The 133,664-nt window shown below is 41.4% G+C and overlaps 6 protein-coding genes across 8 annotated transcripts; 5 read left to right on the forward strand and 1 right to left on the reverse strand.

The window, feature by feature from the left end:
• The first annotated feature begins 559 nt into the window (after positions 1–559).
• myom3 (myomesin 3) lies at positions 560–80,046 on the forward strand. 2 transcript variants are annotated; one of them, XM_061775462.1, is made up of 36 exons: positions 560–816; positions 6,091–6,216; positions 13,155–13,259; positions 21,136–21,289; positions 22,687–22,844; positions 24,256–24,348; positions 24,450–24,538; positions 27,235–27,279; positions 31,503–31,634; positions 31,703–31,864; positions 34,633–34,774; positions 36,875–37,074; positions 43,260–43,390; positions 45,433–45,616; positions 46,181–46,355; positions 47,382–47,503; positions 49,017–49,204; positions 50,582–50,708; positions 53,527–53,708; positions 55,419–55,533; positions 57,739–57,895; positions 59,694–59,800; positions 60,845–60,889; positions 60,985–61,121; positions 66,192–66,336; positions 69,374–69,433; positions 69,606–69,673; positions 71,628–71,738; positions 71,816–71,903; positions 72,355–72,393; positions 72,527–72,632; positions 75,406–75,569; positions 75,643–75,679; positions 75,758–75,780; positions 75,841–75,896; positions 77,078–80,046. In XM_061775462.1, the coding sequence occupies exons 2-36, from the start codon at positions 6,110–6,112 to the stop codon at positions 77,348–77,350; spliced, it is 4,227 nt and encodes a 1,408-aa protein (XP_061631446.1). In that variant the 5' UTR covers positions 560–816; positions 6,091–6,109; the 3' UTR covers positions 77,351–80,046. The 2 variants fall into 2 exon arrangements, with proteins under 2 accessions (XP_061631446.1, XP_061631447.1); XM_061775463.1 differs by lacking the exons at positions 560–816; positions 6,091–6,216 and adding an exon at positions 8,550–9,211.
• A 939-nt stretch (positions 80,047–80,985) lies between these two features.
• fabp10a (fatty acid binding protein 10a, liver basic) lies at positions 80,986–82,601 on the forward strand. The gene is made up of 4 exons (XM_061775467.1): positions 80,986–81,145; positions 81,243–81,415; positions 82,307–82,396; positions 82,490–82,601. Exons 1-4 carry the CDS (start codon positions 80,998–81,000, stop codon positions 82,538–82,540), a joined length of 462 nt encoding a protein of 153 aa, XP_061631451.1. The 5' UTR covers positions 80,986–80,997; the 3' UTR covers positions 82,541–82,601.
• An 80-nt stretch (positions 82,602–82,681) lies between these two features.
• Positions 82,682–90,133, forward strand: srsf10a (serine and arginine rich splicing factor 10a). 2 transcript variants are annotated; one of them, XM_061775464.1, is made up of 6 exons: positions 82,682–82,886; positions 85,250–85,354; positions 86,699–86,802; positions 87,184–87,355; positions 87,462–87,512; positions 89,093–90,133. In XM_061775464.1, exons 1-6 carry the CDS (start codon positions 82,822–82,824, stop codon positions 89,355–89,357), a joined length of 762 nt encoding a protein of 253 aa, XP_061631448.1. In that variant the 5' UTR covers positions 82,682–82,821; the 3' UTR covers positions 89,358–90,133. The 2 variants fall into 2 exon arrangements, with proteins under 2 accessions (XP_061631448.1, XP_061631449.1); XM_061775465.1 differs by lacking the exon at positions 85,250–85,354 and adding an exon at positions 85,436–85,758 and having other exon boundaries at positions 82,741–82,886; positions 86,696–86,802.
• pnrc2 (proline-rich nuclear receptor coactivator 2) lies at positions 89,393–95,365 on the reverse strand. Its single transcript, XM_061775466.1, has 3 exons — positions 95,153–95,365; positions 94,604–94,874; positions 89,393–92,564 (listed from the first exon to the last, which is right to left on the reverse strand). The coding sequence occupies exon 3, from the start codon at positions 92,540–92,542 to the stop codon at positions 92,066–92,068; it is 477 nt and encodes a 158-aa protein (XP_061631450.1). The 5' UTR covers positions 92,543–92,564; positions 94,604–94,874; positions 95,153–95,365; the 3' UTR covers positions 89,393–92,065.
• An 11,349-nt stretch (positions 95,366–106,714) lies between these two features.
• Positions 106,715–110,433, forward strand: cnr2 (cannabinoid receptor 2). The gene is made up of 3 exons (XM_061776424.1): positions 106,715–106,818; positions 107,575–107,645; positions 108,623–110,433. Exons 1-3 carry the CDS (start codon positions 106,715–106,717, stop codon positions 109,675–109,677), a joined length of 1,230 nt encoding a protein of 409 aa, XP_061632408.1. The 3' UTR covers positions 109,678–110,433.
• Positions 110,434–115,326: 4,893 nt separating this feature from the next.
• akirin1 (akirin 1) lies at positions 115,327–130,350 on the forward strand. The gene is made up of 5 exons (XM_061777247.1): positions 115,327–115,690; positions 124,889–125,035; positions 128,772–128,900; positions 129,118–129,189; positions 129,833–130,350. The coding sequence occupies exons 1-5, from the start codon at positions 115,483–115,485 to the stop codon at positions 129,841–129,843; spliced, it is 567 nt and encodes a 188-aa protein (XP_061633231.1). The 5' UTR covers positions 115,327–115,482; the 3' UTR covers positions 129,844–130,350.
• Positions 130,351–133,664: the final 3,314 nt, after the last annotated feature.

The raw sequence follows: 133,664 nt of genomic DNA on the forward strand, positions 1-133,664 counted from the left end.
AGTCACGGCACATATAGACACGGACAACCATTCGCACCGTCACTGAGTGGGAACTGAACCCACGCTGCCCGCACCAAAGTCAGGCGAGTGTACCACTACACGAAGAAACTGTCTGAAGCTGTCTGGTTTTGTCAGTAAAGTGGGTGGGAAAGACATCCACAACATTCGCTAGCCAGAGGCTAAACAGGACTGTTGTTTACAGAATAGAAGTATGACAGAGAAGAAGTATAGTTAATGCTGGAGTCTGCAACTTTTGTGCCGTATATTGGGATCTTCTCTTAAAACCCCTTGGCCATTTATTTGGATTCAGGGTTAGGAAAAATCAGAAGAAACAGCAAGTTAATCTTTTGGAACTTAATGAACTGAGGCCTTGTGAGTTATAGAGGTCTTTGGTCAAACTCCAAATTGTACTATCTAGACTTTAGAAGCTCCACCACATTAAATAAACATATCTTTCTCTCAGCGAACGTTATCAAGAAGACATGTGAAGCCCGTTGTTCTCCCGAGAGCATTCCAGCTGTTCCCATCAGCTGCTTTGGTCATTCATCGTCTCCTGTTGCCTAGGTCACAAGTCTTTTAATTCGACCTGGCTTCTGTTTATATTTGTGTGTGCGTGTGCGACTGAGCGCATGGGGAGGTATCATGGATCTATATTTGACAACTTTCCTAGGTCAGAGCATTGTGTTGCTTCATCCGGACGGACCACAAAGGGATTAGACAGCGACATACAGCGAGAGCTGAGACAGCGTGAGGGGGTTTCAGCTCCAAAGAAACGTTGCGATCCGTAGGATTCTACCAGTTTCCTTAAAGAAAAGAGTGAGTGACGTCAACATGGATATGGATATTTTCTAAAAGGAAGGTTTTTCTTTGTGTTTCAGCCTTTTGTCCACATGCAAATGTAGGTTTTTGTACGAAAAAAAAAAACATTATCAGAGACCCCCTGTATTTTTTCAAGGCCTTAATTATCCTTTAAAAAGGGACACTTGATCGTTAAATCTGCTTTTTATAGGTTTTAAAAATGGCAATAATAATGAGGAAATGCACTATAAAAAAATGGATGGATGGGTGGATGATTTGGGGGGTTACTCCTCTTGAGCAGGTAAAATGCATTCTCTGTAGTGTTTAGGTCTGGAGATTGACTTTTATGTCTAAACCCTGTCACCTATTGCCACTGATAATCTGCTTTGTGGTTTTCGCAGTGCGTTTTGAATCACTACTAGGGGTCCTCGGTTTACGACAGCAATTCGTTCCTATGGTTGTGATGTAACCCAGTGGGTGTAGTGGTTAAGATGTCTGCCCCACAGTCGAAAGGTTCTGGTTTCGAATCCAACATGGGTTTTCGCCATTTACTCAGGCTTCCTCCCACATTCCAAAATGTGGACGTTAGATTCATTCTAAATTGTCAATGTGTGTTTGTGTGGGTGCTTGTTGGTCTATTTGTGCTCTGCGATTGGCTGGTGACCAGTCCAGGGTGTGCCCTGCTTTTCTTGCCAAAAGTCTGCTGGTATAGATTCCAGCTCACCCATGACCCTAATCAGAACAGGCGCTGTAGAAAATGGATGAATTATGTAAAAAAAGTGCATCTTTTTTAAGTGAAGTTGGTAAAGAATATCAATGGACGTGACTTAGCGCAAGGTGGGATGCAGACTTTCCGCCTGTCTTTAAAGGTTACTTAAAATTTAGAGCGCGTGGTTAGCCTCTGTGACATAAAACTAGCCGTGCCTGAATAGCTGCACCTGCACAACGGCAATTAGCCGGCCCGTGTTGTCGGCTATGTTTTTTCTCTTTCTTTCACTACTCTCGAGACGCTTTACTTGTTTCTACAGTCAGTTGGACTTTTTTTTATTGGTCTTTAAGTTTGGTGGCTGCAACGGAAGCAGCATTTAACAACACACTGGGGGGAAGACAGGAAGCGAGTTTGTTTTCAGTTGAAGCGAAGTGTTTTCCCATAACAATAAGAAAAGGAAATACTTTTGTCCTCTGTTGATAGTGTCGTTTTATTGTTTATTTTCAAAGAAGTGGCCTAACCCTTGAATAGATGCCATGGTACATCACTGACATACACTAAAGGAACCTTGCCTTCTGAGCAATCTGTCCAAGGAGACAAGACATGCAAAATCAGTAGCATCTTTTAAATCACAGTTTAAAACTCACTTTTACAGACTGGATTTTTACGTGACGTCGTCTTTTACTTTAGTTTAAGTTCATTTATTGTATTATTTTTTTCTAAATGTATAATACATTGCCAAAAGAATTTGCTCACCTGCCTTGACTCACACATATGATTTCAAGTCGCATCCTAATCTGAATCCACATGGATTAAGATGTTGGTCCACCCTTTGCAGCTGTAACAGCTTCAATTCTTGTGGGAAGGCTTTCCACTAGGTTTAGGAGTAGGTTTATGAGAATTTTTGCTCATTTTACCAGGAGCATATTTGTGAGGTCACACACTGGTTTTAGACAAGAAGGCCTGGCTCACTGTCCACTCAAAATCAACCCAAAGCTGTTCTTTCGGGTTGAGGACAGGCCTCTGTGCAGACCGGTCAAGTTCATCCATCCATCCATCCATCCATCCTCTGAGCCGCTTCTCCTCACTAGGATCGCGGGCGTGCTGGAGCCCATCCCAGCTATCATCGGGCAGGAGGCGGGGTACACCCTGAACTGGCACATACAAGCAAACAAACATTCACACTCACATTCACACCTGCGGGCAATTTAAAGTCGTCAATTAACCTACCATGCATGTTTTTGGAATGTGGGAGGAAACCGGAGTGCCCAGAGAAAACCCACGCAGGCACGGGAAGAACATGCAAACTCCACACAGGCGGGGCCGGGGATTGAACTCATAACTGTGAGACAGACGCTCTAACCAGTCGTCCACCGTGCCGCCCAGTCAAGTTCATCCATACAAAATTGTCTTTATGGACCTTGCTTTGTGCACTGGTACACAGACATGTTGGAACACCAATGGGTAATCCCCAAACTGTTTTACTGTCCAAAATCTATTGGTATGCTGAAACATTCAGATTTCCTTCACTGGAGCTCAGGGGCTTAGAGTTTGGGCATTTCCAACATTGTGGTAACAGTTTGGTCATGGCCCCTTCCTGTTCCAACATGACTGTGCATCAGTGCACAAATCAGCGCTCATAATGACATGGATGAGAGAGTTTGATGTGGATGAACTTGATTGGCCTGTACAATCCTGACCTCAAACCTATAGAACACTTCTGGATGAATTAGAACGGAGACCGAGATCTAGGCCTTTTCATCCAACATCAGTGTGTAACCTCACAAATGCACTTGGAAAAATTGTCTTAAATTCCCATGAACACAGTTTTTCCAGAAGAGTTTAAGATTTTATAATTGCAGAGGGTGGATCAATGACATAATAAACCCTAAGCATTAAGAATGGGATATCACTTAAATTAATATCCGAGTCAAGGCAGGTGAGCGAATACTTTTGGCAATATAGTGTATCTATGCATTTTTTTTATTTACTATTACCATTCTTCTATCAGCCCTCCTGGTCTCAGTTGGATCTATTCGGTTCCTACATTGCTGGGTGCCTCATTCGGTTTTAGAGGGGCGCCTTGACCTGTGATTTTAATTAGTTCTGTGACCACACTGATCGCATATTATATTTCCCTGTTAAAATGAATGGAAATGCCATTAATCTGTTCCAGCTCCACATTGTGCTCCTTCTGGTGTGCACACCTTGGCCACCAGAGGCAAGTATAATAGAGCAAAACAGCCACACACTAAGAAGAGTTTCACAACTAAATGACTCACTATACTGCAGTAATCTTTGTGATTTTTCACAGTGAATAAAGAATATACAATACCGTGAGTATTGTTATAATGTCTGTCTATATGTGTTGCTGCACCGTTTGTGTTAAAATATCGACACAAAAACTCATAAATCGGATCACTCGTAAGTCAAGGTACCACTGTATGTGACAGTTATCTATATTTGTTGGGATATTTATGGTTACCATTGTGTCTTATTTTGTTTTACTATATGTATGCATTTGTATTTTGTCAAACCAGACACATTACACTTGTGTAAATGCCCACCGTTTGGAGGAGTGGGCGAATGAAGCTATAACTCAACAGCGACCTGATTTTGTTTGCTTGAACGCATAAGAACATTCTCTTTCCAGGAGGCGCTGTATGGTTAATGGTGGTGAGGAGCGGTGCGAACCTCGACGGGAGAGTCATTAGCGCCAAAACAAAAAGGGGTGATGTACTTAATAAGGGTCAAAAATAACATGTTCACTAGGCCTAAAACACCTCAGCCCACTGACATTGAATTACCAATGACTGAACAAAAATCTAAACACTTGTGTATTGGGTAGCAAAATTTCATAAATTTTCCAAGTCAGAAACATTTCCATCAAAACTAACAGCACTATCTGGGAATTAATGGAAATGTGCCACGTTTCAGTCGGCAAAGGTAATTTAAACAATAATTGCAAACAGCAAGCAGCATAATATTAATTATTAGGGTACAATTAGGGATGGGAATCCATGTCTGCTGGTGAGACAAAATTTGTCTTACAATTTTGTTAATTTTTGTAAATTGGCCAATTTGTCATTAAATGTCACATTGATACATTAAGCATTTCTGGTAGAAAGGTCAGGTGGTGAAATAGTTTCCGCTGCCAATATATTACAAACTACTGGGACACTACCCGACCAAAAAATAGCCTCTGTCGTTAAATGTGTGACAACCTGGGGTTGTATTAGAGGGATAGTCAGTGGTTTGGTGCTAGTACTTTTCATGGTCAACATGGCATCAAAAGTTTTTACTTTTTAATGACAAGGAGATGTGTCCGCCAGCCAATAAATACTGCAGTATACCACTATGTTCAGTGTCAACTCTGTTTTGAGTTTTAACGTTTCCCAATGCGTTAACATGCCGACCGCAAGTTAACATGCCACCTTACTCTGAACACAACAGTTCGTAATCGCAGCAATTCGTACGCGAATAGAGCATTGTCACTGCTCTGGGCATAATGCGGCAACTGACAATGTGAGTGAGTGGGTACCCTTATTAAATACAGAATGAGCTGGTGATAACCACTAGCAAACCAGATATGCCCACAGAGCTCAATATCTGTTTCAAATTGCGTTAGACCAGTGGTCTCCCTTGTGTCAGAACTTAGACCTGGTCTGAGCAGAAGTAAATTTAGACCAACTTTCTGCCACCAAATAGTCACTGCACCAGGCGTTTCTCCAAAGACACTCCCTCTGCTGCGCCAGATCGCCCAGCTTGGCGCTGACCAGTCTACCAAATTGGCATACATGTGCAGCGAGCCTTGCGCAAAAATCAGGTTCTGCCGGCATTTGCACCCCTCCACAGATGCACTGTCTATGAAAGTAGAACCCAATGAGTCCATTCACATAGAAATTAAATGTATTCAATTAATTGAGAATTTTAACTATTTTTCTTACAGTGAAGAAAATGTGACAACTTTAACAAACATTTTTGAAAGTTTAAAGAATCATGATGCGGGTGGGAAATGTGAAGAATGTGAAGAGATCATTTGGGATAATTTTGAAGGAATTTTTGAGAATTTTAAAGAACATTTCAGAAATTCAATAAACATTTTTGAGCATTTTAATGCATTTGTAGGGAATTTTAATGAAGGCTTTTGAGGATTTTAATCAACCTTGAGAGAATTTTAATAAACATTAAATCATAAAATGTTTTTTCAGAATGTTTACCTGAAAATCATAGAAATTTAAAAATATTTTCAAAATTTTAACAATTTGTTTCAAATTTTAACATTTTGAGAATTTTAACAGAACAATTTGTGAATTTTAACAGAATTTCTTTCTCCCCTTTTGCAACCATACTTGTGCCCTTTTATAAATGATTCATGTTTGAATGTTGCTGTTAGCATTTCCCATACGTAGACTTGGCTCTCACCCATTGCTTAAAATTTACTGTATGACCAGCCATCATAAGCCAAAAAATAAATAAAAAAATGAGGCCACCTCTGAACAATAACTGTATAGTAAGTAGCCTTTAGGTATCTTCAGAACAAAGAAACACTCTGAACACTTTCTTCCCACGTACCTCGACAGGTGCCTGTTGGGGGTTACCATGGAAACCAAGATGGCAATGTGGCGAGAGCGGGAGGAGGAGTCATCCCGGATGTCTCACAGCATGAAGGTGTCCTCACGCAGTAACAAGAAGACTTTCACCTCCAGGTACCACACCAATTAGTGTTTATACACACCAGAACACCAGGAATCCATGTGCTTCCACCCACCCACCTGCAGGACATTTTGTACTGCATACAACATATTCAAAACATACTAGATCAGTGGTTTTCAAACTTTTGACCACAAGTACCACCTAAAAAAAATTCTTGGCCCTCCAAGTACCACCATCATGAACACCGTTAACATACAATCATGTAGCAGGCCAAATAATTCATCTAAAACAAGGAAAAGGTTTTATTCCTAAAAAGTACATTGAATCCCATTGCAAGCCACTCTAACATTATGCACAGTTTGAACATTAACACTGCATTTAAATATAGAAAAATAAAAAAAAATAAAAACTGATTGAATGCAAATGTATTGCAATAAGAAGTGCAATACAACTGAACCGTACTTAAGCGTTGATTATTTCGTGTACCACTAGAGAACCCACACACCAGTAGTGGTACTCATACCACACTTGGAGAAGGACTGAACTAGACTACTGTATATTCAAGATCACATACAGACATAACATTTTGTATAGTGCAATTTCTTCTGCCTTTTTCACGCCTGTGTGGATGGATATTCTGCAATTCCGAGATGGGGAAATTAATATAACACCTGATACTTTTCACTGTCTGCAATTTTCTACCTTCGGAAGTCGTATCTGAGGTGGTGTAAGGGTTAGGGTTAGTAATGAGTATTATTATAAAACTAACGAGATACGAGCCCTCGTTGGGCCGGTTTTTGCAGGAGGTGGGGTACACCCTGAACTGGCACATACAAGCAAAACAAACATTGTGACAGACAGACGAAGAACCCGAAGACAATGCGCCTCCGGTCAAAAACTATGGAGCAGACATGATAGCGGGAGGTAGTACTGTGAAATTTCCTCCTCGGTGGAAGGTTTTCAGATTTGATTTAAGAAGCAAGCGCTTGTTGGACTCGTCTCGCTGTTTACACGCACAGCATTTTTTCTTCTTTTTCTTATTTCCCCTTTCTGCGTGAAATTGAGGAAGCCGTTATTAATGTTGGCAAAGCGCAAACAATACAAGGTAGCGTACGCAGCGTGCACGCTTGTGTGTTTGTTTGCCAGTCGTTTATATGCATGCAATGGCGTCGGCGTGCTGGAGCGATACTGCGAGGGGCCGCGGGCTGCGCGCTACATAATTCAACGGCCTCGGCCTCTCAGCTTACTCTCAAAGGGAGTCTATATAAAGAAGAAAGCAGCAAAAATAAGACTAAAAAAAGCAGAAGTTGTTTCGTGCATGCGATGATGAAACACGAGGAACATTTCCCAGGCTCGCAAACAAAAAGAAAAACGAGAAGTGGCATGTGGATTTGCATAGCCATTTGTAAAATGAGGGGCTTGGTTGAAAGGGACGCCTCGGGGCTTAGAAGCTGGCAACAGAAGCTGGCTGTTGCACCTGAGTAAATATATGGGATTCCATTTGTTTCACGACGAAACAACAGCACGTTTTTTAACGAGACATTTGTGCCACACTAGAGTGTTTAGTCCCCAACTGTTAGTCAAGAAAATAAAGTGAAATTTGCAAAGCATAGCCTATGCAATCCCTCACTAATATGCAAGGGTTCTTCCAAATGGGCACGCCACTGACGGCACCACTTCTGACACTATTTTTCACATGCTTTAACTCTGAGTAGGAATCTCAACCAGAATTTGAGCTAGAATCAACTGGGTTTGAAAACTTGACCACAACACCAGAGTAAACCATCGTCCAACTTCTGACACCATTTGCTATGGAACGCTGAGGATTTGTGTATAATTGGATTACACATTCACTTCTCCCGCCTTGTGTTGAAAGCAATTGTAGCTGCCAACAATTATTTTAAATGTCATATTTAATAATACATATACACTGTATCTTGTCACTGTTGATACGCAAACTCAAATGTCGTCAATTTCTTATTTTTTCACAAATCAATCCAATCAATTGCCTTCTGAAGGCAGGCCCACGCATTCCTACACACAGTTGGCCCATTCCAATGCTCCTTGTGCATTACCCTTCCTCCTGCTTCTGACACCATTTGATATTGGGGAGTACCAACAACCACTAGGTGTGAAGTTTGAGCCTTTGCCACTTTGCTACTCCTTCCGCCCTGTTGAGTTGAAAGCAATTGTGACGAGCCGACAAGTATTTTATAAATCATATCTAATTATCCAATTGTGGATAATTAAAACCTTAATATTAATCTTAATATCCCGCCTCTGGTTAATTAAAATGCAATAAGTGCAGTGGGCATCTATGGATTAAGGGGGGGGGGGCTCCTTCTCCAGTTACAAGGATGCCTCAAAAGACCTTGACCTTTACTACAAAAGGTCCCTCTTGTTTGGAGGCCCGCAAAGGTCAGCTACTGAAACTCGGTTGTTGCTTTAAATGGACATGCTGGCGCTTCAGTGTAGGCTTACATGCGTGTCTATTGTTTGCGAGAGTGTCTGTCTGCATGCATTCTTATCATGACATTACTGCAGTAGTGGAAAAGTAACAAAGTACAAATATTGTTTTATTTAAGTGCTTAAGTAGCTTTCTCGGGTAGCTACATTTGAGTATATACTGACGAATTCTTCGACTACTGTTCAGGGTGTTGAGCGATATTAGTTTTCTGTCACGCATAGCGCATTATAGTTAGGCCCAAAAAAAATAAAATAATTAAACTTTGGTTTCATCTCACCAAAGCACCTTTTGGCACATGTTTGAGGTGCCATGGCTTGTAGCCAACTAGTAATGGGACTGCTTACGCCTTTCTTTCAACAATCGCTTTCTTCTTGCCACGCTTCCATAAAGGTCAAGTTTGTGGGACGCAGAATTTATAGTTGTCCTGTGCACCGATTCTCCTACCTGAGCTGTGGATTTCTGCAGCTCCTCCAGAGTGACAACAGCCCTCTTGGCTGCTTCTCTGACCAGTGTTCACAGATTGGGATATATAATCTACCCCTGCCTTAAACTTCTCCACAACTTTATCCCTCGCCTGTCTGGTGAGTTCCTTGTTTTTCATGATGTTGTTGTTCACTAGTGTTCTCAAATTACTGAGGCTTTCACAGAACGGGCATATTGAAAGTAAATTACACACAGGTGTAGTCTATTTACTAATTAGGTGACTTCTGAAGGCAATTGATTGCACTGGATTGTATTTAGGTGTATGAGAGTACAGGGGGCTGAATACAAATGCACGCCACACTTTTCTGATTATTATGCGTTTCCCATTTTAGAAACCGTATATCATTTTAGTTCCGTTACACAGCTATGTGTGACTTTGTGTTGGTCTATCACATCAAATCTCAACAAATTAGATTCAAATGTGTGACTGTAAGGTCACAAAAGGTGAAAAAGTTCAAGGGAAATAAACACTTTTTCAAGACACTGTAAGTAGATTTCTCAGGTATCTGTCCTTCACTATTTTGACCAGGACACTCTTGTAAAAGACATGTTTATCTCAGTGAGATTTATTGTGGCTAAATAAAGGTTAAATACAAATAAAATAAATTTACTCCTCTGATGACTTTTTACTTTTATACCACACATTTGAAAGAAGACAACTGTACTTTCTGCTCTGTATTTGGTGATTACATGGTGTTAAAAAAATAAATAAAAACTCAAAACAGATAACAACCACAGTTGTGATCTTGATTGACTGATTGATTGAGATCTTGGTGTCAAAAATTCTTCATCTGCTCTCCAAAAACACAAACAGGTCAGGTGTATTTTTTCAGTTGTTATCGTTAGCTAATCTAACATCTTGTTTTTTTTTTTTTGTTTTTTTTTTGCCTGTTCTCAACGCTAGCAAAGCTATGGGAATGTGTTGTTGTTATTTTTTCTTCTTCTCCGAACAAGAACTCTGCAACTTTATACTGTATATAAGGGAAGCTGTTTTGTATGCAGAGAGGTTTTTTTTGTTTGTTTGTTTTTCCGGTTGTGCCAAGTTATCAAAACGGGTACAGTAAACATCCATCCATCCATCCATTTTCTGAGCCGCTTCTCCTCACTAGGGTCCCGGGCGTGCTGGAGCCTATTCCAGCTATCATCGGGCAGGAGGCGGAGTACACCATGAACTGGTTGCCAGCCAATCGCAGGGCACATACAAACAAACAACCATTCGCACTCACAGTCACACCTACGGGCAATTTAGAGTCTCCAATTAATGCATGTTTTTGGGATGTGGGAGGAAACTGGAGTGCCCGGAGAAAACCCACGCAGGCACGGGGAGAACATGCAAACTCCACACAGGCGGGGCCGGGGATTGAACCCCGCTCCTCAGAACTGTGAGGCTGACGCTCTAACCAGTCGGCCACCGTGCCGCCATATAGTAAACAAATGACAGTAAAACATTTTACTTTTGTACTTTCAGAGTCTATGCCTTTTAAATTTGGCTTAGGTAAATGAGTTGAATCAGTTCTTCTACTTTTACCAGTCTTTTTGTTACACAAGTGTCTATATCACTACTTACTGTAAGTACAGAGTATGAGTACCTTTGACAACTGCATGACTGCGGAGATAGAATCCCCAGCAAAACGACCAGCAAATAGCATACATAAAAGAGTTGTCACTATGATATAAATAGACATTGAGCTTTATTGTCTTAACCATCTTGTGATCATATCAGTGGCCCCTGTTCTACCGTATTATATAATCTCCCTATAGACTCTGAGTGTGTGTGTGTGTGTGTGTGTGTGTGTGTGTGTGTGTGTGTGTGTGTGAGAGAGGAACATGCTCATCAGCTTTATCTCTCTTAAGTGAAAACAGGCCATGCAGTGGATTTGATTTTGCGCCACAAAAAGAGATAAGGCTTCTCGCGGAAGAGGAATGCTAAAACAAATGTTGTGTAACATGACAAAGGTGCCACGTGGTGTCCTTAACACTAATCTCTCAAGAAGGAAGGCTTAATTTGCAATATGTGTACAAAGAAAAGCGCAGACTGGCTTGCGGTGGCGCGCACCAGATCTGCAAATTCCGAAGTAATAGCTCTGAAAACGTGTGTTGGTGAACAACACCAGCAACGCAACCGCAACAAAGCTCACTCGCTGGCAGAGGTGGGTAGAGTAGCCAAATATTGTACTTAAGTAAGAGTACTGTTTTTTTAGAATAATATGACTCAAGTAAAAGTAAAAAGTAGACCTCCAAATATTTAGTTGAGTAAGAGTAAGAAAGTATTCAGTTAAAACAAAGACTCAAATAAAGAGTAAGTGGTGGGTAAATTCAGATAATTTTTTTTTAAATCAGAGCATGAATGTCAAATGAAATACAAATTAATAACATATGGGAGTCCACACACACCTGCTACCATTTAAATTTTTAAGTGCATTAAGTGTGTGTGCGCATGCATGCGTGCGTGCAGTTGTGCAAGCGAGAGAGAGATTAAGATGACAGCATGACACGTATCCCCAAGAAGCATGATTTGCAGTCACTTATGACCATAAAATAGGGCTGACGTTGCCCCATGCACTGCCACAACAACAACAGAAACATTTGCAACTTAGCGCAAGGTGTTTTCTCCAGTTAGAAGTGGGCTGAAATATCCACGTTTGGGCAGACGGAAGACTACACGGCATCATAAAGTTGTTGTTTTTCGGAGTCTGTAAAGTAAACACTCAGACACGCTGTTTTTTTCCCCCAAAATGAGTCATTTTGCTTGGCCCGCGAAGGCTTTGTGTGCGGTCATGTGACTCCATTGTGCCGTCTGATTGGTGAATTGGAGTCAAATGACCATAGTGATCACGTTGGATTGGCGCAACGACGACCTATGCGGAAGTCGAAGATTAGGTCTAAAAATAGCTCGCACACGCACTAATAGATAAATACAAGTAGCGAGCAGCATGTCGATCATTGTAGTTGAAGTAAAAGTATTGATTATTCTTACATAAATACAGCACTCAAGTAAAAGTAAAAAGCATGGTGCATTCAAACTACTATGATAAGTACAATTTATCCAAAATATTACTTGAGTAAATGTAATGGAGTAAATGTAGCTGGTTACTACCCAACTCTCCTCGCTGGCTTATCTGCAAGTGTCACACTGGCACAGGGTATTGGTGCTACTGACATTTCAAAGAACGCCTGCCTGTCAAACTCTCACCGACACTTTAGGTTGTTTTGTTCGTCTTTGTTGACTCTTACGTGTTTGTCACAAGAGTTTCCCCCCCCCCAAAAAAAACATCATCCCTTTAAGCTCCTTACTGTCTGCAAAGATAAGACTTTTCACTTTTTCCAACAGGACACCAAGGAGCGTGTGAAGAAATTAAACCTCAAGGTTTTTTGCCGTGCATTCTAGTGGCAAAAGAGAGCATGGTCAAATAAATACTGTATGAGAGGAAGACATGCCAACTACTGTTTTCCATCTTTTTTTCCCGGTTGCTGCTATGTATAAACGAAACCAACACAGAATTTTGGGACAAAGTTGTCCTGTGAATATTCAGCCTTAGAAGGTGGTATCAGAGGCGTATTGTAACAGAAGCCGAACACAACTTAAGTGGACCGTTGCGAAAAAAATTACAGATGGCAACCATTTGCGGCACATCAAGCTATACATCGCACATTTACCGACGGGCTGCAACGGAAAAATTGTGACCCTGTATCGGGTTTTGAGGTTCCACATACAGTACAATATACTGTACTGTATTATTATTTTATTGAACCACAACAAGCCGTAACAAAGGAATGACAGCATGTGTGTGGCAATGCTGGGATAGGGGTGTGAAGTAATTAAATTCTCCTGCCGTTTTCCGTTAAAAGCAACTGTTGCCGTCTGACATCTATTTTATGTCAGAGTAGTTGTTGGCGCTGATACGATCTTACTATCTGACCATAAACTTGTATCTTCTGTTACGGTTCTGATGCAGAAAGAGGCTCAAGTGTCAAGGATAGATCAATGTGTCGTCTGATGATATTCAAGCTACATTCACTTTCATTCTCTCTATTTAACAGTGACGATGAAGTCCCATATTCTGATATCTTTCCCATCATCCCTGCTGACGTGATGCCTGTTAAGGAGATCCTGAACATGGAAAACCTCCCCCGCCACGGGACATGGTGAGATACGGTCAATTCGAGTGTGTCATTGATGTGTTTGGTATATCTAACAGGGATGGGCATTTGCCTACATTTTCTATGTTTCTATTATCCATTATAAATCAATCGATGAATGTTCTGAACTCCTGTTTCAATTGTAGTATTGAACATATTCGCCTGGAACCTTTGGAGCGAAGGTCTGAGTGGATGTGGCTCTGTTTATTTTTTTGTTTGACAAAGAAAAACATTACGGAAAGTTGGAAATTGCTGGTATACAAATACAACTGTACCTTGACTGACTGAACCCGAAACTTATTTTACTCATATCTCAATTTGTGCGTGCGATGCGGGATGCTGGGCGGATGTTGTGGTATTCTATGCCGCCATCTCGTGGGCACATATCTGGAGCTCCCTTGTACCTCAAATTTTAGCTCGCAACACAAACCAAAAAAAAAATCGACAGAACAACAGCTTGCAACTCCGAAAACTAAGTAAGTTGGTAGTTGCCTAAGTGCATGTGTAGCTGTGTCTCTGAGTGTCTGTCAACCCTGAGTTACCACCCGGTCGTCATGGTAACAAAAATCGTTCTCAGAGGGAGGCTCATTTGCATTTGACAGGACCGAACCCTCCAACCAGAGTTCAATGTTGGCTAAAAAAAAAAAAAAAAGGAGGGTGAAAAGTGTCATTTTATTCTTGAACCTTGGGGTATTTGGGCATTATTAGGACACCTGGCAATTGTTTTAAATTATGAAAAGAAAATGTCAAAATATGTCCTCTTTAAGAATATTAAAATCTGTGATCACGTAGATACAAATATGTACTTTGTGGCACAGCTGGTCATTATTGATCCAAGTCGGAAAGAATCAGCAACATGTCTAAAAAATCTTCCACAGCACAAAGAGAATGCAATCAAATAAATAACAGCATGCACCACATTGTGGATCTTAAATAAACAAGTGAAAAAAAACTGTGCAGACAAATAAGCACAATAGATAAGAAGTGGTGGCACCGAGTTGGAGATTTTACTCTGGTGGCAGGCACAAACATTTCTCAAAAGCTTTGGTGGCTGCGTTTCAATCAGCAAATCAATCAAAGCCAGGGCAGGAAAGGGTGGGGGTGATAATTTCATTCTGTATTTCAATTTGCAAAGGTTTTTTGTGGACGCCAAATGGAAACCAGTGAGAGAGATGACTTCCTTCCTGGGTGATCACCGTATGGCTCTCCGCTCGCTACTTTGCGACGTTTGACTGCATTCAAATCCTCTGGTCCTTCACCCTGCATGAAATTACTGCTGGATTTTCATTCCCTTTACGTCTCAACAAAACGTCGGAAATCAGGATTTTTCCTCCACCCTCATCCATCTGCGGAAGGCCAGCTTGCAGACACATGTCCTTATTCACCAAAAAAGACACTCCGAGGAGTCATTGAACAGACCCTTTTTCATTTGCGCTCATGGATGTTCCCATTCATCCATACATACATTCATTTTGTATAATAGTTGTCCTGATTAGAATTGTGGTTAACCGGAGCCTACCCCTGCCAACTTGTGATGACAGAAGCAGTTGCCAGCCAATCGTAGGCCCCTATAGATATAGACAGCCATTCAAACTCACTGACCTCAGCATGGGGAGCTCATGTAAACTCCACACAGAAAGACCGGAGCTGTGAACCCCGAACCTCAGAACTGTGATGCCAACCGCCATTCCGCTGGACTTCCCTGCTCCCATTCAATATGATTTGAAAAGCAAATTGTATGTGCGTAATTTAAAAATCTAGTTTGAAGGCGTCAAAAACAAAGCCGAGTTTTTTGGGTTTTTTTTTTTTCATAATGCTTCTACCTGTACACGAGTACTTTTTGTTCCACTTGTGACATTACCACCATTTTTTTTTTGGTCATCTCGTCTCTTGTTAATTCGTCGCATCATTGGGCACAGCTGTCGCATTATCCTGATTAGAATTTTCTTATTGGCCCTGCCTCATGTTTAAACTTTAGAGTCTGTCAAATATGAATGACGGAGAATAGGTTGATTTATTTATTCTTCTGTGGGATGCGGGATGGCTTCCACTTTTTACTTTTCATGCATCTTGTTATCATGGAAGGAGGACAGGAATCCCTGCTCAGCTGTCATGTATAGAATCCCTGCTCAGCTGTCATGTATAGATCTAAAAATAACCCCAGACAAGAAACACACTGCCTCTTTATTGAATTGATCACAGGAATGCCTGCTGTCCAGGTCGCACGTGTCTTGTACAGTAGCTGAGCCTTTTTGATCCATTGGCGCCACCGTAGTTCTCTCTCAAAGTTCAGAAAGGAGAAAATTATAAGTACCAGTAATAGGCCACATCGCATTTGCTTGTTATGTGTCAGATTCCTCGATCCAAAAAGAGGTGGTCTGAAACTCTGGGACCTCAACTAGCAATTGCCATGACTAACAGATAGGAGTAGGGGACAGGTTTTTTTTTTGGTGCCTGCTGCAATCTGAAATCATTAGGCATGCAAGAGTAAAGCAAAAATCTCAGTTTGGTGAAGCCAAAGGCATCTTTGCAGCATTAAGGGTATTATAGTAGGTCACCTGCGATTGGCTGGCAACCAGTTTAGGGTGTACCACGCCACCTGCCCGAAGATAGCTGGGATAGACTCCAGCACTCCCGCGACCCTAGTGAGGATAAGCGGCTCAGAAAATGGATGGATGCATAGTAGGTCACTGTAGATTCAGAAAACCCAGACATTATGTTCCAAGTGGGGAATTCCCTACCTTCCAACAGTCCAGAACTCAGTATTGGCCTTAAGATACTAGTTTTTGTAACTTTAACATTTGACTTTTATATCTTGGGAACACACCTTCAACTTGTTGGCCTTTCAAAAAATGCATAGTTACTTAGGGGTCGAATAATTATCCCTATGGTATATGTCAAAGTGCGTGGCACCTTTAGGGACAGCAACCTCGGATTGTACAATGAATGTAGCTCATTTTGCAAAACTATGAGCAGATAAACTGTCACGCAGCCGGCTAAAAAAGACAAGCAGTTATTTTTGAGTTGCCGAAGGTGAGCGAAGAGTGGGCACATGTCATTGAGTCTGACATCTCAAGCCCCCCCAAAGACAAAATGTGACAGTAATGAGCCTCAGCTGCAGCAAAGCTCTGTGGCCAACTTTGCTTCTGATTGTGTGAGGGTATCATCCAAACCGGCGGCTGCCATCAACCAATCCCAACCCCAAACTCCTTTCGGGCTAACGCTCTTAGCTCTCACCTTTGGATTCCTCCACCTGTCAAAATCCATGGAGGACTGACTGCATTCAGGTTAAGAGAGGAAGGATAGCAAGTGTGTGGCAGGTCATTTTCAATGGTTGCCAGTCATTATGTGTAGCTACATGCACTAAAAAAAAAAAGAAATCAAGTACTACGGCAATAAATCTATTGAAACCAAACTTTTAAAATGCATGTGAATACCCTAATCTGACTGTGTTAGCCTTTTTATAATACTGTAATCCCTCGTTTATCGTTTATCGCAGGGGTTATGTTCAGGGCCATTCCCGCAATAGGTGAAATCCGCGAAGTAGCGACCACGTATTTTTGGGCGGATTATTTAGACATATTTTAAATACGTACGAACTTCCCCAGACTCTCATACATCTTCCCCACACTCTTTTTAACCTCTACCATACACCTATAATCATTTTCTATACTATTAAACACCTTTAAAACTCTTAAACATACAGTAATGCACAGAAGGACTGTACAATATGTACATTTCATTCCTTGTAAAATGTTTTTTAATGATTTTCTTTTATTATTACAGTTTTAAAGTTTTAGACTAGGAAGCATTTACTTTTACCACAAAAAAAATGACACCATACACTAAAAAAAACACAATATGGCGAATTATGCTCGATATGAATATGAAAAAAACATCTGCAACGCACTGAATCCGCAATAGGTGAACTGCGATATAGTGAGGGAATACTGTATACACTTTCATTGATCGAACACCGAGGCTGACTTAATGCTTAAATCTGCTTAAAGAAGACAATATTTTAAAGTATTTGGATGGAAGGAAAACTACATGAAACCTCCATTTTAAACTGTGACATTATGACAAAGTTAATCTGTGTATCCACGTATCAAATGGGCGTACCAGTAAATGACTTCAGTAACAGCATTTTTTTTATTCACTATTGCATCAAAATATAGAGAAATAAATAGGCTACATCTGCATTTTGTGAGTCAATGACCATTAAGACAACGCTGGTAAACAAACATCTAATAATAACATTTTTTCATATCCAATCTCTTTGTTGTTGAAAATTTCCACAAGTACACAAACTGAAAAGGAACACAGGCGCCACCTAGTGTTTGGAGGCAGCCTTAGTTTGGCCAAAGATTGTATGTAACCCCAGTGCAGGTAAACTGGAAAAAGTAGAGAGACTGAAGTATGTCAGCAGCAAGAATTTAATTTAATTTGCGCACGTAAATGTAGTCAGTGTATCTCCAAACGGCTTTTTTGCATTATTTTCTCTGAGGTGGAACGCTGGATTGACAGATGTATGCGGGAATGTTTGGTCTTGACAGGAGCTGTCCTCACATTGCTAATAAATATTAAAAATGTCCTCCGGAGCAGAAATTAAGCCATAAACATTCCTGCTCCTCCAGGCTGGATGGGCTTTTGCTTTACAACTGACAGACTGATACTTGATTTAAGAAAAAAAAAGGCCATGACAGGAAAGGTCATAAACAGTGTTAAAGGGAACGCTGCTTTTTGGATAGTGGCTTTGCACACATGAGCATCATGTGGATTTTTGCTGTTTGTGCATTTTGCTGCCAATTATGTCAACTATTTGTTCAGCCCTTCATGCCAGAGTGGTCCTCGTAGATCAGAGCTGCGTTTGTGAATATTTAAGCACCAGTTAGATCACGAAACGCACGCCCATGGCAACGAGAGTGCCATATTAAAACGTTCTATTTATGCATGTTTAAGTGAACGTGCTTGGCTGCATGTGGACGACAACAGAGATGGGGAGGCGCATTGAGAAACGACAGGAAATGTATTACTGAAGTGTCATCACGGGCCACTAGAATCGCTTATTCTTGCTTCGTGAGTAAATATCAAGGCCTTAAAGGTTGTCTGGGAACATTTTTCTTCATATGTCTGGAAGAATAAAAAATGGGCAATGCCTTCAATGCATTCTCGCACAAATTCTACAAGCTTTTAACACTTGACTGGGGAAAAGATTTCAAAAACACCATTGGTAGTGTAATGGTTCACATGCCTGGCTCAGTGAAGCCTTTTTTAACATATTGTGAGGGACACTACACCGAACAATTAAAAGAAAAGAAAAAAAATGTCATGTGTGTTGTTACTGGTAGTGTGATTTGTGCCCAGAATGACCAACACAATACACAACACACATAGCGATATCTCCACCGACAATCGTGAGTCTCGTCCATCAAAGTCTTTTGTAGTAAAAAGAGGGAGAGGTGAGAGGGAGCATGGTGCCACAGGATATCCAGATAGAAATACATCCATCCATTCATCCCTCCATTTTCTGAGCCGCTTCTCCTCACTAGGGTCACGGGTGTGCTGGAGCCTATCCCAGCTGTCATCGGGCAGGACGCGGGGTACACCCTGAACTGGTTGCCAGCCAATCGCAGGGCACATACAAACAAACAACCATTCGCACTCACAGTCATGCCTACGGGCAATTTAGAGTCTCCAATCAATACATGTTTTTGGGATGCGGGAGGAAACCGGAGTGCCCGGAGAAAGCCCACGCAGGCACGGGGCCAGGGATTGAACCTGGGTCCTCAGAACTGTGAGGCTGACGCTCTAACCAGTTGGCCACCGTGCCGCCAGATAGAAATACAAAGAAGAAAAAAAGAGTAGAAGAACATCACAATCACAGTACTCTGTGTTGACAATGTTAGCCCAGAATTTTTTTTTTTTTTTAAGTTTACCAGCAAAAAAAAAAAAAAAAACACGCCACAGGATAATCGGGAAGGATAATCTTTTAGAGACATCTAATAATCGGGCCTTTGCTAATGTACAGGGGCGTCGATCAGGGGGGACAAAGGGGATAACTGTCCCAGGGCCGTGAGCATTTGGGAGCCCCCTGGCTGTCCGGTAGGGGGCCCGTAACCGCACCGTCAAATAAGTCCGCCGCCATTTTTAAATAGCCTTCCGTGACAGATAATTTTTGTGTCAAACCACTTTAGTCCCCAGCTACAGCATTTCACTACCGCACTTTTCTGCCAGGAAAACAAAGACGCTGAGTGCTTCTTTTCACCAAACACACTCACGAACGTCAGCCATAACACCGCCATCACCGACGCCATCAAGCAAGAAGGCATTGCAGAGCTGGCGATGCGACCGAGCTCTGAACCGTTCAAGAACCTGAAGGGCTCCTGGAGAGAAAAGAGTCGTCCTGCGCGAGATTTCTCGAATGACGAGAAAGAGCAAAAAGGGCGACCTTTCAAAATCTCTCAAGTGGCGTGCAAGTGGTGCTCGTGCGAAATGACACCTCGGTTGAAATGGAGCAGTCGAGTGTGTATCTCATCAAGCTGTCAAATGTTGTGAAATAGCATTTGTCAGGGACTGTGCTGACAACAAAAAAATACATTCCAATCAATGTTAAATTGCACTTTTATTCCTCCTAAGATGTCAACCACAAAAAGTCTCAGAATGGATGTTTCTGTGTATTTTTTTTTATCTCTTACAATGGAAATAAATGTTTTGGGCAGTTTAAACTATTTGAAAAGTTTTTTCCCCACGTAATTTTTTAAGGTTTATATTTTCATTTCAAGATGGCTCCAATTCTTTAGTCATCACGGACAGTGAGGGAACGATCCATTAAATCAGATGGAAACTAAAAAAACACTAGGTATACCACCAGTTCTTTAAATCTTTGGATGAAAAAAAACAGTAAGAGTTTAATCATTCTACCTAATGGGAAAGTTGTTAAATACAGTTTCATGACAAAAAGTGTCATAAATTCATCAAAACTAAAAACGGGGACAACTTTTTAGGGTAAGGTGTTAGGGTTATGGGTTAAGATTAGGGGCTAAAATTGTTATTAGGGGTTTAAGTTAGGCGTCGCGGCACGGTGGCCGACTGGTTAGAGCGTCAGCCTCACAGTTCTGAGGTGCGGGGTTCAATCCCCGTCCCCGCCTGTGTGGAGTTTGCATGTTCTCCCCGTGCCTGCGTGGGTTTTCTCCGGGCACTCCGGTTTCCTCCCACATCCCAAAAACATGCATTAATTGGAGACTCTAAATTCCCCGTAGGCATGACTGTGAGTGCGAATGGTTGTTTGTTTCTATGTGCCCTGCGATTGGCTGGCAACCAGTTCAGGATGTACCCCGCCTCCTGCCCGATGATAGCTGGGATAGGCTCCAGCACGCCCGCGACCCTAGTGAGGAGAAGCGGCTCAGAAAATGGATGGATGGATGGAAGTTAGGGGTCCTGACAAGAGTTAGGTGTTAGATTTCAGGTTAGGGTTTAACTTTAGGCATTAAGGTTATGGGTTTGAGTTAATGTAGGCTATGAGGGTACATGGAAGTGTGTCAGCCCCCGGCACCAGTTTAACCAATCAACACGAAATTGGGTGGACATGTCTATCATAACAGCACTCATGAAAAAGTCTCAATGACCCATGCTTGAAACTGAACAGGAAGTCGGCCACTTTGGTTTGAAGCAGTCATTTTGGGTGAGTTCCAGGGCTTCCACGTCGACTGAACTTGGAAAGTTACCCAAATAATCCCCAATCGAAAGCCTACGCTTTCGAATGTGGGCGAAGCATGGCGTTTTTTATCATTAATTTCTGGGTTTACCACGAGTAAGGGGAACTGAGGGTCTTGCGAATTCTTAACGATCATTTGATTGTTGTGCAATTGTGTCCCACTAGGGAAATCCTGAGGGAAATCCGAGCGGCCGACGAAGGCTACCACCGAAATAAGTGGACAATGTTTGGAAATGAGGCGGAGAAGTTGGAGGTGGGCCTGATCCGAAGCCAACGTTTGTTACGCACCCGTGTGGACAAAATGGCCCTTCGCAAAGAGGTAAATGCTGTGAATAATACACCGATCAAATAGTGAAAGAAGGCTTTTTTTTAAATTGTTGTTACTGGGTTTCCCCTAAAGTTTAATTTAAGGTACTTTTTTACTTTTAATATTATGCCAGCTTGGTAGAGTCTTATTCTTACCTATTGACAAAATAAATGAATAAATCAAACCAAATCATCTTATTGCCGGAAGTGTGCAATGTTAAAATATGCACACTTTCTGGATTGGAAAATAGCGGCAGTACAGTTTTATTGATTTTTCTTTGACTCTTTTACACACCTCTGCCAAGATCAGAAAACATCAAATTTTGCATAATGCTGCTCATAAACAGCTAATTGCTGATCTACATGATCTTATTAGGACCTGCAAAATTTTGATTGATTTTTTTTGGGTTTCGTTTAGTTTATTTGGTCTTATATGTTTCCATAAATCAATTGTGAATACAAAATCTACATTTGAATTTGACTTACTGTATTTTGGGGGCGGCACGATGGACGACTTGTTAGAGCGTCAGCCTCACAGTTCTGAGGATCGGGGTTCAATCCCCGGCCCCGGCTGTGTGGAGTTTGCATGTTCTCCCCGTGCCTGCGTGGGTTTTCTCCGGGTTTCCTCCCACATCCCAAAAACATGCATGGTAGGTTAATTGACAACTCTAAATTGCCCATAAGTGTGAATGTGAGTGCGAATGGTTGTTTATTAGTATGTGCCCTGCGATTGGCTGGCAACCAGTTCAAGTTGTACCCAGCCTCCTGCCCGATGATAGCTGGGATAGACTCCAGCACGCCCGCGACCTTAGTGAGGAGAAGCGGCTCAGAAAATGGATGGATGGATGGATTTTGGAGTATGAAAAATACACCTCTAATATTGTACACAACCACCCCAGTACATGACATGACAATAACATCAGCCTTTCCCTTTGTTCAGTAAGTATGCAAAGATGTGTGCTTTTCTTTGTATTTTTACTGCTTCTTTTCAACAGAGGTATAAAGAGAATATAACCATGTTTTGTTTGGATTAAAAAAATGACGTGGTTGCACCAGGAAGGGCTTCCGGCGTAAAAACTGTGCCAAACGAATCATTCGAGGACTCAGCTGTGAACTTCTATTTTTTTGTGTGAAACGTAAACATTTTTAATAAATTAGCATTACTCCTTTGAAGTTAAGACAAAAGGTTTTATTGTTTAAACGCAATATTGTTGCAGTATTATAGTGGTATGTGTTTACACTTGTATGGCAGTTCAGAATGTTTAAATATTATTTTGAAATAAATAAAGGTTTTACGGTGGATACAGTTGCCATTTCCATTATTTCCTAATGAGGGGGGAAAAAATTCTGTACTTGCAATTTTAACATCACATTACTGTGCAAATGGATTTGGGTTTTATGACGCTTAAGGCACAAAAGAAAGCGTCCGAGCACTTGGAGTATCTGGAGCGTCTAAGTCAGAAGGTGCCAGACTTCGCCGTGCCCCTAAGGGCTCACACTGTCTGGGAGGGCATGACGGTGCAGCTCGCCTGCGTGGTCGAAGGCTACCCACCCCCTGAGGCTGCGTGGTAAGACGTTTCATACATGTCCAATCCTCTCCAATGCTCATCTTTTTGCTCTTTGCTGACCTACCCAGTAAATTCAGATTGTCTTCGTTGGATCAAATTGACTGTTATTATTATCACTAGTGGTGAGCACATCTGCCTCACAGTTCTAGGGACCGGGGTTCAATCCCCGGCCCCGGCTGTGTGGAGTTTGCGTGTTCTCCCCGTGCCTGCGTGGGTTTTCTCCGGGCACTCCGGTTTCCTCCCACATCCCAAAAACATGCGTGGTAGGTTGATTGAAGACTCTAAATTGCCCGTAGGTGCGAATGTGAGTGTGAATGGTTGTTTGTTTCTATGTGCCCTGCGATTGGCTGGCGACCGGTTCAGGGTGTACCCCACCTCCCGCCCGAAGATAGCTGGGATAGGCTCCAGCAGCCTGCGAACCTAGTGAGGATAATTATTATCACTAGTGGTGAGCGCATTTGCCACACAATTTTGACGTTCTGGGTTCGAATCTCAGCTGCGGCTTTCCTGTGTGAAGTTTGCATGCTCTTCCCATGCATGTTAAGTTCATTGAATACTTGTGCGTGAATGATCATTTGTCTATATGTGCCCTGCAATTGGCTGACAACCAATCCAAGGTTTACCTCGCCTCCCGCCCAGTCGGTCACAAAAGGGCTCTAATGAAGACAAGCACTATAGAATATGAATAGATTGGTAGCTGTTTTGTAATATATATTCAGCATAATGATGGAATGGAATAGAGATGGAGGACAGCGTTAAAATTGCACAACAGAGACACTTTCCTCAAGAAATTAAAACCCCTCGAGTCAAATTCCTGCTTGAAGCAATTACTGCCAAATATATTACATTGAAACATTTTATCTTTAAAAGTTCCACTTTCTTTGTTTAAAATATATTACTTACTGGGGCGGCATGGTGGCCGACTGGTTAGCACATCTGCCTCACAGTTCTGCCTTAGTTCACATTTCCGGGCTTAAATCAGGCAGGTTGCATGTTCTCCCCGTGCCTGCGTGGGTTTTCTCCGGGTACTCCGGTTTGCTTCCACATCCCAAAAATATGCATGGTATGTTTATTGAAGACTCTAAATTGCCCATAGGTGTGAATGTGAGTGTGAATGGTTGTTTGTATGTATGTGCCCTCCAATTGGCTGGCGACCAGTTCAGGGTGTACCCTGCCTCTCTCCCAGAGTCAGCTGGAATAGGCTCAAGCGACCCTAGTGAGGATAAGCGGTACGGAAAATGGATGGAATGGATGGAGGATACTGAATGGCTAGAATCACAATCACTACAGCATCACTAGTATAATAACAGCCCGTTAGTTTCACTAGGTACCATCACAATCTGTGTTATTTATTAGTTAAATTAATCCATAGATTGTGCGGAAACGATTGTCGATTAATCGTGTCTTGAAGGTACAAAGATGGTAAGCCGCTGAGAAAGCCTGAGATGCCATGGAATTACGGCCTTCAGCAAGTGTTTGGTCTTAATTACCTGGAGATCAGACGGTATGTCACTGGAAATCTATTTATGCTGACATTCAAGAAATATGCCCTATAAATGATCGAATTGCCTACCATATTATATGGACCATATACTATCCCATTAGATGCTCTCCTGATGACGCCGGTGTGTTCAAAGTGGTGGCCAAGAGTCCCCTGGGTGAAGCTACAACTTTCGCCACACTCGTGGTGAACTGTGAGTAACTCTGATATAGTATGTAAATAGTTTCAATACAATGCAGATTAAGTTAAATACAATCTATTTATAGGCCACACAACGTCCCCTTGTGATTGACTACAGTCAACCCTCCCAGACTCACGAATCGCCATTTGAGAACTCACCGACTCGCACATTTTTCTTTAAAACATAACTAAAACAATTTTCTGGAAAACACACCTATTCGCATCTATCTGCATATGTTTGTGCTTACTGTAATGCCCTGAGATTGATCACCGGCAGATAGCTAGCCGGCTTGTCAACGAACAGCGGCGTTATGAAGATTCCAGTAGAAGTCAGACACAGGTGAGACTCATTGTGGGGTTGACACTGGAGAAAGAAGGGTGGTAAACTTCTCAATGTATCACAGAGTCAAAAACGCAACAAGATAGCGAACAGGAAAATCGTCACATGTTCCTGGTTAAGTAGCGATGATATACTGTACATGTGTCCTCGCACTTTTGGTGATTTTTCAGAAATCAAATCATCTGTAAGCCATTTATTTTTAAGCATAGTGCTGAAGAAAAAATCTTTTGGGGTTATACTATGGGTATATTAAAGGTTGAACTTGAAACTATTAATATTGGCCATTCTAATATCTCTTTCCTTGTCTCTAACCCCGCTCACAGACTGTACATTACTGTACACTAAAGACAATGTACAGTACTGTAATCTTTGTAAACATACACCTAGAATTATAGTAATAATAATAATAATAATAATTCTTATTCTTATTCTTATTCTTATTTATATTTGAGATTTTTCATATCAAAGAACAAATATTAGCTACAGTATAGAGGTATAAAATAATTATAATATCACTAATCATATATATTTAAAATTTAAATTACATTAAACGACATTCACAAATTTATCATGGTTAGCTCGACATTACAGAAGTTCAGTAACAAAAAGACTAATTTTACTCACCATTTAGCTGGTGTTGACATTCTCCAAGGTCATTATCATCACGTGATGTAACATTTTGAACTTTTAAACCTCGTCTGGAAGCAGGTAGGTGTGTGTTTATGGCTCGCTGGCTACACTCGCTAGCTGCTTACCGCGTTATCATCAGCTTTCAGACAGGTGAACTCGGTAAAATTGTGTTTTTATTGCGACGACATTTGACATCCAACAATAACGGTTTATCAACCATTCGCCGTGTTGGTGTTGAAGTTAAAACAACTTCAAAAGAACTAGTTAGAATTAGACTCCTAATTAGTTAAATGGAGCCGGGCAGATCCATCTTGGGTGGTTATAAAGTCTGATGCGTCATGAGTCACAGTAATGAGAAATCTATTCTTCTCTGAAACAACTCTAATATTGGCTCTCATCTTCGTTAACAACGATGTGACGCTATGCTATTTCTCAGGTAAAATGTATTTTCTTTCCTGGTGTACAGTCTAAAACAATGTTTCCCAACCTTTATTGAACCAAAGCAAATATTTTCCATTAGAAAAATCTCAGAAGAACTGAACTACAGTCATGATGATTTTGTCTCACTTTACCCTCAAAGGAGCATACTCAGTGTGTGCCTTTCACTATACGTCGCTGTCATAGACCAGTAAGGATACGTTAGTAAATAATAATTTTCTGACCAGTTAAGTGGAATTGGATAATTTTCCACATCACACCGGATGATCTTTTAGGAAAGAGGAATGTTGTCAACGAAGGGAGTCAGAAAGGTTCTAGGACAGGTATCACATAAAATACATATTTCAAATCCAAACTACAAGTTTTGCTTTTCGAAGGAATCCCGCATGAGTCTAGCGCTAGCGCACTTTCCTAACCTTTTCTGCCACACCTTCATACACTCCCGGAAGGATTCGTCTACAGCTCAGTTCTCACGACCATCTTGATGTTGTCCAACGTTTCAAAACGGGTTCCCTTGTTGACCCCATTAAATCAGGGGAAAACAGGAAAAAATGACATGGAGCCAGGTCAGCTGAGTTGGGAGATTGCTTCCGGTGGGCGATGTTCTTCTCGGCCAGGAACTGTCAGATGCTCAGGGGAATGTGAGCAGGCACGTTTTCATTGTGAAGCACCCACGGCTTCGCATGCGTACTGAACAAAGCAAACGTCGCAGGATCTCTTTGTCGACGTGCTGGTTGATCATCTGGCCCACAATGAAGGGGAAAAGTCATAGTTTGTAGTTTAGGTTTGAAATATACAGTATCTTATGTGACACCAGTCATGGAACTTTTCTTACACACCCTCCTATATTATATGCCATTTTCTCACATTAAACAGCGCAGTAGCTTTCTAACTCCATTACATAACAAGTGGTCTTGCAGCACTCATGCATAATGAATTCAAAAGGTAGATGGAAGAGAGTCAGTGTGCGGCGGGAATGACTTTAAACAGCTTTCGTGGCCTTGCCGCACCGAAACGAATATTGTAATGTTCTTTAATGTGGACTTTTTGTATCTCGCTTTGCTGAGATGGATTGGTCTTTGAAAGCAAAGCTGCTATTGTTTAAACATCATCAGTCCATGTTCTTGATGAAAAATCCCCCTAATTTCCATTCCTGCTGCCCGTGAACATTAAGTGGTTTTGATATGAATGACATGTAGAATAACTGAGCTTTATTATTGACCTGTGTGTCCTCTCATCCTCTTAATATGAACCTTGGCTTCTGCGTCTCCATTTTGGATTGGTCATACCTCACCACGCAGCATATAAAGGAGCCACGGCTGGTTTGGACGATTCCCGTTATCAGGGTAAGATCCCTCTAATGAATGTCTACATTCATTTAATCCTTTTAATGTTCCACAAGCTTCTAGATAGTGAGATCTGTTTGTTTTGTCCATGGACTCAAAGGGTTTAACTAAGACCATTGGGATAGAATTTTTTCCCAGAGCTGCAGCGTCAGACATGTATATTTAATCCCGGTGTCCGGGAGTGTATTCTGTTTTCCCTTCGAGTCATAATGCTTCGCATATTGGCTGCTGCACTGTTTGGCCTAACATGATGTTTGGAATGTGTGAATGAACAAAAGCAAGGTTGATGGACATTTACCAGGGGTGTGTTCCATATCCAATCAGTTATTTTCATATCTGGGAACTGGCATCACCACGTTTGGTTTGGAGGTTTGTTGTAGGGGTGTAATGCTATGCCAAAAGTCATTGTTCAGTACTTGCCTTGGTTTTAAGGTCACAGTACGCTTCATATTGGGTACACAAAGGGAACAAAAATGCAAAATATAAGTGCTTGTATTTTGCATACACAGAATACATTTAATGACATTTAAATAAAACAATACATAAACTTAATAATATATCATAGGTTAAATATTTTCTTTTCAGAAGTGGAAAATTAATTGGATTCTTTTTAAGAAATGAACAAAGCAGACAAGTCCAACAGAAACGGGTTGAGCAGAGTGAATTATTAAGCTATAAAAAGACCAATGGCATTTTTTATTGCTTTGGCTGCATCTTAAGGGAGAGGCAGTTTAATTGCTGCTGGAAGCTGTGTTTGCTACTTGCTAGTTTCTTTTTGCATTGATATAATAGTATTGGCGTGACGCTGTTTTTGAATCAATCAACAAGTTTGACAGCGCCAAAGCATATCGCTGGCTGTGACAACCGCTTGCCAGAGGCTGAGCTAAACTGTATTTGTTTACGGCGACTAGAGCAGGAAGTAGTTACACTTCCTATCCTTTACATAATGTTCTGTGTGAGAACAGCTCCGAACTGAATCTTCCATCCTGAAAAACACAAATGCATATTGTATACTGTTACACCCCAAGTTGTCATCACCATAGTAATAGAATGGCACTCAGCTAAGACGTCCACCAAGGCAGAAACATTTGAATTGTTAATCTTTAGCACTCAATTTGGCACCTTAACAGATACCATTAGGCCAAAATCTAACATCGGTTACACGACAGTAAAAGCACAGGAAGATTTCATTTCACAGAATTTAACAGACAACAATGCTATTTTGTTTAATCCTGACTCCTTGATCGAAGTTCTCAAACATGCAATATTTTCCTCTTCATGGAAAGAACCTTTTTTTTTTTTTTGACCTGACTGGCCAAACTGAACAAAACTAGGCTTTTAAACGCTGTGATAAAACAAAGCAAAGTCGGTGCGTTCAGAATGATTTTTGATTATTTGCACTGAATGATTTTTGATTGGTTGCACTGCTGAATGTGCTGGGCCTTTTTCTGGGTCTTTTGTCGTACCTTAACGTGATTGCTTATGTCAGGTGCACCAAAACTGTAAAGGTATTCCCTATTCACGCACACGGTTGAAGTAAAGTCATTACTCAACTGATGTTTCAAACATCGTTTCTATTACTTACTGTATGTCAACATCACTGCAACAGAAATACAATCTGCTCTTATGGAGCTTTGAATGGAGCTTTGTCAGCATGTTACGGAACAATGTTACTTCTACTTTAATATCTCATATGGAAACAATCACAGGTTGCAAAGGGGAATCACTCAATCAACAAAAGCACAATGGCGGCACATTTATCCTAGCGGCGAAGCAAAGGTTGAGCCTTTGAATGGTGGCAAGCGAGGATCTAACTGGGGTGATTATTATTAAAACAGCGTACATCCTTGCGGTTGTGGAGTACACAAATAAATTATGCCACATTTTCTCAGATTCATTCTTTTGACAAGACCTCACAGCACCCGTAGCTTCTTTTTTTGTGGGATAGTTTTGCCTCAGTGCTTTTGACAAGTACTAGCTGAAGTAATAGCTTGTCAGGAATTGTTCACTATCCGCAAGCCGTCACAACTTTGGCTTTTGCATAGTGCTTTCCCTGAGGGAATGCCTCACTCATCTGTTCCCTGTATCTGTGTTCATGTCCCTGTGTATGAGAAGGATTTCACTTCATAGGCGCTGTTCCAAAAAAATGGGAATTCCAAAATCTCTGATTTCAGACTACAATATAGTGAACTCCCATTTAAACTGTGATATAGAGACCATATTTTTTCTAAATAGTTTTACCCCTCCCACACATTTTGAACACATTTAAACATATCAAAACACAGTTAAATGTATTAAAACACACTTTGTACAAAAGTACAACACAGAGCCTGTTCTCACTCTCTCACTCGCCGTTCTCCATGTAAGCGGAAAATCGTGCTTGCTGCAAGCAAATTTACTGTAAAACTGACACATAAAACAACAAAGAATTCGACATTGTATATTTAAACACTCGGCGGCACGGTGGACGACTGGTTAGAGCGTCAGCCTCACAGTTCTGAGGACCCAGGTTCAATCCCCGCCTGTGTGGAGTTTGCATGTTCTCCCCGTGCCTGCGTGGGTTTTCTCCGGGCACTCCGGTTTCCTCCCACATCCCAAAAACATGCGTTAATTGGAGACTCTAAAAAATTGCCCGTAGGTGTGACTGTGAGTGCGAATGGTTGTTTGTTTGTATGTGCCCTGCGATTGGCTGGCAACCAGTGCAGGGTGTACCCCGCCTCCTGCCCGATGACAGCTGGGATAGGCTCCAGCACGCCCGCGACCCTAGTGAGGAGAAGCAGCTCAGAAAATGGATGGATGGATATTTAAACACCAAAATGTAACCATATAATTTTGTCGAACGAAAGTCTGCTAGCTTAATGCTAACATAAAACGCCATTAATTGGCTAACAGAAATTAACAGATTTTCTGGTCATTGTAAAATTTTGAGCAATTGATCAGCAAAGGTTGAATCAACAACCAACTGCTACTTTAACACACATAGAGTAGCAACATATAAAAACAGAGCATACAACAATAGCGACTCACAGACCTATAATCTTCTGCTCCGTGGCAACGACTATTACTGTAGTTGGGGACCTTCTCTGCCTCTTCTTCTTGCTCTTAATTACACTGTATCTTTTCCAGGAGAGCTCAGGCCTGCTCGACATGCTGTGGCACATTGTGGTACTACACTGAAAGGCGCACAACTTCGAATTAGAACTTGTGGATCTGTTTTAAAAAAAATGGAGTTAACACAGAAATGCTCCAAAATGTTGGTAGTTTCCGACTCACAAGTCGGAACCACCAACAGTCGGAAGGCATCATTTGAAACAATGCCTGAAGATAAGACTACACTAATTATGTTTATCTGTAATTGTTTGTTCCGCAAAATTTCTGATATTGCTAATATTGCATCAAAATTGGTATAAAGCTATTTATATCACTATATCACTCAAGTTCTTCAAGAAAATGGATTTTACCAAACATGACTGCTGACAGTTAAATGATCTCTACGCAAACAAAGCAAGGGCTAGCTTGTTGCAATTGTGGGCCCTGTTTTTTTTGTTTTGTTTTGTTTTTTTTCTCTTACATTTATATGGAGTGTTTTCACAGCAAACTGCCTGAGTTTCAAGCAGGATACATTTTCCGACCTCCCCACAGTCTGAAACATATCCACAGCCTTTCCACCTCCTTCTTAACACCCTGATGGGAAAGGAAGTATATGTGACACCAAGCTGATCTTAACTATCATCCAAGATTTTTGGTTTTAATATGACTTTCATCTTAACATCACAAATGTTGCTGCTAAAGAATAAAGTCCCCCCCCCCACAGTCACAGTTAAATAATATCACGGGACCTTTTTCCTACTGTTCTGAGCGCCTATATCCCGCAGATTCAGATTGAATCTCCACAGACTACATTTTGCCCTGCTTACATCAAGCACTACAGTTTAGTTTGCTATGCATTTTATGGAGTTTCAGTTGTTAACAATCCCCAATCCTGACACATACACTTTTCAGTACCCCTTCGTTGGGTCACAATGGCAGGCGTTGGTTTGTGAGATACACTGCTGTCCATTTGTTGGTCAACAATAGTCTACCTTCTTCCGTGGTACAATGGAAGTATTTCGATACCAAAGCTGGTGCCATCCTGCCTAGCCTGATCAGACATTACCGGTACGAACTGCACCATGGTCACCCATTTCTGTTGGTGGAAACAAGGTTTTTACTCCTCCTTCCAGCCTCGCAGCAAGCCAGCTTTGCTACCACTTTTCCGCCAACCTGGGTGAAAGAAGGCGACAGTCTCACACTGAACTGTTCCTTCACCTCGACTCTGCTGCCCTTCCAGCGGGACGTCACCTGGTTCAGAGATGGTAAGCCCCTAGACTGAGCTGAACCCTTTAGATCGCGACCTAAGCATCAGTTTTTGGCGTTGTTTCAGGGACACAGCTGCTCCAGTCTTGCGCTGTGGACATGACGACAACAAACAACACAGCCTCCATTACACTAAGTGCTGCATACAAGGAACATGAAGGAGTTTACACAGTCCGTCTGAAGACCTGGGATGGAATCCTGGAATCAAGTGCCTATGTCTACGTCGAAGGTGAGGACCATGACTATTGTTGTTCCTTGGTCCAGCTGGCCAGACAACCAAAGGGGGGTTAGCAGCTCGTGCATTGGTGAAGAACACAGCTAGTATATGTGAGAACTAATGTGAATTGCAGGACACATTGACCATCGACACTTCATCTGAACTTTGCGGTAATATGCTTCAATGTGGCGCCAAGCGGGGGCCTGGCCACTGCAGTCTGCACAGAGGTGGGCTAACCCAACATCCAGCATCGAGGCTTCTCTTCCGCATTTAGGTATGAGGGACTTGCCGAGGCTGCTTCACTCTCCGCAGCTGGGAAAGCCTGTGAATCCACCGACTCGGTGCCGAATTGAAGCGTTTTTAAGCGGAGGGAAAACTAAACTCCTCGGTAGCGGTGACCACTCTATGAACGAAAATGAACTGTGAGAGAACGCCAGAATGAGCACGCACAGCGGCGCATCTGCAATTGGTTTGTTGTCAAACATACAGTATATCGCAATTATCTACCAAACATTTTTGCTCGTTTTCACCCTGTTTGAGCAATTTGACCCATGTTTTTTTCTTTTTTTTTTTTAAATATCCACAACAGTCAGAGTTACAAATTAGCATTCAGTGATTTCCCTAACCAAATACAAACGATCCATAATATTTGACATCTCTGCTCTAGAATTGGGTTTAGGGGTTTCCTTTGTCTTTTTACGCAACAATATATCGTAATGTTATTGTAGCTAGCTGTCTAAAATGCTAGTGAATCAGCCCAGAAACCTCTTGGATTGAGTTTACGTGCTTTCTTAGCCTTTAGACGCTACAATATGTTGTAAAGTTCTCATAAAATTATAGTCTAGCTGTCTATAACTTTGCCGCACAAGCCCGGACATCTCTTGGAGTCTGTTTCAATGGTTTCTTGGTCTTTTTATGCAACAATATGCCGTAATGTTGTAAATTTGCAGTCTAGTGGTCTATGCCTGGACTCGTCTACGGTTGTGTTAGAGCTAGCAAGCTAACATAACTAATGTGTGCAGCGCTTGTTCAAACTTCATGCAAAAAGGAAGTTTATATGAAGCTGTGTCATAATGTCATCGTAGATTGAGGCCCTAGCCAACCAGGCTGGCTGTTATTGTTTGTGTATGTCCTTTATCTCTTAATGCGATAATATTATGTCATAATGTTATTTTAAAATAACGGTTTGTAATGTTGGTGAACCAGCAAACTGGAAAAACTGGATTGTGTTGCGTGGTTTCGTCATCTTTCGTAATGTTGTTGTAAAATTACAGTGTAGCTGTCTCTGGCCGGACTCCTTTCCAGTTATGCTAGAGTTATCATACGAACGTTATTATGTGTGCAGTGCTTGTTCTAACCTGCACAAACATTGGTTTTACTGCTGTTGACGGGTGGTTTTAAAGTATAATACTCTTCACGAATCTAGGCGGCACGCGAGAGTCAAAGAAATAAATAATATTCCTGACTTGTACTTTGAAGAAATGACATCATTGAAGTGGCATTTTGACTTGGCAATTAGCAAAACAACAAGCAACCAGCCCAAAGGATCATCACATACTGTTTTTTTTCCTGACTTTTTATGCAGAAATGAATGATTGAATGTTTTTTTAATATATATCAACCATTGACAATTCTTTCGCTATTGTATTGTTAGCCTGGAGCTGGGGTTGAGGTTTGATTACCTTTGTGTCATATCATGCTAATCATAATATTGATACTGGGTCATGTCAAGAATAAAAGCCCAACAGTGGGGCACTTTGTGAAGGTCGTCGTTTGATATTGATCGAGCCGTGAAAGCCAAATCACTGGCAATTTATTTACAAATGTGCTCGTGAATGAGTCTCGGCTGCCTCAAAGGTGCAGGCGGTCATATCGTATGGACTCCTCTGCTGCCTCATGTGAGGCCAAATAGTTGTCACATCGCATTAGCTCTTTCTCAAAACACTTACCCACACACTCTACCTCGTGCATTGCATACTTAAATGTGTTTGCATGCAAAATATCAGGGTGTACTATTTCTCGCCTCCCGTAAATTGTGTTTTACACTCAAATAGTTTGTTTATCCACCAGAGTTTAGTTTTGCTTTAATTTCCTGCCGGCACATTCATTCAGATGGGGAAATTGCACCATCAGTCAGGCTTGTTAACTTTTTTGGGGGACTGCAACTATATATATTTTTTTTTCGAAGGCCTTGTACTTTTTGCCAATAATCCATTCATAGCAGCGTTCACATCAAAACTTGTCTGGTACCTTTTTACCCAGAGAGCAAAGCAATTGGTGAGAAAAGGACAAGCAACAGCTCCCAAATGACGCCTCAAATGCTGAAAATGTGGCTCCAGTCTCTCTGTCTCCCTTGTTATGAAGCCTGTTCTTTGCAAGAGCTGGAGGTACTAATTAGTCAATCTGAAGTGAGTGCCTCCATTCAGCAGTCACATTTGCATTACAAATAGAAGGTTCGTGAGACCAAAAACAAACATGGGAGCCGGAGGAAAATAAACGGGAAGATGTGTTGGTTGAATTTTATTGGTGGAGAAGAAAATATTATCCCTCCAAGCCTTAAGACAGTGTTTTGGAGCATGTCAGATTCCATTACTTCAGTCCGCAATGCATAAATGAGGAACGTTAAAAAAATGTCTCTCTCGTCCAATCTACCAGCTGTGTTAATATAATTTGTAACATAACATGGGTTGCCATTTATGTCCTCTTCCGTTACCCATATGCCTTTTCTTTAGCAATACTCTCATTCTTACTAGATTATTATCTTATCATATGTAACCCAGATGCGTCCGCCACAGTGGTCGGAGGTCCTGCGTCTCCCTTGTTGGTCCAGGTATCTGATGTCAACAAGGACTACGTCTTTCTGACCTGGCAGCCACCCAGTGCTGATGGATCGTCACCTGTGGAGGGCTATTACATCGAGAGGTATGAACAAATGTCGTAAACTTGTCTTGTTTTTTCAACCTGAAGTGGCGACTAAAGTGGACCATTGCGAAAAAATTACAGCTGGCGACTCACACCCACATTCCAAGCAATCAAGCACTGCACATCTACCGACACGGTGCAATATATAGACTGCAACCCTGTATCAGGTTTTCAGGCTCCACATACAGTATACTGTACTGTATTTTTTTGTTTTTTTTATTATTCAACCACAAAAATATGGCGCAATTGTCAAAAAGAAGCAAACACAACATATATTTTCTGTATTGGTACGGCTTGGCAATGCTGCGACGGCCGGCTGGGTATCGCTTACAGTTAGTACCCAGTGACAATTTTTTTGTGTGTTTGAAAGCTCATACGCATTTTGATTGGCTGTTACATCTGCGATGTTATGACGCCATTTAGTGGTTGCAAATGGTGAACCGCAGCAAAACCCGTGACCGACGGTTGGCCACTTATAAAAACTAGTTGCCGAACCCCGTAGCCCACACTGTACTACAGTTCAGTCAGGTTCAACCGTGTCGCTCTCTGTGTGGCGCGCCTTAGGTTAGGTTAGGTTGGGTTAGGTTTAGATGAAAACAATCTAACAAAAAAGGGGACCTTTTGTTTCTTTGTTTCTGATCAACAAAAACAAGGAGCTCATTATCTTGATCTGCATAAATGCAACAACAGTTCTGTGTTGCACCAATATTCTGTTCACTGTGACAAACATGGATTTAGAAGGGAACGATCACACCATTATTTTTCAAAGACTACCACTTCAGATTTAAAAAATGTTGCGTTTTCAGTCCAATGTAGCCAACCTTTATTCCCCTCTCCCTTTCTGACAGGACTTGCCGAAACATATTGACACAGCTGTTGCGGCTTGACGCGTTCACATAATTGCATGCATGCCAACATCGGTGTGACAGCGACAGTTACTTTGTACACTTTACTTTTTTGGGCAGTGACTTTCGGGTGCTGAACTTCACACTTTCTTCAAACGCCTATGTTCCACCTGTGACCCTACCTCGGAATCCGGCAAAATGTACCAGCCGACTTCAACCCTTACATCCCACATCAGTGCCTTAAACACAGGGCAGCGAGCCTGGAGAAAGTCGGCTTAAAGAGAAAGTGTGAAACCGGCTTGTTATTCTAAGGTCATTAAGCCACAAAGTCCTTTAACACTACCAAATGGTTCCATTGTTGTTTTCATTGCTTTATTGTTTTGCCTTCCTTAAATATCCAAGTATCAGATTGTAGCTATTGCTATCCACCTACATAAGCCAAATCCATCACCATTCTGAAGATATTAAAAAAGATATATTTAGAATGTATTTGCAGAGATTCCCATTGTTACAAGTTAACAAAAGCAAGACTCTAATGTGGGAACCTCATCGCTCTCGGGGAAATTGATTAATGGCAGCTGGGCAGCAGGTGCGATAGTTCTCACGAGATGAATGGTACGAGAGATAATTATCAGCCCTCGACATCCCGCGAACACCGGAATCAAAGACTCCCGCTGGAGAAACAGTCGCTGCTCCTACAATGCGAGCACACCGATCAGGCAGGTTCGTTTGGTGCATTTGGTCTTGTCTTAAATCCACTCTTGCTTTGTAACTTGCCTTTGTATGTTTTTTTTATTTTTAGTATTCTGCAAATCCCCTCATTCGTCTGTGCATGATGATGGGACTGTGTATTTTTGTGTTTTATCTCTTTTAATTGGAGCGGGCTGTTGCATTCCTAAACATTACTGTTTTCAGGATGCGAGAGGACAACGTAGCGCTCCAGTTCCTTAGCAACAGCCTTATCATGAGTGCAAACGCTGCTCATCTGTCCTTGTTTTCCCGAATGCGGCAACAAATTGTTATAAAAGTTTCCTTTTCATGGCCCCACATTTATCTTTGGAAATAAGTTTTTAATGTGTTTGGTAGGCCCTTTGTTTGAACAACTTACGGTAGTTATTACGGGTCTTAACCGCGGTGTTTACCGCTTTAGATTTGTTGTGCAGCCTTGCCACTGGGTTGTGAAGTAAAACTCTGAAAGTCATGTGCTCTTTTATGTTTGCAGGGAGCCATTAATCTGTCCCTCTGTCTTTTACAGGTGTGACCTCAGTCAGGGCCAGTGGGTGCGCTGTAACGTGCACCCTCAGAAAGCTTGTCACTACCCGGTGCTTGGGCTGAAAGAAGGAGCCAGATACCAGTTCAGAGTTCGGGCCGTCAACCGAGCCGGCGTGGGTCACTCTTCCAAGGCGACAGAGCCCATTCTCATTGAGGACCCCCTACAACATTCCAGGACCATGAGTAAGGCACTGCCTGTAAAAGCTGGCATTCCTCTGCCATTTCTGTTGTTTCTGTCTCTGCTGGTCTGTATAAACAGAGACAGAAGTACAGATACTGCAATAAATACAGGAATATTGAATGCATGCACCGAACCGTGACGTCTGTACCCTAACGGTTCGGAACGAATACAAATACTGTTACACCCCTAATAGATACATAAACTTAAATACAACTGAAAGGCAATATTGTGATACAGCGGAAGCTGTAAGGTCGAACATCATCCGTTATGTCTTGCTGGTCTACAAGTATAAAAAATAAGTTAATCACTGTAATATTAAAACATAAAAACAATCCATAATGTTAATGAGTTTTGATTACAAATTGCGTATCCGGAGGGAAGAAAACAAATTCTGGACTGATTACACCACCCTGGAGTGCTTTTTCAAGCTTAGTAAGCCAGTTGATAATGCCTGTTACTGATATCCATCCATACATTTTCTGTACTGCTTTATCCTCACAAGGGTCGCGGGCGTGCTGGAGCCTATCCCAGCTATCTTCGGGCGAGAGGCGGGGTACACCCTGAACTGGTCGCCAGCCAATCGCACACACATTCACACCTACGGGCAATTTAGAGTCTCCAATCAACATACTATGCATGTTTTGGGGATGTGGGAGAGTGCCCGGAGAAAACCCACGCAGACACGGGGAGAAGATGCAAACTCCACACAGGCGGGGCTGAGATTTGAACCCCGGTCCTCAGAACTGTGAGGCAGATGTGCTAACCAGTCTTCCACCGTGCCGCCCTGTTACTTATAATCACAATTATATTTGGTGGATGAATCTTGTATTTTTTTAAATATTTTATATACCATGGTGCCTTATCTTACGAGTGCCGCAACTTACCGGTATGAGTTTTTCGAGGTACAAACCACCTCCTGGTCTGTTTGTTTGTTTGTTTGTGTCACCTATGGGGAGTAGCTGGACCCAAGAGCAGGTGGGGGCAGATGGTTAGTGATAAACCGTTTATTGAATAAGGTAATGGAGGTGGTCCTGGGTCCGTTGGCAGGCAGTGGCGTGGACAGGTGGCGGACAGTGGAGAGGACAGGTGGCTGGCTTGGCGGCAGGAATGATGTGGATCAGGAACACGGGGAAATACTGGAAACGTGGAGGGAAACAGGAGTCCAAAAAGGGAAGCGAGGAACAGTGTAGCTGGACATAAGTGGGCCGTGGTACCACTGGAAGTAGGTGCAATACTTTGGCGAGGATTTCCTGGAACAGGCAGGCTTAAATACCGGTGGTGATGAGGCTGATTAGAGACAGGTGATGAAAACAGAGAGGGGAGGGGGGAGAGAGAGAGGGCGCAAAGCGCCCTCCAGGCTACTATAAAGGGATTGCAGGGCAGTATATGACAGTTTGTTTTTTTCTATCTGTTGCGAGACAAAATTTCCGTTACAACCCAGCTTCTTCTTCACCCTACACACAAATAATACAGTTATTATTGCAACTTTACGTAATCACACTCACTAAAAACAGTTTATTTCTTTACTTTCTCTTTTATTATGTTTAATTATGTTTTTTAAAACACCACCTTAAAAATGTCAAGTTACATATGTATACTGTATATACATGTACAACCCCAATTCCAACAAAGTTGGGACTTTGTGTTAAACATAAATAAAAACAGAATACAATGATTTGCAAATCATGTTCAACCTATATTTAATTGAATACACTACAAAGACAAGATATTTAATGTTCAAACTTTATTGTTTTTAGCAAATAATCATTAACTTACAATTTTATGGCTGCAACACGTTCCAAAAAAGATGGGACAGGTGGCAAAAAAGACTGAGAAAGTTGAGGAATGGTCATCAAACACCTGTTTGAAACATCCCACAGGGGAACAGGCTAATTGGGAACAGGTGGGTGCCATGATTGGGTATAAAAGGAGCTTCCTTGAATTGCTCAGTCATTCACAAGCAAAGATGGGGAGAGGGAGAGGGAGAGGGAGAGGGAGACGGAGACGGAGACGGAGAGGGAGAGGGAGAGGGAGAGGGAGAGGGAGAGGGAGAGGGAGAGGGAGAGGGAGAGGGAGAGGGAGAGGGAGAGGGAGAGGGAGAGGGAGAGGGAGAGGTTCACCTCTTTGTGAACAAGTGTGTAAGAAAATAGTCGAACAGTTTAAGGCCAAGAAGAATGGGAACGAATTCCACCGACAAAGCTTCAACAATTAGTGTCCTCAGTTCCCAAACGTTTATTGAATCTTGTTAAAAGAAAAGGTGATGTAACACAGTGGTAAACATGACCCTGTCCCAGCTTTTTTGGAACGTGTTGCAGCCATAAAATTCTAAGTTAATGATTATTTGCTAAAAACAATTAAGTTTATCAGTTTGAACATTAAATATCTTGTCTTTGTCGTGTATTCAATGAAATATAGATTGAACATGATTTGCAAATCATTGTATCTTGTTTTTATTTGTTTAACACAACGTCCCAAATTCATTGGAATTGGGATTGTATATTTAGAACAAAAAGTATTTAATATTTTGTCAGTTGTCATACAAGTTTAAAAATAATACTTCCTTAGTGGTTAACTGAATCATGACGGCGTTCCACTGGGGATTGAATTGTGCACTGAGATGTGGCGTGTGTGTGTATGTATGTGTGCATGTTGTGGCTAAAACTCTTTCGTAAGACTGTTACTCACAAACGTGTGGCATACTGTATGAAGGTAGTGTGCAATTGGGTCCAAATGAGGATTGTTCCACTGAGTGCCATTCTAGTTTATGAATAATTCATTAGCCTGAAAGAGAATTTGCCTGTGATGAATGAAGCTGCACACGCAGTTGGTGCATGCTTTCACCTTCACATGTGCGTGTGGAGGACGCTGCGATAAAGACAGCGTGAATGCATTCTCACGAGCTACACATCTACAGCGCCTGTAGCCATGATGTGCATTTACCAGGACACCAATGGGGACTGTTCATTGTCTTCACTTGTGAGAAATGGAACGATCAATTACTGCGGCGCGTTGTCCAATATGATATGAAGACGTATTAGGTCGCAAGCAACGGGTACGGGGAGCCCACGTGCTGCTTTAATGATGTGCTTTGCAGCAGTCCTAATGACATCATTTCAACGACACATTCTCTGTAATGATCACACATAATTCTCACCTTCCAGTTCATCTTTTGTGATGATGACGGTCCTTCCTCTGTGCACTTCGACCAGTAAGAGAGCGCGAGAGAAAAACGATTAAAGAGGGTCCTAATAAAGTTGCATTAGGGGTTATAATAACAGCATTAGTGTTTCAAAATGGCAGCCAAAGTTTGGCGTGAGCGCTAGAGAAAGAGAGACACAGGTGAAAAGGGAGCAACATGGATGGATGGAGACCAGGACGGAGGGCGGTCAGCCTTATGTCTTGTCCTTCATCTGTGTTTAATGATGCACAACACTGGACCACAGCCCATCTGGCCCCCAACACACACACACACACACACACACATGTATGTGTACATATTATATCTATACACACACACACACACGTCATCCATCTTCTGAGCCGCTTATCCTCACTAGGGTCGCGGGAGTGCTGGACCCTATCCCAGCTATCAACGGGCAGTAGGCGGGGTACACCCTGAACTGGTTGCCAGCCAATCGCAGGGCACATACTGTATAAACAAACAACCATTCGCACTCACATTCACACCTACGGGCAATTTAGAGTTGTCAATTAACCTACCATGCATGTTTTTGGGATGTGGGAGGAAACCGGAGTGCCCGGAGAAAACCCACGCAGCCACGGGGAGAACATGCAAACTCCACACAGGCAGGACCTGTGACCACACAGGCAGGATTGAACCCCGGTACACACACACACACACATGAAATATGATTTACATGATTGAAGTTGGAATGTTGCAATGGAAAGAAAGTTGTAAAGCTGTATTTTTCAGAGGAATTATCATCATTGGTTAGGACTTTTATTTATTTATTAATGATTATATATTTTAAAAAATAAATACATAAAAAAAATATTTATTTGATGCTAATGATAGTCAAGAAAGTTTTTTTCACATATTTTTTTAGATTTTTGTGTGTAAAATCTTGCCTTTTTCTCTAAAATTGTTTCTTCACTGAATTTTTCTCAGAATTGCAACTTTCTTCCCATATTTCTATTAATTAATTCTTGTAGTATATGCATATATTTTTTCAATATTACCCCAATACTGATTATTGATGATGAACTGACAAAACAGGAAAATGTTGAACAATTTAATAATTTTCAACCTGAATGATTTCATATTCAGATGATAATAATGATGATTTTAATATTAATTTCCATTATAGTTTTTGAGTAATCCTACTCAATATGAAACAAACGGCACTGAAAATAATATATTTTAGAAAATCTAAATAGTAAAGTTACATAGTTTATTTACATTTATATAATATTAACTAATTTTGTTAAGTGTACAACACACAAAAATCAACTCCCAATGTACATTACACGCAATATGTACAATATACTGTACATCTTTGTGTCAACTTTAAATCAAACATTGGCTGTGGTAGTGTAGTACACACAATTGCACTGATTGAAAGTACCCCATTGTTTTTAATTATTTATTTTTCACATATTTGACTTTACGTGAAACATGAAAAGGATCGACCTTGTCATGTTTATTTGAAAACTCATGCAGAACAGTCACTACGCACATGTACATTTGCACCGACAACATCGACATGTTTGTTTTTCCGGTGTGTGAGAAAACAAGACTGACAGCTGTGTCCTCTCACTTGGAAAACACAACGACTCGGTGCCGGCGCCATATCAGTTTCTTTCGACTTCGATGCACACTGCGGTGTTGCCGCATCATCACAGAGATATTTAGGGGACAGAAGCACTCAAACTGCTGATGTTTCAGTTAAATGTATACTCTTTCCCTCTTCTATCAGTCAGAAGTGTATGCAGCATCCTTTTGGGTTTGATGTGAATGTAACTTAAAATGTGCTCAGTTTAAAAACATCATATACAGCACAGAATGTCCTGGTGTTGACAAAAATAGTTGTTTTTAATTTCAAAATTTGGTGAGTATCAACCACTTCCCAACCATTGTTCAACCTACTGTAATTACTACTGAGAAAAATCTCAACCCACGCATCAGCAAAGAAAAATGTCACAAAACGTATATATTGTATAATGAAAAAAATTATGATTTCATCTCAATTTAGTCATAAATTAAATTACTCAATGTAAAAAAATAAACGCATAAAGCAAGTCAGGTATAGTTATATAGCACATTTCATACACAAGGTACTGTAACTCAATGTGCTTTACATGATTAAAAGCATTTAAAAAGAATGAGCAAAATAAAAATTAAAAACAAAGTACAGAAAATACATTTCTCTCAAAGAGCTCAATCATAAGCATGAAAAAAAGAAAAGTTTTTATCCCAGACTTAAAAACACTCACACTTTAGACTGACTTCACTTCTGTTGGCATCTTATTCCATTTGGGTGCAGCATGACAGCTGAATGCTGCTTCACCATGTTTGCTTTGAACTCTGGGCTCCACTCTTTGACCTGAGTCTGTAGATCTCAGAGCCCTACTCAGTCTATTCCACATAACAGAATGAGATCTAGACAATGACAAAAACAGTGTATCCTGTTTAAATTATGTGTTTTAAGGGGCCCGAATACGATTCCCACAAAACTCACTCAGTTGCGCCTCTTGGAATTAGCGCCTTGACACCAGTTTTACGGATGGAGACGAAATTGGGTGGTCAAGTTTTTTGGAGATGTTTGTAAAGTTCTTAAAAGTTTTGGGTAAATTTTGACCAAAAACAATATGTATTCCATTTTGAAATAAGGTTGTAACATAACAAAATGTGGAAAAGTGAAATGCAGCGAATACTTTCCGGATGTCCTGTACAGTTCTTGTCCCTTAGCTACATACATAATATGTTATGTGTGGAAACTTGGTACACTTCTCTACCTTACGAATGTTCAAAAAAATCTGACAATGTCACCATGTACCGTTGCACCTGTACAAAATACAAATTGGGGGATAACACAGAGCCAACTGGTGGGGCAGTATCCTCCCTGCCCCTAATGTTGAGTCGACAAAGGACACAGCAAAACTGCTTCTTTCACACTTTGACACTTGTCGTCCTCAACCTCCTCTTTCTCATCTTCTTCTCACACAGCAGGCCAGGTTCGAACTCCCTTTCCACCCACCAACATCCACGCCTGCAAGCTGAGCGACACATACGTGGTATTGAGCTGGACTGAACCAGAACCCCGAGGGAAAGAGCCACTCACCTTCTACGTGGAGCGGGTCGGTAAAGCGCAACTTTATTATCTTCATGAAGGCTGGATTTTTAATACAGCTCCTTTATTGGATCTCATTAGACACAGCTTATGATGTGGTTGATCAATGTATACACATCAGTAATCCTCCCACATGCGCCGAACACAAGGATCAATGTTGTTCCATCATCGCACGTTTGTTGATTTTGGCCCGCCTGGCGCTGGAACATGTGGCAAATTAAAAGCACAGGCTCCCAACTGCAGCTCTAATCTAACAAGACAGGTGCAGGACAACATGCACGCACGCACACCCACGCACGCCCACACTCACACACACACACCAATAGACAGACATGCACATCTGTGATTTCAAGGTTGGGTGCAGTTTGAGGTCAGCGCTCCCATCACTTCCTTGGTGAATGAGGCGGGTGGAAGAAAACACACTACCTTTTTATTCTTTTATCCCAGAGAATCGTCAAAAGTTCAAACTGATGTTCAAATAAGATGAATCTGTCCACCTTGTGGGCTCCCGCCTGTTCTTTTCAGCAATAAAGGCCCCCCAGGCTTTGCAATATCAAGCCCAGACGCCTCAACATTTTCCAGCTCCATCAGGAACATGCCGCAGGAAATATAATTTTATATTGGACTGTTATTTGTTACTGGGGTAATAAAACTGTCAAAGGCATGTGAAATACAAAAGTTTGCTACTTGCCGTCCACTTATTTAATGAAGGCCACATTCAAATTTATCCCTCGCCCTTGAGCGAGCGCTGTATAATCGCTAGTACCTTTGACAGTATTTTCTGGCTTGCGGTCCACCTCTGGCAAAGTGCGTCGGAAAGTCAAATAATCCTTCAACAAAAATGTGAGTTGAAGATTTAGGCTTGGTTTTGTAACACAATGTGACATTAATGCTAAAGAATGATTTAGGATGGATGATTTTAATGTTTAAAGTTAACCGTTAAAGCTAACAGTTGAAGTGCTCCTGCTGTAGGTTCCAGTAGGTGTTATCACAGCTCCACTGTATGACTAATGACCCCTGTCAAGAGTCCGCTGAATAAAAATTGGGTTTCACCCAGTGCATGCATGTTTACGCTAACAGTACTTCCCAGATTTGCCGGACCACTTATTGCTAGGTGGATTTCATAGGGCTTAACAATAACTGCCCCATGTGGCAATGAAGAAAAAAAACTCTCATTTTATACCAGAAATACCCAATTAAAGCTGCTTAATGGGATTGAAAACTTTGATTTGGCAGTATTTGAATTTAGTTCAAGCATTCTATTTTCCGAAAGAGGTATTACTTTTGTGCGGGAAAGTAAAACAGGTGTTACAGCAATTGGAACTGTTCATTTAATCAGACATTGATTTTCAATTCAATCGCTAATTAATTACAGTATGTCAGTGTATCAATGGTGCTGTGACTACCACCCCAACAATTTTGATAGTATGACAACACAGTGATAACTGTTATCTCAGATATTCCATCAAATATAGTTTGTTGGATACACAGATTTACAACATTTTTTAAAAAGGTGAAATTGGAAAGGATCCAGCAATATTTGATAGTGGGGCCGTCCAGCAAGCACCGAGTGTGAGCTCTGCTCCGTGGTGCATGGCTCCAGGGTGACTAGTATTGTCATCCATGTTTACCTCAACGTATCTCCAAACGGCTCCTGATCCACCTGCCCAGAAGGTATATGTCTGGCTGGTAAAGTGGTATCGGTGTTGTAGTAGGACTACAGATGTAGATCGGCACCAATACTGATATTGGTATCGGTGCATTCCTAATTATTTTGAATTTACTTCCCTGCATCTCCACAAAGCTCTTTGAATCCTGAATCCATTTAAGTTTCCGGCCCACCAACAGGTGACAGTCTTTACGCCTGCCAGAGCATTGTGCTTCGCTATAGATAATGACACAATCACCAGTGAATGATAGTACCCTCTTGGAAGGAGTTATCATACTTTGGCAACCCACTTGTCTGCACATTGAATCCTCCAGCACATTGGGAAGCTACTAAACAAAGATGGAGGCTCTTTGGAAATGGTCTGACTCTTTTTTTTTTAGTCGCAGGATGGGAAGAGCAGCTGGGAAATGGCCAGTCTAGACTCGGTGGTCAACTCTCCCCGGTTTCCCATCTTTGACCTAGTCAAAGGAACGCAATACTGCTTCAGAGTGCGCGCCGTCAACAAGTACGGCGTCAGTGAGCCATCAGAGCCAAGTGGCTGGATCTGTTTGGGAAAACCACAAAGTAAGACTGCCAAATGTGTGTCACTATTTCTTGGAAAACATTTTAGCTACCGATCAAATGACCAACCACCCAAAGAACCGACTGACTGACCAAATGACTGCCCAAACAGCTAACAAATTAACCTACTGACCCTATGACTGACCAAATTACCAACCAACAACTCAACCAAATGACGGGCCATTCAACCAACCGGACGGTTAACCAAATGACCAACTAAAAGTTCGACCAACCAAATCGACTATGCAATCTACTGACAGATGGATCAAATGATTGCCCAAGCAACCGACCAGCCAACCAATCAAACAACTGATGGACCAATCAACCAACTGAAAAACTGACCAACTAAACAATGGATTTACAGAATGACCAAACAACCAACAGGCCAAATGACTGAATAAATGAGCACCCAAACAACCAACCAGTTATCTAATCAACCAACTGACCGATGAACTAACCAAACAAAAAACACAACTGACCAACCAAGTAAGAATATCTGTGTGTGTATCAGTAGTCAGTATTTCTTGGCTAACCTTTTACTTGATGGATATTTGTATTTTTCCATAGGTGTCCCCACTCCACCGCCCTCCATCATGGTCTTCCGAGATACAGATACCTCAGTTTTGCTTCAGTGGCAGGAGCCCAAAGACACAGAGGGTGTCCTGGGATATTATCTGTACAGCAGCGAAACTGGCCAACGGGACTGGAAGGTCGTTAACAACAAACCCGTTACCAACTCCAGGTGACAGCAGACACAAAAGGCTCCCCTGCTACACATTAGGAGTTGACGCATTGACATCACCACTCTGCAATGATGGTTATACCTCCAACTACCGTTTCTCGTCAGCCTTTTTCCGATAGACACACGCTTGCAATCTTCTTCCTTCTTCCATTGCCCCCAACACCCCACCCATTCCCCTGACTCACCCATCCAATCACAAATCAGACATCTTCAGAGCCTCAACGACAGCCAGATCTTATAAATCTTGCAACAATCCACGTAACACAACTGCAGTTTTGCTACATTATTGTAAAGAATTCCCTCCTCCTTTATTTTTGTATTTTTATTTGTATACTATTAGTATATACCGTAGCGAGTAGTTGCGTTAGGTGAATTGTTTTTAGAGTTTTATAACTTTCGTCTGTCTGTGTGTGAGGGCATAAAGGTATCTGAATGTGATTGGATGAGTGAATGTCTGAATGTGATTGGATGAAAGATTTGGGGGTGGGGCCTGTCGAACCGAGGAAGACTGGAGAGTGAATAAGCTTTTGTTTGCAGGCACGCACAGCAAGTTGAGACTGAAGAAAAAAGATCAACAACGTTATTGATTAGTGGACATCAACACGATTATCATCACCTTAGCATCAGCTACAAAAAAAGCTGTTAATTTTTTTTATCTTTAAGATTATCATGTAAATTGAACATATACAGAAAACAAAACAATCAACACAAGATCAACTTGTGACAAATGGAAAAACAAAACAAATCACATCAAAAACAAGGAAATGATAATCAAAGGAATGTACAATGTGTATGTTCAAAAGGAGTATGAGCAAATTAACACCCCTAATTCTCCGAACATACCTTACTCGTATAATATTATTGATTTAGGAAGCTGATTGAATATATTTTATTCTAAGACTCTTAAACAAGCCGGTCAATTCAAAGTAGTAACCCCTACAACAGTAGTTTAACCCCTACAAAGGGGTTAAACTACTGTTGTAGGGGTTTATTTTATTGATTCTTTTTTTTTTTTGTCCTCTTCAGGTTTACAGTCCACGGTCTCCAGACTCATAAGGAATATGTGTTCAGGGTGAAGTCAGTGAGTCGAGCAGGAAACAGCGACTACTCGGAGGAGTCTCTTCCCATCCTGGTCAAAGCTGCCATTTGTAAGTGTATTACAGAGCTATTCTTACTGTGAGAAGCAAATATTATTATGTACATTAAGGTGTTTTCACTGGCATTTATTTGACTTTTAATGTGCTTGTAGTCAGCCGTGGTGTAAAACTGCCAACAAGCCAATCGGGCAACTGACTGAGGGACCAACAAATCGACCGACTGACCAAACAGTCGACTGATGGACCAACCAATCACTCAACTGTCAGATGGACCATTCAACCAACTGAGTAACTAAACAAGACTGACAGACCAAACAACTGACTGACCAAACAACCAACCAATCAATTAACTGACTGATGTACCATCCTATCAACTGACTGATGGACAAAGCAACCAAAAAATGACAGATTGACCATCGAACCATACAACCGACTGATAAACCAAACGATCGACTGACGGACCAAACAACTGACTGCCCAACCAATCAACTGACCGATGGACCCACCAGTCAACCGAAGGACTGATCAACCAATCAACTAACCAGTCAACCAATCGACCGATTGACCATCCAACTGACCGACTGACCAACCAATCAACTGACTTATAAACCAACCAATCAAGTATTTCACCGACCGACTGACCAAACAACCGACAAATGGACCAAACATGAAACTGACCAATCAGCCGACTGACCAACCAATCAACCGACCGATGGGCCCACAGTCAACCAAAGGACTGATCAACCAACCAACTAACCAGTCAACCAATCGACCGATTGACCAGCCAACTGAGCGACTGACCAACCAATCAACTGAGTTAGAAACCAGCCAATCAATTAACCGACCGACCGACTGACCAAACAACCGACAAATGGACCAAACATGAAACTGACCAAACAACCGACTGACCAACCAATCAACCCACTGATGGATCGACCAAGCAGTCAATCAATGGGCTGACAAAACAAACAAACAAGTAGCTGACTGACTAAACAATGCACCAACCAACCAACCACGCGACTAATGGAACAACCGACTGACCAACCAAATGACTAACTAAATGGCCAACCAATCAATTGACTTATGTAACCAACAAATAAACCAACCAACTGATGGATCTACCAACAGTGTGACTGACTAACCGAACAAACAGACTGATGGATTAAACAAACAAACGTAAAAAAAATTACTGACCAACCAACCAAGCACTGCCAACTACCAAATCATTGTATTTCATTCGATTGCGCATCAGGTGTGCCTAATGTTGTTTCCAGAGAGTGTCGTCTCAACAAGTTAACATGATGTTTGGCTCTCGGCCCTTATGATATAATGGTGTAGTGTTTCTTGACAGATGATGATGTGCCTGTTAGCAAGCCGCTGGACCCTTCTTGTGACTCAGTGTCAGATAATGTGACTCATTTGGTTGCTATTCACTCCTTTCATTTCCTAGTGAAGCCTTTGCATGTGGATGAATAGACTTGAACTTGAATACAGCCTTATTTGAATGCCGATTGTAAGTCTTATGAGTTGTGACTTTCCATCTTCTTTATTTTGTCTACTCCAGGTGTCCCCTCGGCTCCCTCTGGCATCACTTTGCTGATGTGCACGGGTTCAGAGATGGTTGTGGGCTGGAGGAGGCCTCGCTTTGACGGCGGTGACCCCGTGAGGAGTTACTACCTTGACAAGCGGGAGGCAGGCACCGAAATGTGGCGGGGGGTCAACATAAAAGCGGTCAGAGAGAGGCTGACCACGGTCAGTAAATTCCCCTCACCTCCTTGACGTTTTTTTCTTTCAGCGTGTGAATGAGATTTTTGCAGAAAGCCATTTTTGAAGCCATCGCCAGAACCTTATATAGAATTACACTAATCTCCATTATTTCTCCATTTAGCCTCAAAGTAATGACAATATTGGCTTAAGGCTCACGTTAGCCATGTCACTAGGCAACAAGCCGTGTCCATGGATACCTGCGGGAAAGGTACATCTTAAGCCTGTCTCAAGGAGGTTACCCAAGCTCCTTAATTACAACAATGAATGTATTTTTGTTTGTGTAAGTGTTACTTTTAGACAGCTCGACAGGGATTCTACTACTTTGGCTACACTCATGATACAGTGGTGAGCTTTAAATCAGACATATGGAAAATTTAGTTTTTAATTGCTTGTCTACAATTAGCTGGGTCTCTGAAGTGCCTTTTCACCCTTCAAGTGCAAAATTACACAACCAAGAAAATCTCTTTTTATGTGCCTATTTCTGATCATGTGAGCAAGTCCTTCTCAGTTGTCATGTCAGAGATTGGTTAATCTACATAATGCTGCCCACTCACCAAATTTCTCCACCCGCCCATGACTTGGCAGCTAGGCTGGGCGTTGAGCCACCATTTTCGCAATCGACAGCTGGACTGCACGCTCTGAACCACTTCCGGCACATACTCAACGAATATTCAGTAATGCTGTCCACTTGGTATTTCTGTTTTCCTACGTGTTCATGGCAAGTGCCACATACATGGATCCACTTCATTCATTGACAAATTCATTTCGGTGGATTGGTGGCAAAGTGCTGCCTCCGCTAGGGGAAAGTGGAGTCAAATCATCAAACACTGCTTCTTTGCCCCCTAGTGGATGGCAAGTGTACTTTGAATTCTAAAATATGATTGGAATTTCAAGAGTTAAATGTCCTCTTTTTGCTTTTTTGGGATTCCACCGCGCCACAGAGTGCATCGTTTAGCCTCGGTGAGTAAGGCGAGAGCGTCTCACCGAGGGGGAGCCTTAAAGTCTAAGTGGCTGCGAATAGTAAGATCAATATGCAAATCAATAAGGTTGAATCCTCTCTCTTCCCAAAGCGAATATGTATTGAGGGGTGGGGGAGTGGGTGGTAAGGGGTTTGGGGCGTGGGGGGGATTCAAGAGACAACGCTGCTGCAGCAGCAGTAATGCCCTCTCAAATGCCTGCAGGAGTCAGGAGAAAGGCTCCTGTGCGGGAGCAATACATCCAAACAAATGTGGCAGCCAAAAGACAGCCAGGATGCCAAGTCCAGCTCAGTGGTGCTTTATTCAACATTCATCTTGCTCTGCACTCCACTGATGTCATTATTTGGCCGTTGTCAGTTAATTTATTGAGACTTTTTTTTAATAGGTTTCCAACCTGACCAGGGGGCTTTGGTACCAGTACCGCGTGTTTGCTGCCAACATGGTTGGCGTGGGGAAGCCGTCGGAGGCCAGTGAGGCTTTCTTGTGTGAGGAGTGGACCATGCCAGAGCCTGGTGAGCACTAAAACAGACGGAACAGGATGAAGGAAAATCACAATCCATTTCTGATTAACCTCCAATTTGTTTACATTTTTTCACATAGGAATGGAAATTAGTCAAACCGTCAGCCCCCAAAACAAAATTTAAGCAGGGCTCGGCAATATGGCCTTGAAATAAAGCCTCAGATTATTTTTTTTTTTTTTAATTAACAAAACACAATGGATTTTTTTATACGAAAAGCAATGACAATTTCATTATTCAAAAAAATTTTGTTTTTGTTTTTTTTCCCTTCTTGGATGTTTAATTTCTTTTTGATACCAAATAAGCTTTGAAACGATTTTTTATAGCAATTATTTTTTTCCCAATCATTAATTTATATCAACTTCTGTTGAAGTAAGAAATAAAGTGGGGAAAAAAATCTTTACAGATAATGTGAAGATGAGTGCTTCCTTTTTGGGAAAAAAGGGTGGGGGGGTGGAGATTGGCAGTAAAACAGGCCTATGTGTAGTTTAAGAAAGTGTAAAAATATTCTTAAGTCAAGATTTAAACATTTCTAATGCGATAGCAGCTCTAATATCCGCAGGCAGGGCATTCCAGAGTACTGGAGCCTGAACAGAAAATGCTTGAGAGTCTGCAGACCTCTTTCCGGCTCTCTGAGGCACCAAAAGAGCGTGTTGCAAGCGTAGGTTTCGGGACGGAACATACGGTGCCACTAAGTCAGTGAGATGGGAGGGTGCTAAGCCATGTAATATTTTTTGCGTAAGTGACAAAACCTTAAGATCGAATCTCAAGTTGACCGGGAGCCATTGCAAGTTGGCCAGCATCGGAGTAACTCGTCTTAGTCAAGTCTTTTAACACTAAACATGGAAAGACCACAATGCATTGACTATGGTCTCTGTATCACTAGCAAATAGGATGGTCCCTATCTTAGCAATATCGCGAAGATGAAAACAAAAATGCAGTTTTGGTAATATTCATTATGTGCATTTGAAAGGAGAGAGTTGAGTCAAATATAATGCTGAGATTTTTTGCCAAGTCACTTTGGGCATAAAATGAGCTCTCAAATTACATGGCTCAGCTGGTGCTTATGTTTGTTGCCAGCTTTCTCACAGTCTTTACGCATGAAGACTTGTTCATTGTGAGGCAAGGCAACATCTCCAAAATATTTGTGGTTGGAAAAGTTGCGCGGCACGGTGGGCGACTGGTTAGAGCGTCAGCCTCACAGTTCTGAGGTGTGGGGTTCAATCCCCGTCCCCGCCTGTGTGGAGTTTGCATGTTCTCCCCGTGCCTGCGTGGGTTTTCTCCGGGCACTCCGGTTTCCTCCCACATCCCAAAAACATGCATTAATTGGAGACTCTAAATTGCCCGTAGGCATGACTGTGAGTGCGAATGGTTGTTGGTTTCTATGTGCCCTGCGATTGGGTGGCAACCAGTTCAGGGTGTACCCCGCCTCCTGCCCGATGACAGCTGGGATAGGCTCCAGCACGCCCGCGACCCTAGTGAGGAGAAGCGGCTCAGAAAATGGATGGATGGATGGATGGAAAAGTTGCTAAATATAGAGAGGACATTGCAAAGTTGGCAACACTTACTGTGCTTTTGTAAACAAACTCTTGTTAGTGTAAGCAGTGCACGTCAACAGCGACGTGCTTTGAACGACGGAAACTGCAAAAAATATATAGATTTTTTAAAAAACACTGACAAGTAAACTAGAATTAGTCAATTGAATTGACTACTCGCCCAGCCTTAAATCAGATCAAATAAAACTAAGATACCATTAAACTAGTCATAATTAGTTAAGTGTGACAAAGACAGTGATGTCTATAAGTATAACAATAAATTAACCGCTGTAAAATAAGATTATGTGAATGGCGAGCCAGTCAAGGATTAAATAATTGCATGTTCCTTGGAGGTGATTTCGTTTCACATTCACGCAGCTACTTTTGCGGCGTTCATTCCGTTCTTATTTTATTACCAACGTCAACTTGGTTGCTTTCGCCATATTGCACCGAGCATCCAGAAAAGAGACCCCCGTACCGCTTTCCAGTTCTATACTGTAGTTTTCGTCACAACACGGAACAAGCCAAACAAAAAATAAAACAGGCGAGAGATGTTGAGTTAGTTGAAGTCTCACACATTGTTTCGAGTTCCCCAAGTTTTTGTTCATTTTTGAAACATTTTTCTCCCTGGAAAAAATAGCCTAAATTTGGCAATTCCATTCAATTCCAATGATTCCCTTCCTTTCCCTTCAAATTGTTTGTTAACCATGGTGATTAAGTAGAGTTGTGAAATTCTGTTAATTTTCAAATTTGGAAAGTGATTATTAATTCAGAGTAAACAAACTTTTTTCCTTCATGTTCCATTCTTATATAATACGTAGTGTTTATGTTTCTATCAGAGTACAGGCTCACGGCATGTTTCATCATGCGAGTGCGAGCAGCGTGTTCATTAGTTGCAAAAAGGCGGCTTGTCCTTCAGTGTTGCCATGGTGGCATAAAAGCCGCGCTGAAACAAAAGCCCTGGGGGATCCACGTACGTTCTGAGCAAAGTATGATTGTTGCATAGAAACATGAACACACACACACGGCACAGCTCCCTGTGACATTGATATTGAAAATGGAACGAGGCGCATGCCATTTTTTGAAAGCGCTCATTAATCCTGCCAAATGGGCTTCCCTGGATGGCATTAATAAGTCTCAAGTGGGTCCGAAAAATCATGAAGCAAATTAACCGCCGCAGTCAGCCGGGATGCATCAAGGAATGTTGTCGTGTTTCTTTCGAGAATATTGATAGACGTCGTCATGGACACACGTGCTCTATGGTCAATCTCCCTCAGGTTGTCCCTTTGACTTGGAGGTCCGCGAGGTGAGGGACCACTCGTTGGTGCTCCTGTGGGCCGCGCCGCTCTACGGAGGCCGGGGCCCCGTCAAGGGATACTTATTGGAAATTAGCCAGGGCGACCAGTCCGACACATGGACCGCTGTGAATGCCGAGCCGGTCACGGACACGTATTACAAGGTAGTTCACTTATATAAGGAAATGTAATCATGGTAAGCCTACAGGAGACCAACAGTGTACTGTATATGATAGGCTAATGCCACGTCTGTTATAGCTAATCAAGTATTATTCAGAACTATGGAGGAATACAGTTAGTGGAATTTCAAACAAAATAACCCAGAATCTGAACCAATTTTTTTGCTTTTTGTTTGGCTTTTATGTGTCAAGTGGAACCAAACTGAACTTGAACCGTCTAAAATCTGAACAATTTGGAGTATAAACAATATTTTCCAGGAAAAAACATCACATTAGTGGTTGCCATACACAGTAGTCTTGTTATACAGTATGCGTACACCATGTTTTTTTAGTTTAGTTTTTTTTCCGCTTTTAATTTCGATTTTGTGTTTGTACAGTGAAACCTTCAAAAGACATACGGCTCAAAAGTCACACAATTTGAAATACTGTACAATCACAAATTTCCACATGTGCACACGTTCAAAGTCAAACAGCCTAAAAGTCGTACAATTTGGAGTATTACCAACATTTTCAGAAAAATATGCCTCAAAAATGTTTATCGTGTAGTATTGTTATAGACAGCAATATAGGTTTATAGTTTTTTTGTTTGTTTGTTTGTTTTTTTGCTTTTTCTTTGGCTTTTTGTAAGTGTACAGTGGAACTTTCAAAGTCAAACTCCCCGAAAGGGATACAATGTGGAGTACAACCAAAATTTTCCGGACAATTATGCTTCAAAAGTGTTTTCCATGGGGTATTAATATTGACCCCTTGTTTGTTTTTTCCTCCTTTTTGGGGGGGGTTGTTTGGTTTTTGTGAGTTTACAGTGGACCCTTCAAAGACAAACAGCCCAAAATTTGCACAAATTCGGTAAATAACCAAAATGTTTCGGAAAAATATGCATTGATCTCAAAAGAGTTTGTCGTATAGTATTATAGTAGTAGTTATTTATACTGTGTTCTTTTTTTTTTCTCCCCTCACCGAATCCCTTCTTAACATATTGAACAATTTATATACTTGATTATTTGGTTGTCATTATTTCACGTGGCTTCTGATGTCAAATTAAATTTTTATGAAATTCAAGGGCAATGTGTACTATACATAATAATGATGAGGGGATTATACATTTATATGATTTTCACAATCATAACGGCCCTTAACTGCAATGTGCCCCACAATTAAAATGAATTTGACACCCATCGGGATGAACTCCACGAGTGTTTTTCTTTCTCCTTGGCTTTTTTGTGGGAAAAGTGCAATGATAACCATAGACCGAGAAATTAAATGTGTTGCGGCATACGAAAGTGTCTTGCTGCTCAGTGTTAAATGAGCGATCCAGTTTAGAAAAGGTATTACAATCCAAGCAGACACCAACTTAAATATACTTATTTTTATTCAACAATGTATATAAAAAAAGGCAACTTGATCGCTCTGCAAAAGATTCCTGTTCCCTCTAGGCATACTGAATGGCTAATTATTTAATTTTAGTTATTCATTTTGACCATACTATGGGTAACTTCTATTTCCATTATTTCTGAGAGGTAAATTAATTATTTAAAAAAAGAAATAAAGGAAAACATCAGAGGTGGAATTACCTGTGTTTTGTGAGGGTCTACTGTATTCACTGTATTCTCTGCAGCTTGGAAATGTTACTTTTTTTTAAAAACCTGAGAAATTGCGAGGGTACTAAATGTTTGATGTGTTTCTTATGACATGCAGGTTTCGGGTCTTCAGCCAGGTCAAAGTTATCGTCTGCGTGTGTCGGCTGTCAATGAGGCCGGAGCGGGAGCCGCCTCCCTCCCTTCGGAGCCAGTCACGGCACAGACCTCGCCAGGTCAGCCTTTGGATAATATTGTTTGTTACAGTATATAGTGTGCCCCTTTTCTCCCACATGCCACCTCATGACACCAATACTATACCACGAGAATATTTACTGTTGAAAGGCTAAAATTCCAAGGATTTGGACCATATTAAGCTAAAAAAAATTCTCTAAACGATTAATCGATTATCAAAATAGTTGTCTATTTATATGAAAATCAATTAGTCGTTGATTAATTGTTGCACCGCGAGTTAAGACTAAATAAATCTAGAATACAAATAACATTTCATGTCATTTGATGGAGACAATATTCATACATAAATCCTTGCATAGTCAGACTAAATAAAACAAAACTATTCCCAATTCGATGACGTGAGACAAAAGCGTAACGTTTAGGAGAGTTGTCAACATCATGCATTCATGCTTTTTACCATTTGCATCCAAAGTGCCCCCCAGAAAACAGTTGTTGCTGTCATCGATGTCCTCTCATTGAATGTTCTACTTACCAACAGCCACGTCAAGCACTTTTTTTTTTTTTTAGTTTCCCTAAAGTATGGTCGGCCAGCCGTTACTGAGCTAAACTATATATATATATATATATATATATATATAGCCACTTCATTGTAACATGAGGATACACGGCTAGAAATTGCTCAAATAAACACATGTGCCTTAGCTGTGGACACTGCAGTATTATACTCCACAGTTTCCACTTTTCTGCTTGATGCCTTCAGTTTCCTCGCAAATAAAATCTGTCTCGTTAGCCACATGTTGAGCAGTAAAGACAAGAGACTCTTGTGTGTCTTGATCTGACTGATGGTTTTTGCAGTTTACCCAAAGTTGGACCATGAACCTGTGGTAATCTGTGATCTTGATAATTTTTTCATTTGCAAAACTGTGCACTACTCTACCAGGTACAAGCAATAGTACCACGTCAGCCTGTGTTCCAAGCCTGCCGAGATGAAACCATGGGCAACATGGTAGCATTTGAGGATACATGGCTAGAAATGAAAAAAAAAAACACACGCTAACCTTAGCTTACCTGTGCCTTAGCTCTGGACACCAGTATAATACTCCGCAGGCTCCACTTGGCTGCTTTGCTCTGTTTTCTTGCTACCTTCAGTCTCCTCTTGAATCAAATGTCTCCTCCTTACCAAGAATTACAGCTCACTCAGAGACTCTTATTCTCATCCATTGTTGCCCGCCAGCGTGTTTTTTCCAACTGTTGCGTTCATTGCATCATGGTTTTTGCAGTTTCCCGCGGCAGTATTTTGACCATTGAGACGAGCTGAATAAAACAAGGCTGGACGACTGGTTAGCACATCTGCCTCATAGTTCTGAGGACCGGGGTTCAAATCCCGACGCTGCCTGTGTGGAGTTTGCATGTTCTCCCCGTACCTGTGTGGCTTTTCTCCGGGTACTCCGGTTTCCTCCCACATCTCCAAAACATGCGTGGTAGGTTAATTGAAGACTCTAAATTGCCCGTAGGTGTGAATGTGAGTGTGAATGATTGTTTGTCTATGTGCCCTGGGATTGGCTGGCGACCGGTTCAGGGTGTACCCCGCCTCTCACCCAAAGATAGCTGGGATAGGCTCCAGCACGCCTGCGACCCGAGTGAGGATAAGCGGTACAGAAAATGGATGGATCCATGGATGAATAAAACAAACGGACCACAAACCATGATCCTAAAATAGTTTAATATAATTTCAAACTCATTTTACAAAATTATCCATAAAAGTAAATGTCTTACAGATGATTTTATTTTGAAAAAATGCACCTAAAGCGCTCATGCTCTCTTTTTATTGCTTCCACTAACAACCCAGGCTAAACTTACTTCCTCCTCGACATTCAAAGCTTGTCTCTCAGTTGAGATGTATCACTTCAACATAGTTCCTAGACTAGGTACTACTTTCCTATTAAACAGGGCTTGGGCATAATCTTGTGACATCTTAGGGCATTTTAGAAAGAGCACAAAAAAAGAAAACATTTGAGTTTTCCAGCAAAGACCTGATGATAGTTTCCACAGAAAAAAAACGTAAATTGGTAAATTCCTGAGTAGTGAACCACAAATATGCAGGGGATTACTGTACTGTGTAGTAGGAAAGCCACATTTGTCCTACAACAATAAGACGGAGCCCTGCAAGTAATTGATGCCCACTGAACACTGTACTTTTCAGCTGGTTTGAAATATAACGTAAAAAACGTCCTTGTCATCCTCAGACACCAAAAACATTAAGGTGGGCGTGGACGACGACGGTTTCATCTACCTGGGATACGAGTGTGATCACGTAGACGACGGAAGCGAGGGTCTCTGGAACAAAAACTACACCGAGCCCATTGATGCCGCGAGAGCTCAGGCGGACAACAAGGATGGCAGGTGGGGTTGGGAGTACATCAGGGGGTCAGGAACTCGATGAAAAGGACACAAGATGGAGCCGAGTTGGATTTCGGTCACTGAACTCGACTCACCAAAGTCCCTGACCTTTTCACACTCCTTAAGTGCCTTCTCGTGTTCGTTTGCAAGAAATGTTCCAGCCCTCCCCGTTCCTGTCGTAAAAAAGATTTCATCTTCACAAGGACAAATTATATTAGGATAAATGACTTATGTTCTGCTTTAAAATGAGGTAATAGAGAGACTGTTCTCGTAAATGAGGCTTGAACAAGCCGGCTGGCAATTTGGGAGGATTTCCACTGAATGTCAGCCCTGATGAACGACTGAATCTAGGTTTGAGTCATAATTACAGCCGACATATTGTGGAAAATATACTTCTCAATGGCTTGTATACGAATGGTTGGGAATACATGCCCACCCATCAAGTGTGAAATTACACAACCAAGTAAATCTTTTGTGAGCTGCTTATTTCCAAAAATGTGTCAGTGGACAAGCCGTTCTGAATTGTGTTGATGTCACAATTCTGCAAATTTACATAGTACTGCCCCCCACACCGAATTTGTCCGCCCCTGACTTGGCAGCAAGGCTGGCAAGAGAGCCACCATTTGCAAGGGACAACTAAGCGACATTCTTTGAAACACTATGTCAACGCTAAAAGCCAAGCAGAGCTGCATTGTTGTTGGATGCACAGATTACTTGGATGTTCAATTAAATTGGGGGCCTGAGGGGTCATTTGTGTTTGGCGATCCGCTACACTAGTTTAGCATTTCCTAACCTTTGTTTAGCCAAGCCACATATTTTACATGACTAAAAATCTCAAGGCACACCACCAAACAAAAATGTTATGTACCCTCTGCCATCGAGTGAAAGATAATTTAATTCTTCTGCCTGTCACTATACAATACGCACGTCGCTGGCATAATCAGCCGAACAAATATGTCTTTTTTTTTTTTAAGTAAACAATTTTTGGATCAATTAAGTGAAATTAGATCTAGACGTTCTCGTAGAAAACCTGATGATCTTTAACAGCTGCACTAATTGTAATTTGTGTATTTTGGTGGCTGGATGATGAAGTTCTGCCTCCATGAGTGAAAATACAATCTGATGATTTGACTCTGCTCACTTTTTTCTTCACACGCTGGGTTACCACACTTCCACAAGTAGTACCCGCTCGCGTCGTTGCAACGCCCTCACTCAGTTCTCGAGGTAACAAAAAAGCTGTACAGTGGACTCCCGCATACTCGCGGTTCTGCACCTGTGGGGTCACGTAGTAGTGTGGATTTTTCTCCAATTGTTTTCCAGTTTTTTTCCCCATTTTTGTTTTTTATTTTTTGTTCCTTCTTTTTTTGAGGAGTAACCAGTCCCGAAATGCTTAATGGCAGTTAATCCTCACTTACTCAAGAATAAGTCAATTCCGGTTACTATCCACCATGAATAGCGGGGGTCCACTGCAGTTGGCATTGGCCCTGCAGAAGGAGGCATTGTGAGCAATGGCTCATTTGCATGTGGCAGGAAAGACTCCTGAAAACAGGTTAAGTTTTGTGAGGATTAAAAAAGATGAAGTGTGCTTTTCGTCTTGATCCTTGGGGTATTTTCGTCAATGTTATTACCACACCTGGGAACTGTTTCAAATTGTAAAAAAGAAATGGATAATGTTGGCTTAGAGGACAATGCAATCGGGACACAAAGCACAGTAGTGTACAGTGTGTCTTGAAGCTTTCACAAAGGAGGAAATGGCTAAAATTGCACACTTCATGTAACAATCTGTCTTTGTCGCCATCAGGACTGTTCTCACTTTCCGCGACCCCTCTGAGGAAGATCTGGGTCTCTACACCGTGGAGATGAGTGACGATCCCAGCCTGTCATCCAGCTATCTCCTGACTGCTGAAGGTCGTATGAAGTTACTTGACTACCATACATCGAACTCTTAATTTCTATACCATCTCAAAAACACTTTGCAAGATGAATGAATTATTTTAGAATTCTGACAGAATTACTGCCATTTGTAAATATGAAATTCTCGGACTAGAAATTTCACAAAGGCCAAGGTAATAATCGATCTCTTTGGCCTTTGCTATGACTGAAGTTAGCGTTAAAAATTTTAAAAAAGTGAAGTTGCTGCGCCCATTGTGATTTGTTAAAAAAATTCTCAGACTGGAAATTACACATATGCATTTCCGTGTTTTGCCTGTGACATGACTGTAGTTAGTTCATTTAGTTAAAATAAATAAATAAACACATCTTTGTTTTTATTTTCTATGGTGCTTCCGCTGTGATATGTTAAAAAAATTATCAGATTTGAAATTTCACATAAGCTAATTAAAAATGTATGTTTTGGTTTTGACACAGCTGACCTTATCTTCGCAGGTTAAAAACAGAACGATTGTGTTTCTTTATTTTTCTCAAGTTGCACCACTTACTGTCATGTTAAAAAATTCTCAGACTGGAAATTTTACAAAAGCCAAACTAGAAATTGAATATACATTTTCTTTTCGACATGGCTGAAGTTAGCTTAGCAGGTTAAAAAATATAATTTATTTTTATCAAGATGTTGCACCCACTGATTCAGTATGTTTGAAAATTCCCCGACTGAAAATTTCACAAAAAGCTACATTCAAAATTGAGATGTTTGCCTTCGACATGGCTGGTTAGCTATGCAAGTTTGGGGGGAAAAAAATCCCTTAATTTTCTGAAACTGCCGCATTTCCTTTGAAGTTCCCAGTTGAGGAATGGGTTACAATGTCACCTCATTTTGGTTGTACATACGGGTACACTCACAATCATCTGCAGTGGTATCACAAAGATGGATTTAGTGAATATAGTCTAATCTATATTCACTCAAGGTCACTACACCAACAAGTCGTCATGTTCTTCATCAAGTTTTCAAAATATGGTCAATGAAATTAAAGTTTGAGCCTCTTCTCACTCTTGCAGACCTTGAACGGCTCAAAGAACTCAGCCAGCAAGTCAAAAATCCACGTATGCCTAATCATATTATTACTGAATTCATTCAATGAGTATTGATTCAGTGATCATGTTTTAATCAGCGAGTGGAATTTCTCATCCTTTACCAGTGATCACATTGAAGTCGGGCTGGAATGTGGAGGTTTCGGAGATGGGTGGCGTGCGTCTGTGGCTTCAGACGGAGAGTCTGAGCGACGATGCCGAACTGCGTCTCGTTTTCAACGACAAAGAAATCTCCAGCACTCCGGTAAGAGCCGCTGCAAAGCTAGCTTCTCTTGCTCCGATAAGGTCCGAAAAAAAATACATTTCCGTGAATTTATCGATTATACAGTATGTACAATAAAAAATATGTACACGTGGACAGAATTGTGAGTACTGGTGCATATTTTGGCCCTCAGCTGTCTCAGGTTTGAAGGGTTTCTTCTCAAGATGGCTTGTTTCAGCTCCTTCCACAGATGTTCAATAGGGTTTAGATCAGGGCTCTTCACAAGCTTAGGTTAGCTTAGCTTAGTGTTTCGGGTCTTTAGCCCCTTGGAGAACCCCATAACAGTTGAGACCACGTTTTCTGCATGCTTTACTCCAAGAATGTATTCATTTAGGAAAAGAATTCCCAATTAAACAAATGACTACAACCTATAAAATGTTTTGAAACTCTGTTCAGTGTTATAACTTGCATTTGAAATTTAAAAAAAATAAAAAATACTGTTGTCATTCAGAGGTGTGTTCAAAAACATTTGCATAATTCAAATTTACATTGACTGTTTAGTAAAATCTCATAAATACATCATTCTTGTCATTTAGAGTAACATTTAACTTCCTGCATTTTTTCAAGAGAATTTGTGGTATGTTTTATGTTCCTGCTGTGACTAATAACTAATGCCAACACACTAACACTACAGTTGACCATTTCAGTATGAGGATAGGATGAGTGACAAGATAATGGACCAGACAAAAAAACAGTAACTAAGTGAGCGAGACAAGACAGTGCTTATTGTAGGCTACCATGGCAACCGCCATCGACTGGAGTTGTACCTCTCGCCGTTGATTGGCTAGGAAAATTGAGCTTGAGGCATGCACTGAATTTCTCCTCACAGCACAACATTGGCCTTTAGCCACCACACAACTGAAGATCCAAATCATAAAACCTATATTGAGTCTCATTTTAACAATCCTAGCTGTTATGCAAGTATAAACAGAAACTGTAATAAGACTAAAATAAAGTAAAACTACTCAGCATTCAAAGATGCCTGACAGACATGCAATGGACAGTTATGCACAGTAAAAATGAGCTGTTTCCTAACTTCTGTGGTCATTTTTATGCTATTTTAGTGATTTGAATGGCGTAATTGTTTAATTAAAATGTCTTTATTTCTTATTTTTTATTCATTTTGTATTTATTCATCACATTAAATAATTGGTTGATAGATTTTTTGTTAATAATGAAATTAAATGAACTTTTTTTATTTCTTTCAATTAATTATAATTAGATTAACTATAAATCTTGCAATACAAAAATGAGGGTAAATTGTTCATTATTAAAATAGACATATTATCCAACATATTTTACATATATTTTTTTAACTTTATTTTTACCACAGCTACAAATGACCTGGCCCGTCTGACCCTTCTAAAAATCAAGCCCCTGAGCACAAAGGTTTGTGCAACCCTGCTTTAGAAATGACCTGTCTTTACACGTGATGTTTTGAAGTCCAAATTTTTGAGTTTTCTGTGGAGGATTAAACTCTAAATTGTACAGATTTTAGAACGTTCCAGTTTGGAGGTTCTTCTATATATACTGTAGATACATAACGTGGCAATAATGTTAATTAATACTGTGCAGGGCGAGATATTGATAACAAGGAGCAGGGGAGAGGAACATGTTGCTATCGAGCAAGGTCAAGGCGACGCCCATGTGGGCCTGATGTGTCGCTGTGAGTTGGAAAAATGCAAACGGGCAGCAAAGGTGAAACAAGTGGACAATTTTGTGTTTCGCATATTTGACGTCCACAGAAGGAAATTATCTTTGAGACATGGGAAAAGAAAATGACAAATAACATGGTAGGTCAACATAACAAACATGTAGAGCAGCCTCTGGAAGAACCTTTTAAAGGCGGTTTCCACATAAAACAGACGTCGCGACTGCGTCCAGACACAAACGCAATCCATTTTATTACATTAAATGCTTATAATGAAGTCAGAGAAAAGCAGGGCCGTACCAGAATGACCTCTCCATGGTCGGCCTGTTAACAAAAGTGAATTTATGACGTTGGGAATAAAGCCTGGGGCTATTTTGTTTGCATGGTGGACTGTACTATTTATGTCTTTGTGATTAGAAAGGCACAAATAAAATTTGTCGTGATGCACCTACTGATGTAGTCCACAATTTATTGGGTAGAAGGGGTCGTAAAACTATGTGCACAAATAGGAGCCCTCCGTTTTCTCTGTACTTACTGTCTTTTAGCAGATTATATATATATATATAGCCTACAATTGTTTTCCATGAAAATATTGACTGGAGGATAAGCAGAATGGAATGAATATTGACTGGAATTATTACTTTATGACTGCGTGGCTTGCTGATAGACGATGGCGCATTCAAATTTGAGTTACGTTGCCACAGTAGGAACCGAACTCCATCGTAAACCGAGGACCCCCTGTACTTACTTGAAACATCTACAATGTCCTTTGTAAAGGTTTGCGGAAATCGGTTCAGCCATTTTCTTTATTTTTTTGTATTTAAACTTTGAACTAACTGTAGTGGAACCTCCTCACTTTTTTATATTTTTTTCCCCCATGGGAATCAATGAAAACATCAGGAAGCCTCTATTAATTGTACAGACATTCTTAATTAACTATCATAAAAGGGCTTCCTCCTGCTTCCTCCTCTTCTCTCCGGTCTTTGCGTCCGGCTGCCGTCGCCTCCTGCGGTCGGGGGGCTGGGGTGGCCGGTTTTTGGGGCACCTCGTTGGTGCCACCCTGGGTCCCTTGGTGTGGGAGGTGTCCCGTCCACCGCCCCAACCCACCTCTCGATTGGATGAGGTGGGGGTCTCAGCCCCCGCGGTAAAGGCACAGCAATCAGAGGACACTTCTGACGATTACTGTGCATGCGAAACGGTGTCAATTCTCTTGCATGTGTCCGCAGACACACTCCTGGGACTTATTCCCTGAGTGCGGGGCCACTTGCTCATTGCGACAAATAACTTGTAACTATGCAAATTTCTTGGGTATCCCCTACAGATGTTTAGAATTTACATAGCCACTCCCACCACACTTCAGTTGTACAGCCGGGTCGACAACCCCTGTCCTGCATGCTTCCCCTCCTGTCCCTGTCCTTTCCAGTCCTGTCCTATATTGTCCTGCCCTTCCTTCACAGGGTATAGCACAACTGCACCATGGAATACTCGATTCTAATGTTTCATTGTACTAGGTATATAATGATTTACTTACCTCATCTTGTTTACAGCTAGTGTGTTGTCTTCTTTTCCTATATTATTTGGTTACCTTTTCACTCTCTCTCATTTTAGTTGTTTATGTCTCTCCCCTTTAAAAACGTTGTTCTGCTCAAATGAACAACTGTAATTCTCAATAAATCGGAATACAACCATCAGAATACAAATAAACCACAGTGGCATCTTAAAAAGTCCACTGTGACACAGTAAAGCTGTTCCGGCATCAAAGGGATACAGAGCCTCCTTTCTGCTTGACCTAACAGCCGAATAGGACAAAAAAAAAAAAAAAATGAATCAAAAATCTGTCTGTGAAAGATATGTTTCTCAGCCTAACCCAAACCCTTAATCCTAAACCCTACCACTAATTCTTACCCCTTACATTAACCCTTACCACTAACATTGAACCTTAACTTCTAAATCTTATCCTTACACCTAACAACTACACTTACGCTTACCATCTAACCCTAACCCCTTATTCCTAAACCCTTAGACTGAACCCTATCACTACCCCTTGTAACACTTTCGCTTGCCCCAAAACCCTTAGCCATAAACCCTTCCCGCTAAACCCTAATTGCCTTAGCCATAAACCCTTACCGCTAAACCCTAATTGTAACACTCTTACCCTAACGCTTATCCCTTATCTCTTACCTCTAACCCCCAAAACTTACCCCTAACATTAACCCTTACCACTAAACCCCAAAGGCTCACCGCCTCACACCAAGCAACGTGTCCGCAGGCAACTGAACTTTTACGTAGTGTGCTGGGTTGTGCGACTAGTTTTCATAAGTGGCTGACTAGTGGAAACTATTAAATTTCATGTCGCATCATGTGAGCTTTACAACTAAAACTTGTCTTTAGGATGTGGGTATGGGTTTGAAGCAAGATCCATCCGCCACCAAGTCGTACCAGTACAGGATGTATATATTGTATATACCATAGATATTGTGTTTTACAGTGATACTTAACTCAATTTACAATTACATATTTACCTGTGGCTAAAAAGTGAAGCATGGGGCATTTCTGTCACCGAAATGCACGTGTGCTTTGTTTTTGACAATCGCACAATGTTGCTTGTGGTTCAATAAAAAAAATTGCAGTACTTTAGGCTCTTCTATATACAGAGCCTCAAAATGTTATTTCACAAAGGGTCGCAGTTTCTTCGTTGTTATGTGTGTGAGGGTTAATTGCCAGGTGTACAGGTTTTGTTCATGATGGTCCAGTTCAGTCGTATCACTTGGTGTGCGACAGGCCTAACACAAACCTTTATCTTTACTCCTAACAGTTTCCCTGACCTCAACCCTAACACTCACCCCTACCCTCTTCAGCACTTGGCGGAGATAATAAAGGCCAAAAGGAAACATTGCATAACGATTTATGAACTTCAACGATCATCAGTGGACTCGACAGAGAGAGATGCAAACAAATGCAACATAGTGTCACCATTCAGTCGCATATTTTCATCCACTCTCTCTCACCGGCGGCAGCTGCCACTCTTGTCTCATTTCCATTCGGTCCATTATCTGCCCGCAATCCTGAGTTCCATCTGAGGAACGCTGATTATGCGTCGTTTCTGAATGATCACAGCTGAGGTTTGCGAATCCAAAAGCCCATTTAGCTGATTAGCGCCCTTGGGCTCACGGTACATCACATCGTCGCACGCCGCGCCGCCGAAGTCCCATCACCATCATGCAATCGCACACTCAACGTAATGAACATAAAAGCCCAGGAAATGAGCTCAAATTATGTTTTTCCCTGCTTTTGATTATGTCCTGCGTGACTTGCAAAATATTTCATAATGCACTTCAGTGAGTAGTTCTCTGAACGACACCACATTCATACGTCGTATCTTCTCATTTGTGCATCTGTAGCACCGCACAATCCAATTTGACAAAGCCGCCGGGCTGGTGGAGGTGCTGATGGATCGGCTCGGCCACGAGGATGAAGGCTCGTACACGGCCCAACTGCGGGACGGACGCGCCAGGAACCAGTTTACGTTGGTCTTGGTGGATCAAAGTGAGTCAGATGACAGATACGATGCATTAAAGCTCTTAAGAGTCGTCATCAATACTCTTTATACGCAAATCAGGCTTTTACTATAGAGATATAAGCCCATTTCATACCACCCGCTGGCATTTTGCGGGATGCTGTTCACCAACACAGAGTACAATGTTGACCCGAAAATGTGCTGGCTTAGGCAGTAGTCTCAAAGGCAAAAAAAAGTACCTGTGTGTAAAGGTACGCCACAATTCAATTTCCTCAAATACATTTCAATTATTATTTAGTCAAATTAATGACTATTTGAAAATATTACATGATTTATTTGTGTAAGAATTATTACAAATATAAACAAATCCATAATAACTAATTTAAAAAATACATTGTTTAAAGAATTGTATTATAATTATTTACAAATTCATTATTTATAAATATTATTAAATGTTTTATTTGATTATTTATTCAGGTTTTTTAAAATAAAAACTAGTGCATGTTATTTACTAATATTTCAAAATTCAAGCCTCATCCTAAACAGATGCCCGAGGCACCTCATCTGGCTCATCTCAATGCGGAGGAGCAGCGGCTCTAATCTGAGCCCCTCCCGGATGACTGAGCTTCTCAGCTTATCTCTAAGGGAGAGCCAGGACACTCTGAGGAGGAAACTCATTTCGGCCGCTTGTATCCGGGATTTTGTTCTTTCGGTCACGACCCACAGCTCGTGACCATAGGTGAGGGTAAGAACGTAGATCGACCGGTAAATCGAGAGCTTCGCCTTTCGGCTTAGCTCCTTCTTCACCACAACGGAACGATACAAAGTCCGCATCACTGCAGACGCTGCACCGATCCGCCTGTCGATCTCCCATTCCATTCTTCCCTCACTTGTGAACAAGATCCCAAGATATTTGAACTCCTCCACTTGGGGAAGGATCTCATCCCCAACCTGGAGATGGCACTCCAGCCTTTTCCGACGAAGGTCCATGGCCTCAGATTTAGAGGTGCTGATTCTCATCCCAGCCGCTTCACACTCGGCTGCGAACCGCTCCAGTGAGACTTGGAGATCACGCCCTGATGAAGCCAACATAACCACATCATCTGCAAAAAGCAGAGATGCAATACTGAGGCCACCAAACCGGACCCCCTCTACGCCTCGGCTGCGCCTAGAAATTCTGTCCATAAAAGTTATGAACAGAATAGGTGACAAAGGGCAGCCTTGGCGGAGTCCAACCCTCACTGGAAACCAGTCCGACTGAATGCCGGCAATCCGTACCAAACTCTGACACCGGTCGTACAGGGACTGAACAGCCCATATCAGGTGGTTCGGTACTCCATACTCCCAAAGCACCCCCCACAGGACTCCACGAGGGACAGAGTCGAACGCCTTCCCCAAGTCCACAAAACACATGTAGACTGGTTGGGCGAACTCCCATGCACCCTTGAGCACCCTGCTGAGGGTGCCGATGACACGACCACAGAGTCGATCATCAAACGGCGACCTAGGGTATCCTGGTGTCAAGTCCACGTGTGGACACCCTTATGCTTGAACATGGTGTTCGTTATTGACAATTTGTGGTGAGCACAGAAGTCCAATAACAGAACACCACTCGGGTTCTGATCAGGGGAGCCGTTCCTTCCAATCACGCCCTTCCAGGTCCCACTGTCATTGCCCACGCGAGCATTGAAGTCCCCCAGCAGAACGATGGAGTCCCCAGCAGGAGCGCTCTCCAGCAACCCCTCTAAGGACTCCAAATAGGGTGGGTACTCTGAATTGCTGTTTGGTGCATAGGCACAAATAACAGTCAGGAACTGTCCCCCCACCCGAAGGCGGAGGGAGGCTACCCCAACGTACAGGCGCCGAACCAGGGGCCAATAAGTATACCCACACCTGTTCTGCGCCTCTCACCGTGGACAACTCCAGAGTGGAAAAGAGTCCAACCCCTCTCAAGAGGACTGGTACCAGATCCCAAGCCGTGTCTGGAGGCGAGCCCGACTATATCTAGTCTTAACTTCTCAACCTCACACACCAGCTCAGGCTCCTTCCCTGCCATAGAGGTGACATTCCACGTCCCGAGAGCCAGCTTCTGTAGCCGGGGATCGTCACCGCCCAGCTCACACTGCACCCGACCCCTATGGCCCCTCCCACAGGTGGTGAGCCCATGGGAAGGGGGACCCACGTTACCCTTTCGGGCTGTGCAAGGCCGGCCCCCATTGGTGCAGGCCCGGCCACCAGGCGCTCGCCTTCGAGTCCCACCTCCAGGGAAAAAAATGTGCCCCTGCTAACTCTGAAGAAATACAATAAAGAAAAAAGATGGACTGTTACCATTTTAATACAGTTACTAATGACAACACAATGTGCGTGTGTGTGTACATATATACAGTGTGTATGTCTAAATTGCCCGTAGGTGTGAATGTGAGTGCGAATGGTTGTTTGTTTGTATGTGCCCTGCGATTGGCTGGCAACCAGTTCAGGGTGTACCCCGCCTCCTGCCCGAAGATAGCTGGGATAGGCTCCAGCATGCCCACGACCCTTGTGAGGATAAGCGGCTCAGAAAATGGATGGATTTATATATATATATATATATATATATATATATATATATATATACATATACATATATACACATATATATAATATGTTTGGGCAGTCACAATTTAAGAACTGCATGATAAAGCTGTTGTTTTTTTGGAGTATGTAAAATGACCATTGTCGCGTGGCTGTTTTTCCTCCCAAAATGAGTCATTTTGATTGGCTCGCGAAGGCAAGCCAATAAATAAAAGTAGCGAACGGCATGTCGATCATTGTAACGGAGTAAAAGTATCAATCCTTCTTCACATAAACACTCAAGTAAAAAGTATGGTGCATTTAAAGTACTCTGACAAGTACAGTTCATGGAAAATGTTACTTGAGTAAATGTAACAGAGTAAATGTAGTACGTTCCTCCCCTCCTCTGCATACGACATCCAACTTCCTGTAGCGGCTGCTCTTTTATCAAATGTATTAAGAATGGAGATGTACCTAATGAACTGTCTAATTATGTGTCTTTTTAACCACCCCCAGAATTCCGCGATCTGATGGTCCTGGCAAACGCTAAGCGACGCGACCACGAGAGAAGGAGTGGTGAGATTCTGCAAACACGCCACATGCACAGTTTACGTTCGCATCAAAACACGGCCGCCTCATTACGATAACAAATGGCTGCCGGTGACCTTTAAACAGCACAGATGCAAACTGAGCTCCACATACATCAGTGTGACATTGTCATCGTTTGCTTCTCCCTTTCCTCTCCAAGGACCGTACTTCGAGGAGTTCTTGTCGTGGAACGTTAACGAGGATTGCCAAGTGATCATAAAGTGCAAGGTACTTAATTGCGGCAATGAATATAATGCCACTGTTTTCGTTGTGTGACGGTCATTAGTGCAAACGATAAAAAAGTTAGCTGTTGTAAAAAAGCTCCAAAATCATTAACCCACAAATGCTCTTTGTATATAAAAATTATTCAAAAGTTGCATCATATTTTTCCCGAATTTAGCAGGCCCACCTCTGCTTCAATGTTTATGTTTCAGTTCAAATTGACCAGTTTAAAAGTTTCAAAATCTAGGAATATATGTATCCTGAATATATTAGTGATGTCCCGATCACATTTTTTGCACCCGAGTCCGAGTCTTTGATTTTAAGTGTCTTGTACCGAGTCCCAATCCGATACATACCGTAAAATAAACAAATAAACATAATTATATATATATATATATATATATATATATATATATATATATATTAATCATTACATTAAGCAAATGTAAATAATTTTGGTAATCCTAATTGACCTAAAAATGTAAACATTTTTGTCTGACTTCATGTCAGACAGTCAGGGGGGGAAATGACGAATTGCTGTTGCTGCTGCACGCGCCTTGGCCTCCGAGAGGAAGTGCATGGAGCTACACGTTTGCAGTAAGCTAAAAAAAAAAAAAAGAATAGAAGAACGTTGCAATAAAACATTAATTTAACTCGTTTTCCACAGATTAGGAAGAATATATATAAAATCCCCCCCATGATCTAATGCTAATTCTAGCTAGCCCGTCAATGGGGTTTTCCATTGACTGTTCGCATCAAGCCAGGCAATTTCTAAAATGATCATGTGTCTCGTATTTAAATATACAATGTGTAATTATTTTTGTTGCGTGTTTAGTTTTACAGTAAACCACAACTGCGGTGTCATTAAACAGTTTAAATCACTCTCAGGGAGGGCAGAGACTGTGTGTGTGTGTGTGTGTGTGTGTGTGTGTGTCTGTGTCACGCATACACAAATAAGTCACTTATACCGGTACTAAAAATACCCCAAAAAGTTACATTGTTTTATATCAAATGAAGCTGTTACTGTTCAATTTGGAAAGATCTTTGTACCTTTGGATTATTTTGTCACTTTGTCACATTTAAAATGTCAGAAAATATATGTAAATATAATATAATAATATAAATATAATATCAGGATAAGCAATATAGAAAATGGATGGATAAACAGACTCACTGTATATTAAATATAAAAATAAAGTTGCTTCAGAGGGTCTATATTGCACTCCTGGTTCTATATACTGTATCACCACTGGTTCCATATAGCACCATTGTACATCATTATTGTATTTGCTTCTAAAATGGTGCTATATATAGAATCATGGGATAATGGTTGGTTCCATAAGGAACCACTAAGAATGGGTGCTAAATAGTCCCCAAAAGTGGTTCTCCTATGCTTACAAGCCAAAAAAACTGAAAAACTTTGGGTACTGTGTAGAACATTTGTTTTTTAGAATGTATTGATACAAGGGACTAAAAGGAGAGCGGAAAGGTATGATTTTTATGTTTTTGAAAATATAGTATTTTACATTTAACCCACAGATGCTCATCGTATATAAAAATTGTTAATATTTGCATCCTATCTCTTCATAAATTTAGCATGGTAGTCATAGGACTTCACAATAACTGAAATGGTCCCTGATAGGGAAGAAGGTTGCCTACCCTTGCTTTAATATTTATCTATCAATTCAGATTTACCAATTTTAAAGTCTAGTAAAATATATTTAAAACATATATGTTTATCTAATAATAACAATTTTACATCTATATATCATTTTTGTTCTTTGCTTGATTTTATTTGAAACTTTAACAATTAGTTTTTAATTTTTCAAAACCTCAAAAATATATTTTTCTGAAGTGTTTAATCCTTTTTTTTGTTACATTTTTGTATTTACAAAAATCCTCCCCATAGGATGGATGCATGGAATATGCCGACTTTATGGTGTAATGAATATATCTGCAGGTGACAAACACGACCAAAGACTCCACCCTCAGGTGGTTCAAGGACGGCGTAGCGATGACACAGACTGATTACGACCACCCCTCTGGAGTCAGCGCAATCACTATGCCACAGGTAATCAAACACTAATCAATGTGTGTGCCAGTTTTGAATATATAATCAGATGATTTGTGTGTAACGTGTCCCCTCAGGTTGAAAAAAAGCAGGCAGGCTCGTACAAAGCGGTGGTGTCAGACGCCAGAGGAGAGGACGTCAGCACCTTGTCGTTGCAGGATGAAGGTGTCGCAAAACGAGCTCATTTGTTTAATGGGCTTTTTACACCATGTCATTTTTGCTTTTCCTGAAGTGGGGCACACACATACCGACAAACTGGCCAAACTTTTAAGCATTTCCCCTCTGCTGCGATCCAAGTCAGCAAAGCCCTGATTGTTGAATGTTTCTACAAGATTATCCTGAGTGATTCTTCTGCTTGAAAAGCAGTAAGAACACACTTGATGATTTGTTTTCCCCTCGCCATATCAGGACTCTCTTGCACTTTAGCAATTGGTTAAAAATTGCTCAATGTTAAAAAACACAATGTCTACCCTGCTTTAAGGACAAGCAGTCGGTGTGGGTGTGTGGTGTTTCTTTATAACGTTGCCTTCGAGTGGCCTGGCATGCTCATTAAAGTCCTTTCAGTCGTAAATGTCACACACCGCTTATTATTAATAGTGTTTATGTTTCTTCACAGAGTATGACAAGCTTCTCCAGAAACTGAGCAAACAATGTGGTGAGTCAGTGACATACTGGAGGACCCTGCCGAGGTGCTGTGTTGGCATGAGAATATCCATCTATCCATACATCCATACATCCATACATCCATACATCCATCCCTCCCTCCCTCCCTCCCTCCCTCCCTGCAGGATTGTCAGCAGGTCCGCTCAGGGTTCAGAGCACAGCAGAAGGTTTCAGGCTCTACTGCTGCCTCATCTATTACATCAGTTACCTGAAGACCACCTGGAGCTTCAAGTAAGTGGGCCCATGTGCAGAGCAGCTTCCGGACTTGACATCTACTGTACACCATAAAAATCAACTTCATTTGTAAACAATCAAAAGATAAAGATTACATACCCTTTCCAAAAAAAAATTATATCATGGAAAGTTTATTTCTTTCCATAATTCCATTCAAAAAGTTAAACTTTCATTGATTATAGATTCACGATCTACAATTTAAACAATTTCAAGTATTTATTTATTTAGTTTTGCATAATTTGGGCTTCCAGCTCATAAAACCCAAGAAATCAGGAATTCAAAAAATTTGAATACTGTGAAGGAATCAGCCCAAATTTTGCAGGCCATAAATGTTTCAAACTGAGTGTCACACACTAATCATCTACTAAACTCAAAACACCTGCACAGGTTTCCCCCGGTGTCATTAAATTGCTTCAGTTTGGTTCAAATGTCTCAGTTGGGTTCAATATGGGGAAGACTGCAGACTTGGCAACTGGCCACAAGACCATCATTGATGCCCTCCATAGGATGGATGGGTAAGCCACAGAGGTTCATAGGTAAGGAGTTTGGCTGTTCACAGAGTGCTGTGTCCAAGCATATCAATGGAAAGTCTAGAGAAAGGACAAAATGTGGCCAGAGAAGATGCACCAGCAAAAGAGATGACCGTGGGCTTTGGTGGATTATCAAACAGAGAAGATTCAAGAATCTAGCAGAGATCCCGAAAGAGTAGAATGAGGCGGGGGTCACAGCTTCAAAACCCACCACATTCAGACACATCCGTCAGATGGGCTACAACTGTCGGTTTCTTCGGGTCAAGCCACTTCTGAGCCTGAGCCAACATAGGAAGCGTCTCAACTGGGCCAAGGAGAAGGACTGGACTGTTGGCCAGTGGTCCAAGGTCCTCTTTTCCGATGAAAGTAAAGCGTGCCTTTCATTCGGGAATCAAGCTAAAAGGGTTTGGGAGGAGGACTGATGAAGAACAGAACCAAAGCTGCTTGAGGTCCAGTGTGAAATATCCACAGTCAGTCATGATTTGGGGTGCAATGTCCAGTGCAGGTGTTTGTAAACTCTGCTTTCTTATATCCAAGGTCACCGCAACAGTCTACCAGAATGTTTTAGAGGACTTCATTATTCCTTCTGCTGAGGATCTGTATGGTGATGCAGATTTCATCTTCCAGCAGGACCTGGCCCCTGCCCATACCACCAGAAGCACCAAAACCTGGTTTGATACCCATGCCATCACAGTGCTTGACTGGCCAGCCAACTCGCCAGATCTAAACCCCACTGAGAATCTATAGGGTATTATCAAGAGGAAATTGAGGGGCACCAGACCCAAAAACAAAGACGAACTGACAGCTAGCATCATGGAAATCTGGGTTTACATAACTTCCAGGCAATGCTACAGGCTGATTGTCTCAATGCCTCAGCGCATCCAGGCAGTGACTAAAGCAGAGGGATTCCCAATCAAGTATTGAAGATTAACATATCGTTTTGAAAGTACCATATTTTGATTGATTTAATATGACCCTACTTTCTTTCTTTTTTTTCTACAAAAACTGAGAAATAAATGGTTATTTCTTCACAGTATTCTAATTTTTGGAATTCCTGATTTGTGGGTTTTATGAGCTAGAAGCCCAAATTATGTAAAAATAAACAAATAAATACTTGAAATTGTTTAAATTGTGGGCCCTGAATCTACAATTTATGAAAGTTTACCTTTTTTAATGGAATTATGGAAATAAATAAACTTTTCCATGATATTCACATTTTTGGGAAAGGGTCTGTATATTCAAACAGCGGTGGGGACATTTTGGGTGTTTTCCAAGTAATTGTATTGGGTTTTCTCTGATTACTCAGGCTTACGCCCACATTCCAAAATAAACATGCATGGAAGACTGAAGACTAAATTGTCCATAGGTGTAAATGTGAGTGTAAGTGGTTGTTTGTCTATATGCCCTGCAATTGACTGACCACCAGTCCAGAGTGTACCACTCCTCTCACCCAAAACTCAGTTGGGATGGGCTCCTGCTCACCTGCGACCCTAATGGGGACAGTTAGTGTTGTGTAAATAAGTAGTATATGAACACGACATGAAATGGCCTGTCATACCAGATCATAAAAATAAGTAAATGAAAACGTTTTTTGCATTCATTCCATAGGTGCAAATTAGATATATATGGCTATTTAATTGAACTAAACAGACAAAACAAAAAACGTCTATCTTTTGGTTCACAAACTAGTGAACGTCTACTTTAATGTTGAGCGTGCAACAGTATTTTTAAAGTAAGCTTGTAGCACCTCCTGCTGGTTTTAAAGGTAATACACTAAATACAGACTTCAATACACTAACGCTGGATTAATTCTAAACACGTCTGCCCACAATTGTGGTTCCGGATTCAAATCTCAGCTCTTCCACATTCCAAAAACATGCATGTTAGTTTCATTGTAGACTCCAAATTTTCCTCAAGTGTGAATGTGAGTGTGATTGCTTGTTTGAGTTTATGGAGACCAGTCCAGGGTGTACCCTGCCTCTCTCTCCCAAAGTCAGCTAGGATAGGCTCCAGCTCACCTGTGATGATGACAAGCACTACAGAAAATGGATGAATGGATGTTTGTCCCCTTCCTTCAAGGAGGTCATGTTTTCAGTTTGTTAACTGTGTAAAAACTATTTCTGTACTTACTAAAACAAAACAAAAAAAACGTTGAGAAATTACAAATTGGTGGGGAGGATCTGGATATAGGTGCAGGTTTAGGATTTGACAAATAAAGATTGTTCATGTTTTTCTTGCAGGGGGAAACAGATGGAACCACAGTCCAGGACCAGGATGGGCAGCAATGTGCACACGGTTTGGATGGACATCTACAACCCGACAGAAAATGACAAAGGCAAATACACCCTGGAGATGTTTGACGGCGTCGAGACACACGAGCGTCATCTGGATCTGTCGGGACAAGGTGGGGGCACACACGAGACTCAACGTCATGTTACGTATGAGATAATTGTAATAATAATCAGATTTATTCGCAGTATTTGCAGATGCCTTGGTGGAGCACCAGAGACTGAAGTAAGCTGTCTTTCCTTTAGTTTCAAATCATTCATCATAATTGGCTGAGATGCTGATTTGGCTTCTTTATCCCTTTAGGCAAGAGCGCGTCATTGAGAAAAGTGAGTTACGAAGAACTTTCGAGAGCAGGTGGCATCAGAGACTGACCGAGTTTGTTTCAGATCGGGCCAAAGTGACAAAAGGTCTCCCAGATGTGGTGGCCATCATGGAGGGCAAGGTAAGACACAAGATGACATAGCGAAACACATGACTTTTTTCGATTGACAGTATTTTTTTCCCATCAGAAATAATGGAAATGAATCCATTCCAGGTCCAAGTATCACCGTTATGTTTACAGAAACATGTCAACGTTCTTAACTGTTGTTTGTTTGTTTTTGTTTTGTTTTGTTTTTTACACAAAAATCAGCTGTCCGATCTTAATGGATTTTTTTTCTCACTTCGCTTTTAGAAAAATAAAATGGACATCTTGAATGAAACGACCAGTGGCGTCACTAGGCCTAATCAAGCCCCCCAAAAATTGTTTGGTATTAAGTGTTTATGGTGAAGTTTTATTCACCTCCTAAAACTGATCTTCAGCCCCCCTAAAATAAATGTTGGTTTCCCCAAAATGCCCCATTTTCCTCATTTCATATATATTACTTCTGTGGAAGTTGATGCAAGTTCATGCTGGAGGGGGGGAAAAGAATTACTCGAAAAAAACAGTTTTAACACATTTTGGTATCATGAGGAATACAAGAAAATCCATCCATCCATCCATTTTCTGAGCCGCTTCTCCTCACTAGGGTCGCGGGCGTGCTGGAGCCTATCCCAGCTGTCATCGGGCAGGAGGCGGGGTACACCCTGAACTGGTTGCCAGCCAATCGCAGGGCACATAGGAACAAACAACCATTCGCACTCACAGTCATGCCTACGGGCAATTTAGAGTCTCCAATTCATGCATGTTTTTGGGATGTGGGAGGAAACCGGAGTGCCCGGAGAAAACCCACGCAGGCACAGGGAGAACATGCAAACTCCACACAGGCGGTGCCGGGGATTGAACCCGGGTCCTCAGAACTGTGAGGCTGACGCTCTAACCAGTCGGCCACCGTGCCGCTACAAGAAAATCCCACAGGTAGAAAATAAAAAACAGATTCAAACTGTGAACAAAAGCAAAAGTTGGTTTCGAAAACTGTCATTCTCATTTGCTTTATCTAAAAGTGAAGGGGAAAATGATCAAATTGAATTATTGTGGGGTTAAGACCAGTATTGACCATCCCCAGTATAACTCACTTGACTTCATGCTTGATGGCAGGACAAATTTCGACTTGTACGACTTCAGGCGTGTTCGACTCTCGAGCCTCCACATTTATTGCTTGTTTTTTGTACATTTACAACGACACAACGTTTTCCTGCCCGCAGTCTCTGTGCCTGACGTGCTTCATCGAGGGCGACCCGACCCCAGATGTCTTCTGGCTGCGCAACGAGCGCGAGATCGCCGGCGAGGACCAGTTCTTCATCACCAGGGAGTCCGGCTGTAGCACCATCACCATCAACGACGTCCACACGGACAACTCCGGCAAATACACCGTGCTGGTGCGCAACCGCTGCGGCTCCGAGTCAGTGGATGTGACCGTGAGCGTGTACAAGCGTGGCGAGGTGCCACCGGCCAACGCTGTCGAGATGGGTTTGTGAAAGGAGGAGGTGGACAGATGACCAGTTCAGAGTAGTTGGCATAGATCAAGGGTGGGCAGACTTTTGTGATGAAGGACCACATTTGATTTTTAAGCAGAGATGGACCAGGTCATTAGGAAATTATGTTTAAAAGGTGTTTAAATGTGTATGTAAAACAGTTTAAGCTAATAATATTTAAAAAAATGAAAATATCTTTTTAATAGTAAAATTACCAATTTTAAATACACATTTCAACAGGTGTATGTAGAATAATTTTTACAATAGTAAAATAGAGAATATTTTATAGTTTCTTATAATAGTACAATAAAGAATGATAATATTTCATTTTTAAAATAAACAGCTTTATATAAACATTTTCACAACTTTTAAAAAATCTATTTCATTAAATAATTAGTTAATTCCTTGTATTAAATATAATACAATAAACCGATAAGGTTCTAAAATGAAATTATAAATAAAATAAAAAAGAAAATTAGTTTTATTATTCTTGTAATAATTTTAGTATACTGTGTTTGGTTAAAAAATATCACAAATTATCAATAGTAAAGTAAAAGATGATAGAACTTTCAAGTAATTGATGAACCAAACAACCAATCATGTAAAATGTTTATTTAATAAATCAATTAACCAATTATTTTTATGAAATAAATTAATACAATTGTTTTAATTAATCAATTTCAGGAAAAAAAACAGTTAAATTAATGCAACAGATATTAAAATATTACCGCGTTCATATATTTAGAAAAAAAACAGATTTGGTCTTATGTGGTCCATAGGTGATACTTTGCCCACACCTGTTATCGATGGTTTGGTATCGATGCTGTGGCTTGGTCGATCTTCTTATATCAAAGCTTCCAATGCAAGTGATATTAGGATGTCACTCAGTTAAGTGCAAACTAAAAAAAAATTTTTTTTTTAAATACATGATGGAGCATCATATTTGCGTTTGTTCATTAGCAGGCTACTTCCTGGTTTCCAGAGGGTGCTGAAAGACAGGTGGTACTTTTTGGGATTCTGTACGGCACGAATGAGGGATGTAATAGTGTGCCAAAAATCCCGGTTTGGTATGTCCCTTTCTTTTAAGGGCACGGTTTTGTTCAGAAACAGTTAGGGAACAAATGCAGAACATAAAGAAGACGAAGCCAGTTTGTACTTTAAAAGTGCAAACAGTCCATGGGGTCATTCACCCCACTGGCGGGCCTCTAGAGTCACGTTAGGAGGTTCAACGGCACTGCAGAGGGGAAAGGTTGCGCACGTGTATAAAGCTAAACTCAAATAATGTGTTTCCACAAATAGTGCCATTTATTCATTCAACTCAACTGCAGATGTGGGAGAGGCATCCTATTAGTAAAAAAAGGTTTTGGGAATAATACACCCATCCATTCTCTTTTGGGCTTGTCTTCATTAGGGTCACATCAGGTGAGCTGGAGCCTGTCTCAGCTGACTTTCAGGAGAGAGGGGGATTATGCCCTCGACTGGTCGCCAGCCAATCGGAAGGCATTTATATATATAAACAAACAGTCATTCACACCCAAGGGCAATTTTACATAACCCTAACATGCATGTTTTTGGAATGTGGGAAGAAGCCGGAGTACCTGCAGAAAACCCACACAAGCATGGGGAGAACACACAAACTCCTGACTGGAAGGCCACTGATTCAAGAGCCATAGATTCAAACTTCGGACCTCAAAACTGTGAGGCTGATGTGCTAACCACTAGTCCTCCGTTTTTGTCTTATTCTTCTTCTGTTGCGTCAATTGCGTTCTCCTTTCTCTATGCCTCAGTCGACCTGCACGCTGTCCATATATGGGCCTGCCCGTTTGCAGGTAAAACACGTTATTCCTGTTACATCATTTAGAGCACCACCAAGTGATCCAGCATGGGAATATAGAGGATAGTCACTGAATATAAAAAAATAAATATTGAAAAATATAGCAAGATGTGTCACAAGCTGATAGGCTTTATCAGCATTCTGTCATCTACTCTTGTCGTGGCTTGGGTGAAAATTAAATAGTTGTGGATTATAGTGTAGATTTAAGTCTCCACATTATTTGCTTTGGCGGGTGCTGCTGTTTTAGTTTACAAGAGCACCTGGACTCAGCAGTTTAATGTCCCTCGCCTGTCCGTAGCGTCTGTGAAGTGAGATCATTACACTTACTCTCATTTTTTTCTGACGGAAAATTGGATTATTTGTATTCAGTGGTTGGAAACTCCCTGACTAAATGGGGATACACCGCTATTGGGGAAGACGCCTTAGTAGTACAATTTTTTTTGGAACCAAGCTTTTTAGAAATAATATTAAACAAGTGCGATTGGCTGGCAACCAGGTTGTACCTCGCCTCTCGCCCGAAGATAGCGGGGATAGGCTCCAGCACGCCCGCGAACCCTAGTGAGGATAAGCGATACGGAAAATGGATGGATGGCATATCAAACAATATTGCCGGGAAATGACTGGGTGAAACAAAGAAGTCATGTAGCTTTGAGAGACTGTTTACGTGCCTCTGTAGGTGCTGCTGTTTTGGTTAGCAAGTTCATATGGGCTCAGTAGAACAATAATGTCTATGAACTGAGATAATTACACATTTGTATGGGAAACGGGAAGTGTTTATTTGTATTAAGCACTCTCTGGGGATGGCCACTATTTGAGGAAATACGGTATGTACTGATTAGTTTTGAAATAAAATGCTTTTCCATGTAGACGTGGGTGCGTTGCTTGTTGATGCTACCCATGTGAGCTTTGTGCTTCTCAAGTTTTTTCTCATCAGGTTACACAGGTGGCAAAAATACCCACACTCTGTACTTAAGTAGGAGTACAGATACTTGTGTCAAAAAATAATTGTGGAAAAGTAGTACTGAGTCAACTGATTACTGATTACACCTTTAAAATGTAATTTAGTTACTTTACTGATCACTTAATCGAACAGGTCATGCACTTTAGTCATCAATTGTTATGGAGGATTTTAGAGGCCTTTGAAAATGCTCATTCCATGTTTTTTAGAAAATTCCACAAAGATGGTGGCCACTCATCACGTTGCTAATATAAACCCAATTTCCGGACATAATTTGCAGCACTTGCTAAGCTAACGTAGGTCCAAACTTTGCATAGCTTGCTAACTTAGCACATAACAGGTAGGTACGACACAGACGTAACTTCTTATATACACAAGAAATGGCAACATAAACTCATGGACGCACACCCAGGGACAAGATATCTATCTTGGTAATACATAAAATATTGCTAGCTGTGTTGCTGCCGTTGTTGGTAATGCTCCCTGGTTCACGTTCCGCCTTGTAAGTTCCCAAGTTAGTGGCTCTGACAGATGGAAAAAAGTAACGAGCCTATTTTGACCAACGATGAGTAGAAAACAGCTGTTTTTAAATGTAGGGAGTAAAAGTAAAAAGACCAGAAAAATATATACTCAAGTACCTGAAAAATTAACTCAAGTACAGTAACCAAGTACCTGTGCGTCATTAATTCCCACCAATGTCGAGTTTTTGCCTCTGCATCATGTATCAGTGAACCTCCCAAACTCAAAAGTAGTCACCATCTCCGTTTCACTCCTATTCGTGGAGCAAATGAACTCGGGGCTGTTCAAACAACGTCCGATGGGGTTACTAATTAAACGCCTCGCCGGGGGAGTATAAAAATGAGCGGGATGGGGGAAATTCTCCCCACACTGTTGAGCTTCACTTCCCTCACTGCCCGTCTCAGCCTCCTATTGGTCAACATGGACTTCAATGGGACATGGCAGGTCTACGCCCAGGAGAACTATGAGGCCTTCCTCAAGGCCATGGGTAAGGGGGAAAAACACTTGTGGAACTTGTTCTATCGCAATATGTCAATTAATAATGTGTTTTTGTTGTTGTTGTTGTTTTTTGTTTTACTCATCAGAACTCCCCGATGAGGTCATCAAGATGGCCAAGGACATCAAGCCTGTGACGGAGATCACGCAGAAGGGCAAGGACTTCGTGGTGACCTCCAAGACGCCCGGGAAGACCGTGACCAACTCCTTTACTATCGGCAAGGAGGCTGACATCACCACCATGGACGGCAAGAAGCTCAAGGTGAAGTTTCTTTTTATTTAATTTTTTTTTGAGAAAATGAATGTTTATCACGCGGCACAGTGGACGACTGGTTAGAGCGTCAGCCTCACAGTTCTGAGGTGCGGGGTTCAATCCCCGTCCCTGCCTGTGTGGAGTTTGCATGTTCTCCCCGTGCCTGCGTGGGTTTTCTCCGGGCACTCCGGTTTCCTCCCACATCCCAAAAACATGCATGAATTGGAGACTCTAAATTGCCCGTAGGCATGACTGTGAGTGCGAATAGTTGTTTGTTTCGATGTGCCCTGCGATTGGCTGGCAACCGATGACAGCTGGGATAGGCTCCAGCACGCCCGCGACCCTAGTGAGGAGAAGCGGCTCAGAAAATGGATGGATGGATGGATGTTTATCACAGAAATAGGGATTTTTTTTGTTTGCAATTCAATGAGCCTATACAGTAACTGTATTTCATAAGCAATTGTTGCAAAGGCACAAGGATAGTTGGACACTATTTTCCTTTAATTCACTGGAAATGTGGTCATTTATATATGAAAAAAGTTGCCAAGCATTAGGTATCCCTGTCCTACATTACTTTAACAATATTTGTATTATTGCAGTTGGTGGCCAACTGCACTGTATATATTGAGAATGGTTTCTTAATATTTTGTAGCTAAAAATGTGACCTGAAAAAAAAATAGATACACATTATGCAGATGGGAACTCGTGTGTTGCGGTGTTCTGGAAAAGTTTGAGGAGGACATTCACAAGATTAAACTGTGTATAATAAATTTAATTGTAATCAGTGGAAATGTAATACAAATGTACATTTTAAAAGTGAATAGTACAGTACTTACTTTACGCCGAACCTGTTGGCCTATGCCAATTTTTTAAACCATTATTCATTATGTACCCACCCAGTGCGTTGTCAACATGGAGGGCGGCAAGTTGGTCTGCAACACCGGCAAGTTCTGCCACGTCCAGGAGATCAAAGGAGGCGAAATGATCGAGGTACCATGAATGCATCACTTGCCACACGGACAGTACGTTTTTTTTTCTTTACACAACGGGTATGTGTCATTTTTCTCTCCTCTCTCGGTTTAGACTCTGAGCATGGGCTCTGTAACTCTCGTCAGGAAGAGCAAGAAAATGTGAAAACCTGGTCTGTGAAATTTTAAATAAATGTCTCTTTAAATAAAATCCCTTTTCGATGTTGTCTGTGTTGTTCGCCCTCCTCGTTACGAACTGAAGGCATCACGCTTGACAACGGAGTCTCCACGGAGCATGCGTAAAACCGAGTGAAGTTGCGCATGCGCATTTCGTACACACGTAGCTTCCTAGCCTTGGATCGGGTTTGCTATTACAGTTCGTCGAACGGGGAACGTTCTAAAAAAAAATTTTAAAAAACACCTGTGGCTCTTAAATCGTCGTCACAAATGGCGAGGTACCTGCGACCCCCAAACTCCTCTCTGTTTGTCCGGAATATCTCCGATGAGTCCAGGTAAGTCGTCACTGTTAACCGTGTGTTAGTTTAGCTACCGTTAACCCCAAAAACAAATGGCTAACCAGACGTCGACGCTATTGAGTTAACAGCCTGGTATTGCGGTTGACGTTTCTATCAAATGGCGACTTTGAAGACGAATTCGTGGATATGCTTTAAAATACAGCTATGTTAAGAAAGAGGCCATTGTTTTATTCAGAGAGCTACAGTAGTAATGGCGGTTAAGCGAACCGCTAGTTGCTGCTTTAGCAACTGTAAGGATGTAAATGCAAAATATGTGATGTTACGCTGTGAAAGCTGTATTGGAACTTATTACATAAGATATAAAAGTCAACACAAAAAAAAAAGATGTGGCCATAGGGCAAACATTGCAACGGAATTATATGGAGTCGTTAAATTGCACATCCGTGTACTTTGTCGTTAATGGTGCAAAACTAAATCGCTAAAAAATTAATAGTAAAAAAAAAAAAAAAAAAGAATAACTTGTTTTTTTGTTAAGGTCGAAAGCTACTTAAAATCCACTAATATAACCTTTATTGTATATGTATTTTACATGTTTTGAATTTTTTATTATTATATTCTGCGTAAGATTTTTTTTATTTTTTACATTTACAACACATACCAAATGTGTACATAAAAGATATTTAAACTAGCTGGATTATTGTAAAAATCTAGTACGTATTAGATATACTAAAATATGTGTCCTACATATTAGATGTTTTTTTAAATAATGTTTTTAAATAGATGATTAAATGAAGCTGCTTATTTATTTTTACATTTGTAAAATAAAATGTTAATTAAAATATTGTAAAATTTCTATTTTTTTAAATATTGTAATATGTTGATTAGTGGTGCATGATTAATCGACACCTAATCGATTATGAAATTAATTTATTTCTGATAATTGATTGTTTAAATACCTCTCAACAGTTAATATTAACAATTATATTTATTATAAGAATAAAGAAGTACGTCGTACATAAACATTATACTTATTATAATAATCAAGCCCAATTATTAGCTTTGTGTTTCATCAAAATAAGACATTTGCAAACATCATTTGATTTGGAAAACATAAACATTTGCCCATTTTCTGACATGTTGCTGACCAAGCTAGGAACTGAATGACAATCAATTTGTTTGTGCATTTTCTGCACTGTCAATTCGAAATAAATATCCTATTTTTTAATAAAGTGTTGGACATTTCAAAAAGTTTGTTCTAAAACAATCGAACAGATTAATTGCCAGATTAATTTATTATTAAAAATGGTTAGTTGCAGCCCTTTTGATTAAGATATTGCAAACAGCTAAATTATAATCTATATATCAGATGCTTATTTTTGTATGTATATACTGAAATATGTTCATTTAAATTTTCTTATTATAATCAACAGATTATAAAATTATATACTGAAATGTGTTTATTAGAAATATAACTTCATTATTATAGTAATGTTCTCTGTATTATCTGCTTATTTTTATATTTATATCCTGCTATATGTACATAAAATGGATTGTAAAATTCTACATATTGGATACTTTTTATTTTGATATAAAAAAAATTTGTGTATATATATATATATATATATATGTGTGTGTATATAAATGTGTACGTGTGTATATGTGTATATGTGTGTGTATATGTATATATATATGTGTGTGTGTTTATATATATATGTATGTGTGTGTATATATATGTGTGTGTGTGTATATATATATATATATATATATATATATATATAAATGTGTGTGTGTGTGTATATATTATATATGTGTGTATATATGTGTGTGCGTGTATATGTGTGTGTGTGTGTGTATAGATGATATATATGTATGTATGTATATAAAATAAACATTTTATAGTCTTGTTTAAACATTGAAAGAGCTGGGGTATCATAATGCTCTTCATATTTAATGCAAATTTTTATGTGTATACTGAAATATATCAATTAAAACAGCTGCATTTTGGAAAATTAGCGCGCTTTATTATATATTCATTTAGTCTTAAAAACATTAATCTTAATGTTATTAATAGATTAACCGCCGGTGATGCAAATTAAGACATCTGATCATCTACGTAACAAAACATAACGTAACTAATATTTATTTTAACTTTAACAGTGGATTTTGAGTGACAAATTCAAATTAACTGTGGCCATTTTCAGCTTTTGTGTATCCTACTGTGGATGTGACTCTCCCCCCCCCCCCAACCACTCTGTTTCCCTTTAAACTTTTTACCAAAATTACTTCAACTGTGTACAGTTGGACTGTTTGTTTTAATTCACACTTTGGGCTCCAGCTCATGGTGGATGTAAAAAGGACAAATAAAAATGTGCTTATGTCATCATTTCACGACACTTTAGGCCAGAAGATTTGCGGCGCGAGTTTGGTCGTTATGGGCCTATTGTAGACGTCTACATTCCACTTGACTTCTATACGCGCCGGCCAAGAGGATTTGCTTACATTCAATATCCTTTCTTCTTCTTCTGTGCTGTTTCCACTGTGGTGTGTCTTGTTTGTAACTGGTATCTCTTTTGTTGTTGCCTCAGAATGGTAAAGATACAGTTCTGGAGAGCCAGCCCCCACACAGAAAAGTTACCAGGTAGACTAGCCAAAGCCAAAGACCAAGCGCTAGCAAAAAAAAAAAACATACACAGCAAAAGCATCAAGATGCAAAGAGGAGAGAGAGCGGCCATTTTGTCTGCCAAAGGGAGCACCTCCATTTTATGGGCCAAAGGGAGGAAAAGCGGGCGAAAAGTGTTTATTGGGCAAAGACAAGTGCTACTACGTTCTTCTGCCAAGGCAAAAAAGAGCAAGCTCAAGTGCAAAGATCAAGCGTGTTAAAAGGTAAACAAGACAAGCTTTTTTTAACGTATCCTCCTCAAATCTGATCACTATTTATATTTATGTCTTGTCCATACAGTCTCCAGTCACTTAACTCTTCAGTGTCATGTACCTTACTTGATTGTTTCATGATGTGCCAGCATTGATCTCCATGTGAACGTGCCCATATGAGCACGTGATGAATAACCGCAGGCCTCTTTGGTGGTTGTGTACGTGTGTGTGTGTGTGTGTGTGGTTCTACAGACAGTCAATTTGTCGACATTACAACTCCACAGTGATGTCGACAAGTCACAATTCGCGTTTTTGGCTTGATGTGGAGCCACTTAAAGCAACAGCTGTGTGTGCTTAGTGAAATTATTCCGTCACCTTAAATGATTAAAATCTTCTATTTTTGAATGTGCAGCTTTGGTCAGTGATGGAGAACCAGTTAAAGGGGAGAAAAGCCAGATTTTGAACAAGTTTTCGAGCCTATGCTGTCAAAGCGGAAGGAGAGTGGCGAATTATTGCAGCACACGCACAGGTCTGTGATAAATCGCAAATTCCCACTACTGTGGTGTGCACAGAACCAGGAAAGGTTTGGCCAAGTTGTGCAAACGTTACCTGGCTGTGTCCAGCAGCAAGCACATTGAGGGGATTCCCCCCCGGCTGGAAAAGCAGGCAAGCTTTCAACCAGCTCACATCCATGCTCTCTTTTTCTAACGTGTATGTTCTGCGTAAATTTGATGAATGAGCTGTCCATTATTGGTGAATATAGATTATTGCGAAGTATTCCTTCCTCATGTGATGTTTTATTTTTAAATTATTATAGTACTGGACTGATAAAATATCAATGACATCATCAGCGACTTGTCAACTTTTATCACAGTAGTGTCGCCTTAAAAAATAAATAAAAAAGACTACTACAACCACACGAGTGCATGTGTGTGTTGTCTTCTGACCTAAAATTAAAACCTTAACCGCGTCAGCACGTTCGAAGATGTCAGAGATGCTGAAGACGCCCTCCACAATCTGGACCACAAGTGGGTGTCTGGGCGCCAGATCGAGATCCAGTTTGCCCAAGGAGACCGCAAGAGTAAGAACTTATAGACACACACACACACACACTGGAGCCTCTGAATTCCAATGCCCGTACAATGTGAAAATCAACCAAACACTCCCAGGTAATAGCTCACATGACATTGTCATTTTAGAGGTGTATCAGATTTTAGTGAGCATCAATAACTGCCCTTTTTTAGCAAAATCTTGTTAAAAGTTTCTCATTTTTCGGGGGGAAACATGCCTCTAAAATGGCACAAAACTTCAGAGACCTCAGTACAAGGATCATCAAATAGGAAGCTTTTTTTTCCCTTCAAATTTAGATAATTGTTGTACTTGTACTTGAGAGGTTCCACTGTACCATTCAGTGTTGTTGATCCTGACATAATGTGTGACATCTTTCATTGCCTCTCAAAAGCTCCCAACCAGATGAAGTCCAAAGAGCGACACTCCCCTCGTAGCTTCTCGCGCTACGACGACGACGACCGCGACGGGCGCCGCAGACGTTCTCGCAGTCGTAGCTACGAGCGCCGCCGATCGCGCAGCCCCTCGTACGAACGCCGGCCGCGGGGATCGGACAGTCCCAGAGAGTACGTCCTACACACACTTCTGTCCACTCTATCTACTTTCACATATTCGACCCTTTTTGTGTTCATTTTGGTGGACCCTGATGGTTATTTTCGTGTCCTGCTTCAGCTCACGCTCCTACACCCGACACAGACGCAGCAGAAGCCACGAAAATGACAAGTAGGTTCTCTTGTTTTGTTTTTTTAAGAAATTGATTATATACAGTTGTGCTCATAAGTTTACATACCCTGGGAGAATTTATGATTTCTTGGCCATTTTTCAGGGAATATATGAATTTTTAAGGAACTGAGAATGCCAATCAGACTTTTGTTCAAACAAAATTAAGAAGTGGAAAATGTAAACAATGAAACCAAACCACAATCAGGTCGACCAACAAAAATTTCTGCCACAACAAAATTGTTCGAGATGCAAAGAAAAACCGACAGATGACTTCACCTGAAATACAGGACTCCGGGCGGTGGGGAAAAAAAGTGGTTTAGATGTTTCAAGATGCACAATAAGGAGGCACATGGAGAAAAATGGGCTGCATGGTCGAGTCGCCCGAAGAAATCCATTACTACGGCCATGCCACCAAAAAAAAGTCACGCTTACAATATGCCAAACAGCATAGAGACAAGCCTCAAAACTTCTGGAACAAAATCATTTGGAGTGATGAGACCAAAATGTAACTTTTTGGCCACAACCATAAACGTTACATTTGGAGAGGAGTCAACAAGGCCGATGATGAAAGGTACACCATTCCTACTGTGAAACATAGAGGTACATTGCTGATGTTTTGGGGATGTGTGAGCTACCAAGGCATGTGGAACTTGGTCAAAATTGATGGCAAGATGAATGCAGGATGTTATCAAAAAATACTAAAGGAAAATTGGGACGTATGGGACATACTTGGATATTCCAACATGATAATGATCCAAAACGCAAAGCCAAGTCGACCTGCCATTGGCTACAGCAGAATAAATTGAAGGTTCTGGAGTGGCCATCTCAGTCTCCTGACCTTAATATCATTGAGCCACTCTGGGGAGATCTCAAGTGTGCAGTTCATACAAGACAGCCCAAGAATTTACAGGAACTGGGGGCCTTTTGCCAAGAAGAATGGGCAGCTGTACCATCAGAGAAAATAGAGCCTCATCCACAACTACCACAAAATACTTCAAGCTGTCATTGATGTTAAAGGGGGCAATACACGGTATTAAAAACTGGGGTATGTAAACTTTTTATCAGGGTCATTATGATTTCAAAAGAGTAAACACTGTTGTGTGATAATAAATGGCTTCACCCAAACACTAACCATGAGAAAAAAAGTTTTTTTTTTTTAGTTTTAGTTATTCATATTCTCTGAAAAATGGCCAAGAAATCATAAATTCTGCCAGGGTATGTAAACTTGTGAGCACCACTGTATTTGTGTTTATGTATTCAGGGGGTCCTGTGAAGTGTTTACATGCATTTTATTTCTTTAAACAGCAAAGTTAACCAACTTACATACGTACCCTGTACCAAAGAAGATTCTCTGGGTTTAGGACTTCAAACTGTTTGATACATCGCCACCCGACAGTGTAATACCGCAACTTAAGTTAAAAATTACACCCAACTTGTCCAACGCTGGGCTGGTCAGATAAGTTTTCATGGCAGAGGTTTGAGAGACGGAGGTGGCCCGAAATAAGCCTGAGGCCATCAAATTTTACATGCATGAAAATCCCTATTTGAGGGAGGCGTTTATTGTTTTTCTTTGGGATCAGGCACAAAGGCGGCCAGCACGAACGCCACAGAACCCAGCAGGAGGCTGGCTCCCGGAACAGCTCGCCGTCCCACTCCAGACCCAAGGGCAGAAAGAGCCCGTCCCGGTCGCATAGCCCCGCCACCCAGGAAGAAGATTTCCACCTGGCCCCTGGCTCCCGCAAACGCTCCTTTGGCCGCTCCCCGTCGCGTTCCGGGTCACGCTCTGTATCCCGCTCGCGATCGCGGTCCCGCTCCTGGGCAGAGTATAAGTCCGGAGGCCGCTAAACGGTTAACACTTTTTCAGAACTTTTTTTGGGGGTGGGGGGGGGGGTTGTACATTTGTGTTCCGTGACTCGTTTTATGAGGTACAGTTTTCCGACTATTAAAATCTTTTTAACACAATGCCCTTAACTTCTACGCATTGGGTCCCTATGATTGGCTATTAATTACACTGGAATCTCCTATCCACAAAACATTTTGTGGGCAAAAGACTTCATAAGAGTTTGACATCAACAGATCAGGTGAGACTCCAGCTGAGTGAATCAAATGTTTTGCTTTGTGTGTGGGATAACTATAGCACAGGAAAGTAAGAATTAGGGTTAGCATATAGTTGGTTGCTCAGCCTAACAAAATACCATTACAGCATAATGCTAATGTAAATATGCCTTTCATACTGTACGTTACATAACTTCAGCAATACCCCCACAACGCCACTAGAAGGCAGTAACGCCCTATGTCTGAAGAATCCCCAGCCACACTTTGTACAACTTTTATGTAAATGCTACTTGAAAATTGCTAGTACTGTTGATACACAAAGGCGCTAATTTTAGCAACCTAACATTTCACATGGCCATATTTTTAAATGGAAATCAACCGTAGTCATGCACCTGCGTTGGCATGGCAACAGTTTATGGTCATGATCAGTATGTTGGCATTTGTACAATGACTGGACTAACCAACTGTTCTCTTGTAGTTCAATAAAAAAAAAAATCACCTCTGCCAAAACTGTATTGTGAGTATAAAACTGCTCTTTGGACAATACCAATAAAATGTAAAATCAAGACAGTCAAATGGTTTTTGGGGGGGAGGGTAAGGGATTTTATTTATTTATTTTGCTGTAAAATTTAATCTTCAAATCAAGAATGCTTTTTCCAATTTCTTTAACCAATTGTTACCAATCTTAAACGGGGCGTGTTTTCACATACAATGACATTATCGGTGGGGACAAATAATTTAAATCCAATTGATGATGAAAGAAGTTCCAATTTAGCATGAGGAGACTTTGCAATGCACAACTTAACTGGATGAACAATAGTGGGATGAGAAAAATCAACTGCCAGAACAGCTGAGAAGGGTGGTTCTAGGGAAAAACAAAATGGGAAGAAAAAAAAAAAAATCAGCTGGCGGAAGAACAGCTGAGAAGGGTGCCTGGGGAAAAAGTATTTAGGACAAAAAAAAGTTCAAATTGTTTTTCTAAAAGGGCTTTAACTTAAGCACAACTCAAATGTTTAAAAAAATCATCCAGATAGAAGTCATATGTGCAAATCTCCAATTCCAATGGTAAATTCACTTTCACCCTACACTGAATCATACAAAATCATAAAAACATGTGCAATATCTCCGGAAAGACTTCAGTGCAGGGCTCACTCATATTGACATGCTCAGTTTTCTTTTTTCTTAACAAAAATATTCTTCAGGATCATCGAAGTCGAGACAGGATGAATCTCATACATTCAGTGTTATTAGTACTAAAAATACTTTAGTCTGCAAGCCTCTGCCACACTGTGGGCCTGCAAATGTACATTATGCTAAAACGACTTTATACATGCCATCGTCATTATTTACATGGCTCCTGAAAGACATGATCAACAAATGAGGTTTTGTCGTCTTTAGTCTGGCTATGAAGCAGATTAAATTCTGCACAGGGAAAGCAACTACAAATCAAAAATGAAAAAAAATGGCTCACGTAAGGAGGAAAACAAGATAGTCAATTACGCGTCTGTTGATTCAACAATGTTACAGCCTGTAACTTAACACAACTGGAGCAAGTGTGGTGCAAAATGGGCTCAAATTCAAAATGGAACACAACGCACCATGCTCATTAAGTCACAAAATGGCGACACAGTCTCGTCTTTTCAATGTCAACTTGTGCCGCAGACAGGACCGAACGGATCGGTCCTCTTCCGCGTGTTGAGGCAGCACAAGCGAACGTTACAAGACGAGACTGGGGCACGGGAACATTAGGGAGGGGGAACAGCTTTGGTTAACGCACGGCATCACCAAAGTGCAACAAGACCACTTGGACACACCACAAACGTAAAGACTGCATTTACCCGCCTTTTTGCCCTTCATGTGGGACATTTGACACAATGTGAGTAAGTGTCTGGTCTTAGATTTCACACACGTGGGTTTCGCCCCCTTCCAAATACTACCTCCAAAAAGGTGGACCATAAGAGCGGCAGCGGAAAAATGTTTGTCTTTGGGAGGCAGTGTGAACATGTGTCAGGCCTTAGAGCAGCTCGCCTCCTGCAGTGCATGTGCGCACAGCGCAATAAAAAAGGGGTACGCAGGAGCCGAATGCCTAAGGCCTGTGTGCCATGATAAACTTTTCACCATATGCCATTTAAAAAGAATGTACACATGATTTCCCTGCAGAATCGCAGTTGAGCGTCCTACCGTCTTCAAACGAGAACATCGTTTTGAAATGTGCTACAAAAAAAATGCGATTGGACTGCATGCTGGCAAACCATTCTAGAATATAAAAATAAAAACGGCTGTATATGTCCACAGAAGTGGACCCTAAAAGTGACACAGGAATTAAGTAACGTGGAAAAATAAGTGCACCCAATCTGCTTTGATAGCCAAAATAAAAATAACAAAAACCAACGGGGTTGGGGTGGGGAGGGTATCCGCTTTGACGTCACCAGCAAGGCAGTAGGACTGTAACATCTGATTTAAAAACTTTAAAAAGTGTATTACAGCCATTTTCCCTGTCAGGCATGCACCTTTAAGAGGCTCTTAAGCTGGAAGGTCATCACCTCCCTGCTCTCGCCAGTGCTCATAGGGAAGGACACCCAGTGGCTGGGTGGCTTGGGCAGCACGCTGGGCGAGGGCGGCTCGCTGAATTTGGGCCCGGCGTAGCTGGGACTGCCCCGGGCGTTCAGCAGCGTGTTGAGGTGGGACACAGCCCCCTCCCAATCCTGCTCGTAGGCAACAGCCAGGCGGACGATGGAAGCGGCCGCCTCGGCCTGCCGTGCCTCCGGGGTGCATTGGTACACCAGGACGCTCTTGTCGCTGCTGCGGCGGTGGTGGTGGTGGTAGAGGGCGCCGCCGGCCGACACCACAGTCACATTGCCATTCTGGTCACGGCCCCTTTGCTTGGTTCGGCCCAGCTGCTGGTTCTTCTTCTTGGGGCGCTCGTGGTGTGGGCCCGGAATGTTGCTGCACCGCTCTCCGCCGCCACCTCCCATGATTCTTCACTTTGACTGTCACCTAAAAACACAGGCACATGTATGTTAGTTTTATTTAGCTTAATAGCACAGCTTACATTGGGTAGAGGATTTTTGTGTCAATATTAAGGTTTGCCCCATCACTGACATCTCTCCCCCATAGCAAGAGTGGCCACTAACAAACCATTTTGACACAAGAAGGAAGGGTGAACTACTGGTTGGTATGCCAGATGTTCATCAGCCACACCTGGTAACATTAACCCTGTTGTGTCCACACCCAGGGGACACGTCCACCAGACAAACAGGAAGACTCAACACTTGAAAATGTACAGCTGAAGAAGCCTTTTTAGATGCCTTCTATAAGCAGTCCAAATTCCTCAATTTTACATTTGCGGATTACCATGACTGGGACGGCTGAGAACGTACAGAATTTTTTTACTTTCTTTGTTACTTTTGAAACAATCTGTTGTGTGGTGCTGTAGCACCCGGACTTCCCCTCTTGGGATCATTAAATGGATTATGTAATTTTCAAGCTAGTAATGACCTGGTTATGGTTTCAGTAGCCAAGCACCCTTGAGGAAAACCGCAAAAAGTTTTCATTTTGTTTGTTTTGAATGGGAAGAGGTAGCCCCATCAGTGGACAAATGAAAAGCTCATTCCTTTGGTTAAAAACAAAATCCATTCATCCATCCTCTACCGCTTATCCTCACTTGGGTTGCCAGAGAGGCAAGGTACACCCTCAACTGCTTGCCAGCCGATTGCAGGGCACATATAAACAACCATTCGCACTCACATTCACACCTACGGGCAATTTAGAGTCTTCAATTAACATACCATGTATGTTTTTGAGATGTGGGAGAAAACACACAGGCACAGGGAGAACCTGCAAACTCCACACAGACGAGGCCAGGATTTGAACCCCGGTCACCAGAACTGTGAGGCAGATGTGCTAACCAGTCATCCGCTGTGCCGGCCAAAAACAAAATGGGGTTTGAAATAATGTTTTTGTTGTTAACAAAATGTCTTTTTTTTGTGTAACATCTTTGGGCAAAAACAAAAATGGCGCAAACAGTCCTTAGGATCTGAATGATTATGATTAAAGGCATATTCATAGCCATTTGAAACAACAGCTAATAAATGAGCCTAAAACACTAAACACACACACAGGGAAATTATAGGTTAGTGTCATGTGCAACTTAAATTGGAGAGACTGTTGTAATTTGGTTCCCTTTTTCACATATGCTGTGGCATTTCATGGCTGTCGCTCAACTTCCCATAAATGACCGCATATGTTGGTGTACTTTACTGTTAACCAAACAAGTCAATTTAATTGACGGTCAACTTTTCCCCCAGTAAACAACCAGTAGACTTAAATGTGTCCATCCATCCATCCATTTTCTGAGCCGCTTCTCCTCACAAGGGTCGCAGGCGTGCTGGTGCATACCCCAGCTATCATCCTGAACTGGTTGCAAGCCAATCGCAGACCTAATGTGTATTGTAATCAGTTTTTGTCTTCATGTCTCTGAACCACTTTTAGTATGTTTGTTACGCTATTTTTAAGTTGATGTCGGGTAAACAAAGGCAAAGGGTCAACTAGGGGCCTCCTGTCATTTTTTTGTGGGTGTGTGACAACAATTTGTCATCTGTAATTGAAACTTGTCCTTGATTAATTCAAATTAAAAACTAACAAAAAAAAAACTGACAAAACCAGAATATATGAATGGCACACAAAATAAATTGCTTCTCTGAATACATTACAATGTATCAGTGTGAACATTTTGGCACACATTTAATAAAAGTGTCCACTTGTAAACTGAGGCGACAACAGCTAGTGGTATCTGTGGGGGTCTTTGTGGGGTCCGTGTGAACATTTTGTCCTGTGCTTGTAAAACTGTCTTCGAATAATTAAAGTCGTACCTTTCAATCTCATACATTGAAATGTTGCTAATGCTTCATTACATTTCTATCCATTGAAATGAGAATTTGCCTACGTGCGAAAAGGCAAACCAACGCCAGCCGCCCCTCCCCCAACAACCCACAAGACGAAAACAAGCTCCAAGGCTCGCCCCTGCCTGCGCGCACCTCTTTGTTGCCACAAAGTTAACCGGGAAGAGATTCCTCTTCTTCGTCCTTTTCGTCTGCCTTTCGCCTTCAAACAGCCTTCGTCTCCTAGAACAGTCGACGTTGATGTTGTCGTCGTCGGGTCTCCTCCTGCTGGTATCGAGCGGTCTTTGTCCCGTCGAGTGTGCCGGGCTGGCGGTCGTCGAGTGCCGATGGGCGTCGCTTGGTCGCGGAGCCGAGCTGAACATGAATTCACCTCGGCGCACACGATACCACCACGAAGCCGCAGGACCTACGAACAACAATGAACGCCATTACATAAATATTTCTTATTAGGCCATATCGTCGTACATTTGCTAGTGTGACGCAGTTTCGCTCGTTAAAAGTCGACTTCAAGTCGTTAATATTTTTGGGTTATTTATAAAATGACGTTGTAATTAATCGAGTAAAGTGATAAACTCGGTAGATTCGGCGTCTCCGATATAGGTCAGTGTCCTTTGTCGGAGAACCAAAACAAAGAAGCTATGGCTCTGTAATGGCGACCGGGAGGAACCAAAATAAGTCTCTTACCGACTTCTTCAGGCTTGATCGTCGAAGCCTTTCTTCCGTTTTTTTGTCTTTTTTTGTTTTAGCAAAACAGATGTCCCTTGGTAAGCTTTCCCACAAAATCGGTTGGTGGTCACCCTCGTAGATGGGAAAATACCTTCGGGACGCAATCGCCTCCTTTCTCACCCTTTCACTCTCGTCTTCTTTCCGACTGCGTCTGAATTGCTACAAAATGTCTCCCTCAGCTCCGCTATGTATCTGTGGCAGCCCGCCTCCGACCAATCACGTCGCGAGCTTCCAAGGCCCCCGCCAATCAGCGACGAGCGAGCCGGACGCATTCACGACTGTTGCCAGACGAGTGACGTCAGTGGCCAATTTGTCTTCGCCTTTGTGCAGTTTCCTCATCGAGAAGCGAGAAGAGGAAAAAACCCCGAAAAACACACCACATGTCGAATCTACAAAGGCGTTTCGCTTTTACACATTTTGATCGGTAACAATGTGCGATTATACACGCCACAATAAACAGTGGATTAAACATTATGTAATGTCGATCCTTCGTAGAAGCCGAAGAAACATTTCGCTTTAAAAAATGACGAAATTACGCGGTTTAGTATGGATACTTTAAAGCTTGCTTGTTTATTTCGGTTTGAGCCGAAACGGTGGAAATGAAACCGTGGCTGATCACCCATCCCCCAACTCCTCATCCTCACCAAAACATTGACTTTTGGATTCAAGTTGCATTTGTGTCAATACCACTATAAAGTGCATTTGGTGTCCTCATCAGAATCACACAGTCGTCATGAAAATGGAGCAGAATATTGAAACTGAGGTCATATGATAAGTGGACAAACATTTGCGCGCGCGCACACACACACACCAGTACAATGATAAATGTCGTAAAATGCGTTTCTCTAATTTTAGATGATTATTTGTCATTGGCTGTACGGGATTTCGGCATGTCCCACAGAGTTATGTGCTAGCTACAGTGTGTGTAACAGTGTTAGGATTTTTTTTTTTTTTTACGTTTTATTGTCCACAACAAGCTATTTGATGAAACAAATCATTTTGATCATGTAAATTCTATTTTTACGATCAGATAGAACATTTTGCATGTGTCCCTGAAGCCGCTGTCCACCGTGTCATTATGAGGTAATTACACTTTTAAAAAAAATGTTTTCAGTAATTTTATGACCAGCATTTTGTCTTTCTTCAATGGAGCCTGAAACAGTGGGTGGCATCCCTGAAAAAGATGTTGCTTGGATGGCAGCATGTGTTTCTCCAAAACCTGTATGTACCTTTCAGCATTAATGATGCCTTCACAGATGTGTAAATTATCCATGCCATTGGCACTAACACAGCCCCATACCATCACAGATGCTGGCTTTTGAACTTTACATCCATAACAGTCCGGGTGGTTCGTTTCCTCTTTGGCCCGGAGGACACTTTTCCACTTTTCATCAGTCCATCTTAGATGAGCTCGGGCCCAGAGAAGACGGCGGCATTTCTGGGTGTTGTTAATAAATGGCTTTTGCTTTGCATAGTAGAGTTTCAAGTTGCACTTACGGATGTAGCGCCAAACTATATTTACTGACATTGGTTTTCTGAAGTGTTCCTGAGCCCATGTGGTGATATCCTTTACACATTGATGTCAGTTTTTGTTTCACTGGCGCCCGAGGGATCGAAGGTCACGGGCATTCAATGTTGGTTTTCGGCCTTGCCGCTTACATGCAGTGATTTCTCCAGATTCTCTGAACCTTTTGATGACATTATGGATGATGAAATTCCTAACTTCCTTGCAATTGTACATTGAGGAACATTGTCCTTAAACTGTTCGACTATTTTCTCACGCACTTGTTCACAAAGAGGTGAACTTCGCCCCATCTTTGCTTGTGAATGACTGAGCAACTCAGGGAAGCTCCTTTTCTCCCCAATCATGGCACCCACCTGTTCCCAATTAGCCTGTTCACCTGTGGGATGTTCCAAACAGGTGTTAGATGAGCATTCCTCAACTTTCTCAGTCTTTTTTGCCACTTGTCCCAGCTTTTTTGGAACGTGTTGCAGACATAAAATTCTAAGTTAATAATTATTTGCTAAAAACAATAAAGTTTATCAGTTTGAACATTAAATATCTTGTCTTTGTAGCGTATTCAATTAAATATAAGTTGAACATCATTTGCAAATCATTGTATTCTGTTTTTATTTATGTTTAACACAACGTCCCAACTTCATTGGAATTGGGGTTGTATATCAGCACAAAGAAAACGTCTCATTTCAACGACACAAAGGAGCACAAAGAATCGGTGCGTCTGTCTGACATACAATAGCTTCCAAACAACTTTCCCCCCTTTCCTCAGTTTGAGAACCCTGTGTTATGCTGTTTGTACCTCTAGTCTGTGCGTCACGGCTAGTATGACCTTGACCACATTTGCACTTAAAATGTAAAGAAAACAAAAAACAGATCGATGCCTCGTGACCGAGTGCAAGATCATTCCGTCAAGAGTCTCTTCCCCCCCCCGAAGAGAGTGTGTGGACTTTTAAAAGTTACACAACAATTAAAAGTTGCACAACAACAGAGCATACTGGAAGGCGGGGGAGGTGACACAATCACAAGTACTAAACTATGTAAGGAAAGTAGGTCAGCGCTGAGGCTTCCTACAGGTCACATAGACCCGGAAGAAGGCCACGTCACCATATTTGTCAGCATAAACAAGACGCTGATAGTAAAAAACAACACACCTGTGTCATTTGATTCTTCAACAGGCATATAAAAATTTTCTCCCCAAGCTCACCGAGACCCTCACTCTGTGGGGAACGTCCTGTTGTTGCCTTTGAGCACAAAGAGGATCAACAGGACATTTGCATGGGTTACAATGGTGTGAATGTGGTGTTCAGTACACTCATTCAAATTACAGGTGGACAAGGGCTGAGGTTGAAACCGTTTTCACACGTTGGGATTTCAGATAGAGTTCCTCAGGGACAACTGATTTAAAATGTTTGTAGCCTACAGAAATGGTTCAGCCTGTATCTTTATTTGAAGGTCATGGTTCGGTTCACGTTGTAGTCAGCGAACAAAATGCAAAACATACGTTTTTCTTCTTTGTCAACAGGAACAGATTTAATGACATTAAAAATGGGGGAAATGTGAAAACTTAGCAAGTAAATTTTCTAAATTCAAATAATGTATAACAGTGAAAATCTTATTGTTTTCGGGAAAATACAACAATCTTGGTTAAATAGTAAACAAGGACAACAGGAAGAGTTTGAACAGAATGAATGATAATTCTATAAAAACACCAATGGCCTTTGTTTATCTTTGAAGAGGCTTGGAGAGGCTGTTTAAATGCTCGCCGAAGTTGTGTTTGCGTCATTATAATTATTTTCTTGCTGCACTGGTTTCATTTCAAATTAGTGACTACATTTGACATACTGCCAGAAGCATATCTCGAGCCATGACGTCTGCTAGCCAGAGGCTGAGCTGCACTGTGTTTGTTGGCGCGGCAGATGTGGCTTGAGCACAAGGCAGGTACTTACTACTTTACTATACTTCCTGTCCCTTACCCATATTATGGTGTGGGAATTTGTTACACCTCTACCCCGTACTGAATGTTCCTTATCGCAAAATTCCAAATGCATGCATCGGTACAACCCTATTTCGTGTGTTTCAACATAATCTGGAAAAAAGCCTGAAGGCGCTGTAATATGCATTCCAGGCCAGTAGTGTGTGATGTCATTGTCTTCTTCTTCTTCTTTTCCTTTCGGCTTGTCCCGTTAGGGGTCGCCACAGCGCGTCATCCTTTTCCATGAGAGCCTATCTCCTGCATCCTCCTCTCGAACACCAACTGCCATCATGTCTTCCCTCACAACATCCATCAACCTTCTCTTTGGTCTTCCTCTAGCTCTCTTGCCTGGCAGCTCCATCCTCATCATCCTTCTACCAATATACTCACTCTCTCTCCTCTGGACGTGTCCAAACCATTGAAGTCTGCTCTCTCTAACTTTGTCTCCAAAACATCGAACCTTGGCTGTCCCTCTGATGAGCTCATTTCTAATTTTATCCAACCTGGTCACTCCGAGAGCGAACCTCAACATCTTCATTTCCGCCACCTCCAGCTCTGCTTCCTGTTTTCTCTTCAGTGCCACTGTCTCTAATCCATACATCATGGCTGGCCTCACCACTGTTTTATAAACTTTGCCCTTCATCCTAGCAGATACTCTTCTGTCACATAACACACCTGACACCTTCCTCCACCCGTTCCAACCTGCTTGGACCCGTTTCTTCACTTCCTGACCACACTCACCATTGCTCTGGACGGTTGACCCCAAGTATTTAAAGTCCTCTACCCTTGCCATCTCTTCTCCCTGTAGCCTCATTCTTCCCCCACCACCCCTCTCATTCATGCACATATATTCTGTTTTACTTCGGCTAATCTTCATTCCTCTTCTTTCCAGTGCATGCCTCCATCTTTCTAACTGTTCCTCCAGCTGCTCCCTGCTTTCACTGCAGATCACAATGTCATCTGCAAACATCATGGTCCACGGGGATTCCAGTCTAACCTCATCTGTCAGCCTATCCATCACCACTGCAAAAAGGAAGGGGCTCAGGGCTGATCCCTGATGCAGTCCCACGTCCACCTTAAATTCTTCTGTCACACCGACAGCACACCTCACCGCTGTTCTGCTGCCCTCGTACATGTCCTGTATTATTCTAACATACTTCTCTGCCACTCCAGACTTCCGCATGCAGTACCACAGTTCCTCTCTGGGTACTCTGTCATAGGCTTTCTCTAGATCTACAAAGACACAATGTAGCTCCTTCTGACCTTCTCTGTACTTTTCCATCAACATCCTCAAGGCAAATAATGCATCTGTGGTACTCTTTCTAGGCATGAAACCATACTGTTGCTCACAAATACTCACTTCTGTCCTGAGTCTAGCCTCCACTACTCTTTCCCATAACTTCATTGTGTGGCTCATCAACTTTATTCCTCTATAGTTGCCACAGCTCTGCACATCACCTTTGTTCTTAAAAATGGGCACCAGTACACTTTCCCTCCATTCCTCAGGCATCTTCTCACGCACTAGAATTCTATTGAACAAGCTGGTCAAAAACTCCACAGCCACCTCTCCTAGATGCTTCCATACCTCCACAGGAATGTCATCAGGACCAACTGCCTTTCCATTTTTCATTCTCTTTAATGCCTTTCTAACTTCCCCCTTACTAATCATTGCCACTTCCTGGTCCACCACACTTGCCTCTTCTACTCTCCCTTCTCTATCATTTTCCTCATTCATCAACTCCTCGAAGTATTCTTTCCATCTACCTAGCACACTGCTGGCACCAGTCAACATATTTCCATCTCTATCCTTAATCACCCTAACCTGCTGCACATCCTTCCCATCTCTATCCCTCTGTCTGGCCAGCCTGTATAGATCCTTTTCTCCTTCTTTAGTGTCCAACCTGCCATACATGTCATCATATGCCTCTTGTTTTGCCTTTGCCACCTCTACCTTTGCCCTGTGTCGCATCTCAATGTATTCCTTTCGCCTCTCCTCGGTCCTCTCAGTGTCCCACTTCTTCTTAGCTAACCGTTTTCCTTGTATGATTTCCTGTACTGTGAGGTTCCACCACCAAGTCTCCTTCTCTCCTTTCCTGCCAGAAGATACACCAAGTACTCTCCTGCCTGCTTCTCTGATCACCTTGGCTGCAGTGGTCCAGTCTTCTGGAAGCTCTTCCCGTCCACCGAGAGCCTGTATCACCTCTTCCCGAAAAGCTGCACAACACTCGTCCTGTCTCAGCTTCCACCACATGGTTCTCTTCTCTGCCTTTGTCTTCCTAATTTTCCTCCCCACCACCAGAGTCATCTTACACACCACCATCCTATGCTGTCTAGCCACACTCTCCCCTACCACTACCTTACAGTTGGTAACCTCCTTCAGATTACATCGTCTGCACAAGATGTAATCCACCTGTGTGCTTCTACCTCCGCTCTTGTAGGTCACCCTATGTCCGTGCCTCTTCTGGAAAAAAGTGTTCACTACAGCCATTTGCATCCTTGTTGCAAAGTCTACCACCATCTGTCCCTCCAAGTTCCTTTCCTGGATACCGTACTTACCCATCACTTCTTCATCACCCTTATTACCTTCACCAACATGTCCATTACAATCTGCACCAATTACGACTCTCTCTCTGTCTGGGATGCTCAGAACTACATCATCTAGCTCCTTCCAGAATTTCTCTTTCACCTCTAGGTCACATCCTACCTGTGGGGTATAGCCACTAATCACATTACACATAACACCCTCAATTTCAAATTTCAGCCTCATCACTCGATCTGATACTCTTTTCACCTCCAAGACATTCTTAGCCAACTCTTCTTTTAAAATAACCGCGACTCCATTTCTCTTCCCATCTACACCATGGTAAAATAATTTAAACCCTCCCCCTAAACTTCTAGCCTTACTGCCTTTCCACCTGGTCTCCTGGACACACAATATATCAACCTTTCTCCTAATCATCATGTCAACCAACTCCCGAGATTTTCCTGTCATAGTCCCAACATTCAAAGTCCCCACATTCAGTTCTAGGCTCTGTGTTTTCCTCTTCTCTTTCTGCCGAAGAACCCACTTTCCACCTCTACTTCTTCTTCTTCTTTGACTTCGACTTCGACCCACAGTAGCTGAATTTCCCACAGCGCCCTGCAGGTTGACGGCGCCGGTGGCGGACGTTGTTAACCCGGGCCACGACCGATCCGGTATGGAATTCTTTGGATGAACGCTCATATTTGTTTGGCAAGGTTTTAAGCCGGATGCCCTTCCTGACGCAACCCTCTGCATTTATCCGGGCTTGGGACCGGCCTACAGTTTGCACTGACTTGTGCCCCCCATAGGGCTGCATTTGATGTCATTGTCTTAAAGTACGTAAAGAAATACCACACAACTGTGTGTCTTCCTGGAGGAAACCGTCTTTTGAATACAAAGCCTTCGTCAACACGTGTGTTGCAAATGATGACTTTGGTAAGTAATGGGAGTGTTCTGGGGTAAATTAGCTGGGGAAGCTTTAAGATCACGAACGCTTCAATACCATTAGACTGCGTTTTTAGCGATTGATGGTCTTAGATGCTGTGTGGTAACACTGTCGATTATCATATTGACACCTATTTTCAAATGTTTGGGTTTTAATGCTCAAAAAAGGCTGTTGTCAACTGTAAACAGCACAAAGGGACAATTTTAATTAGTTTTTCAGCATAAATGATTCCTTAAAGTGTAAGTTTTTGAACAGGAAGTTATAATTACTGTATAAACAACATTGTCTTCTCTATATCCAAATTCAATGGAAATGCTAATGCTGCTTTTCCACTGAACAGTGCCGCCTCGGCTCAGTCTAGTTTTGGGCGGTCGATGACTGGTTAGAGCGTCAGCCTCACAGTTCTGAGGACCCGGGTTCAATCCCCGGCCCCGCCTGTGTGGAGTTTGCATGTTCTCCCCGTGCCTGCGTGGGTTTTCTCCGGGCACTCCGGTTTCCTCCCACATCCCAAAAACATGCATTAATTGGAGACTCTAAATTGCCCGTAGGCATGACTGTGAGTGCGAATGGTTGTTTGTTTGTATGTGCCCTGCGATTGGCTGGCAACCAGTTCAGGGTGTACCCCGCCTCCTGCCTGATGACAGCTGGGATAGGCTCCAGCACGCCCGCGACCCTAGTGAGGAGAAGCGGCTCAGAAAATGGATGGATGGATGGAACTCGGTGCACACATAAGGCGCGCCGCATTATAAGGCGCACCGTCCATTTTGCAGAAAATTTAAGACTTTTAAGTGCGCCTTATGGTCGTGAAAATACAGTACCTGAGATTCACCTCTCCTGTAATTATTGCTGACCAACAAGTTTTTCTCTTTAACAGTAAACCCCTGCTATTTGTGGTGGAGCCCTGTAAGCGAATACCGCAAAAGCATTCCACTGAAATGGCTACATGCCTCTTCGTTGAGAAAATAAAATCTTCTCTCGACAAGGGTGGAGTTGTAGGGGCGGTGTTCTTGGACCTCAGGAAAGCTTTTGATACAGTAAATCACTATGTTCTTCTTACCAAGCTCTCAAAATTTAACTTCTCTCGCAAAGCTGTGAGCTGGATTGAATCATATCTGCATGACCGAACACAATCTGTATCAGTTAACAACTGCAGATCAGAGTCTCTTAGGCTAACCTCTGGAGTCCCTCAGGGATCAATATTGGGCCCCCTTTTATTTAGTCTTTATATCAACGATTTGCCCACTGTTTGCTCTGAAGCAGAGTGCGTAATGTATGCAGACGACACAGTTTTCTTTGTTCATGGTCGCTCCAAAGATACTGTTGCTGCTAAACTCACTAATACAATGTCCTGTGTCACAACTTGGTTGCAGGAGTGCTGTCTACAGCTAAACGTTTCTAAAACTGTAGGCATGTATCTCACTAAAACAAATAGAGTATCACCTGACCCCGACATACTTGTTAATGGAGAAAAAATGCAAATTGTCAGCCAATACAAATATCTTGGGTTAATAATAGATTCACAGCTTTCCTTTAAAGCCCATATTGACAAATTGTGTAAAAATATCAAATTAAACCTCGCAAATTTTCGTGCAATTCGGAATGAAATGTCAACTGAAGCTGCAAAAATTTACCTGCATTCGATGATTCTTAGTCACTTTAACTATTGCATAACCAGTTGGTCCCAGGCTGGTCAGAATGCAAAAAAACCATTGGAAGTTTTGTACAAACAAGTAATTAAAGTGATGGATAAAAAACCAAGGCACTATCATCACTGTGCAATTTAAAAAAAATACAGTCTTTTAAACTGGGACCGTCTTCACATATTTGCAGATTTAAATTTGATTTATAAAGTACTGCATGATTTGGCCCCAGCTCCTCTGGCTGAGTTCATCAGCCAAAGAAACAGCTCTGAGCGTGTCACTCGAGGCTCTGTCAGAGGTGACTGTCTCATTCCTCTGCGCAGGAGCACTTTCAGTAAGTCAGCCTGGTCAGTGAGGAGCGCTGGTGAGTGGAACTCAGTACCTAAGGAGGTTAAACTGCTTACAACATACAAGGCCTTCACAAAAAAACTGAAAATGTGGCTAGTTAACACCTATAGCTGCCAACACATCAAAAAAATTATGGTTTTATTCTCTCTTAATAGTATAGTTTGATTATGTATCCTGTATTATATTGTCTTGTAGATGTATTTTACTGCTTTTTTACATCATGGCCAGGGGACTACAGATGAAAACTAGCCTTCTGGCTAATTCTGGCTTTTTTAACCATGTGTACTTCATGTGTTTTATGAAATTGCATTGTCCCCTTTCAAAAATAAACTGAAGTATGAAAAGTAATTGACACCTACCGAATTTTTTTAAATCATTGCTTATATTAATAGTTTAAACTGCAAAACATGTCAATATAATGTCTAACACATTAAAATGTTACTTTTGAAAATAAATGGCTCACAGATTATTTAATTGAGAAAAAATGCACCGGAAGTGTGCATGACCCTCTTTCGTGACATCTGCCGCGAGCAACCCAGGCTGCACTAAGCTTCTCCCCTACAACAAAGATGTGAGCTCAAATCATCTGCCTCTGCCTCTCTCTGACCAGTCGTTAATTGCTCTCCTCCCTCACCAACCTCTTGTGTTCACACAGCTAAAACTGGAAAGGGCACACAGCAACAGGTAAGCCCCTGTGAGGTTCTTCACACATCAACTGTTAGGTATGATGATGTAATATTGTCCAGCAATAGTTTTTTGGAGTTGTCATCATTATGTGATGCAGATGGAAAACCACTTTCTGCTGAGCTCGTTGCATGTGGAAACAGTAAGACGGTGACTCAACGTCACATTTCAGCCGTGAAATGGGGATGTTTATGAAGTGTATTTCTATGGAATAGGAAATTAGCAAAACTCAACTTTCCCATAATTAAAGCACTTCATCATTTGTCGCATCTTTTGTTAAATTGTTTTTACCCTGAAGTGTTTATATAGTCAAACAATGTAATTTATTTGTTGTGTATATGGATTTTATACACACATTATGCTTGATATTTCCGTTTGTGTGTTTATTTATATTAAATATATTTATTGCTATTGTACTTTGATGTTATACATTTCATTATTTCTATTTGATTTGTACTTATATTAGACTACATGCTCTAAATAAATTATGCTTTGATATTTTAGTATTATACACCTGGTTATGCATTTTTTTTGTTATATATAAATATTAAACAATGATTTTATTATTTATAAGATTACACGATTTATAAGATTTCATATTAATTGATTCATATCATTTTAGTATTTATATTTCTCTTTTACTATTGTATACATTTGCATGTTTCTTTATGTTATACAGTATACTGTACATATACTGTTAATATAAATTCCGCTTACAAATTTTAGCATTTATACTGTCATTTTTATTTATAGTTTATAGTTTTATTATACGTTTATATTCTAGTATTTATATTTTGTATATATTTTTAAATCTAAATGTGAGACCACTTAAAAATGGGTGCCTTGTATTAATTGAATTTTTGTTCCTAAAAATATGACTCTCACAGGCTACTCCCATTAATGGCCGCTTTATTTATTACTCTGGCCCAATCCTCAATCTATTGATTGCATATAGAAGAAAAGATTAATAAAAACCTGACTGACCTTTACTTTCTGATTACGAGTGTGTCCACCAAGGGGTAGTCTTGTGCATTCTCATCGACAGGAAGCACAGCCTTTTGAAAGATTGACAAAAATAGTGAGTTTGGTGTCATAATAATATAATATAGCAATTTTTTTTGTGTGCCGTATGTAAACTGTTTTAAAAATACATCCAAGCCATTGTCTCCTGTGTTTATGGCCACAATGTTCGAGACGCTGTCTGTTCAGCATGAGGCTGTAATGATCATTATCTGTTTGCGCTGAGCTCCAAATGACTTTCCAACTTGCTTTAAAAATGTCAATGTTCCCTCTCAGGTCTAAGTTCAATATTGACAGAGAGGACACGTAATTGCATTTTCTGCTTATTATTGTTGTTATTGTTTTTTTCCCCTCCCTCCCCCGGCAGGAAACATCCGCTCTTTATTGCTGTCGAAGTGGAAAACGTGCTAATTGCGTCCATGAGGTTTGACATTTTGCTCGATGTATATGACAGTGATAACGTGATTATTTTAGCGCAAAAAAAGTCTCTTTAGTCTTATTTTAATGTCAATTTCGCTGCTCCAGCCACAAAACCCAAAGAAAAAGCAAAACAACCATACACATGCATAGTTAATCCTTTGATGCGCGACACACTGAGGTTTATCGAGATATGCTAGAATTTTGTGCACCTTGAGGAGGCATATACTACACAATTCCGTCAAATTGTATGTGTAATGTGGGACTAGTCCATGAGCTGGCAGCCATTTTGGAAAATTATCAACGTCTTCATATGAATCGATGAAGACAGTGTTCTCAATTAAACAAGTCGTTGCACATTCCCGTTCCTAACTTCCTTGTCTGCGTTTTTCGTTTTTGTCCCAAAGCGATATGAAGACACTCATGTTGGTGGTGCAAAGTTAAAGGGCTAAAATGGAGGAATGGGAGGTTGACGCTTCTTTAGGACTCACCCAAGTCGAGGAAAACGCGTCGGCTCCATTGGGTAAGGAGGGGCCGACTTTGGGCCAAGAGGCAGGGTACATCCTGAACTGTATTTTCAGCTCTTATGGCTTGATCTGGAACGTACCCCCCGTGGTAAACGGGGGATCACTGTATTGGCCAATTTATCTAACCCATATACAACACTTCAATTCCCAAGTTAAATCCGGAGTCCAAGTTGAGTCCCATGTCTATGACTCAAGTCTCATGTCCATTTCTCCAGTTTATAAAGATAGCACAAAAAGTAAGGAAATGTTGTTTGGTAAATTATTTCTTTGTTATAAAAATGCCTCTTTGCTGTAAATCTTATACTGTTGGACAGGTTGTTTATTAACCTGTTAAATGGTGCCATATTTGTAAGGAACATACATTTGTGGGAGGAGCAGCAGACCTGAATATGAGGATTGCGCCCATGGTAAATTGGCCAAATCGCTGCCAATCCAATACTTTTTTTTTTTTTTTTTTGCTGTTGACGTTGACTTTTGTTTGGTAGATTGGATGATTTAAATTTGAAGACAACAGATACAGTGGCAATTTAACAATGTATTCCTTGAACATTCAGGAGTCTCAGTAGCATGTTGACGAACCATACACTGCCACAACAGCCTGGTACGTCCTCCGTCACACACTGCTGTGGGGTGGCACACCATTCGTAAAGCAGCATTTTGTCATGGGTGTGTGTTCTGGTTGTTGTCTTCGCCCTGTCTCGTACACACCTGATCCTGAGAGCATCTTCCCCACCTGTGCCTCATTTACCCTAATTACCCCATGCATTTAACCGTGTGTCTCATTCTTTCTGGTCGCCAGTTCGTTGTACCTTGTTGTCACGTTCCAGAATTCCTTGTTTCCACGTCACTGACTCATAGTAAGACTAGACCCTGTTCTGATTATTGACCTTGCCTTTTTGCCTCACGTTTTTTGGATACTGTTGCCTTTGGGGATTGCCTGCCTGTGTACCGACCTCTGCCAGTTTATTAAGCCTCTCTTTTTGAAACTATCCATTTGAATTGGAGTCGTGCATTTTGGGTCCTGTCCTTTGTTCTGTTCATGACACATTTGCTACAAGTCAGCCAACATTGTTGTGTCACGAACAGCACACCCAAGCTAATTCCACGAGTGTTTAATGGGGTTAAGACCACGACATTGCATCCTCTCCACTCACAAATTCTGGAAGTAGTCTCTGTTAAACCCTTCTCTGTGGGGACTAGCGTTATCATCATCTTGGAGGTTCGGTCCCAGACCATGGCGATATGGGATTTCCACAGGTTTCGGAATCACATCTCAATATGTCTCTGGATTGACATTGCCTCCAATGATAAAAAGCCTAGTTTTTGGCGCACCTACACCACCACGCTGTCTCGGCCAAAAGATGTTACTCTATCGGTGCAGCAATCATTCTCTGCATCTTGGGCACACTTTGACCCCAGAATCTGGACTGCTCGCTGAACAATGTTCCTCCACATGTTCAGGTTCCTGTGCATGTGTTGCAGACAGCAGCGGAAGCTCAAAGCAAGAGTCGACGGCAACAGCAAAATAAGCTGTTTGGGAAGGGCAGAGAAGATTTGGCAAAGTTTTCATTAGTGCAACTCACATACTCTGCTCTTCTGCTCATTCCACAAATGCATGTTCTTTACAAATGTGGCACAATTTGAAAACAAGCTTTCTAACAGTATACATTTTTTTCAAGAAGCATTGTTACAACAGTGAAATGCTTTTCTACCAAACACAAATTTCCTTACTTTTTGTGCTATGTTTGTAAAGTTACACCCCTTGTAAGGAGTCATCAGTAGATGCAGTGAATTTCTTGGTTTCAATTGATCCGTATTGAAGACTTTCTCCCAGTCAACAGGTCCTGCGACCACCTGGAATGCTACATGGTCCTGATTGCCGCAGAAAAGACGGCCATCGGCTCCATCTGTTTCCTGGCTGGCCCCATCACGCTGCTGGAGAATGCCCTCATCCTGGGCTTGATCGTGGCCACGGCTTCGCTGCGTCATCATCCTTCCTATCTCTTCATTGGCAACCTGGCGCTGGCTGACGTCTTCGCCAGCTGCTTCTTCACCACCAGCTTCCTGGACTTCCACCTGTTCCGGCGCAGCGACAGCCCCACTGCCTACCTATTCAAGCTGGGTGGTGTCACCATGGCCTTCACCAACTCTGTGGGCAGCCTGCTGCTGACCGCCCTGGACCGCTACCTGTGCATCCACTGGCCGTCCAGCTACAAGGTGTTGCTGACACGCCGCCGAGCCCTTCTGGGGCTACTCTCCCTCTGGAGCGCCACAGTCTTTATCTCCTCGCTGCCGCTGATGGGCTGGACATGTCCCACCGGGTTGGCGTCCCCTTGCTCCCGCCTTTTCCCTTACATCAGTCGGGGCTACCTGGCCTGCTGGACCAGCTTCATCCTGGTCCTTCTGGCGCTCATCCTGGGGGCTTACGTCCTGATCCTGTGGAAGGCCCACCGCCATGAGGCCTCCATGAGCATCCTCCAGGGGGCAGCAGGGGCAGGCCACGCACGCATGAGGATGGACATCCGGCTGGCGCGCACCTTCAGCCTGATCATGCTAACCCTGGTGGGTTGCTGGCTTCCGGCGCTATCCTTCATGCTAGCCGATGTGACTGTGGTGCTGACCCGCACCCAGCAGAGGGCCTTCGCCTTCTGCAGCACCCTCTGCCTCCTCAACTCAGCCATCAACCCCCTTTTGTACGCCTTGCGCTGCAGGGAGCTCAGACTCGCCCTGCTGCACCAGCTCAAGGTCCTCAGCCAGGCTGCCAGGTGTCAAAAGGCCACCGCGGGAAATTTGGACCCAAGACCACGATCAACAGAGAACTATAGTACCATTGAAATGCCCAGAAGCTCCCAATTTTGCTCTGTTTTGGAAACAATGGACAAGCAGTAGCTGGATATTAGGACACTAAAAGGCACTAAGTAGTTGCTCACAAGTAATATATTCTCCTCTGGAAAAAAATTAAGAGGACTTCAAAGTCAAGAATGAACTTTGGGGAAAAAGCTGCTTGCAGTGTTCGGGCCACAATCGTAGAGATGTTTACAGAAAATGACATCAACACTTCAGTCTCTTTGCATTGCAATGAAGATTTGTTGGTATCAACTGATAATTTTGGTCTAATTTTTTTCCAGAGCTAGCTCACCATTTTGAACAAGTATACACAGTGGTACTCCGAAAGTTGATTCGTGACACCTCAGAAAATCTTGTGAGACTCTTAACTCAAGTTTTAGGGCCACTTTCATTGTGATGCCACCACAGAGAGAGATTAGAAATTAACTTGTTACAACGTATCAGTAGCCTTGCAACAAAGCAAGATTTTGCGAGATCTCTGTCATGGCTGCTCAGTAAAATATGACTAAAGTTATTTCAGTTTTAACATTATGCATATAGTCATGATTTTTAAATGACCACATTTACAACTTTTGTAGGAAATCACAATGTCCCTAAACTGGTGAGCTATCTTTAGAACAGGCAACTACTCATGTGGTCCTTTTTTTTTGGGGGGGGGGGTCAATCTTGTGCCTGTGGGTACCATATAGGTGACCCCTGGTGTAGAATGTGAGGATGGTGACCCCAAGAGGACAAAATAATACATGCACCTCACATGCATATTTTGTATTTGTATTATACATAAAACTTTAAAATGTATCCATCCATCCATCCATTTTCTGAGCCGCTTCTCCTCACTAGGGTCGCGGGCGTGCTGGAGCCTATCCCAGCTGTCATCGGGCAGGAGGCGGGGTACACCCTGAACTGGTTGCCAGCCAATCGCAGGGCACATAGAAACAAACAACCATTCGCACTCACAGTCATGCCTAGGGGCAATTTAGAGTCTCCAATTAATGCATTTGGGATGTGGGAGGAAAACCGGAGTTCCCGGAGAAAACCCACACAGGCACGGGGAGAACATGCAAACTCCACACAGGCGGGGACGGGGACGGGGATTGAACCCCGCACCTCAGAACTGTGAGGCTGACGCTCTAACCAGTCGGCCACCGTGCCGCCACTTTAAAATGTAAATAATGAAATAAATATGTGCGCTACTTTGCAAATTTTGTCTATCGAGGGGATTTCTCGAACATAACCCCTGTGATAAATCAGGGACTACTTTACTATGTTTTATCAGACAGGCTGACCTCAAAAGTAAAGGGGGGGAAAAAAACATAAATTTTTTTGACAGATGAATGGTGCTTAATTGAATTCTTCAGAAATTTGAAAAACTGTGGTTTTGCCATGTACTGAAGTAGATTAAACACTAGGAAGTTTCATTTTTATGAAGTGTTATTGTAGTCTTGTGCACAAGTTGCGTTGTATGACCTCATATTTGTGGTAGAATAGTATGTTTTTTTCTTTCCAAGGTATGATGACATGATGATGCTTCTATGTTTACGGCCCTATAGGAGCTTGGCGGTATGGTGTGTGAATTAAGGTGGGGGCATTGGGGCATCTATGCTATCTGCACATGAATGCCAGGCCTCCACAAAGGCCCCTATACAGAGGGGGCTTTAAGTGAGGCACATGCCAGGACGAAAAGACTGTTGGGCGCGCGTGTGTGTACTTCTACTGTACTAGAACACTCTTTGTTATAATGGGGGAGGAGGGGGGGTTACTGTCAAAATCTCCCATTGACACTCATGTGGACCACTAATAGAGAGAAGTGAGGAGGACATTAGCATCACTAGTCACTGCTTTCAATCCCCTCGCCCCGCCCCTGAATTATTAAAATTTTGCGTGACCATCTTGTCTTTTTCTTAGAAAGGGGAAAACGTGTGATGGTAATCATAAAAAGGAAATGTAACTTGCTGAGCCTTGGCTGTTCAGTACAACATTTATTGAATATCAATGACATCCATGCATTAATTTTACCAAGCAAATGCTAAGGTAAGGAGCTTATAGCTGAACTGACCAGTATGCAAATGACCAGGTAAATCGATAAAAGGTATGTAGTTTTACACTTGTAGATTAACAGATTAATAAAGGTGACAGTTTGATTTTGGAACAGATTAATCTACATTATTTCCTTTAGAAAAATTGATGTGAAATTAAAGTAGTTTCAGTTTTTATTTTTATTGTAAAGTTTTTTGGGTTTTTTTTACACACATACGATAAGAATGTTAAATGTCGCAGGTTCATACAGGTCTCATAATGGTGACATTTTGACTCTGGGACAAATTAATTTACATTAATTCCCATTGGATATTTCTTTTCACTATTTTTCAAGCGTCTAATACAATGTAAGTAGTTTTATTCGATTTTAGCCAAATTGTACTGTGTTTAACTGGAATAATAGCTAAGAATGTTATTTAACAAATAAATAGAGGAGACAGTAAAATGTAATTTTAGTTTTACTTTCATTTTTATTGTACATTGGTTACTTTTATTTATTTTTTTAAACAAATGTAGGACAGATATTGCACCTTAACAGGTTTCTAAAGGTGACAATTTGATCCTGGAACGGATTATTCAATTTATTTCTTTTGGTAAATCATTTTGAAATTCAGGCAACACTCAAAGTATGGAAAATTTGGCAAAGATTTTATCGCAATATGCAAGTTTGGGCCAGCTGATGCCAAGCAAAGATATACAGCAAAGCTTCTGTACAACAGCGGCAACCAAGATTTTCCTTAAATATGAAGTTTTGCTCAAATGTGTCCCAAATCCGTCTACCTGGCCTGACAGGGGATATTCCGTCCCCTCCAAAAGTATTGGAATGGCAAGGTCAATTCCTTTGTCTTTGTTGTATACTGAAAACATCTGGTTTCAGATCAGAAAAGGAATATGAGACAAAAGTTTAGAATTCCAGCTTTCATTTCATGGTATTTACATCTAGATGTGTTAAATAACTCAGGACTATCTTTTGGCAATTTAAAGAAAAATTCATCCAAACTAATTGGGAGAAGCTTCATCATACAACAAGACAATGACCCAAAACACACTGCCAACACAACAAAGGACTTCATCAGGGGAAAAAAGTGGAAGGTCTTATATAGGTCTCCAATACTTTTGCTCACTTGAAAAGTGGGTGGCTTCAAACAAAAGGTGCTCTGTCCTGAGTTATTTAATACATCTAGCTGTAAATATCATGAAATGAAAGCTGGAATTCTGAACTTTTACTGAACATATTCATCTTTTGATCTGAAACCCAAATGTCTTCAGTATACAACAAAAACAAAGGAATTGAACTTGCCATTCCAATACTTTTGGAGGGGACTGGATTTGATTGACAACGTTTAATTTCGGCCTACACAAAAGATTTAATAAACGTCTACAACTCTCTTGAGGCATAGAAGTAAGTGTCAATTATTCAACTGTTGATTGGAAAATGCTCAGACAGCAAAACATTTTCATAAGTGATGTATATTTGCATATTATAAGGCCCATATTCATTTGTAATTTGTATACAATTGTACTCTACTTAAGAGGTAAACTATCACCAACAGTTACGGAGGCATCAAGTATTTAAGAGTGAGATGCAAGTTATTACCTAATGTGAGATATCTTTTGTTTGTTTGTGCCAGATATCATTAAATATGTACAATATATCTAATACCATAATATTATATTGCAAAACAAGTTATTACAAAGTTGAGTGTGTTACCATGACTATATAAAGTGTTGAAAGCAAACATGGTAGCAAACATGGTACCATCTGCACCATTTGCACACTGATTGAGGAGTATCTGTAACATTTGCACAACCATTGTCCCAGATTATCGCACTACTCGTCAGTTTAAACCGCATACACTCCTTGAAGTCTCAGTGCCCTTTGCACAATGGTCATTGCACCGGACTATTGCGATATTAGCCATTCGAACTGCTCTAAGTGCTAGAGGACTCTGCATCTTTTTGCACAATTGTTTTTTGTCAATGTCTTTATGTCTCCAAAGTGTTCTGTAAATTGACTGTCTGTTGTACTAGAGCGGCTCCAACTACCGGAGACAAATTCCTTGTGTGTTTTGGACATACTTGGCAAATAAAGATGATTCTGATTCTGATTCTGATTCTGATGGTTGGTCAATATGGTACCAGTTGTTTGACGTAATATGGCTGCACGCAAGTTTTCAATGAGCTTCATGTGTCTGAGATGCCGTAAAAGCTTGAAGAATCCTTCGTGGACAATCTGTATGTACAGCCCGTAACGCAACGCGACACTACCATTTATTAATTAACGGAAATAAGCGTGACTAACCCTATAGCTCCGTGGTTGTCTATTGACTGCCGTATAGGGGTGGGCGTATTGATCTAAATATCGATACTGTCGATACCAATATAAGTATTGGTATCGGATCGATACTAGCGTGATGAGATCGATACTGCAGTTTCTCTTCTGTCGTCCAGCAATTTACTCGAATTTCCACTGGAAAATGAATGAGCCAACATTTCCATGTCTGAGCAAGATTGCAAAGAAACAGCTGGGACTAATGGTAACATCGGTACCTGCAGAAAGGATTTTCTCTGATGCGGGACAGTTAGTAACTCAGAGAAGAAGGGCAATAAAAGGGAAGAATGTAAACATGTCACTGTTCCTGAACAAAAACCTATAAATCTGTTGTCAATATGGAAACAGAGCCAACAGGGCACCTCAAGGGATTCTTAAGGCTCCCATACATTTGACGTCATATGTTTGACGTTTAGTTTATGTTAGCTGCCATTTACCTGACCTTTGTAGGGAAAACAATGGTCAACATTTTTGCGTTTTTGTTTTGTTTTGTTTGCCCCCCACCCCAACGGATTTTACGGACCAAACCAGTAACTGAATCATCAGTTTGTTTGTGCATTTTCTCTGTCAATTAAATTTGGTATGTCCTGTTTTTGAATAAAGGGATGGAAATGTAAGTTTGTTTTTTAAACCCTGATTCATCAATTAATTGAATAATTGGTACATGAATCGATTATCAAAAAAGTTAGTTGCAGCCCTAATATTTTGTAGAGTAATACTTAATATAAAGTGGAACATCTAAAGTCGAACTCCAAACCATAAAACAGGAAATGAAATATTTTGACATATGAAAGAATCTGGCTGTACAGTACAATATGAGCAACAAAACAAATTGTGACATACTGTACAGTAATCTTACCAATCCAATGGTAACGTTAAAAGCATGTAACTGATAGCATAATACTAATAACTAGCGTGAAAAACCCAGGAGGCGGTAGCCAACAAACTTCACAATAATACCATGCAGGGAAAAATAAAAGTGTTCCATTGCCCTTTTTTTTTTTTTTTAAAGAGAAATGTCTTTCTTGGAATGTTAACAGTTGTATGTAGCCACTGCCATTTACCTGACCACCTTCACCAGAAACCGTCTAAATAGTTCGACTTCAACCATTACGCTAATCGCAGGGGGGTGTTTATAAAATAATGTAATGAAAACAGCACCTAAGGTCATAATGAAATTTCTATTTTTCAGAATGGTAATAATAAATGTATCAACACGCATTGATCAAATATACGCTGTAAATTAGAGCGGGCAGTAAGAAAGAAGTTGCTACAATACGACAAGTCCCCCCGCCCTCTGTCGTCCATTTGGTACGCTCCGCCATTGTGACGTTTTAAAAATTCAGTAAGATCACTTCGCTTCTGGTTCTCCGAGGAAAAGAAAAAGCCACCTCGAAGCCCGGAAAAGGACGCCCGCCACCGGCATAAACACTACATCTCGTGTCTGTTGGTTTTACGTCCAATTTCTTCCGCCGAAGATGGCCTGCGGGGCGACGCTAAAGCGCTCGATGGAGTTCGAGGCCCTCCTCAGTCCCCAGTCTCCCAAGCGGAGACGGTGCAACCCCCTACCGGGGACTCCCGGCACTCCGTCCCCGCAAAGATGCAACAACCTCCGCGCCGCCGTCGACGGCCCGACGCACTCCGTGTCGTCGCAAAGCGTGGCGGGCGAGAACAGACTGACGCCAGGTACGGTTTAATCCGAATTCATTATCTTTTTTGTTGCCTTTTCTGGGGTGGGTTTCATGGGAGGGAAGGGGGGTTTGGGTGGAGTGGTTAGCTTGAATGGGGGTTGGAGGCTAACGCTTCGCTTGGCTAACATCCGCGAAGGGGAATGTCGTCGCTAAGTTATTGTTGATTTATGACCTATATATCCTCATATGTTCATTTAAATATATCACTAGTGGCCTAAACTGTAAAATGCGTCAATATGAAAGCAAATTTGTTATGTTCGCTTCAAATGCTGATTTCGAAGTTGAAAAATACACTTATTCATGTGAACATCGCGTCCTCCTTCCCTAGCCGTGATGTTAAACTAGTGTGTCGTCCTGTAAGATGTTACAAAATGGCAGGTAAAGGTTGCACAAATGGTAGCAGGCTCATCATCATTGCAGGCCGCTAATTAGAAACTGGCACAATCGTCTTGGCTTGAGGTGGGGGGTGCCATTATTCCTTTCCTCCTGAGGGTGGGAGGGCATTGTTCATTTCCTTAATGCCTCCGCGTTCACTCTCGCCCTCCTCTTTGACAAACTGAGCTGCAGAAATGAGAATTAAAGCCACGAGCAGCAACGGACGGGCCCTCGCATCACCATGGCGAATCCTCGAAATGGTCATCCAACGTTGATTCCATACTCCGCCCATGTTAAATGGTAAACGCAAAAAAAAGCTTTGCCCATCTCTCCAGGATACCTGCTTCCAATTGGGGTGCATTTGGGCGAATTCCCTTGTAAGCGTTAGCTTCTGGCATGGGCCATTGGGACTTTGTCGTGCGCCCCGTTATGATAGACAATCAATTGGCAAAACTGGTGTCAGGGGCTAATTATTTCTAACTTTCCAGGTAGCCTCAAATGATCATCAAACTGTAACGACATGCTCCGCCCACATAAAAAAAAAAAAAACTTTACACTTGAGCATTAACCATTTGTCTAGGATATGTGGTTCTGATTGGTGCTCATATGAGCTAATTCCTTAGTAAGGGTTTGCCAAAGTACGAGCCCTAGAATTCAAATTGCCAATCGTATCAGATTTGCTTCAAACCAAAAAGTTCCGTACATGGTTCCTAGAGACTTTCATGCATCCTGTTATATTGGTATATGTCCACCTGATCTTGTTTTGATGGGCACTTGCATCACCTTTTCATGGCGACTCCCCGTCATTGTCACCAAACTTTGATGCTATGCCTTACCAACATCAGATGGCGTTGACATAAAATACTGTCATTCAATGTACCATCAGTCTGGGTGAAATCCCTGGTTGGGGTAATATGAGGCCTGGAATTTGCACAAAACGACTGCTTCAAACCAAACTGGCCAACAGCTTACTGTTCAATTTCGGGCATGAGTTCTTGAGACTTTATCATGCGTCCTGTTATGAACATTTCCACCGGATTTCATGTTGCTCAGTGAAACTTTTTCTTTAACGGGCCCTCTCATCACCTTTTCATTGCCAATCCTCGAAGCAGTCATCGTTTTGACACTATGCTCCACTGCCCTTTTTAGGATGGCGTGGAGGGGACCCTCTCACCCACCTGTTAAGGATGCCTGATTCTGATTGGGCCACATTTCAGCAATTTCTCTTGTAGAAGTTAGTCAAAATACCAGCCCTGGAATTTGCTCATAATGGCTACTTCAAACCAAAATTACCCTTTTTTAAATGTCAGGCAATGTCCAGCTAATTTTGTGTTGATCGGTGAAACTCGTGTTGGGGTAATATATATTTTTTTACTTTCAAGGGGGCACGATTGATTTGACTTTTGGGGCATTGCGTTCAGGACCCCTAAAGAACCCTAAAATTTATAAATTCTCAGTGCAGTTGAAAAAATTTGTACGTTTTCGAACATGTTAATGAAATAGTCGGAACGTATCGGAAGTAAGGGAACTGCACATAAATGAAAGCCACCTTGAAATGGAAAAGTGCATGTCAACTGACCACTGTAATAAGATGAAATCTCAAGAACAAAGTTTAAACTGTTGTCACTATAAATTCTTTATAAACCACACATCCAAATATTTGAATATTCTTCCAAGTCAACAATGTGTGGCGTGAGTAGAGTTGGGCATCGAGAATCGAGAACCGATTGGACCCGGGTCTTACGTTCAGGTTCGCCCAGTCATTCAAATTTAAATATTTCGGTTCCCAGTTTCGATGCCTAGTCCGCCGACCCCGAATAGAGTGGGGAAAACCAACGCAGAAGCGACGAAAACCAAGAAAAAATGCACACAAAGACGAGCTTGTGCCCAACGGCGGCGGTGAACAAAAGTGTCTTAACTTTAAAATTAATGACCAGTCGCCTCAGTGCAACACTTGGATTAAGATTATATTGTGCAAAGGAGGCTTTCACGATGTTTAGCGTCTGACGCGGTCCGAGCCTCAGCCTACACTGCTTCAGTGAAGTCAACTCTGTCAATTGGGTGAGTGAAATAATAAAATACGGCTATGCCAACATTGAGATGGCTAATAAGGTAAACTGTTGGTTGCACTTTTGCACTGATGGTTTTTAGTGTTTACTTTAGTCTTCAAACCAACGTAAGCGCAGATAACGGGGAAAAAAAGCTTAACATTTAGCTAAAATTTCACTGTAGCAACATTACATCACAATGAATTGGGACAGAATTCACATAAACATTGTCTCACAGTATCATAAACACTAACCTTGTGCCTCATCGGTGGGTAAGGAAAGGAATCGTTTTATAGCATTTGGTTAATCCATTAAAAAAAAAAGTATGAAGCTACTTTTGTGCCAAAATGCTGAGTTGCAGTGCGTACCCTTCAAAATAAAAGGCTATAGAAGCTTTAAAACAGGAAGTCACGTTAAAACTTTCACATATAAACCATTTGACGTGATAAAACAGTCCCAAATAACGATTTTAACAATGCTATATTTAAGTTTTAGCTGAAACATAAATATTAAGTCTATTGGGTTAGTTCCACACACATTGCCTTTTAGTTCATAGGTTAGATGGGTATACTGGTTATAAAGAACCCTGAGTCAAATGTTCATTTTAGTCTATGCTGCGGGCTGCTAAGAAAATGGCTGTTCATAATTTGGACACACTATTTAAACTTTTTGACCCAGCCCCTTAAAATAATCGAAATAAGGAACCGGAATCTGGACCGGAATCGCTCAAATTCAAACTATGCCCAACGATGTGAAATTATCGTGTGTCGTGGGATGCGACCCGCTTCACAATGTGACTTAACGCCTGCCCTTTGTTGGATTATCATTGCATCTACTAGTTTGCATAATCAGGAAAAGGGATGCGTCAATGTAAAGTTCCTTTTCGGCGGTTAACCCCCTTCTCTCGTTCTCTTACTAATGACAGAAAGCCGTATGGTTTCAAACTGCCAAAGTGGGACCTGGCTGAGCACATGCTTGTAGGCCGACACAGGGAGTGGTGCTTATCTATTGCACGGCATGCTAGTTGAGCGCGTACACACACACACACACACACACAGACACAGCTGTTTTCTGACAAATACATCATGTATTTCCGCTCAGGGAGAAGTGTCATTCCAGTTAGACATTTATATCTTTCCCTGGAAGAGTTTCTTGAGTTTCATGCAAATCTCCACGGATTAGAATTTTGTACCTACAAAATGGTGGACATCGTTTGATAATATACTTACTTTGAGCCAGTAAGATATACCAGGAAGACAAAATATGTTCAGTGTTCTTCTTGCAGTTTTCCCTTTATATAGCTAAAGCAATTTTTTACATTGTATACGTTTAGGTTTTAGGCGGCACGGTGGGTGATTAGAACATCTGCCGCACAGTTCTGAAGTTTGGGGTTTGAATCCGGGCTCTGCCCTTCCTGTGTAGTTTCCATATTCTCCCTGTTCCTGTGGGGGTTTTCTGCCAGTACTCCTGCAACCTCGTGCATTCCAAAAACGCGACTACTTTTAAGACCTCCTGAATTCCACCGACACGTCTTCCCATGAGGAAGCAGTCTAGGGGCTCTTGAGGTGGCCTCTCTGATCACTGGGGTTGAGGTCACCAAGGTGGTTTAAAAAGCTCTTCGGTGGCAGGGCCCCACGGGTGGGTGAGATCCACCTGCAGTTCCTTAAGGCTCTGGATGTTGTAGGGCTGTCCTGGTTGACACGCCTCTGCAACATGGCATTGACATTGGGGAAAGTGCCTCTCGATTGGCAGACCGGGGTGGTGGTCCCCCTTTTTAAGAAGGCGGACCTGAGGGTGTGTTCCAACTATCGGGGGATCATACTCCTCAGCCTCGCTGGCAAGGTCTATTCAGGGGTTCTGGAGGAGTAGTGTGGTTTTCGTCTTGGCTGTGGAACAGTACACCCTCAGCCGGGTCAACCCATTGACTTCACCAGACTGTCGCATTCTTCATTTGAAATGCTTTTCTGCAGCCTATTTCATTTCTTGTTTGTTTCTGGGGGTTTCTCCCTTCAGTCTCCTCTTGAGGAAGTAAAATGAATGCTCCATTGGGTTAAGGTCCATTGATTGACTTGGCCAGTCTAAGACCTTTTCTCAGGTGAAACCCAAAGCCGAAAACAACCACTATCTGTTTAAACAATCAATCTAAAAGGCAACACCTGAGCAACTAGAAACACCCATCAGTTACATGTTACAATACCTTTGCTCACTTGAAAAGTGGGTGGGTTCAAACAAAAGGTTCTCTGTCCTGAGTTGTAAATACCATGAAACAAAAGCTGGAATTCTGAACTTTTGTCTCATATTGATCTTTTGATCGGAAACCCAAAGGAATTGACCTTGCCGTTCCAATACTTTGCTAGTCTTTTTTAAAATTTATTTTAAAATGTTTTTTTCTAATCTATTATCAGATTAATCAATAACCTTTTTGATAATCGATTAATCATTTTGAGACCTTGACTTAAAATTGTCCCATTCCTAGGAATTTAAGCCTCTCAACACTTAGGATTAATTATATTTATAATAACAATAAAGCAGTAACTATTGATAATTATAAAAAAGACTTATTTGTTTCATCAAAATAAGACATTTGCAAACAACCTTTTTGTACGGAAAACAATGGTCAACATTTTTGTTTTGTTTGCCCCCCACCCCGACGGATTTTACGGACCAAACCAGTAACTGAATCATCAGTTTGTTTGTGCATTTTCTCTGTCAATTAAATTTGGTATATCCTGTTTTTGAATAAAGGGATGGAAATGTAAGTTTGTTTTTTAAACCCTGATTCATCAATTCATTGAATAATAGGTACATGAATCGATTATCAAAATAGTTAGTTGCAGCCCTAATATTTTGTAGAGTAATAATTAATATAAAGTGGAACATCTAAAGTCGAACTCCAAACCATAAAACAGGAAATGAAATATTTTGACATATGATAGAATCTGGCTGTACAGTACAATATGAGCAACAAAACAAATTGTGCCCTACTGTACAGTAATCTTACCAATCCAATGGTAACGTTAAAAGCATGTAACTGATAGCATAATACTAATAACTAGCGTGAAAATCCCAGGAGGCGGTAGCCAACACACTTCACAATAATACCATGCAGGGAAAAATAAGCGTTCCATTGCCCTTTTTTTGAAAGAGAAATGTCTTTCTTGGAATGTTAACAGTTGTATGTAGCCACTGTCATATTGCTCGTGTATAGCCTGAAAATGACCAGAGACGCTAGCTAAAAAGTTAAAAACCACAGTGTTCTGTTGCAGCTTTTCTAAAACAGAATTTTCTGTTTTCTAGAATGTTAACCATAGCATGTAGTAGGTGGCATGTTGTCAATTAGTAATGTGAAAATGACAGGTGATGCTAGCTGACAAACGGCACAATTTCACCCTTCTATAAAATGTTTCTATCACACTTTCTGATGCAAATTTCCCTTTTTTCTGGAATGATATGTAGCCCTGAGCATATGGAAAAATTTTACCCCTCTCAAATGAAAAAAACCTGTTCGATTGCACTCTTTCTGAGGCAGAAATTTCTTAGTGTCTTGGAATGCTAATGATAACATGTAGCTAATAGTACGAACATCACCAGAAAAGCTGGTAGGAAAAAATTGTACCCCGCTAAAACGTTAACAACCCAGCATTCCTTTGCACCTTCTATGATGCAGAATTTGCCAGTGTTCTGGAATGCTATGTCAGGTGTAAAAATAAACCAGACGCTAGTCAACAAACGCCACAATTTTACCATGCCTTTTCCATTTCTGTTGCACTTTTTTTCTGACAAATATCAGTTTCCTGGAATGTGGCGTTGCTACAAAAACAGTGCAGCACTCGAAGCAAAAGATGGCCTTTAGTTGATTTACTGGAATTTGAACGGAGCCATCATATGCCTCAGTGGACCCCACTTTCACTCACTCACTCACTCCCCCCCCTCCCTCCGTCCGAGCCTTTAAACTCTAACTTTTTGCCATGTTTCCCCCTAACTCCCGGAAGGAAGTGTCTGTGATTGCTCAGCCTGGCCGTTGTTACCAAGCAACAACCTGAAGTTCACTTGCTACAACTAATGAGGGTGCAGTGAAACATGTGCGGACACATCTTAACTTTTTTATTTTTATTTTATATATATTTTTTTAAATCTTCTTGTATGTTACAATAGTAACTAGTCATGCAACTTGTTGTAGTACATGTTACTCCCACAAATGCTTCCTTTTGCCTGTCAGCAGCTGTTGCCTAGCTTGGAGACCTCCGCCCAAGATAAATGAGGGGTTGCTGTTTTTGTTGAGATCCAGTCGTTTGAACCCATTTCACACACGCAGCCTGAAAAATATAAAGGCTCTACACAGAGATTGAGCCATAATTGAAAGTTTTACACAGACCTCTCTCTCTCTCTCTCTATCTATCTATCTATCTATCTATCTATCTATCTAAATAAAACCATCATGCAGACAATCTGTCTTAGTAGCATGCTTTCCTCCTGGCATGCACTTTTTTTGCTACGCAAGTCAGCAGTAACAGTCTGTGAGGAAAAATAATCACAGCAAAATTTCGCCATATCGCGAATAAAAGCTGCGAATGTCACTGCAACAAAAAAATCTGCAATGCACTGAACCCACAAAAAGCGATATAGCAAAAGACGACTGTACGATGAAATCAATAATTTGTTCTTCTAATACAGTCTGCGCGATCCACTCTGTTGTCGTCGACATGGTAACGTGTATCCGGTTGCGTTTGAGTTGACATGATAAAGCCCAATGATCGTAAAAAACTGGATGCGGTGGTATCGAAATAAAAGATTTTATTGCAGTAGTCTGACAGTGCAATCGTGAAAGACCAAATTTGCCTTGTAGTCTGATCCACGCATTACGTGTTGTCTGTCTCAGGCGTGTTGTCTGTCCCACACCGCCGACAAGGCTAAAAATAAACTAGCTTTTGGATTCATATATACTTTACACGATGGTGACGCGGAGTAAATGTCTTTTGTGGAGTCATTGATCGGATCGGCAAATTGTGACGTTAAAGCCGATGAGCATAAAATACTAAAGATCGGCCGATACAATGAGGCTCATCAGATTGGCGTAAAGTCTGCTTTCAACTTATGTTTTATGGCTGCAACCGTGCTCACTGGAACCTTCAGAAGCTTCAATATGCGCCTTTAACGAATGCCATCGTTATGTTTTGCAACAATTACTTTGCGATGGTATTGAGACAGCTCTTTGCTCTTACCCATCATGGGATGGGTAAGAGCAGACTCACACCCTAGCAATGAGACCTTTTTGTAGGCCATTAATTGGGACTGAACCAGATGATATTCATTTGCACTGACAAGGGGCTGGATTGCTGTTTGATTATTGATAGATTTTAAGTGTTGTCTTGGCTTTCCATGCCTTTTTGTACTTCCCTTTCTTCATGTTCAATACTTTTTCCCTGTGTCATTTCACATTTTTACACAACTTAATTTCTGATCTTATTTGTTTTACTTTCTTTATGTATGGATTACTTGGGTTCCCAACTTGTGCTGAAACCTTCAGGTCAATTGCACCTTTGGAAGTACATTTAGTGAGAAAAATGAATGTTAAATACTTGTTAAATACTTATTTCAGCCGCTGTGTGTGTGTGTGTGTGTATACAGATTTACACTGATTCATAAAATGGAAAGTTTTAAACAGACGTTGCAAATATAAGTTTTACAGACATTCTGTGAAAAGGTTTTAAACGGCTCCTGCAAAATTGATAACGGTTTTACATGGAGCTCCAGTTGAAGACTGAAATGAAAATGGAGATCCCACAAAGTACAGGTAAAAGAATTACTAGGGATCCTACAAAATTGGGGAAAAGTTTTACACAAAGATCCTGCAAAACGTACCTTAAATACATATTGAAATTGTGGAAAATCGGGGAAAAAAATGCACACAATCCAACACAATTGAGAAATACTTTGAGAGCCTGTTCTTTAAAAAAATTCATCGATCATGGAAGATTGGAAAAAATATTTAAACTTGGATCCTGCAAAATCTTTTTGAGATCTAGGGCTGCAACTACCGATTATTTTACTAATCGATTTTAATTATAATTTTAATTCTTTTTTTGATTGACTGAATCTGATAACATTTTCCATCGCTTTATTAAAAAATGGGACCTCGTTTTAAATTGACTATGCAGAAAAGGCGCTGTCTGCTTTCATTGAGGACTAAAGAAATCAAATGTTTACTGATGAGAGGCTGCAATTCTGAGAATTTGGACAATTTTAAGTTACACAAGGTCTAAACGATTAATCAATTATCAAAATAGTTGTTGAATTTGTTCATTTGTTTTTTATTAATTGTTGCACCTTGACACAGATCCTCCAAATTCAATAACATTTAACCATTTCCTTAAATTAAAACAAATTGAGCCTGCATTTGTTTTTTTACTACACAGAGAGCTGGAAAATTTGTAAATAGCTGCTTTTCTAGGCAGTGTGAAGGGGGCTATCAATGAGATGCTTTCCTGTTTGTTTTTCCAGGAGCTTTCCCTGAACTTTGAACGTTTTGAAGACAACACAATATTACTGATATGTAAATCTGCAGTTTTGTCTCAACATTAATGTGTGACCATTGTTGATCTGATATCTCTTATTACTCTTGTGTTCTCACTGTAAAATATTTCTACATCTGCTTGTAATGACATCAGTGACTCAATGGAGTCCACAGGTGCTTTGTTCAAAAGACAACAATGAGAAAAGATGTAGTCTGTCAGAGAATTGACATTTTGTTTTTTTGTTTGTTGCTACAGAGCAGATCTTCCAAAACCTGCGCCAGGAGTACAGCAGGATCCAGAGGAGGCGGCAGCTGGAGGGGGCCTTCAACCAGACGGAGGCCTGCGGACCCTCCTACGCCGCCAGCCCCTCTTCATCCCTGCACGCCCCCAGCTCCCCACCAGGTAGCAGAAGACACCCGTCCCGGCGTATATACAGTCTATATCTGACCCCTCAGGAATGTTTTTTATTTTTTTATTTTTTGTGGTTAGAATGCCTGATTTCACTGCAGCATTTTATAAAAATTGGGACAGATGTTGCAATTTATTTTCTTTTTTCTTCTAACTCATTCAATGCCAGATGTTTTAGAACATATGTCAAACTCAGGCCTGGGGGTCGAATTTGGCCCATGATGCAATTATATTTGGCCCGCAAGACGATATCAAATGTGTATTAGAGCTGGCCCTCCAGTATATAGCACATGCGGCACTAATATTACAAATCCCAGAATGCTTTGCTAGTGTGTTGGCCCATCAGTCTTAACCGGCGAACGCCCCTTCCCTTTCTGTTGTGGTCGTTGGCAATTATGCTACCCGTCTCCTCGAGCAAATTTATACTTCCACTCCCCAAAAATGGCCAAACAAAAGATGGAAAACTGTTAACTTCCAAGACAGGTGGGAGGCAGATTGTCTGTTCACTAAAGTACAAGACAGACGTGTTTGTTGTGTGTGGAGCAATGTGGCTGTAACAAAGAATATAACATAAATGAATAGTTGTTTTTTTTAATGCCCTTTCTAGGCAGGGACTGTTAATCGTTTGAAGTTTGGATTTTTATTGAAGGACATTCTTATTTTTTTTGGGTTGTTTTGTTGTTGGCCTTTGAAAAAAGATTTACATCAAAAAGAAATGTAGTTGGAGATGGAAAAATAGAAGACGGAGAGACAGAAGAATTCATGTTATCTTTTTAAATACAAAACAACAAACAAATACCTCTGACGTCCTTTTAATGCAAATTTGAGTTCTCGTGTATACATTAATTGGAGACTCTAAATTGCCCGTAGGCATGACTGTGAGTGCGAATGGTTGTTTGTTTCTATGTGCCATGCGATTGGCTGGCAACCAGTTCAGGGTGTACCCCGCCTCCTGCCCGATGACAGCTGGGATAGGCTCCAGCACGCCCGCGACCCTAGTGAGGAGAAGCGGCTCGGAAAATGGATGGATCGATATTAGTTTATTTCAGATTCAGTGTTTTAGCAAAATGTAACTTTGTCATGATAAACTTTAACGCTACACTTCTGCAGAGAAGGGAAACATGCACAGTGATTTTTCATTAAATATTGAGTTTGGCCTGTGACGTCCCAATTTTTTTATTTTGGCCCACTGTGAATTTGAGTTTGACACCCTGTTTTAGAACATTTTGACTGATCTTTCAATACCCACAGAATATTGATCTGTCATCATACAATCACCAAACCTATCAAAAGAAAGTATACTCTTCTTTCACCAGAAAATGTTTCTACTGGTTTCTATTTAGTAATCAGCAGTAGACTTTACGCCTGTGTGATCGGTATCGGCCGATAATTAGCATTTTATGGTGATCGGCTTTCATGTCATCATTCGCCGATCCGATCGACGACGTCATCGATCGGCTCTGCACAAGACATTTAACTCTGCGTTGCCGTTGCGTATGAATCCAAAAGATAATTAATTTTTAGCCTTCTCACGTGTCTTGTGGCACAGTAGTGTAACTATCTGACGGCCAATAAAGTTTTTTTTCCAATCTTGTCGGTTAAAAAACACGTCATCGGTGTGGGACTATTTTGCGCTGTCACAGACAAACGACAGTTATTTGCAGTCTGCACAACTGAAATACGTTGTGGGGAACCTCATCTAAATGCTTCAACACAAATTTGATCGGTCACCCGAAGAATGTACAACCCAAATTCCAATGAAGTTGGATGTTGTTAAACATAAATAAAAACAGAATGCAAAGATTTGCAAATCATGTTCAACCTATATTTAATTTAATACACTACAAAGACAAGATATTTAATGTTCAAACTTTATTGTTTTTAGCAAATAATCGTTAACTTAGAATTTTATGGCTGCAACACGTTCCAAAAAAGCTGGGACACGTGGCAGAAAAGACTGAGAAAGTTGGGGAATGCTCATCAAACACCTGTTTGGAACATCCCACAGGTGAACAGGCTAATTGGGAACGGGTGGGTGTCATGATTGGGTATAAAAGGAGCTTCGCTGAAATGCTCAGTCATTCACAAGCAAAGATGGGGCAAGGTTCACCTCTTTGTGAACAAGTGCGTGAGAAACTAGTCAAACAGTTTAAGGACAATGTTCCTCAATGTACAATTGCAAGGAATTTCGGGATTTCATCATCTACGGTCCATAATCATCAAAAGGTTCAGAGAATCTGGAGATATTACTGCATGAAAGCGGCAAGGCCGAAAACCAACATTGAATGCCCGTGACCTTCGATCCCTCAGGCGGCACTGCATCAAAAACCGACATCAATGTGTAAAGGATATCACCACATGGGCTCAGGAACACTTCAGAAAGCCAATGTCAGTAAATACAGTTTGACGCTACATCCGTAAGTGCAACTTAAATCTCTACTATGCAAAGCAAAAGCCATGTATCAACAAGACCCAGAAACTCCGCCGGCTTCTCTGGGTCCGACCTCATCTAATATGGACTGATGCAAGTGGAAAAGTGTTCTGTGGTCCGACGAGTCCCCATTTCAAATTGTTTTTAAAAATTGTGGACGTCGTGTCAAAGAGGAAAAGAACCACTGTTATGGATGCAAAGTTCAAAAGCCCGCATCTGTGATGGTCTGGGGCTGTGTTAGTGCCAATGACATGGCTAACTTACGCATCTGTGAAGGCACCATTTAATGCTGAAAGGTGCATACAGGTTTTGGAGAAACATATGCTGCCATCCAAGCAAACATTTTTTCATGGACCCCCCTGCTTATTTCAGCAAGACAATGACAAACCACATTCTGCACATGTTACAACAGCGTGGCTTCGTAGTAAAAGAGTGTGGGTACTAGACTGGCCTGCCTGCAGTCCAGACCTGTCTCCCATTGAAAATGTGTGGCGCATTATAAAGTGTAAAATATGACAACGGAGACCCCGGACTGTTGAACAGCTGAAGCTGTACATCAAGCAAGAATGGGGAAGAATTCCACATACAAAGCTTCAACAATTAGTGTCCTCAGTTCCCAAACGCTTATTGAATGTTGTTAAAAGAAAAGGTGATTTAACACAGTGGTAAACATGAACCTGCCTCAGCTTTTTTTGGAACGCGTTGCAGCCATAAAATTCTGTTAATGATTTTGCTAAAAACAAAGTTTATCAGCTTGAACATTAAATGTCTTTGTCGTGTATTCAATTAAATATAGGTTGAACATGATTTGCAAATCATTGTATTCTGTTTTTATTTGTTTAAGACAACGTCCCAACGTCATTGGAATTGGGGTTGTACACGAGGAGCATGCCGCGTTAAAGCAACGCAGCGTGGAGGGGGGGGTGGGGGAAGTAAGTTGGCACCCATTATTTCTGTCATGTTATGTCAGTGGCCAATCCTTGAATACCCCCGAGAGGTCCTTGATGGTTTTAACTTTTGTCTAAAATGAAACACTTTATATCATACATATATATATATACACCTGTATATACTCTGTTGGATTGTGAGATGCATGTTTTGCGCCCTCATAATTTACGCGACCACCTAATCTTTTTCCGTTTAAAAGCTGCACAAATTTAAAGCAATGCAACGTCCCCGGGTGCCATTAGTTATGTAGAAGTTTGAATTTAATTTGTTGGCATATTGTAATGCACATTGGTGGACGGACTGAGTCATATTACAGAAATTTTGAATTTTCAAACGATTTTGTTTTGTCAGGCGCCTCGAGACGAGACCAGCCCTCGTTCACGCTCAAGCAGGTGAGCTACCTGTGCGAGCGCTTGCTCAAAGATCACGAGGAGAAGATCCGCGAGGAGTACGAACAGATCCTTAACACAAAACTCTCAGGTAACAATGATGATTATGATGGTACACTTTTCACACTGGAAATCAGGTGTACTTTATTCTATTTTTTGTAACCCTGTGGTGCTGAAGACACTAAAGTCCAGTGATTGATCGATAGTTTAACTAACCATTGGTCTTTTTCTCTCTCTCTCCCCCTCTCTCTCTATCTCGCGCTCTCTCTCCCCCCTTCCCTCCCTCCCTCCCTCCCTCCCTCCCACAGAACAATACGAATCGTTTGTGAAATTCACACAAGATCAGATCATGCGAAGATACGGCGCCCGGCCTGCTAGTTGTAAGTAGTCAACCCCCCATTTTATCATTATATTTATGGATAGTATTTTGCTTTTATTTTTTTTTGTTACTTGGGTTTATTTTAGAGATTTTATATTTAGAGGTTTAAAAAATAATACTAATAATTCTGCATTTGTCTTGTTCATATTTGCAAATTCTTTTTTGGGTGCACATTAGATACATTTTATGTTATTCTATGTTTTAATATTTTATTACATTAAATACTTTTACGTTTTAAGCAGTTTAAGTGTGTTTGTGCCCTTTGGGGGTAATTTATTATTTTTTTTAAATTATTTCCAAAAAACAATCTTGTTTTTTGGGGGTGGTAATGTTTCAATATTTATACATACTTTAAACTTTTGTTAATTTTGTAACTATTATTTTTTTTTGGTTAAACATCTTTTTTCTCGCCTGTGTGGAGTTTGCATGTTCTCACCGTCCTTGTATGGGTTTTCTCCGGGTACTCTGAAAACATGCATGATAGATTAATTGAAGACTAAATTGTCCATAGGTGTGAATTTGTGTGCGACTGGTTGTTTATATGTTCCCTGCGTTGGCTGGCGGCCAGTTCAGGATGTACCCCACCTCTTGCCGCCTTGTCCATATTTAACATGACTGCTTACTGTCTTTTTGCGTCTTTCCAGATGTCTCCTGAACGCACGACCGCAAGATTCCAGCTTAGTCTCCACCATGAGATGGCCATTCTTCTTTGGCCCTCTACCACTTTATTTTTAATTTTGATCCCCAGAGAGCCACACACACAGACACAGTGCCATGGTTTATCCGTTTTTAATCCAAAATTCTTGCTGCTGGCCAAAACCTCAAAATCTTGAAATGACCTCTGACATGTCACCCCCGCTCGCCTACCCTCTCTGCCTCCTATCTCCCCCTTAGGTTTCTTGTCTCTGCTCTGTGTCTCTCTCTGAAAATGTGGACTGAAGCAGATCCCAGTGTGTCCAATCTCTGGCCTGGCACTGTAGACTACAAAGCTTATTATTCTTGTTGGCTCATGTGATAGAAGCTCTTTGGAATGAGCAGCTGTATTTAACACCATGTTGTCCCCTCCTTGCTCACTTGTTCGCTCCTCTAACATGAGGATGTGCTCTTTAGTTTTTTTGTTTCTCCCTTTTGATGAAAAAAATAAACGTCCTGTGATTTTAAATCTGCTGGAGGATTTATTTTGTTTTGTTTTGATTTTTATTTCTAATTGTCTAGATTCTACATTGTATGCTCCTCTTGGTGGACTGGATTTAATGTACTTTTCTGAAGGTTCCGATTGACAGTCTATAGTTGTAACATTGCAAGCGAGGAACATTTTGGTGAAATTCAGCTTTTTGAATTAAAAATAGGCCTTTTACGTGAATTGTACAGATCCGATGAGTTTTTCTTGGGGGGGCGGGCGCTGTCGTTATCGTTATCAGCGGCTGTTTCATACTCCTTGAACGCTGGCAACTAGATCCATTCCACACATCAACCATCCAGACACAGATGTAATTTCTAAATATTACTCCGTGGCAGACTAATATGCGAAAGCGCATCGGCCTGAGGTTCCGCCTGTGCGCTCTGGACCTGCTTTGGAGTCACAGGAGTTGACGACACCAGAAAAAACACTATCGCCGCTTCAGCTGTTATGAAGTAACGGTACCGCTTCAGCTGTTAAGAAGTAACGATACTTTTACTCAGTTTCAATTATCTAAATGTCGCTTGCTACTTTTATTTATCAATTATTGCTTAATCAACGGCGGCACGGTGGATGACTGATTAACACATCTGCCTCACAGTTATGAGGACTGGGGTTCAAATCCCGGCCCTGCCTGTGTGGAGTTTGCATGTTCTCCCTGTGCCTGCGTGGGTTTTCTCCGGGCACTCCGGTTTCCTGTGTGGTAGGTTGATTGAATACTCTAAATTGCCCGTAGGTATGAATGTGAGTGCGAATGGTTGTTTGTTTCTATGTGCCCTGCGATTGGCTGGCGACCAGTTCAGGATGTACCCCGTATCTCGCCCGAAAATAGCTGGGATAGGCTCCAGCAGCCTGTGACCCTAGTGAGAAGTGGTATGGAAAATGGATGGATGGATGCTTAATCAACTATTTCATGCGCGAGACTGCGACTTCCGCATTGGGTGCTGTTTGGGCCAATCCAGTTAAAGCGCCAGTGACTTTTAAGTCTAGTTCACCAAACGACAAAAGAAGTCACATGACCTCACGCAACGGCTTCTATTGGGCTTCCCGGGCATGGGTATTAACACTAGATAAGACAGCCCGGCTGGTTGTTGTGTCTATGTGGCGGCCATTTTGGGAAGGTTGTCGTTACCATGAAGGCAACGGCGCACTCATGTTTACATTTAGATGAAAAAAAACAACAGCTATCATGTATTGTTATATTTGTCTGGCAGTATCTGCCCAAATGTGTATATTTCAGCCCACTTATAAATTAAGAAAACACCTTACAGTAAACATTTTATTTTGAGGTTTGTGCTGTAGTTAAAAAAATAAAATAAAATAATAATAATCTGAAGTTACTCAGTACTTGAGTAATTATTTCACGGTAAGTAATTTTTTGGGAGGACTACGTTTTACTTGAGTCACATTATCACCAAGTAACAGTACTCTTACTTGAGTACAATATTTGGCTACTCTACCGACCTCTGGAGTGGACATCCTCTATTGCCACTCTTGCATTTAAGCAAAATTTTTTGCTCATCAGATCAGCCAGTTTCGTATTTGTTACACTTGTCTTTTGTATTTTCGTGTTGAGGTTGTGGTCCCAACGGAACCGCGAAGCACACGTAACATCGGTGACAAGACCTGATCTGCTAGTACATCTCGTATTAAACAGTAAACGTGCCTACAATTAGTTTACGGATGTTAATGTTAAATGTATTAAGCGACAGAGCGCTGTTTGGATTATGTCACAACACAATGAACTAACTTCAAATTCAGAAATGGCCCAAAAATACTTTACTTACTATTTTCCTGGAGGATGCATTTGGGATTAGCCTTTGAAGTTGGTAATAGTGAAAAGTGATGTGAAACAGACTGATTTTAGTCAATTCTTTTCCAATTGAGAGTGCTTAACGAGGTGGATGCTATTCATGTGGCACACCTCGAAGTGGAGATGGGCCTGGCTTAAGTTGGAGGCCAAAACAAAAAAGCAAAGAAATGAGGCCAATTTAATTTTAATCTTAAATATGTACACCATCATGTTCTTGAGCAGTGTAATGCATGTTAAAATAAAAAAAAATCTCTCAGGGGACCCAGGGATCCCCCCAGACACCCCTACAAAGTTATTTAAAAAATAAAAATAAAAAATGTATTAACTTTTTCAAGCCTTTGGTGTTTGCTTCTCTGTAGGAACCATTTTGGGTAACAAAATGGATGGCAAAATTCACTTTGGAACGGTACAACCATTTGATTAGGATTTAGGTTAACAGTATTGGGAAGACAGTGACTACACAGACTGTGTAGACAGTTCTAGACAGTTCTACACAGCGGTCATCGAATCTGTCCTGTGTTCTTCCATCACAGTCTGGTTTGGTGCTGCTACAAAAAAGGACAAACTCCGACTGCAACGGACAATCAAAACTGCTGAAAGGATTGTCGGTACCCCCCTAACCACCCTTGAGGACTTGCACGCTGCCAGAACTAAGACAAGGGCGTGCAAAATCCTCTCGGACCCTCCCCACCCTGGTCACCAGCTCTTCCAGCTCCTTCCCTCAGGTAGGCGCTACCGATCAATGCAAACTAGAACTAGTAGACATTCCAACAGCTTCTTCCCTCTTGCAATCAACTTCTTGAACAGCTAACTTACAATTCCATTACAACAAGCTGGCAATTTTTTGACTTGAGTTCGTTGTCACATTTCTGTATTATGTATTACTCGTGCGCTCACTGTAGTTGTCTCGCCGTGCTGCACTATTTGCATATAGTGGCCACTCATGCCAGAGTAGTATCTGCTCCATTTGCACACTGAGGAGTATCTGTAACATTTGCACAACCATTGTCCCAGATTATCGCAGTACTCGTCACTTTAAACCGCATACACTCCTTGAAGTCTCAGTGCCCTTTGCACAATGGTCATTGCACCGGACTATTGCGATATTAGCCATTCGAACTGAGGACTCTGCATCTTTTTGCACAATTGTTGTTTGTTGTTGTTTTTTGTTAATGTCTTTATGTCTCCAAAGTGTTCTGTAAATTGACTGTCTGTTGTACTAGAGCGGCTCCAACTACCGGAGACAAATTCCTTGTGTGTTTTGGACATACTTGGCAAATAAAGATGATTCTGATTCTGATATTGGGGAAATTTATTTAAAAATTTTAAAAAATGTGCAAATTGTCAGGAAAAAAAACATTGTAAAGTTTTGTTCAAACTATTTTTCTTAATATAAGAAAACATTGTGGTTTTCATTGGAGTTATGATGTATCACTATAGTATATACAGTTTTAAAATAATAATCTGGTTAAAAACAATTCCA

This window comes from Phyllopteryx taeniolatus, chromosome 6, assembly GCF_024500385.1.
Source record: "Phyllopteryx taeniolatus isolate TA_2022b chromosome 6, UOR_Ptae_1.2, whole genome shotgun sequence".
In the NCBI taxonomy this organism is placed as follows: Eukaryota; Metazoa; Chordata; class Actinopteri; order Syngnathiformes; family Syngnathidae; genus Phyllopteryx; species Phyllopteryx taeniolatus.

Excerpts from the sequence above, each read along its gene's own strand:
- srsf10a (XM_061775464.1), top strand. The coding sequence starts at position 82,822 with ATGGCGAGGTACCTGCGACCCCCAAACTCCTCTCTGTTTGTCCGGAAT. Across the intron at positions 82,887-85,249 it reads AATATCTCCGATGAGTCCAG|GCCAGAAGATTTGCGGCGCG; the intron begins GTAAGTCGTCAC and ends ACGACACTTTAG. Across the intron at positions 87,513-89,092 it reads AGAAGCCACGAAAATGACAA|GCACAAAGGCGGCCAGCACG; the intron begins GTAGGTTCTCTT and ends CTTTGGGATCAG.
- myom3 (XM_061775462.1), top strand. The coding sequence starts at position 6,110 with ATGGAAACCAAGATGGCAATGTGGCGAGAGCGGGAGGAGGAGTCATCC. Across the intron at positions 24,349-24,449 it reads AATTACCTGGAGATCAGACG|ATGCTCTCCTGATGACGCCG; the intron begins GTATGTCACTGG and ends CTATCCCATTAG. Across the intron at positions 31,635-31,702 it reads CGTCACCTGGTTCAGAGATG|GGACACAGCTGCTCCAGTCT; the intron begins GTAAGCCCCTAG and ends GCGTTGTTTCAG.
- pnrc2 (XM_061775466.1), bottom strand. The coding sequence starts at position 92,542 with ATGGGAGGTGGCGGCGGAGAGCGGTGCAGCAACATTCCGGGCCCACAC.
- fabp10a (XM_061775467.1), top strand. The coding sequence starts at position 80,998 with ATGAGCGGGATGGGGGAAATTCTCCCCACACTGTTGAGCTTCACTTCC. Across the intron at positions 81,146-81,242 it reads GGCCTTCCTCAAGGCCATGG|AACTCCCCGATGAGGTCATC; the intron begins GTAAGGGGGAAA and ends TTTACTCATCAG. Across the intron at positions 81,416-82,306 it reads TGGACGGCAAGAAGCTCAAG|TGCGTTGTCAACATGGAGGG; the intron begins GTGAAGTTTCTT and ends GTACCCACCCAG.
- akirin1 (XM_061777247.1), top strand. The coding sequence starts at position 115,483 with ATGGCCTGCGGGGCGACGCTAAAGCGCTCGATGGAGTTCGAGGCCCTC. Across the intron at positions 115,691-124,888 it reads CGAGAACAGACTGACGCCAG|AGCAGATCTTCCAAAACCTG; the intron begins GTACGGTTTAAT and ends TTGTTGCTACAG. Across the intron at positions 128,901-129,117 it reads CCTTAACACAAAACTCTCAG|AACAATACGAATCGTTTGTG; the intron begins GTAACAATGATG and ends TCCCTCCCACAG.
- cnr2 (XM_061776424.1), top strand. The coding sequence starts at position 106,715 with ATGGAGGAATGGGAGGTTGACGCTTCTTTAGGACTCACCCAAGTCGAG. Across the intron at positions 106,819-107,574 it reads ACTTTGGGCCAAGAGGCAGG|TTCTGGTCGCCAGTTCGTTG; the intron begins GTACATCCTGAA and ends GTGTCTCATTCT. Across the intron at positions 107,646-108,622 it reads TTCCACGTCACTGACTCATA|TCAACAGGTCCTGCGACCAC; the intron begins GTAAGACTAGAC and ends ACTTTCTCCCAG.